The sequence below is a fragment of the Sinohyriopsis cumingii genome, chromosome 8 (genome assembly GCF_028554795.1).
Source record: "Sinohyriopsis cumingii isolate HCF-2022 chromosome 8, ASM2855479v2, whole genome shotgun sequence".
NCBI classification, from domain to species: Eukaryota; Metazoa; Mollusca; class Bivalvia; order Unionida; family Unionidae; genus Sinohyriopsis; species Sinohyriopsis cumingii.
Genome location: NC_142968.1, coordinates 22,747,959 through 22,874,368, shown reverse-complemented (window position 1 = coordinate 22,874,368; position 126,410 = coordinate 22,747,959). Strand labels below are relative to the sequence as shown.

The following is a 126,410-nucleotide window of genomic DNA, read 5'->3' as shown; positions in this document are numbered from 1 at the left end:
GAGTTTCTTACCAATTTACACCAATATGATTTTTGTTTTTAGCTAGGATCTAAGGCTTGCTCTCATGTCGACAAACTAATTTCTAATTTATATTGAAAAATATTTGTAAAGGCTTGCTCTTTTCCTAGCATGCTCAGCTTGTACAAACTTGATGCACTCTAGGTTTAGTGTATCGTGTCTGAATAAGAGATTTGAGATTGATTTCATTGAAACAAAAAGCAAGTGATGAGAACACTTGGCAAGGTCGATAACAAAATCTTTACTAGATGCGATTCATCAATATTTTGCAAGGTGAAACGAAAATAAATCATGCAAGTATGCAAAGGAACGAGGAAGGAAACGCGACAACAGTTCCAGTGTCTCAATCTCTCAGTGTTTCATCTTATAATAATAAAAAAGTATGTAGTTCGAACTCTGAAATAAAAACAGTTTTGAGCATCAGGAACCATTCCGTTTGGAATAATCTGAAATAGCACAAACTTGTTTAGGCATTTGCAAAGATCGCCGTAAAACGTTCCAGGTCGTAAGAGTCTCAGATTATGGCAGTAGCTAATTCGTCACAATGGGTTTATCACTGATGTTAGCCAGAACTCAGATTGACTTATCGGACACTATCTGATACATGTGGAGGCTTTATTACGGCTTCGTGCTGCTGCTTGAATCACGTATTGAAATGGATACACTTCGGGCGCCATAGTCGTGTGCGGAGGAAATAAAAGTAACCCATAGGAATGACATATAAATTTGTCAATTAATTAATAGGTAATGTTGCTACACACACACACACACACACACACACACACACACACACACACACATAACGTTTTAGCGGATACCAGCATATAAAGGACAATTTTGGTAATGTTACTATCATACAATTTTGCATCCATATATTTTGTTTGCGCTTTTTTCTTTTTTTCTTTCAAGTATATAACCGTATTTAAAATTCATTTATTATCACTCATATGATGGATCTAAGTGTAAGGAAAACCTACTCTAGAAAACAGTTAGGTTGCTTTTCGCTCTTTTTTGGATGGGGAGCTTCATTACCCGCACTTGCCCTCCCCACCCTCTGCCCCTTCTCCCCTGCATACACGTAACAGTGTCCGTCAAACTGAGCTACCTGTAAATGCAACAACAACAAAAAGACAAAATGATAAAGTGGCACATGAAAAGTACCCGTATGTTACTTCTACCCTTTGCCTGCGGTGATTTAAAAATGTGAAGACAACCATCAGATTTCGTAATTGCATATACAAAAGTGAGGACCATTTGACCTTGAAAATCACCTCACTGCGGCCAAACCCAAGGCAGTGCCGTAACAGGTGAATGTACGTTTTAGCGATATCTCGATAGGATTGTCAGTGGTCATTTAGAATGTTGCATATGCGATAAATTGCATCCCCATGCAACTACACAAAAAAGTTACTGGCGTATTTTCCCAAAACAATTATGACCGCTGTGTAAATCTAACAACAACATATTTCAACACTATTTTGCTCATGTATTGCCAAATTTTTCTTTTCTAACTTTCATAATGAAAACTTTTTGAATTTACTCTACCCTTATCCCGGTCTAGTCAAATCTCTAAACCGTCTTGTGTATCTGCGTAATGTCTGACTTAAGTATGATGTTCGCGAAGTCGTTTGAAGCAAATGATTGTTATTTTCCTTTTAGATCAAATATTTTCTTTTAAACTACTGTTCTGAATGATTCTTTCAATCATATACACACCCAAAACGTCATAAGTTCCGGTCTTTTCCCAAACCCATCACTTCCGTTTAGGCATTATGGGATCGCGGACTACACGCTAGTTTTAATGACCTGCGAAATTCAATACCTTGTCAATGTGACCAAAAAGCAAACAAAACAAAAAACAAGCACCTCATTTACTCAGTATTTGACATTGGAAGCTCCAAAAGATTAACGTTACTAATTCAGTTTCCATAGTAAACCTATATAAGTACATTGCTATTAAAAAATTAAATAACCTTTGATTTCTTTATAAAATTTCTGAATGTTCGTGATCAAACCTATATTTATCAGTATTGACATGTCCGATATGATGGCTTCTATTTATATAAAACCGTACGAGATGCGGCATTCTCTGAATCTACATGTGTTTGAAAAGTATGTTTTCAATTCCGCACCAAGGAGTCAAGTGCTAATTTCGGTAATTAGTTATCCAAAGTCTGTAAAAGGACTGAAATTCCATCAAAAACGGACAACAGGATAAGCTCTCAAAGGATTCTTTTAACTGAAATCTTCCTTTCATTATCAACCAATCCTGGCCTCCAAACACATTATACTCTTTTTATGTTTACCCATTTCTAGATTGGTTCCGATTCTTTCATAACATTAGTATCATGAGTCCTCAGAGAATGAGCATAAATTTCGTAAAAAGATTCATTCGAGAGCTTATCTTTCGAGAGAGGAAAGAGATTAACTAATAAATTATAACATTATTTCTCTAGCTTATCGCTCTCACAGTGTGGTAAATTTATTTTTTAAATTATTAAAGTATATGATACTTAAATAATAAAATATGCTGCCTTTTAATATTTGTTATGATTTTGTTTCTTAAATGTGGATAAAAGAGATTAGCTAACAAGCTATAATAATATTATATAGAATATTATATTTTAGTGTTTTGTATGTTTTCTTATTTTGCTATTTTAAACAATTTGTAGCTCCAGCTGCGCGCATGTCCCCTTTCCAATGTTGAATTTTTTTGCGTGAAATGCTTACCATATTTACCCATTTTGTATTATCGTTTTCACTTAAATTCTAAAACAACATCAAGAGACATAAACAAATATGTTCATTTGCTTTTTTTTCTAGCCTCTTTAGAAATCAGAGTAATGCTCACATGTCTTGTATTATTACAATTATCAATAATTTCCGGCAAAATATATCCAAATGTTTATTCGGGTTCTTGCTGAAAAGTATTTCCACATTATATTTGTTAATGTTCATAAAAAAATCTTTTAACAACGGAAGCTTTACTTTCAATATGCGTGGTATATTTCAATAATGTATTATAAAATTCACAACCATGGTCAACCAATAATTTGTCAGGCTTCCTTGAGTTTGTGATTGTTTTAAAAACATTTGTTATATCAATATCATTATTATTAACAATTGGTATGCTTCAAGCGTTTTGTAAATAGCTATATCGTTTTATTCCATTTACTGATGAGAAAATGTTATATGGTCTGCTTATTAAGTGTGTGTATATATATATATATATATATATATATATATATATATATATATATATATATATATATATATATATATATATACTTAATAAGCAGACCATATAACATTTTCTCATCAGTTACTACAAGGTATTGATATAATCTTCTTATGATTGGTCTATGCAATTCATCATCTAGTAATGGAGCCCATGTTTGCCTATTCAACGCACTTTTCCGTTTTTAAGAATTATTATTTGTGTAACCCAAGCTAATAATAAGCATTACAACGAATTGTTTCAGTGCTTTGTAGCTCAATGTTTGCTTCTATGTGCATTTAATTCATCCAACTCTTTAGCTCAGTGTTTTACTCATATGTGCATTTAGCTCATTGTTTTACTTCCATATGCATTTAACTCATCCAGCATTTTAGCTGAGGGTTCTACTCCTATGCGTATTTAGCTCCGTGTTTTACTCCTATGTGCATTTAGCCCATTCAACATTTTAGCTCAGTGTTTTACTCTTATGGCATCTAGCTCATCCAGCCTTTAAGCTCAGTGTTTTACTCCTATGGCGTTTAGCTCATCCAGCCTTTAAGCTCAATGTTTTACTCCTATGTGCATTTAACTCATCCAACCTTTTAAGCCAGATTAGTCTTTGTTGGTGGGAATTTCATCATAACAGTATCATGGTGCTTGCATATGCCATCAAGCTGATTGACTGGTGGTTCATTTTCTGACGGACTTCCAGGACAACACTATCAGCAAAAAGACAGTTGAGTTTGGCATGATTGCCTTTTATATGTCCAGTTTAACCTTTGGCAACAGTGGCATGATTGCTTTGTTTATGTCCAGTTTAACATCTGGTAACACTTGCCTAGTTGCCCTTTGTATCTAGTCTAACCTTTGGTGACAGGGGCTTGATTGCCTTTTGTATATCCAGTTTAAGCTTTGGCAACAATGCATGATTGCCTTTTATATGTCCAGTTTAACCTTTGCCAACATTGGTATGATTGCCTTTTATATGTCCAGCTTAACCTTTGGCAACAATGGCATGATTGCCTTTTGTATGTCCAGTTTAAGCTTTGGCAACAATGGCATGCTTGCCATTTGTTTGTCCAGTTTAACCTTTTGCAACAATGGCATGATTGCCTTTTATATGTCCAGTTTAACCTTTGGCAACATTGATATGATTACCTTTTGTATATCCAGTTTACCTCCCTGTTTTAAAGTAAAATGGTTTTTCCTTTTGTATTGCATATTACACAATTACCTTTCCTTGATATTCCTAACAGATTTTATTCGTGTTGAAACATCATTATTTTATCGGTTTCTTTTCTTCACCATATTGTACATAGTAACATCTTTACCGTTTGTGTCTGCCTGTTTCCTACATTTTAATTTCATTCTATAATCATATTATATAAGTGTTTGCATGTTGTTTTATACATTATTCATTACAAATTATAATAAAATGATTTATTGCTCATCAATATAACAATGAATTATGTAGTTCACACAATATGCACACATAATCGACTCAATATTTTGTATATGCGCACTAGAGGTACGCGGTATTCTCTAGTACTTGTTACGAATTTAATTATATTAAAGTCGTTTCTTCATGCTTCATCACAAAATGAAACCAAACATTATTTAAAAAATAGTTTTGTTTTACAAAATTGCTGTATTTTTCACAAATTAATTTCGAATATTGCAAATATAATTATATTTACCAACCTTGAAACATATTTGAAACGTAGTAAGTATGCCAACATGGCGGCCTAATGGGATGCTGTGAAAAATATTCGGACTAAACCAAATTTTTTAGAAAAAAAAATGGAAATAAAAGAAAAAAAAGAAATGTAATTTTGTGTTACTGACTGGCGAATGTTTATGTATAAAGTACACTTGTTCCTTTGTAAGGGCGAGAATTGTCATAAGGATTTATGGAGAGCAGTTGTTTTCTGTCTGAATTTTAAGTAACTTCTCTGGTCAACTAAATATTTTCTCGTTTGTTGAAAACGTGTGTTTTATGTTTACTAGCTCTCTTTGATAAATATTTTCTCCCGGGTGTTATCATCCCACTCAAAGTTTCCGTACCTATTATGTCATAGTGTAGCTAGTAAATTGTAGACTTCACTGACAACACGTCCTATTTTTAGCAACAAGCTTTGTCATGTCAGGACAGTGGGTCTTTTTTACATGGTGTCAACTTAATCAACTCACTTTAGGTACAGCTTTTAGATGAAAACTTATATAGCAATCAACATACGCATAGCAAATTCATCAACTATAAGGAACTGACCATTTCATATTCGGGGTTGCGGAGGGGCGTAAATCAGAGCAATTTATTTTTTTACAGTTATGAGAAATGTAGACACACAAAACTCCGGGACACCTGCCCCAAACATTAAATTGTTGGTGCCTACTATAATTATGTTATGCATTGCGGTATGTTCAAATTTTCCTTTATAATATAATTTTCTTTGCATTTTTGTTTTGTATACTCTTTTATGTAACTCAGTATTTATTTCATCATAAGATATATTTTTAATAGCTTTGGGCGTGTAAGCCTTCACAAAACAAATCTATACTTTTTTTTAATCTCTGCGAGTACGGAAACCACATGCATCAGCTGGAAAGACTTTTTATGCCAGTGGTGTTGTGTTTTTTTTGGGGGGGGCGGGGCTTTTAACTTTTTGGGGGGTGTGGCTTCTTTTTATAAAGGATTCTAAATGGCGGTAATAAATGTGGCGAACAAGTATTATCCTATGGTGTCTTGGAGGTGTTTGTTCTTGTGTTTTTCTTACGGTTGTTTGATTATTTTGTAATGGTTCACAAGTATTTTGATTGACTCAGCTAATGGTTAACCACTTCCCACTGAAAGTCTTTTCTTTTTTTCTTTTAAAATTTCATCTTTCTGTAAGGTATTTTTCAGCAATTCTTTACGTTACTGCAGTTGAGTACCATTCTCAATGTTTATTGTCTATAGTAATATATTATAAACTTTTGTAATTATAAGCTATTTGGTAATTATCAAAACGTAACGTGAAATAAAATATAATAATGTCACTCACCTGTATAAAAATGGTCGAAACCATTATATCATCTTTCCGGCAATGTGTATGGTTGTGTTCATCACTAGAAACACCGATCACCTGAAATTAGGCGCATGTCTTAATTATCCAATCAAAATATACAAAACATTTTGCGTTTCGTCGGACGTGTTTTGGTACAACATAATAAGACTGGGTTAAATATATATAGTTACAATTTGTATTACGACTCAAACTGAAGTACTTTTCCACCGTATTGGTATTATTATTGTGAGTTTTATATAATTACACATGATTTATCTGTGTCATTATTCAAGTCTTTTATTAGCAAAACCATCTTCATGTGTGAGTCTAATGTGGAATCTTTTATCTGTTTCTCTTTCTCAAGTATGAAATAGTTCTTCCAGCATGATGTATTTTACCTGGATATTACTGATTGTATATAAAACCAACTGCATCATCAATATGATATTATAAAGGTAATATGTTCTTTAATAAATATATGTCTCTTTGTACCTATGTTTGTAATGGAATGACAATCAGGTAATAAGAAGTATTATCTGGGAAATTTAGTTTGCTTACCATCAAATTTTTCTTTTATCAGGCGAGTTCAGTGCACGATTTATCGATACTGCGTATCGCCCTTCCCCAATATTACTAAAATTGGAAATATATATATATATATATATATATATATATATATATATATATATATATATATATATATATATATATATATATATATATATATATATAATCATTTCCGTAGAACTAGACTTTATACCAAAACGGAATTAAACATGTTCATCCAAATCTTTTTATCATTTTTAATATATATAACTTCATTTCTTGTCACAAATTTAGTAGTGTCTAATTTCTATTACTATTGTTATCTGTTCTTATTCCAAATAATTATATAGCTGATTTATATTATATTCTAGATCTTTCACTAAAATCATATAATGTTGCCACCTTCACGATTAGGATTTATCTAAAATAGAAATTGACCAAAATATCTACTTACATTTTATAATTTCATACAATAATGTTACTTTTAACGTTATGTATTTAAGTCGCTAAAACATCTACCCATTATCAACATATTTGAATATATTAGGAGAATAACAATGCATTTGATTCAATGGAACGGCATCGACGTACTTGGGATATTAACACCAATGTTTTACCGGAAGACAGTTGCGATAGTTTCCATATTTAATATCGAAACTCAGGAAAATTATATTCAAGTGGAAATCATAAAACTATGTACAGAATACCTTATAAATATAAACATTAACATATTACTAATTATAAATAATCATCCATTGAAATCATTCCTTGCATTTTTAATGATCATGACAGTGAATTTAAAATAAACAGTACAACTATAATTAAGCAGATAAAATTACCGTTTACTATAAAATATAGCTTTCATAATTACTTGATTTATAATTTTTCAGAACCATTTGCTTATAACATATACCATTTCGTTTAGTCTCTCATTTAATGAACAAGAACAGCAAAAAAGGAACAAAAACACCAAAAACAAACTAAATTATTTAGCTGTAGCATGCATAATAACGGTATTTAATAAGATGTACTTCGAATACGAACTAATACCTTAATGTTAATCAATTTACAGATTTAATACGGAATTGATTCTTTTCTTTTGTTTCTTATGATAAAATGCGTCAAATGTATTAGGTCATATATGTATTAAGCTATTTTTCGTATTGCCTCTCATGACGAAACCTTTTAAATTTACTAATATACATATCTTTCTGGTACTAAATATATTGTGTTCTCATCCAGTATAATTATATCTAAGTATTCTAATATTGATACTTAGGTTGATATTTCATTTAAACGTTATTGGTAAAATCTAGTCTACTTGAGTTTCTTTACCCCGCTTTATGGATATTTTTTTTCCTTTTACTAATACTATGAATATTTTGGCTGCCACATTTTTATGAAGATGGTGAATTTACCCCCACAGTGGCGCGTGAGGCCATGTATAATATATAATGCTTTAAAAAGTGGTGTATAATCCCAAGAAAAGAGCAACAAAATGAAGCAAACCTAAGGGTATTTTTCAATTGGTAGAGGGTTTGAGGGTAGGGGTGAGTTGTATACCTGTAACATGGTGACAACCCTATATACAAGCGTGATTTAAATATTCTTCAGTTCCAAATCAAATAATGCAAATCTTCCGTCACAAATATATTAAAGTAAAAAATGGAAATTTTCATCAAATGATCATCCTTTTACATTAATATCGCAACAGTGTAATGTATAATTGTGAAAGTGACACTTTAAGATAAACATGTATCGTCTTCTGCACTCAAATCCGAACTGTATCAAACAATGTGGCATCAACCACATTGGACATCCTGTGTTGAAAAATGATTTTGCTGTGCAAAATGTTCTGTTTATTCGCTAGGACACTTGTTCTTTGATTCATAATTTGTAAATATTATCATCTACTTTTAAAAGTTAATACTTGTTCAACCTCGCTTGGGACAATATTTCACGCACAACTAATGAAAGATGCATCGCCTCAGTCAGAATGAACAAAGCTTTCAAAAGCTGGACATTGTTCAACTCGTTTCATAAATCATTGCTTCTGAGATAATAGCATCGAATCTTACCATGTTCGATTTTAAAATTACTGTTTAAATACTGATAAAGGTAAAACTGGATTAATAAAAAACATGCTTATCAATATGATTATGCTGATAGTTTTGAAAAAATTAATGAATCTAAAACTACCCAGAAAGGACTCGTATTATTTAATGTTAAGTAAATCAGAAATATGAAATAAAAATCTTGCATATGTACAAACGATGTGGGATAGGTGTAAAAAAAATAACCGTGGTAAATATCATGGCCCATATCTTAAATCTGTTACTTGGTTAACTGTTCATCATTTTGCATTTTGTTTTATAACTATGGCATTCAAAAGTTGTCGTTTAGAGCCAGTCTATCCTAGATATTTCATGTGACGCTTTAATAAAAACAACAAAAGATGAAAAAGAGCATTTTAAAAGATAATGATACGCAGAATTGAGAGGCAGCATGACATGACATGACAAATATGTGCTGAAACTGTGGTTAGAGGTTATGATAAAGATAAACCAAAAAGCTTGGCTTTGGTTTATTTAACAATTTGTATGGTTAGGCAATGATTCAAGCTTTACCAATTTGTATATGTCAGTGGACTTACTGGCTCATATTCCAGATGTTTCTACCAATGGGTTGTGTATTAGACGTAGGTGTGTATTACCCTGAAAATCTAGATGATGAACATGATTATTTTTCCATTAACGCTTACAGCCTCAAATAGTAAACAAGAACGGTTAAGTAAATATCTGGTCAAATTATCTCAAGATTTGAATATTAAATTTACTGATTGTAATAAATCAATTTTAAAGTTAATGATTGTTTTTAAATATATTGTACATTACAGAATATTAAAATTAAACTTAAACTATTGAATTAAAATAAAACACGTTAACATATTACTTTATGTGATTTTGGTTGGTTCATATAAGACCATGAAAGTCTTGCTCAGTATTCTCTTTACTGATTGTAATAAATCGATTCACAGTTTCATCAAGAAAATGGATGTATCATATAGCCAATTAATTACAAATAGGAGAGAACAATCTGAAAATCAATTTGAGAAAAACAGTTTCAGTCTAACGAATATATCAGGATTTTGTAAAGCTATGAAGACTTTAGTAAACCTATTAATATTGCCCTTATCAGGTGCTCTGCAATATATCAAATAAAAAGTTTTGGCTGATCATGTCTCTATAACAAGAAAAAGACTGAAAATAGTTTTATAGCCGTTCATATTCTTGGATCCAAATTAATGCTGTATATACCGAGACATACCGTGCAAGCAGTATTTGTTTTGAGTAAATTGCTTTTATTAAGGCTTTTATTACAATCATTTAAATGGTAAAAGTTTTATGTGTTCATAATATTGAACTATTATACTCACATCATATATACATGAAAAAGAATAATAAAATATATAATATAGATGATTACCCTGGCGGTCACCCTCGATATAGTACAATAAATTTAAAAAATTAAGGATGAATGTAATGAAAGGTCAATTAAAGAATTGACGCCATCACCCTACCGTATTAGGGATGAAAAAACAAACAAATTTAATAAACATAATAAAATTAATAAAGCTAAGCGAGTATCCTTTTCGGTCATTAAAAGTGATTTAAATTAAGCGCATACATAAGATCTCAATTTTGAAAAGCAGAAATGCTGCTTAATATGCATTCTATTAAAAAAGTAATAATCTTCGATTATCGGCATATAAACTTAATAAAATAATCCAGTCATCCCTAGTCTTCAACCAAAATGCATTCAAGGAGGCGAGAGTAGGACTGATGCCTATGGAAATATTACAATAAATCTGAAGTGAGTATTTAGATTCAAATTTGCGAATAATATGAGTAAAATTATTCCATTTAATTTAATTTTAAACGCAACTTAAAACCAGCAGTAATATGTTGCTTTTCTGTCTAAAATAAAATAATATTCGATATTTCTATAACGTGTAAACCTGAAATAATGTAGATAAAATTACGTGTTTGGTTAAGCTTAAGCAGTCAAAGTATCTGTATCAATGTTCCCTTTGTTCCCAAAAAGTCAAAATATAAAATATTCAAAAAAACTTCATATTTTAAACACATTTTGAAGAAAAACTAAAACACGAAATTCGTTTTTGAATAAATAGAAATAACATTGGAAAATATATTAAATAAATAAGATATATCAAAATTCATATATAAACACGTTGTTTAAAAAATAGAAACCTTTTTCTGGAACAATATTAACAATTTTGCAATATAAATCATACAAATTGTTGAAAAAATATTAAAAAAGGAGCTTGAAACAATATAATAATATTTGCGAAAAAGAATCTGAAAATAAATTAACAAATTTAACAGTTTTTGACAAAATATAAAATATGTAAGAAATTTAACAAAATGTTAAATTTCAAAAATCTCGATAGAAACTCTTGAAAATATGTGATACTTTGCCCTCTAACCCTGTAAAATGTACCGTTAATTTTAAAATATCCTGAAAGACCCTTGTACTGTTACTTTCTTTGTTATAGTCCATCTTTCTCCTAGGAATCTGAGAAAGATGTACTCTTTTATTTTAAGCAAAGGAAAACAACTCCTCAAAAGCCGTACCTAATAAACTGAATCTAATAAAGGGGACGCAACTTATCTAGTTTAAAGCCATTATGTCGTGGTTTCCCGATTACTTTTAAAATGTCACTCTCGCTCTCTCATTAAATGCATATATATTAATACGTATCTAGTAGTATACTCATTGAAAGTTTTCGACGACAGTAAAATACATCACGATTGCTGAAATGAACACATTGTCATCTCTAGAAATCACCAATTCCTGACCTGTCAATACACATAAAACCTTACTTGAAATGCACGATCTTAAAAAAATCAGCAAGAATATACACTGAACCGAATAGCAAAATTCCATGACTACTGCACAATAATTAAGGACCACTATACAAAGTTATTAGACAATTCAAACTGAGCTAATTCGCAGAGCTGCTTGTATCGAACACTAAATATTGTCAGATCCCATGATTGTTTAAAGGAAATTTTAAAGGGCTATGTTATATTATATATTAGAGGTGCTCGGTATTAGCGGTATATAGATTTAACGTTGAATTGTTTTCCAGTGGTACGTACCATGATACTTTATCACTGTACCATTACCTAGGTTGCTTCCGTCAGTAAGCAATGTACGGTAAATCCTCAGTAATCTTAGTAAGAATTTAATTATATTAAAATCATGTTTTGATTTTTTTCATTACACCATAATTCAGAAACATTGTTTAAAAAAAAAAACAGTTGTATCTGTCACATATTAATTTATCACAAATCTCAGAAACGAACAACAGTATACAATTGTGCGTATGAAAATAAATAGTTTAAAATGCGAACAGAAGATCTATTAGTTGAAAGATGAACAATTATTGACAATGATTTGGTGTGCGTTATTCCAAAAAATAAAGAGAACAATATTAATAGATTCAATTTAACTTACATCGACTGTGTAAAAAATTATCCAAATGCCCAAACTATGAATTTCATTAGAACAATCTTAAATCCTATGAATGAGACTTTTGATAACTGACTCTAATTCATGGTGTATATTTAGTGAGAACCTATAAGGACAAGACAGATGTTGTTAACGTTTATAATGCTAGTAACTCTAAGAAAGGTTACCCACAAATAAAAAGAAATTTTCAAAGTTGCGTTAAACGGTGTGCCTATTCACGATTTATGTAGATAAAAGTCAAAGCTGTATTCGTTCGTAACGGATAAAGATTAAATAAATTTTGTAAAGGATCGAAAAGAACGTAAAATTTCAAAGTACAATGATTGGTTAATGAATCACAAAGAAATATCTTCCATTTGTTTTGTTTGATAGTTTCTACAAATTATACTGTCATTTCGTTTAAAATAACACAGTTCTCTCCAGGCTTAGTTTCCAATGCGTAAACATCTTTGTTGTAGAAGAAACCAACACAAATCTACTTATTCTCTCTGAAATCTCTTATAAGAGCTGTACGTTTACACAGTAACCCATACATATATCTCAAAATGTACACTATTAAAAGCTAAAACCATATTTTGTTACGTTAGTTGCTTTAACTTCATCAACGTTGCGACAATCATTAAATTAGAATCAAAATTTGTGTTACTTGACACACATCAAACAGAAAATCCAGCCGTTTATCTAAGAACTAAACAAACACCCAAGGAAACGAACCAATGACGCAAATGAAACGTTTGAAGAACTGGAAAGGGAAGCAAAGACTTCAAAATATGGCTACCAAGGGATAATTAAACGAGGTAAATTTGAACTATTGTTATTCACTACGCAAGAGGGAAGAACATCAAATGGTTATGTAAATGCTAAAGAAGTTATCGTTTAAAAAACAGTGTGTATTATATATGATGTTGAACATACTGAACGGTTAAAAGACAAGATGAGCAGAGGAACAGGCCAAATGAAATGATGCATTTATGGAACAGTTGGAAATGGTTAAAGTCGAAAAAGGGCAAGAAATTAGATATATAACACAGTTGGAGAAACGTTTCAATGAAAACACCGAAATAGTCACCTCGAAAGGTAGAGAACAATAAGAGTTATGCGAAAGGATAAAATAACTTTTGAATTTAAATCTTGTTACAATAGACTATATAGCAACTGCATTAAATATGACAATATGTTGAATTTAGAGCTTGTTACAATTATACTATATAGCAACTGCATTAAATATGACAATATGTTGAATTTAAATCTTGTTACAATAGACTATATAGCAACTGCATTAAATATGACAATATGTTGAATTTAAAGCTTGTTACAATAGACTAAATGCATTAAATATGACAATATGTTGCTCTGTCGATAATAAATGTAAAAAGTTTAGTAAGAGGCGGAGGAGGAACAGTTGGAAATAGTGTTTCATGGGAACATTGAAAAGGGCTTAATAAACATTGCCGATTATTTATTTAAGTCATTGATAGGAAGAATTACCAGCATTTCAAGATGACTTTTAATAAGTTGGACGTGTTTCATATCCAGCATATGAAAATGTTGTAGAGATATAAGATGGCCACAGTTTCACACGCCATGTAATCATTGTCAATTATAGTACCTTATAACTGATTTGATGTCACACGCCGTTTGACTCGAGCCATTCAGCCCAAGTACACTTATATTTGGCAATAAACGAAAAGGCAGAGGTGCCTAAGTTTGAGTTAAAATTGATCACCTTATGGCAAGAACTAAACCTCGGACCTTTCGTTCTCTAATTCAACGCTCTATGCCGAGGCCAAGAGCCCTCATTTATTACCACTGTACAATTACCAGCATACTAGCATACCACCAAACAATATTTGGTGTTCGCTGCATTTAGCTTACAGCCGCTTTACTAAATGTCTACGCTCGACTGATATAGTAACCTTTACAGTGGTGTATAAATACAGTGTAGCTACCTTTATACTTTTTGATCAAGTGCTTTGTTGCTGGCTTTTGTATATGGCTGTGCAGGGCGGTTGAGTCTTTACTACTTGGTCCAATGTTCGTGCACAATTCAAGCAGAACAGTGTGCATATTGACAATTCAGAAATTGGCTATTTATTCATGTGATCAGATATTCATTTCTTGCTAATGAGATTGCAGTCTTTAAAAAATTGGAATGTGCTTCAGATACATCAATTTACATACTAATAGATAATCCACAGTTTGAATTTGGTATGTATGTATGTATTACCCTAAAATGTATTATCTTTTTTCAATAATCACTCGTGTCATTATAGGGTCGATCATATTTTGACTTTGAGTTGTAACAATGGATACAAACTATACAGTAAGCGCTGGCAGGCGACTGGTATACGGCCCTAAGCAAGATAACAATACTTTTGTTAACTGAAACGAGAAATCAAACCCATTTAAAGCGGGACAGTTGTCTGCTTTGGCGGCCATTTTATCACAGCTAAATTCGGAATAAATCGGTCAACATCCTATAGTCTGAGTTTAACAAGATTTGGCAATTTGCCATGAGACACCGCGGAGGCAGAGTCCTTTGTAAGTCATTAATGAGAGAGCTTTTGTTTGTAACCGGGGAGTAGGTCCAGACGCGGTAATTATCAATGTGTCGGACAATCCCTAGTGTAGCCAATATTGATATTAAATATTTTTATCCATTCTGTATAGAATTAATTTCTCAATTATTTTATGCTTTCCAGAAACCAATGTGGAATAAATTCGCAGAAAATGGACGACAATTTTCAGTTATATTACATAGCTGCGTATTTCGGAAACCAATTAAGATCTCTAAAAGCTACCTGTCGCTTTAGTTTTGCTATGTTCTCATGCGAATGTTCTAGCTGATATTTCTGTTGCAAACAAATACATGTAACGTAGAAGATGAATCGAAATTACCTACTAAACAGTCTTTTTAAAATAATGTGTCTGTTATCAATTCGGTACTTCATTATCATGCAAACATTTAAAACAACAAAGTTTTGTGTTTCAATGGCCTACCATCCAAAGCTGTTATTTTATTTAAAGCGAATTATTGATAAAAGGAAGAGAAAAATATCAGATTAAAGATGTTAATTTGTAACCCAAACTTGAACATTGGATATTTTTTACTTTTTAATTTTCTGTGAATCTACTGAGAGCACTTTTTCTAGCTATCCACATGAACGGATGCGGACATACAAGCCCAACGTGCCTATAGCTTGACGAGATAAAACCAAGATTTATCAACTATACATTTCGCTGCATCTATTGCTTACTCGTATTTCTTTCTTTATTTGGTAATTTCAAAATAAAGCACGACAATAGATGAAAATTGGAAATAAATACCATACAAATATTAGCTATGTCGACTGTTTTTGCTTAGTCTACCAATCTCTTTATTCATTTCCTCTTAATGCTGACCATGTTTCACAAAAGTAATGACTATTTACAAATACAAGTTACCGTATTCTTTTTAAAAAAAGATTAAGAATATATTTAAAAAAAGAGATAATTCAAGTCATTCAATTGTTTTCTAATTGCAATAAACTTGTATTTAATTTAATCCGTGCAGTGGAAAAATAGAAAAAACAGTGTGATTCTTTTTAGTTAAGATAGTAGTGATGCTTTTATTCACAAAGTAATAGATACAATATTTTTTGCATACGGTTAGCAAACTAAAGATACCAGCATATGTAATGTCTGAAATTTTTAAAATTTAGTTATGAATATATATGCAAACGTTGATCTATACGCCAGCCAGCAAAAGAAAAAAAAAATAAATAAAGGAAAAAATAAAAGAATCAAAATGACGGTAAAGTTTTAAGTAAAAGTTTAGCGGTCGAGGTTATCCGCCTTAAAAATGTACTTGTCGACTGTGTAAGCTTAACATTTGTGATCCATAGATAAAAACCTTACAACTATTGGAACTAAACATGTTCCGACATTTTTAGAAGTGGACTATTTTGGCAATATGTATATATTTTATTAAAGCATAGCCAATAATGGTGCATTACAAATGAATACAGCGAAAAATATCACACATGCAGTGATGAGCTTCATGTGTGGGGATACTATGTATGTATGTATGTAGGTAGGTAGGTAGGTAGGTAGGTAGTAGGTATGTATGTATGTATGTATGTATATATGTATGTATGGTATGTATGTATGGTATGTAGGTAGGTAGGTAGGTAGGTAGGTATGTAGGTAGGTAGGTAGGTATGTAGTCAGCTGAGCAAGTGCACTAAGGTGCTTCTTACATCCAGACGATTGCTTACGTTGTCAACGGTTTACATTAAAAAAAATCTGCAAAACCTATTCTACACGTCAAATCCTTTAGAAATTTCCAATGAGTGATCAGGTTTTATGTTCATTTACATCATATCTAGAATATTCCATAACATGTGATAACCAATATGCAATACGTCGAGAAAGGTATTTTATATCTAACCATTATCCAACTATGAAAATTGTAACCACTTTTATTTTTGAGCAATTTTAACCAAAACAGAAATAGAAATGAAAAAGAAACAACACGGATGATCCGTTCAAACTTTCAAATAAGGGCAAACACACGTGCTTATATGAATGGCATTACTTTCGCCATAACGCATACAACAAAAGCAATTGCACTGTCTGACCACTCCTTTATTGGTCGGTACGTGGATGGCGTTGGGGCGTTGTAAATTCGGTTTCGAGTTTTCAATGCTCTTTTATATATAACTTTTATTTTTTTCCTTCTTCTTCTTCTTCTTCTTCTTCTAATGTATAAGTTGACAATCATACGATTTAGGTTTTAAGTACTATTATTTCCACTGTTCCAGTTTTGTAGGAAAGCAAAAAAAGTGCCCTTTACAGCTTGGGTGTCAGACATTGCATCAGTTTAAAAAGACCACAGCATTTGCAAACCGTGTGCATGACTGCCAGTATCAGGATATCACGCATACGTCAAACGTTGTGCGTTGGCTGTATATCGCAGGTCACTATAGTTTTAATCGGGTGATAAATTACCACATGAACAACGTCTACATACGTTAAACATTAAATAAAATTGGATTATAGAGTAAGTGCTGTGAAAATGTCGAATATGTTGACCAATTAGATCTATTATATTTGCTGACAAAATTAAATTAACCTTTTTTTAAAAGAGAGAAAATCCCGGCTCGAAAGACCCACCACCTCCACCACTGAACAAAACCAAAACTAGATGGTCGGTCTCGAAAGATCATTTTATTTTCAAACTCTGTTCACATATAAAACCATGCAAGATGTGTAAGGTTTTTATATTTCTCCATCATCATCATCATCATCATCATCATCATGTCGTTGATGGAAATTTAAGGTAACTACACTATCATGAGTTAGACAGTATATCTGTTTCATTTTTATGTGGTACATTTTTAGGACTGAATACTATATTTAGAAACCTTGCGCACGTAAAAGCCCGAATATTCGTATAAGCGAATATTGTCGCACAACTGACCTAAACTGCTAACCAAGAGAGAGAAAGAGAGATCAAATGAATATTTTGGGAATTACCATTCTCCGTTTTCCTTCCGTTTAAGAAGCTTGTCTGTCCAAAATTACATGAGATTTTTTTTCTCCATAAATCACCATCGCTCGATCGGAACATGGACAGCATGATAATTACTGTTACATCTGTTGGTCAGTATTAATATTGGAAAATGTGATAATCTGGCGCTTCGATCACCCGATGGCTAATTTATGTCCCGTCACAAAGCCCCAGAGAGCCGAACTCCAGACGGCTAACTCATTAACTGCCGCCACGCCGCCAGTACATTGATTGCTCTCCGGACCCAGATGCAGAATCTAGCGCAAGGAATAGCCACTGAGTCTGTTGATTAGTAACCTTATCTAAATCAAGTATTTTTCATTATACCATTCAGGCTCCGCATCTAATTCAATTCTTTCATGTTTGGATGGGCAAGACGGCTGCTGACATGCCAAACGGACAGAAAGAGCGCCAAAAGAGTCGCCGTAGGTGATGACCCTTGCCGATAAATGGTTGAACCCGTAGTCAAACGCAGAATCCTGTCTCTGGTGGGCCTTTCTCAGATAATTTTGGATGGGTAGACCAAGGTCCCAGATGAGCGGTCCGATGATCAAAATCGACCTTTAGCAAACATGACAAGAAATTATTGAGAACCTAACAAATGGTTTTATTTCAAAAGTAACCATCGGAAATAGCGTGGGCAGGCATTAAAACGTATGTCTGAAAGGCTTTTAACAAAAAGTGACCACAGAGACTTTGGTTTAAAAACTTATTTATACACTTAAGGAATAATGTTGCATTTTAAGGTAACAACTAATAGAAACTGCACACAATTCGAGGCATCAAGGTCATGGTGTTTTGGGATTTTTTTTCTACTTCATATTAATACCACCAGTTTGCAAATAGTTTCAAATAACAGACACTTTGAAACAAAAGAGCACTAAAAGCAGAATACAAAAGAAATGGCCTTTTTGACAATGTTAACTTAAATTATGAAAACAAAATTGTTAAAATCCAAGCTTAAACAAGAACAGTCTGCAGATTGGTGTCTTTTTTGCCGAGACATCTGTAAAGTACCACATAATATGTAGATGTAGTCAGCTGTTGGCAGTCAACTTGTGACTTTCCCGAAATTACTAATGCGAAGAGACCAATGAGTGACAATGACATAAGCAGAGATCGGCGACACGTCATGTAAATGTGTTATGCGTATCACGTGATACACAAAAGTGAAAATGTAGGACAAACAATGACAGCGGCTGATAATATAGAAAATACAAAACAATGGTATAGAACTGCATTTTTGATTTGTGATATGTTTGTTGATGGCGGGACCCTAAGTACCCCCCCCCCCCCGCACTAAGCGGGCCTGTATATAATTCTGAAGTTTATAAATGAGTGAGAAGGCAGGGCTCCATATATATATATATATATATATGGAAAAATCGCACTGAAAATAACAGATACAATCGTCATATCAGTACCTTTTGACGTGACATAATCAGCTCAGAATTGTGCGAATTGTTGGGTTTCTAATGTTCTGGGACATATCTGTATCATGTTGCGTATTTCTTTTGTTTGTTTTTTCTTTTTAAATTGTATTTACGTTCATTTGACCACTGTTTTGATACCCTCCTGGAGACTGTCTAATCTTAACAGCGATCGGAACATCGTCAGGTCGTGAAATAACACCGGAAGCAGTAATAAATACGCATCTAGTTGATGGGTCGGGTGATTCGCCTCTGGCGGAAAGCACTATATATATATATATATATATATATATATATATATATATATATATATATATATATATATATATACTATTCCGATTGTGACTTTGTTACCTTCTGTTCGACTTCAACGAAAGTATTTCAGAATATAGTTCTCAATGGCGATAAAATAGATACGAGTTGTTTTTTTTTCTCGACTTGACGGAAAAGGATGAGGTTGTTCCGTTTGATCATAACAGAGGGCGATAAGACATCTGTATGATATTATATTGGACATCTACTGAGACGCAGTTTATATGGCAATGTCTGACAAAATTTGGCAGGGAATGTACGTCGTACGTCACTGATAAATATAAGTAGATATTTATTGCAACGTCATCTTTATGGTACGCTATGCCTCCTTAAACGTAGCTATTCATCCGTCTTGGAAAACAGTTGTAGTATGGACTCATATTGTCGAATAAAAGCCTAATGTACAGTTACAATTCAGAGGTAAGTGAAGATGTAATGGTGCAAAAGTTTGTAGAATAATTTCTGTTGGATAATTTGACAGTGCATTCTGCCGTAGTCAGCGTGAAACGTAAACATTAAGATTGACGTATTGACAAAGCTCGCTCTACCTTGGCAACTTTTAATACTTAACCTCCGTATTTGTAGCATGAATTGGATTTTAATCAGGACTCGCTCCGTTAAATGCTAGCCAGATAAGAGTGCAATGCTAACTCAGGTTCAGTAGCGGTAAAATGACAAGTGTGGAGACAAACGAGGGAACTGTTTTTAGGAAGTCGTGGGCTATTTGAAACATGATGTGTCAAGGACCCATTTAATTTTTGGAACTACATTTCTTCGCAAGATTCTGAGAATAAACTCATCTAAACTTAAATAACACTATCAAAATGTTCTGCTTCTGAAATCATTATGGTGGCGCTCTACAGTTTCGTATTTTGCATAAGGATAGAAATTTTAAGAAAAAACATTTAGCCGGCTTTCCTCACAGGTTATATCGGCTATTTAAAAAAGACTTTGTATATCTTAGGTTTAGTTCAAAGAACCTTTAATTCCCTTTATTTTGGTGTATGATTGATGGGTGCAATATGGATTACAGAGTATACAGCTTGGCCTTACTCCAGATGTGCACATTTCAAAAAAATGCTAGCTCCACTTGGTCATTTTCACTTCTTGAACTTCAGAGGTAAATTGTATTTAAAAAAGAGCAGATAACTTTTTTATTTACATTTTATATAATTGGTAATTCATTCATTGCCTTTTCAGAAGCTGGTATTGTCTAGTCTGGCGAAATTCATTTTCCCTATTTTAATAGCTGCTGCGGATAGTGTACTTTAGAATAATTAAGGCTGATTTTTTTAGCATAACGGAGCAGTAATTTTTGTTAGCAGTTTGTACAATTTCCAAAAATACAATATCCAAAGAAATGTCAGTCACATTACATTAAGTAGCATATAGGTATGCCAATATTCTCTGTGCATGTTTTAAATGCAAACAACTTCACCTTACATACGTCACTTTCTCAAAGGTACATTGTAACTGGTGAGCTCCCCTTATACGCACAGACCCTGCAGGGACATTTTATTGAATAAATACAGAATTGCCTTGAGCCTTAAACTTCAACATAACTGTATCTTAAGTTTACGTACTTTTGTGACATAAATCTACAGTCAAAACAGCAATACGCGAACATAAAAATAAAAACAACTCGCTGACAACTGGGCAACATTTCCAGTGCTCGTGAGACTGCGGATAACCAGTCGGAACATCCTTGATCTTTGCAGTCAAGTCGAGGAGAAATACTTGGATGTAATTCGCCGCCATTAAAAACTATATTTGCAACTACTTTTGTTCACATTGCACAGTGTGATGGCAGAAGCAACACCATAACCTATCAAATTTATGTGTATTACTACAAGTAAATCCGAGGTTAATTTTTGACTTTACAGAAAAGCCCGAGCTCAGATGAGGTTAATTTTTGACTTTACGTAAAAGCCCGAGCTCAGATAATAACTAAGCGAGAAATAGCTTCATATGTGGTTGGAGTAATACACAAAAATTTGATGGGATAGGTAATTCGCATCTAGCGGAGTCCACAACATATAGTGCGACACAAAAGGCCAACCATATTCATAATTATGACTTTGTCTTCTTTCACCACCATGTTGTGCACGTGAACAAACGTTGTTCCGAATATATATCTTAAAGTCGGCGAATTACATCAGAGCTTATCTATTACATCTTGGAGAAAAAGCAAAAGATGTTCCAGTTGCGTAGATGAAAAGCATCCTTTGTGAAATTTTGGAATCTTTCTTTACCCATGAAACACTGCACCAATTAGTTTTGTTCCCTGATTCTTATAGTCCCTGCTCCTCGCTCTGATACACGACTAGTTAATAGAGAAAGGAATTTTTACTGGTTACAAGCTTTTCATATTGGCTTGCCAAATTCGGATTGGTACTAGCGAATATGAACAAGAACTTCCTGCGCATGTTTACACGTGCTTCACCAAGCGATCATTCAAACCGATAATTCCAAAGCGGCTTATTGCAGGATCTTCATAACATTACTTTCTGTACAATCTCGTAAATTCGCTTCTGACAATAATTCCGAGTGGTCTTGTACACAATATTCTATTTCGCTGTTTAGTGGGTATCTGTCGGGACATTAAATGGACATAATGTATGCACAATCGTCCTGTAGGTTGTTATTGAGACCCATATTGGGATACCAGTTTAAAGGGTGAGACCGCGCCGCAAAAGCTGGCAAACATCACCAAGAGACATATCAAATTTGACTGTCGTCGAGTAATGTTACTCCTTTCACCTGATTGGCTTGATGGACATAGGTAATATACGACGCTATGATAGATATTTATTAATTCTAACTGGCTGCGAGGAGGCTGGAGAAAGGGATTGCGAGATCAAACAATAATTGTTAGCTTGTACACCTAGTATGGCACGGGTAGACAAGAAATCTTCAGCAGTTTTCCCAATCACAGTTCTCATTTAACATATCATGCAAACCCATTCTAACCATCCCGGTCAGTTTTGGAAACCATCTTTTAAAATTGATTATAAACAGACAAGAATGGGAATATTATAACACGTTTTTAATCCTGATGAAATCGATCTGAAAAGTATTTCTTTCGAACTTCCTTTTATCTACACTCCTCACAGTTATTCATATATGTTTGAACTGAATTTAACATTCTGAGTTATCTCGGCTATTTCTGCAAGAGTAAAATATGTACGTTTGTCATTTACAGACAAATACAAAACTTTTCGCAGGAAATTTATCTGCAAAAAAAGAAAACCATTTACTATTAGGACTACCTTGGCTATTTCTGTCAATGGCTTGGCTGTAGGATTAATTAGATGTTACAAAAGCTGTCATTCGTAACTTCTCGTTCAATACTTGTTTGGTAAGTACCCACAATGGTCCGATTGGGAACTATCAGTATTTATAAGCTGAAAATGGACCATTATGTGTCCATGTAAGCAGCGTATGAGTGATTTTGAAAAGTCTGATATAAAAAATTAAGTTAAAGGTCTCACTTCATTTGTGTGTGTGTGTGTGTGTGTGTGTGTGAGAGAGAGAGAGAGAGAGAGAGAGAGAGAGAGAGAGAGAGAGAGAGAGAGATTTGGATTTTTAACGTAGCTTCATCAATTTTTCATTCATTTTGACGTTGCTCTAATAGGTATACATGTACATATGTTTTGTATTTCAAAATGTCAAAGGGTATTTTAATTAAATTTAATCTGATAACAAATAAGGCAATGCACTCGTGGTGTGTGACCTGTAAAATGTATAACGGAAGTCGTAAAATTCACATTCTGACAAAATATCATTATTTTATGTGTTTTTTTAAGTTGTGTAAGTAGCCGCTATTTTACCATCTAGCCTTTAAAGTTTAAATTTATCCGTGTTTTCTCATTTTAATGTGCACACAAAACTTAATTTTTTTTAAAGCAGCAACAAAGAAAAAGATGTTCGCAGAGAATACTTAATTTGTTGCAGATATTCTTTTTATTACGAAGTAACATTGTAAACAAATCCATTGCATAATTGTGTTTGTTATTACTTCAACGAGATTCGAGGGATAAACAAATTATCATCATCACCACCATCAACATTTTCAATTTATATATGATAACTGGGTGCTCCATTACGTGGTAAATTTCCTTTCTAATTATATAATAAGATCTTTTTTGTTCTAAAGTAAAGGGCTTCATTCACATGATTTTAATGTGAACCAAATCTAGACTGCGTAGTTTTCATAATATGCATATTTTTCCTTGTCACGGTCGAGCTTTCCCTTATCTCAACTGTCGAATATATTCATCCCTGCCAGACTTGGGCGCGGTTTGATATGGTTTTATTTATGGTAGTTTTGGTTGTTGTTGTTTTTTTTTTTTTGTTTTTTTTTTGTTCTGCGTTCTCTCCCCCTACCAAGAGTTGTTATACTTTATTGTTATTACGAAAAACCGCGTTATTACCCACAGGGTATCATTGCTTACAACTTACCTGTCGTAATGTTCTATAAAAGAACTACATTGGGCGGACACTGATCGGCATAGCCATCATCACGTCCGCTTAATATGCAAGTGAAATCCCGCTGAATGGAATACTGCCCTATCATTGGTTGAAAGAAAATGACGTCCTGCATTTGTTTATAGCTTATTTTCAGTTGGCCAATGAGAAGGAAGTATTCCATTCAGTGCGTTGTTCTTGCATATTAAGCGGGCGCGATCATGGCCATATCGAGCAGTAGCGTGGGAAAAAGGTCTGGAATTCCTTAAATGTAGTAAGCCAAACTAAGTCGAATGCCCGAGCTATACATCGGTACCAAATTTATTACGCTACGCGAAATGCAGCTTGAAATATCAGCGTTTATTAATTATTAAATAGGTCGCGCGAGAAAGGAGAGAAGTGTCCTCCCTTGTAGTTATTATATAGTACATGTATGACAGGTAAATTGTAAGCAACGATACGAGCCCCTGTGTTATTACCTAGAAGGTAGCCGTTAGCTTTATCAGCCTACCCCCAACCCCAACCCAACCAATAAGGCGAAACGAACGAAGACATAAATTACTTACACATAATAAAGTTGTCGCACTACAAATAAAAATAGTGATCTGTCTATTTTGTGATGTGGTATAAAAGACAAAATCTTTGTACAAAGAAATATAGTTTTTACTTGGTATAGCTTTTTAGGATGTACACGGTAGATGAGTTCCACTATGGCGCCAACGTAGATTCTGCAGTACTTCAAGTCACAACTAGTTCCGGCGATCGGCGTGACAAGGCGCAGAACGGAGTGCGTGCTGCGATAGTGTGTAGTCAGTTGCAGTAGCTATCTATTATAAGTGGATGGGATCTATATGATGCCAGACCACGTATTCCCGTGTACAGGATAATTAAGACTGAACGATGAAGGCGAGTTTATTCGAATCAACGACTCAAACGTTTAAAAAGTGCAAAACTAGTATGAAGTAATTTACTAAAATATGAGCATGAGGAAACTAAACTGTTTGTCTATGATTGCTTTTTTGTAAGATGGTACATTCAATAGTAACCTTATTTGAAAAAGCAATTTATATGGGATACAGTTGGTGAGTTAGGTAAGAAATCCCTTCTCCCCCAAACCACCACCACCACCACTACCGCTTTATGCTAGTCTTAGTTTGGTTTTGCCGATGATATTCATTGCCTCCATTACATAAAGTTCGGCACGTTGCAAAGAATGCAAGATAAATCTTAACTGTTTATTTTACGTTATGTTTTTATATTTATTTATTTATTTGGGGTGGGGTGGATGCTGAAGTGCCTCCAGTGGAGGTAGAAGTGGATTTTATAATGGGGGTCATCGATGTGTAAATTAAAGATATGCGATGAATTGGGACGGTAATGGATACATGACCCCAGTTCAATACAGTTCCAAAGACCAGGATGGAATCAAAGAGCCCATCACTTCATCGTTTATAGAAATTTATATAGTTTTGCTCTGGCTGTTTCTTGACTAAAGGGGGGGGGGGGGTCTTTTTCAAGACTTGCAAGAGGTTTGGTTCCCAAGACTGGCCAGTTGTGACGAGACTTAGTTGAGGTTTCTTTTTTCTTCTTCATAAGAGACAATTGTTCGTCTCCTCACACAGCCCACTCCACCCCCACACATTATGCAAACATCAATTCGATGCGATTCTTTGTGGCACAAGACTTATTACGCAAACATCAATTCACTGCAATTACCACAGAGAATCGCAGTGAATTGATGTTTGCGTAATGGGTCTTGTACCACAGAGAATCGCACTGCGTTGATGTTTGCGTAATGGGTCTTGTGCCACGGAGAATCGCACTTGTATTGATGTTTGCGTAATGGGTCTTGTGCCACGGAGAATCGCACTGCATTGATGTCTGCGTAATGGGTCTTGTGCCACGGAGAATTGCACTGCATTGATGTCTGCATAATGGGTCTTGTGCCACTGAGAATCGCACTGCATTGATGTCTGCGTAATGGGTCTTGTGCACGGAGAATCGCACTGAATTGATGTCTGCGTAATGAGTCTTGTGCCATGAAGAATCGCACTGCATTGATGTCTGCATAATGGGTCTTGTGCCACTGAGAATCGCACTGCATTGATGTCTGCGTAATGGGTCTTGTGCACGGAGAATCGCACTGAATTGATGTCTGCGTACTGCGTCTTGTGCCACAGACAATCGCACTGAATTGATGTTTGCGTACTGGGTCTTGTGCCATGGAGAATCGCACTGAAATGATGTCTGCGTACTGCGTCTTGTGCCACGGAGAATCGCACTGAATTGATGTCTGCGTACAGGGTCTTGTGCGCAGAGAATTGCACTGAATTGATGTCTGCGTAATGGGTATTGTGCCACAGAGAATCGCACCGAATCGATGTTTGCGTAATGGGTCTTGTGCCACAAAGAATCGCACCGAATGGATGTTTGCTTAATATGCCCTGTGCCACAAAGAATCGCACTGAATTGATGTTTGCTCAAATGTGTTTTGTGCAACAAAGAATCGCACTGAATTGATGTTTGCGCAATGTGTTTTGTGCAATAAAGAATCACACTAAATTGATGTTTGCGTCATGTGTTTTGTACTCCAAGTATCGCACTGAATTGATGTTTGCGTCATGCATTTTGTACAGCAAAGAATTGCAGTGAATTGATGTTTGCGTAATGTGTTTTGTACAACAAATAATTGATGTTTGCGTAATATAGTCGTAAAGGTGGAGAAAAAAGGAGAACCCAGAGAAAACCTCCGACCTTGGATGTGCAAGCACCTACCCTTGCACATGACTTAACCTAAGATCAAACCGTAGACTGCACCGATGCAACACCAGCACACTACCAATGCGCTATGTCCCAAATTGCGAAATATTGGTATTAATTTTCTTGTAGTAACCGCAGCGATGGTGTAATTTATGTTAAGACTGCTGTGATAGGTGTTTACAATCGTACAAACGATCGACGATACTGCATATTTCAAGAAAATAATAAAGTCACATTCTGCACACCAAATCACGTTAAAAAAAGAACTAACCAGGGTAGACCACTAACGAATAGAGCATGCAGTATCGTGTAGCGAAATATTTCAAAGACATAGTGTACATAATACAACTAACCAAGGTGGGTTATTTAAACCTCTGTCGTTCGATGTACATTTTGTATTCTCCTTCGTCGTTTTAACGCTTCCTGACGTAAGGACTATCTTACATGGTTGGTTTACCTTCAGTCGAACTCTTTTTCTACGCGCATTGATATACAGGGTATTTGCATCTAAAGTTGTTTGATGATGTGAGGACCGAGAAGCCATTCGCTAACTGTACTCCCAATATAGTCCGTTTTAACCAATCATTACAAACAGTTGCCGGTCTTTAAGAGGGTTCTGACGGTGAATGGTTACATTGCCAAGGATAACGTTGTGCTTTCATTTTCATTATTTACAATCCGCAGACACACGGGTTTAAAGTACAATTTTTACTTATTAGGAGTTACGTCACAGTTGCAGTTTAAAATTGATATTTTTGTTTGTAAGCAGAAGGAACAACTTCGACTGCCAGTGTTGTAATATCGCAGTAAATCGCTCTTCTCGCTCAGTTGTTAGATCACCGGACGATGGGTTTGATTCCCGCCCAGGTCAGCTCGGGTTGGCTGCCTCGGTGTGTCCTGTGAAATTTTCTGGGCATGCTATTGCCAGTAATGTGTTAAAAGTAATGTTAGAAACCATCAAGCCAACATCAAAGTACACAATATACGACAGCTCTATTTGCCGGGAAGACAGTGTTCCACCAAACTCTTATTTATCAGATATTTTCTTTGTGTGACTGGGATTATTTTTTCCTTACTGTCTGTAATACTCTTAATTGATTTTATTTATATGCACGACAGTCTACAGCTGTACGAGAACCATGGGGTTTTCTTTATTTACTTGTCGTGGATTCTGGAACTTTATTTTTTCTTCTCAGTATCGTAAAACGACTGCCAGATGGAAGTATGTTCCTTCACGACCGACTAACCATTGAACCCACTAACCTACTGTTTACGTGCACCTTACATGGCGAAAAATTATTTAACGATCACGTGGCTGCAGGTGCTTCATAGTCTGCATTAGTATATCTTATATTGCCAGCGCTTCAACATATATTTACTGCAAGACAGGCCAAGGAAGACCTGACGACAGACCTTATTTGACAAGTATTCAGACAGTTATCGTGTACTGGAGGTGCAAATGGATCGCATCTTGCTCGCCATGTCTGACCAGTCATATTATCGTATCTGTATTGTTAACATGGGTAGGACAAGACAACATTACACCATATAGCATATATAATTTCTAATTTCTGAAATTAACTTCAAAGAAATCCGAAAGAATTTATTCAGTATTACGTCTGGTGAAATTATGACGATTTTCTAAATACGATATCTTATTCTTTCCTCACCTCCTCAGCACGTCGTCGCCATCTTTTGCTACTAGCAAAGAAAAGGTCATCCGAAACTAGGTCTTGCGCAAAGTATGTAACATCCATTATTTTAGACAGAGAAAAGACACGATCGAATCGTTCAAAATGACGGAAGAAGTTCTGTGACGGAGACGAATGGTTATAAATTAAACATACAACCGTGACTTAATTTTTGGACGAAGATACTATGTCGTGAATTTTGACACCCAGGCGGTCTAGTATTGATTAAAGACTTTATTTCGTATACAGTGGCTCGCACGCACGGTGTCAAATTATGCAAATTAACTGCGTTGGCGACGTAACTACGGCTCTCTCGTCTGACCGACGAGAGAGTGCAGCGAGATTGATGAACTTTTTACCCAGTATAATACGCATTTAGCACTGTAACAAAACTATCGTTTGTCTGATAGGAATATTATCATAACGCGGCGTCTCAATGTCAGGTTTCTTTCAACACTGACAGCGGGATGCCCCTAGTTGTAGTCAGATCAATTATAGTTTTGGGCATGAAAGGTGGTAATTATTTTTTTATTAAACCGTACCATACCATTCATAATTTTGCATCATGATTTTCCCTCTGTATTTTCATGCATATACTTAATGTTTCTCGTCATCTATGGTTATTTCTCTATTCCTTCTCCAGTCATCCATCTCTCTCTCTCTCTCTCTCTCTCTCTCTCTCTATATATATATATATATATATATATATACACACACACACACACACAGACAGAACATACATCGAGAGAGAAAGAGAGAGAGAGAGAGAGAGAGAGAGAGGAGAGAGGGGAACAAAGTTAATGACAACTGTAAATAATATTTTGAGTGCAAATTTCATATTTAACTATTTACATCACCATCTTAATCATAAAAAATCAAAATATCATCATCGTCTTCATAATCGTCGCCGTCATTCTTTAGTAGCAAAACTACTACTGACGTCGCATTGGCCACTTGGTCTACATACCCTTTCATGCTACTCGTCGTCCTCTTCCAACTGCTACTACCAATATTAATACAGCAATGTACAATTTCCACTAAAGCAGCAGCTGCGACTACAACTACTTTAAACGAATACACGATTAATGATCATAACGACGATGGCGACAAAGAACGACAAATACAACGATGACGATGCGTATCCTAATTTCTCTTCTCACACGTGTAATGCGTGTACATGGTATGACATTGTTCAAAATTGACCAATATGGCCCAGTCATATTGTTATAAGAAGTTCGACGATAGAGTGAATAACTCTTTGATAGTACTCAAGCAATATTATCGATAAATTTAAAACAAAACCTGTGAAGACTTCGCTCTTGGGGACGTGTAAATATCACGTGAAAAGCTACTTTATGTGGTATTAGTATATGATTTAGGTAGCAATACTTATTTTTCCGTCCGCAGAAAAGGTATGTAATTTAAGTGGATGCAAACCTCCTTCACCACGTAGCCCCCTTCCCTGTCATTTTTATCTCAGGAACAGAGTGGGTGTACATGCCTCAAGGTATTTCAACATTTTACCAAGTTTTAGATTTGAAGAACCCAATCTTCTGGTACTTACGATTGCATTCTTTCGTTGATAAGTGGTTGTTTCGCATGATGAATTTTGATTTTGTCAGACTCGAGAGCGTTTGTTGAACGGGCTGATGGATTTAACGGTGCCTTTCCTCGATGTATTGGCCCCAAGCCGATTCCCTTCATTTATGGAACATATTTACGCTACTTTAGTATCCCTGATTCCAATTTTTCAATATAAAATACAAAGTTTTGTTGAATGTTATAACTTATTTGTTGTTTCGTAAAGGATCACTAGATTGTAAAAATATGTTCGGTACCCCGAACGGTGCTGTTCTACACGCTTTTTATCATGGTAACGTCAACTGGTTTTCAACGTTTAGTCAGGTGATCATTAATAATGGAAACTGACGATCAAACCATTATAATTCTTAAGCGGGAATCAATAAAGTTTATTTTTTCCAAAGTTTACTGTATTTTTCCTAATTTCGAGTACAGTGAGACACACATACACTGTGTAGGCGTGTGTGTGTGTGTTCCTTCTTGAGCGATGAAACACCGACTTAGTTGATTAAATTCTTTAATGAACATTTCCTTTTTTTTTGGTGGGAGTTTTCCGAGTGTTATAACGCATAAACTCACGTACTAGTACGGATATCTTTGCACACATAGAAGGACATGTACGCCTTTGTAGTTTTATCTCTCTCTCTCTCTCTCTCTCTCTCTCTCTCTCTCTCTCAGTAAAGCAGAACACGTCTTTACACATATGTTCGTCAGACAACTAGTGAAAGTTTACAGACAATTTATCGACAGACGAACCTATCACAACTTACAACAATATGTAGTTCTCTCTCTCTCTCTCTCTCTCTCTCTCTCTCTCTCTGTAAAGCAGAATACGTCTTTACAGGCATGCTCGTCAGACAACTAGTGAAAGTTTGCAGACAATTTATCGACAGACGAACCTATCAAACAACTTACAACAATAACAATCACCGGAATCAGTAAAATCTCTTGGCGAAATGTCATTTCGATACGAAGAAGTAATTATTGGGTAAATAAGGTAATTAGATAAATGACGTCATGTAACAGACATCTTGTCGCGTGCTATTTAGCGCTTTAGTTGGCCGATAGGTTTCAAAGTGCCGGTCCCGATTTTATCAACACGAATGTTATTGATATTAATAATGACATAGACGTGCGTTATGTTAGTGTTGTTTTCGGTTGAAAATAATTTAGGACAGAATATAATGTATTCAGATAAGATTGCACATAATGCTATTTTGTGAATGAACATATTGGAATACAAATATGAAATATTGGCGACGAACAGGCGCAAAAATGCACACAGTTGAAACAGATGTTATTGATAACATGTCAGATGATAAATTATTCCCCCAAAAGAAGTACAGCTGCTGAATAAGAAACAATCCTGCGAATAAATAATTGTGCTCTCCCAGTAATTCGATTGTAAAATTGACAGAGTAATTTACAAAACTTTTTTTTTTCCAAAGCTGGTCTGTCTGCAATGTCGTTGGAACCGGAATCGACAAGGGTGGCCAGCCTGCCCGCCCCCTGATTCTTTTATTGTTTATTTTTACAGATACCTGTCTGATAGATTCTAGACCGCCAGACTCATTTTTTCATCTTAGGAACTCCGTCCCAAATACAAAATGGTTCTATCAACTCTTGTATATTTGATTCTCTCTCTCTCTACACACACACACACACACACACACACACACACACACCTGAACACACACAGACACGCAGACAGACAGTGAAAGTAGTTACAAATAATAAATTTGCTTCATGGGCATGTGGATGGAGTCTCAGAACTGAGAAGCTGAGCAAGACTGCTGCTAAGCTGTTGAAAAGTGGACTGAGTGGACACACGTCAAGCACTGGCTTTTCAGTTCAAGTGGGCTGAATGGACACATATCATACACTGGCTTTTCAGTTCAAGTGGACTGAATGGACACACGTCAAGCACTGGCTTTTCAGTTCAAGTGGGCTGAATGGACACATATCATACACTGGCTTTTCAGTTCAAGTGGACTGAATGGACACACGTCAAGCACTGGCTTTTCAGTTCAAGTGGGCTGAATGGACACATATCATACACTGGCTTTTCAGTTCAAGTGGACTGAATGGACACACGTCAAGCACTGGCTTTTCAGTTCAAGTGGGCTGAATGGACACACATCATACACTGACTTTTCAGTTCAAGTGGGCTGAATGGACACACGTCAAGCACTGACTTTTCAGTTCAAGTGGGCTGAATGGACACATATCATACACTGACTTTTCAGTTCAAGTGGGCTGAATGGACACACGTCAAGCACTGACTTTTCAGTTCAAGTGGACTGAGTGGACACACGTCAAGCACTGACTTTTCAGTTCAAGTGGACTGAATGGACACACGTCAAGCACTGACTTTTCAGTTCAAGTGGACTGAATGGACACACGTCAAGCACTGGCTTTTCAGTTCAAGTGGACTGAATGGACACATGTCAAGCACTGGTTTTTCAGTTCAAGTGGGCTGAATGGACACACATCATACACTGACTTTTCAGTTCAAGTGGGCTGAATGGACACACGTCAAGCACTGACTTTTCAGTTCAAGTGGGCTGAATGGACACATATCATACACTGACTTTTCAGTTCAAGTGGGCTGAATGGACACACGTCAAGCACTGACTTTTCAGTTCAAGTGGGCTGAATGGACACACGTCAAGCACTGACTTTTCAGTTCAAGTGGACTGAGTGGACACACGTCAAGCACTGGCTTTTCAGTTCAAGTGGGCTGAATGGACACACATCATACACTGACTTTTCAGTTCAAGTGGGCTGAATGGACACACGTCAAGCACTGACTTTTCAGTTCAAGTGGGCTGAATGGACACATATCATACACTGACTTTTCAGTTCAAGTGGGCTGAATGGACACACGTCAAGCACTGACTTTTCAGTTCAAGTGGACTGAGTGGACACACGTCAAGCACTGGCTTTTCAGTTCAAGTGGGCTGAATGGAAACACATCATACACTGACTTTTCAGTTCAAGTGGGCTGAATGGACACACGTCAAGCACTGACTTTTCAGTTCAAGTGGGCTGAATGGACACATATCATACACTGACTTTTCAGTTCAAGTGGGCTGAATGGACACACGTCAAGCACTGGCTTTTCAGTTCAAGTGGGCTGAATGGACACACGTCAAGCACTGACTTTTCAGTTCAAGTGGGCTGAATGGACACACATCATACACTGACTTTTCAGTTCAAGTGGGCTGAATGGACACACGTCAAGCACTGGCTTTTCAGTTCAAGTGGGCTGAATGGACACACATCATACACTGACTTTTCAGTTCAAGTGGGCTGAATGGACACACGTCAAGCACTGACTTTTCAGTTCAAGTGGGCTGAATGGACACATATCATACACTGACTTTTCAGTTCAAGTGGGCTGAATGGACACACGTCAAGCACTGACTTTTCAGTTCAAGTGGGCTGAATGGACACACGTCGAGCACTGACTTTTCAGTTCAAGTGGACTGAGTGGACACACGTCAAGCACTGGCTTTTCAGTTCAAGTGGGCTGAATGGACACACATCATACACTGACTTTTCAGTTCAAGTGGGCTGAATGGACACACGTCAAGCACTGACTTTTCAGTTCAAGTGGGCTGAATGGACACATATCATACACTGACTTTTCAGTTCAAGTGGGCTGAATGGACACACGTCAAGCACTGGCTTTTCAGTTCAAGTGGGCTGAATGGACACACATCATACACTGACTTTTCAGTTCAAGTGGGCTGAATGGACACACGTCAAGCACTGACTTTTCAGTTCAAGTGGGCTGAATGGACACATATCATACACTGACTTTTCAGTTCAAGTGGGCTGAATGGACACACGTCAAGCACTGGCTTTTCAGTTCAAGTGGGCTGAATGGACACACGTCAAGCACTGACTTTTCAGTTCAAGTGGGCTGAATGGACACACATCATACACTGACTTTTCAGTTCAAGTGGGCTGAATGGACACACGTCAAGCACTGGCTTTTCAGTTCAAGTGGGCTGAATGGACACACATCATACACTGACTTTTCAGTTCAAGTGGGCTGAATGGACACACGTCAAGCACTGACTTTTCAGTTCAAGTGGGCTGAATGGACACATATCATACACTGACTTTTCAGTTCAAGTGGGCTGAATGGACACACGTCAAGCACTGGCTTTTCAGTTCAAGTGGGCTGAATGGACACACGTCAAGCACTGACTTTTCAGTTCAAGTGGGCTGAATGGACACATATCAAGCACTGACTTTTCAGTTCAAGTTGCTGAATGGACATATATCATACACTGGCTTTTCAGTTCAAGTGGGCTGAATGGACACATATCAAGCACTGGCTTTTCAGTTCAAGTGGGCTGAATGGACACACATCAAGCACTGACTTTTCAGTTCAAGTGGGCTGAATGGACACATATCAAGCACTGACTTTTCAGTTCAAGTTGCTGAATGGACATATATCATACACTGGCTTTTCAGTTCAAGTGGGCTGAATGGACACATATCAAGCACTGACTTTTCAGTTCAAGTGGACTGAATGGACACATACCAAGCACTGCCTTTTCAGTTCAAGTGGGCTGAATGGACACACATCAAGCACTGACGACCCAGCTGAAGCATCTTTGCTAGCCAAGGTTCCGATGTGGAAAGGGTTAACATTAGTCCTACAATGTATGACATAGCACATGTTGTTTTTGTTGAAGTGCTATCACCCCCCAGAACAAAAATATCGGGTGATGTGTTGTCTTACGTTGTAGGACTAGAGTTAACATGTGCAGTTGAAGCTGACTGCATCAAACATTGGCTATTCAGTTCAAGTGGAATGAATGGACACGTATCAAACAATTTATACTCATTTCAATTGGAATGAATGGACACGTATCAAACAATTTATACTCATTTCAAGTGGATTGAATGGACACGTATCAAACAATTTATACTCAGTTCAAGGGGAATGAATAGACACGTATCAAACAATTTATACTCATTTCAAGTGGAATGAATGGAAACGTATCTAACAATTTATATTCAGTTCAAGTGGAATGAATGGATACGTATCAAACAATCTATACTCAGTTCAAGTGTAATGAATGGACACGTATCAAACAATTTATACTCATTTCAAGTGGATTGAATGGACACGTATCAAACAATTTATACTCTGTTCAAGTGGAATGCATGGACACGTATCAAACAATTTATACTCATTTCAAGTGGATTGAATGGACACGTATCAAACAATTTATACTCAGTTCAAGTGGAATGAATGGACACGTATAAAACAATTTATACTCAGTTCAAGTGGAATGAATGGAAACGTATCTAACAATTTATACTCAGTTCAAGTGGAATGAATGGAAACGTATATAACAATCTATACTCAGTTCAAGTGGATTGAATGGACACTTATCAAACAATTTATACTCAATTCAAGTGGAATGAATGGACACGTATCAAACAATTTATACTCAGTTCAAGTGGAATGAATGGAAACGTATCTAACAATTTATACTCATTTCAAGTGGAATGAATGGACACGTATCAAACAATTTATACTCAGTTCAAGTGGAATGAATGGACACGTATAAAACAATTTATACTCAGTTCAAGTGGAATGAATGGACACGTATAAAACAATTTATACTCAGTTCAAGTGGAATGAATGGAAACGTATATAACAATCTATACTCAGTTCAAGTGGATTGAATGGACACTTATCAAACAATTTATACTCAATTCAAGTGGAATGAATGGACACGTATCAAACAATTTATACTCAGTTCAAGTGGAATGAATGGAAACGTATATAACAATCTATACTCAGTTCAAGTGGATTGAATGGACAATTATCAAACAATTTATACTCAATTCAAGTGGAATGAATGGACACGTATCAAACAATTTATACTCAGTTCAAGTGGAATGAATGGACACGTATAAAACAATTTATACTCAGTTCAAGTGGAATGAATGGAAACGTATCTAACAATTTATACTCAGTTCAAGTGGAATGAATGGAAACGTATATAACAATCTATACTCAGTTCAAGTGGATTGAATGGATACGTATCAAACAATTTATACTCAATTCAAGTGGAATGAATGGACACGTATCTAACAATTTATACTCAGTTCAAGTGGAATGAATGGAAACGTATCTAACAATTTATACTCAGTTCAAGTGGAATGAATGGAAACGTATCAAACAATTTATACTCAGTTCAAGTGGAATGAATGGACACGTATCAGACAATTTATACTCAGCTCAAGTGGAATGAATGGACACGTATCAAACAATTTATACTCATTTCAGATAGATTGAATGGACACGTATCAAACAATTTATGCTCAGCTCAAGTGGAATGAATGGACACGTATCAAACAATTTATACTCATTTCAGGTAGATTGAATGGACACGTATTTAACAATTTATACTCAGTTCAACTGGAATGAATGGACACGTATCAAACAATTTATACTCATTTTAGGTAGATTGAATGGACACGTATCAAACAATTTATACTCAGTTCAAGTGTACTGAAGAGACACATATCAAACAATTTCTATTCAGTTCAAGTGGATCGTATGGACACTTATCAAACGTTGGTAATTTAGTTAAAGTGGACTTAATGTACACATATCGCATACTGGCTATTCAGTTAAAGTGAACTGAACACAGGCACACATACAGACACATTCGAACATGTACACTCGTGGACGCTAGTCGAGCAAGATAACCACAGAGCACATTGGTTGCAAGTCTTAACTATATATATACATGTGGACATAAACATTCAGCTCAGGAGTTATATAGAACTAGTAAAGTAAAAAATACCAATATGTATTTTAGATGCAATTTTTTTTTACAAAATGAAAAAGTGATATAATCAAAAAACTGGACATGTTATTTCTTATGACGTAATATCTGGCAGATGCAACAGCCTTCGATATAACTGTTGAGGATATGCAATCGATTTTGACATAAGTTTCCAATAGGAACGTCTTCGGCTATTTCTCTGAGTATGTCGGCGCAGTCATTTACAGAAATTTCTCGGAATAGAAAAGAAAAACAACACCCCAGCTCTATTAGGACCACTTCGGCCAATTCTACGACAGGACTGACCAAAACGTTATTAATGAGAAAATTGTGGTGACTTACTTGGACAAGTTTGCATCAGAAACAGGGATAAGAGTGTCTTCAAAGTTTTTCATCGTTGTGCATCCGAGACATGCTACAGTGTTTTGGTTTGGTTCGACTGAGATGTAAATTGTTTTGGTGGGGTTTTCTTTTTGGTTTAATAATGTCGTATTTTTTGTTACTATTGTCGTTTTTTTGTGTGCTTCAAATGTACATCAGTGCTCCAACATCACAAGCTGGATGTTCGACAAGTCCACAGGCTATAAAAAATTTCCAATAATAACTAAACTGGACTTCGTTATATGTGGGAGTATTCAGATATTCGTTAATCAAATCATTTATTTAAAAGATTAAAGCTGGCCGAACATCAGCCACGTAATAAACAACATATAATATTTTCTTTCTTTTTTTACACTATATGATTTTTATGAACACAAGGGGTTTATTTATAAATTACATGTGTACTATATACAACAACAACAATACTACTACTACTACTAATTATTATTATTATTATTATTATTATTATTATTATTATTATATAAAGCTGGGTCTACTGGTTAGAGCGTCCACCTCAGATGCAGGAGGTCGCGGGTTTGAACCCCGGCCGAGTGATACCAAAGACTTATAAAAATGGTACTAACAGCGGCTTCGCTAGGCGTTCAGCCTCAAGAGATGACTCGGTGGTTCATCACACTACATGTTTGTGGCATGATGACCCATTGCTAGACATCACTGTAAATTGCCACATTGCAGACATCGTAGCGATATGGCTTGAAAAATTGCTAAAGCTATGCTAAAAATCTAAATCACACACACACACACACACACACACACACACACATTTGAATGTTGTACGATACATTTAAGAATCATCCTCTCGGGGGAAATAATGTGTCAATAAATTCTAGTAAAGGCAGGAGGAGTTATTCCCCGTGCCTCGGATACTTAGAAGTGTAGCTCATTAGGCACGAATGACTCTGTTCTGGTCCTTCTTGACTTGCTTGAGATATATCAAATTAAAATCCCCAGTACTTAGAAATCAAGTAATAAGTGAATGCATCGTACTTAGATCACAGCCTTTTCTACAATGTTTGAAAGTTTCGTAAAAGACCTTGACTCGACTGCTGTCTGATGGAAATTTTTTTTTCCGTTAGCATTCTTAACAAATTGAGGACATACATGCATGGCAAGCCGATACGCTCGGTATATACTAGTATCATTGTAGGTATGTACGTACAAAGAAAATTATGCACAAATTGATACATTTGAAATAAGTGATATGCAAGGTTTCTTGACTCATATGAATACCTTTTAAGAAACATTCTCCATTTATCTTTAACTAGCGTCGGTGGTGTAAAGGTTAGCATGGTTGCCTTCCAAGCAGCCGATCCGGGTTCGATTCCCGGCTAACGCATACTTTTTTTTAGTTTGCTATTTTAATTGGTCAGATATATGCTGATTTGTATTTAGAATACAACAAGTGCTCGTAGCGGCCCCCATCTACTTAATTCTTCTTACCGCACGCCCGAACAACCGTCTGTCAGTCCAAAGAAACATCGTAGAAAAATTGTATACAAACCATACAAATGTAGCATAGTAAGATTATTTGTATCCATAATGTAGATGAGTTAATTAGATCTGCCAACAATTACATAATTTTTAAAAATCTTTTGACTTTCTTTCAGAAATAAACCATTATATCACATACATTATGTACTTTTGGTATATCAAACTGTGATCCGCCCATGGCGCAATAATACGAATAGATAAACATTCTTTCAACTGCAGCCCTATAGGACTCACGGTACTAATTCAGTTCCCATAGTACACCTATGCAAACACCATGATATTAAAAATTCATTAGCTTAAAATTTTTGAGTGATCATGATCAAACTTATATTTATCAGTATAGATGAAACCTGATGTCAGCTTCTGTGTAGAGGAAAGGATCTGCATGTGTTTGTAACATGTGCTTTCAAATCCGCACCAAGAGTCAGGTGCTGATTGTAGTAACGAGTGTTCCAAACTCAAGACTGTTAATAGACTGAAATTCCATCAATAAAACAATGTCTCTATTTTTTTCACTTACAACTAGGATAAGCTCTCTTTTTTCCTACAACGTAACTTAAATTATTAACCAATCCTGGTCAGCCTAACCCATATATACTCTATTTTAGGTTCACCCATTTCCAGGCTGCTTCCCATTTTTCCATACCTATCAGTGATGAATTTTCACTCATTAATCATTAATGGCATATGAAAATAAGGATAAAAAGCATTCATAGTCCAGTTTTCTAAATGAATTTAAAATGGTACACAATTTCATCGCCATCCTTCCTTTCTTCCGTTCCCCTCTCCTCTATCATGCATAAGGGGCAACATACACAGAAATACGAAATAAGAGAGAAAAACAATTTGAGTTGGATGAAAAAGTTAAAACTGAATTTGCACCAATTATCCTACGAGACTATGGTTAGTCGAAACTGTATGTTTACACTTTCCTTGGGGTCTATCTACGGTGTTCGTAATATCAATGATACATAGTTATATATAGCAGCAGAGGATGTGAACAGACCTTTTGCTAGAACGTCATTTTTGAAAAAATAAAACTTCATACGAAAATTAAAAATATAAGCGTAATAACACCAAACCGAATCCTCTAATTGACCGAGAGTTTCTCTGAATGGGTTAGTTTTTTTTAGTTACTTTATCGTTGTCGTTTGTGTTTTTCTAAATTTGTATGTGCGTTCCTTACTCGTCAGACGTTTCATCGAGGTCGAACCTCCTCTGCTGCTATAAATGTGTGAGTAATTAAATCAATCTCTCAAACAAAGATTTTATCAAGACTTATACGATATCGCGAATGAGGATCGTGTAAATTTATTGTTATAAATCGGCGTGGAGAAGATTGTGCATTTGAAAGGAAGTTTTTGAATCTAATCATGTCCATATCACCACTACACCAAGTCGTATAAATATTTCTCAGAGTATGTGTATCAACTACATTGAACGCAACTAAAATTTTGCAGTTATCTATGATCAGTTCAGGTATTTGTGTGTATCGCTGAGTAACATAAATCACGTCTGTGTTTTTATATGTGCCTCGAGAAAATATTCTTGCTGGATTTGATTGTTTCTCTAGCATTACGTCGTCATATACTACTAAATTATTAATAAATCCATCGAGGTCATCTACAGATGGGGCTTCATCAATATTGGTGATAAAATTAATAATATCATCACCCTCTTCGTCCAACAATTTTGCCTTTTCATTAAAATTTTTAAGTACATCGTAACATCTCTGATCATTAACTGACGGAGCTACTTGATACAACTTATCCCATTTGAGCCATCGCATTATCAAATTAAGCAATAATTGTGTTTTACCCGATCCGGATGGACCTATTATTATCATTCTTATGGAATTCGGTAATGCTAAAATATGTATGACTGGCTCTTGTTTTCGTGTCGCTGAGAAATCAATGACATCCATGTTGTACAAATATAATAAATAATATGAATTTATAATGTGTTCGATATATAGCATCCACCCCCACAAGTGGATTAACAGCAATAATAAAAATAATAAAAAAGCGTGCACTTACAGGTAAATGTGTAAAATGTGGTACAAGTAATCATAAATTTATTTCTAATAATAAAATTTGTGGTGATATCGCTACTTCATTAGGAAAATTACCAGGAACTCCATGGGCTAAATACCCAGGAGAAAAACATCTTCCAGGATATAATTAGTGTGGTCCTGGACCCCGATTTGATATCCGACTTGACGAGCGAGATCAACCAAGACCTGGAGAGTATGCAATAAATGCTATTGATCAATCATGTCACGCTCAGGATGTAGCTTATAAAAATGAAGATCTGCAACAACGACATTTTACAGATGTGAAGTTAATTCACTCGTTAAATTCCATAAAAAAAATAAAAATAAATATATTAGAGTGTGGCGTTCTACGCACGTTCTGTTATGAGTTGGGTGGGGTGCTTCCAATATTTATTTGAATTACTATGGAATTCCCACCCTGGCTCGTTTTTGTAGGAAGTGAAATTAGTGATAGAGAGAGATACAACTCCGAGCTCCCAGTCAGCAATACCGACAATTAAATTATTAAGAACACAAAGGTGAAATTCAAAAGAATAACAATTTAATACAATTTAAACGATATTAATTTCTCAACCAATCTTCTTCCTCTCGACCATGTAACAACCTATTTCATCACATGATTATAGTGTGAGATGGCTTTCCCCTGTACGTGGTTTCTACTCATCTGTGCTCTACTCTGCCAATTCCTTTCCTCCTTCCGGCGTTCTCCGTACTCCGATTCTTCCTATCCTCTTCCCCTTTTGTCTCCTTTTCTCTTCCCCCTTCTCTCTCTCTTTCTCTAACAACTAGGCTTGTTCTCTGCCTACTGCCTTGTTCTATCCTGTCTCTCTGAGACTCGGGACTTGACTACCCGGTAGTTCTGTCCCCAAAAGCTTCCTGTGAAAACACAAGGACGTTAGCATGTTTCGTTAGCCATCTCGCTCACACTAAATCAACAATCAATCATCAGATAGAGGCTATCTACATCTTCGGTCACGCATTCGTGCACATCGAAAACCACACACGTTCTTATAGAAAACAACGTTGCAATAAAGAGCGGTATCCTACTTATCATACAGACATCACTAAATTGCGTCACATCAATATATTCTTAATCTCATTATTCTGAACAATATCACAACAATCAGACCCACTTCTGTACATTACAATCCCACAAGTGTACACAAATATTCAAATATCCATATTATTTAAATTTACACACTGCAACCATTCCAAAGTTACAATTTAATTCAACAATTGCAAAATCTAGAATATCACATGAATAAATATACTAGTTTACCACGAAGTAACCAGATAGCGAATTACAATATTAATTCTGACTACGAGCTAGCAATCTACATAATCATAGCTCATTTCTCAAGTACGCATGTAAATTAAACAATACAAAGGTAATTCTACGTACTAACAATTCTAGTAAGTAAATATACATACTGCACATAATTATAATTACAATGCCGTAACATTCTGCAACAATCGAGCAAATAACTCACTGACCTTTACGAAGCTTTCTGTCCTTGAATGTACCAAGGTTTCTTTTCCCGCCAATTCACGAGTGGCTTCCTCGGAGTTATTGCTACAACTTCTCAGCACGATGCTTCACAATGACTAATTCGTTCCCAGCCCAAATGACTGTTAAATTCTGGTTCGAATTGATGGCCCCACCCTTCCTCAGTTCTGATTGGATATAACAGACGAGCCTCAGGCCATCTGTCAAAGCGGGGAGATTTACTAAACTCGGTGGTGCAGCAAATATTACATGTTCTGTTGCTGCAAAGTGGTTAGCACGACAGGCAATATGTCAAATTTACCTACCACCACCTAAAAAAAATTCAGCATGCACATTTTGATGTCAGCATGATACTATTTAAATTGGAAGACATCAATCACGTATTTTATCAACGATGACCCTTGCGATGGCCACAACTATTACAAGTTGATCCTGGCAAGGAATTTCTTAGTATGGTATCATCTCATGAAAATAACATAACCTCAAAATTAGATTAGGACATACCAAAATTGATCGTTATCAGGCAATTGTTGAAAGATTTATTCGAACATTAAGCGGTTATTTTGGATATCAATATGCAAAGGAAATAATTCAGAAATATATGTGATCTCGCGAATGGGTTGCAAGATTACCAAGTGTGACAAAGGCGTTAAGTAATTAAATTACTCGTGCAACTGCAATGAAACCTATTAATGCGATTACACAAAAACCCCACAAATAAACAACACATACCAATACAACGACATGAATTTTCAAAACAACCTGTATTAGGTAATGTGACTGTAAGATATTTGTATGAACCCGTTGAACTTACAAGTGGTAAAAAAGAGCGACAGATCCTATTTGGAGTATTAGGACACATACAATTTCTAGCGTGGTAAGATCCACGGATAGACCTGCAATATACAGATTAGATTCAACTGCTCCTCAACGTGGATTTCTACGTGAACAGTTACAAGTAATTCATGAAGATACACAATTACCACCGCATTTGCTTTGGTAAACTAGCACCTCGACGTCGATTAAGTTCAAGACAGGTCAGCATTACATTTTTGCGTGTGTCATATTAATTCTGTCTGCGGTAAACTGTCTTGGATTATTTTTTTAATATTGCCACAACATTACCATGCTACAGCTCGCACAATGATTACTCTGTCGTTGTTTCAATGTCATCATAAATTCTCCATCGGTATCAAAGTTGCGTTTATTTTTTTTTTTGTGGTCACATTGTTTATAACTATTTTTTTTTCTTACTAAATCATCGCCATTGCCAGCAATGGTTTCCTGAATTCGATTATTATTTTCTGTGAAGTCTATGACAATTCTCCGCAGCTGAGATATTCTTCTAACAGAAGACACTGCGAGATAAACTAAGTTTGACCATTCGATACGATCATCCACGATCCAAACATTTGTACCAGAGATGGTTAATCCTTGTGATGTATGAATCGTCATTGCATATCCTAGACTCCATGGAGTTTTGTCCATAGTTAGTGCGCTCTCAACAACACTAACATGAACTAAAACAATATCATTTAATACAAGATTTTGTTTTTCTGAATATCCTGGTATATCAACGTTGATATTCTGTTGTCGCGTATCTGCTGGTCGATAGCACAATGGTACCAGTATATTTGAATTTTTTTCTTTATGTCACATAAATAATTGTTGTTGAAGTCTGTCACAAACTATCTTTCTCTTTGCCACTATCAAATCATTTGGTCTCCAGAAATTACAAAAATTATTAATAGGAGTTTCTGAAATTATTTCACGCATTATTTCACATTGAATTTTATTCGGTTGTAGTCTGATTAATTTCTTAAACTCTCTTACTTCTGGATCAAGTGCTCTATGATCATCAGTTATTTCTTCATGATAATCAACAAAATTATTTAACCATTCGTGTGGAGACAATCCAACAAAATGTCATGGCTGACCGTGATCGCCGCACATTATTACAGCAGTATTTTTGTCAATAACCAATCAAGAAATATTCTTAACATTTCATCCCAAACAATTATCCTTGGAATATATTTCTCTCTCATTCGCTCAGGAGTCCATCTATCTCCCTTCCATATAAAGAATTTATGATAAGTGCATGATTTAATATTTCTTTCTTTTCTTTCTCTTTCGAGTCTGTGTTTGTTAATACAATTATATCTGAACAACTGTTCAAGAATAATTGGATCACACGAGTTGTATTACCAGAACTCCAGGCCCATTGAGAAAATGTCTACCTACAGGATCAAATACAGATGGTGCAGATGACAATTTTGATATTTGACTTTTTTGGGGTAATAAATATCCTTATTTCAACGTCGGCGGATCCAGAATAATTGAGTTTATTTTCTTGTTTTCTTCTTCATTCACATTACGATGTATGCGTGCCGATATGTAGTTGTTCTAGCAATCCTGTATTCTTGTTGATATAAAATGAATCCCTAGCGACTCTGACAGCAAACTAAGAAACTCTATTTATCATCGATAATATATTTACCGAAACGTACGCAAGCATTGAAGATCTTAAATGAGTAAACTGCGGTGACTCACCATCAATGTATCTCACAATTGTACCTAATTTAGTTCTGTCTGATAAATTAACATTACTTCGACTTATAAATGTATTTCTATTCGTTGTATCAGCAATTATAAAATCGAGTTCAGCATCATCTATAATCAGTCTTGTACAATGTCGTTTATGATCATATGATCTTCACTGGGTGAATTTACCGATTATTTTTATGCCAAGATCTTTTGCGATTTTATTCTCAAAATCATTTGTTATCAGGATTTTATTTATCAGAATATTTCTTTAGTTGTGCTAACCAAACTTGTTTCTGCGGACGATATGACATAATTGCTTCACTTACTATAAACAATAGTAGTATTTTTACATCACGCATATACCGTAATAATACTGTTGATGCCAACATGATTCGATACAAAGCGAATGCAGTCAAATCAAAATGTGATAATGGTCAATTTATCGATACTCTGGTCATCTCGCGTGTGGGATGTCCAAATCGCTCAAAATACTTAGAACACTCTCCTATACCAAGAAAACTTCCCGGATAACATGCAATCATATCAACCGAAATAACATCTCTATAATCGTATTTAGTATTCCATAATCCACCGTGTCCGTATTCGACACAACTGCGTTGTATTTCTTCAAGAAAATTCAATCGTGTTGGTTTCCACTAACGTTTCTCTCTAGCAAAATGAGCAGCAACCGACGGAACGGTAAAAGAATTACTCAGTAACTGTTCAGCATCGTCATGGATATAACAATTTCAACACAAGATTTTTCATTTCTTCATGGAGAGATTCTTTACGATATTTATCTCCATTAGGCCGTACAAACTGATCATAGATTCGATTATCTCAACTTTGAAACAGCCATACTGATACAGGATCGTTGTTACTTATTTCCTTAATAAAATAAAATTTATCTCCTTGGTAAAATGTAACAGTTCGATTTTGTAAAAATATTGTTACTGCATTAGTCCACGCATGCACATTATGATCAATAAGTTCAATCGAAGATCCATTCGATTCATATATTGATTCGTATAAAATCTTTCCGGTTTTAATTTCTTTCCTAACTCGGTGACGTCTCTGATAGAAGCTCCGGCATCTTTAACTATTTCTCCCCACTAGTTTATTATTTTACGTCTTTTATCCGTAAAACAATTTCCACGTATCGCGTTTGTGAAATGTTCCGTTACTCGTTCGACGACACAATTCATTATTGAAAATTTCATCAGTTTAGATTATTAACGCTGGGTTTATCATTTATCGGATAAATTCCATAAATGACCGCGGTTGCAGGATATGATGTTGCATCATATGGTTTGTCAATACCAATCATCATTATTGGTTTAAAATTTTCACTTAATACGGCAATTTCTTCATTATGAAGGATATTATTTTTGTTTGTTTCTGCTAATATAATAAACTTTACTCTGAAAAAATATCTTCGATTTCGAGATAATTAATAATCGTCGCTGCTCGTTTGTCGCTCATTGTAGCGTCGACAACTTTGTCGACACCATAGGTGTTGCGTATGATTTTGAGATGCACCATCTTTATTACATTCTTTCTTGGCGTCATGAATAGTATTAATCAAACTTTTATTCGTCACTCCAACCGGGGGTAGCATTGGTAAGTCAGGGGATATTCTGTCAAGATTAAATTGATCTTTAGAAGGTTTAATCTTAATAGCTGATAATAATTCTTTGATATATATATATATATATATATATATATATATATATATATATATATATATATATATATATATATATATATATATATATATATATATATATATATATATATATATATATATATATATATATATATATATTAAGATAGAACTGTTATTTATTGATTCTGAGACTTCTATTGTTGAAGGCAGATAACTCTGTGAAGCGAAAGCTCTCTCCGGTACGGTAATTCAGTAGTTACCTTGCTTGTTACTACGTATTGAGCTCAAGATAACTCTGTAGCGTATATTTCTCCGGTGGAGTTCAATTTTTTATCATCTTAATTAATTATTAACCATCTATGTGCTGTCCTTAGAATTAAGATTATATGTATTGTGCTGTGCTTAGAATTAAGATTATATACATTAACAATATGTAGTAATCCCGACTAAACCATTGTCATGACTGAACCATTATCATAACTGAACCATTATCATGGCACTATGTGGATTTCCTTACTGAACCATTGTCATGGCACTATGTGGTATTCCTGACTGAATTAGAATTAAGGTTATATATGAATTGTGAAATGAATTATGAAAATATTAATGATAGCATTTCAGCAATATTTTTTATATTAATAAAAGACGGCATAAAAATTCAGCTTGATCCAGAAATAATTATTTGTTATTTTGGATCATTGCAAACACGTAAACTTGAAGATAGATATAACTACCAGCAAAAATACAGATTTATTAAGCTCACCCAGCAAGCTATGTTCCAATCTTTGGCTAGTGTGAAATAGACGGAAGTTAAAAATTTCGTATCTTTCTCAAGCGTGATCGAAAAAATTAGATCATAATTAGCTCACGAATATGAAACGAAAAAAATTATTAACTAGCGCGCGAGACAGTTAAAAAGGGTTAGGTCAGATCGTGAAAATGAAAACAGTGACAAAGTTATTAGTGAAAATGAAAGTGAAAGTAGTGACGAAAGTGAAAATAGTAAAGGGGATTTTGAAAGTGAAAGTATTGACAACGTCACTGATGAAAATGACAGTTACGGCGCTGTTGTGGTCAATTATCCTCTGACTTTAATTCTTTTGATACAACTGGAGCTGCAGCGGCTATTAACGATGGTATAGCTGCAAGAAGTGGAAATATACCACCTGTTTTAATTGTGTCTTTTACTGCACCAGCAGAAAGAGTGAGTTTAACGCCTGGTTTTGACTGTTTGGCGCAATTGAAATGTCTGAGTAAACGTTCTGACAATGATAAATTTTTGGACCACCTGTGATCTGACCTTTCTTAGTGATGGTTTTATTCCAGTGTTTCGCTGAACTTGATTGAATCTTTTTAATCTGACCAGGAGTCAGACTGACACTAACATGATGATATGACATTATAAATATCGTGAGCAATTGAATTGCATATTTTCTAATGAAGCATCAATAACTCTCATTCGTTCGCCAATGCATTTTAGTAACATTGCTATCGCTGAGTATAACTGCAATTGCTCTATAATTAGCACCAAAGAGGTTTACACGAGCTCGAAAGTGAATATCAACAACAGATTGTTTGAATAAATCTATATGCTCCAATGAAAAATAATAGACCGGATATAGTGTTGTAAAATCCCGCTATGATATTTGTAAACCAGTATCTGTATTTTGATCACGTCCCATAAGTGTCATTAAACGATGATAAGCACGTGATATATGATTTGAGTCAAAATTTAACAATATATCTTCAGATGGTTCTTGATGTCCATTTATCCCTAAAGAAACTTCACTAACTGCGATTGTGTCAAATATCATATGACTACGTTCTTGTGAATCTAGTCGATCAGCATTTTGTAAATCGATTAATATATGCCTCGGTGCAGAAACTCCTTGTTGTGATGCTATACGCCATGTAAATAACCCAGCAACATTACTCTGAATGATATCTGTCGTCATTGTTAACCATGATAGCAATGATTTTCCGCCTGAATTCATAAAACTAATTAAATTTTCTTCTTCAGCAGACATGTACGTACCGCTGTCAAACAACGAAATAATACCATTGTTAACAAAACCAACTATATTACCAATTGCAACTCCTGTACCATCATCTTGCAAACTTCTACTCTCTACTTCAATAAACGCTTTAGCAGGTAAAAACCATCTGCTTGTATCTTGATCTTGTAATTCAATTCGACCACGATGATCTGGTTGTCGTGCGTCATAAGAACAATATAGATAATCGCGTATAGATTCATCTTTGAGAATTGGTGGGTCTATATCAAACGCTGGATCCGATACACGTTTGCACATTTTATTATAATTGTTATCGTCTAACACGAAGACCACTTCCTGCTATTAAACTTGCCGTTATATCTTGTTTCTTTCTCTGACTGGGGTATATAAGCCAAGTCTGCTAGTGTTTGATTGCAGCTTGATTTATTATTTTACTGATATTTGCAGGCATAATTTTAGTGTTGGGTAATTTTGCTGGTTGTGGTTTTCTTCGTACTTATCGAGCTAACCTTTATTTGATCGATGAAAATGCTTTACCGGTAATATCACCAATAGCACCAATACCTTTATCGCGAATAGTTTCAATAGCTTTCATAATTAATGGTTTTGCAATTGGTATTGCTTTTGGAGCCATCCTTCTAAATAAACCCATAACGACATCACCGAGTCCCTCTCTGTAAATCGCGTTGTACGTCGGCAATCTTGAGTTTAGTACCCTAACTACCACAGGCCCCCGTTGAGCAGTGTGTATAATCATTTTTAAATTACATGCTGATTAATTAATTGTTTTCAGTCGCTGTAATAATAATAATAATAATTGTATATATATATATATATATATATATATATATATATATATATATATATATATATATATATATATATATATATATATATATATATATATATATATATATATATATATGATTTATTTACGCATATATTAATATCAGCAGAGGAGGAGACCTCAGTGAAACGTCCGGCGGGTAAACGAACGCACATACAAATTTAGAAAAACATAAACGGCAACGATAAAGTAACAAAAATTCTAACCAAATTAGAGAAATTCTCGGTAATTTAGAGGCTTCGGTTTGGTGTTATTACGCTTATATTTTTAATTTTCGTAGGAAGCTTTATTTTTTCAAAAATGACGTTCTAGCAAAAGGTCTGTTCACCTCCTCTGTTGCTTATGTAGTATCGTGTGCAGCGCGTCCTCGGCCATTTAACAGCGTCATCATCAGCAAGGTGGAGAGCCTGTAGTCCTCTGGGGAACTTTGTCAGTGGACAGTTGTTCACAATGTGTGACATGGTCTGCAGAGCTCCACAGCTACTGGAAGAGTCAGTGGCCTGTCACCATCGGACAAGGTTGACTGCAGAACGAACTGTCCTGTCCGAAAGTGGTTCAGTGTGGTTCATAGATGACGTGGAAGGTTGAAACCAGGAAGGCAGACAGATGGCTCAGCTACGAGGGCGAGGTCTTCAACAGACGTCGATACTCCGTGCCGCAATAGCTGTCATATCTTCCGGCAACGAACCTAACCAGATTGGGCGTCTCGAAGTCAAGCAGACTGCTGTCTGTGAGGTGATGTCCATGTATAGTGGAAGTTTTGTTTTACTGGCATAGACCTTAGCGAACACTATTGTGCAGTGCCGGATTACCAAGTAGGCAGAGTAGGCACCGGTCTATGGGCTCCACGCCTTTTGGGTACCCCCCGACAACGATAATAACATAAAATGTTAATTTCTTTAAAAACATTAATAATTGTTAATATTTGTTTTGTGTAATAAAATTTGTTTATTAAAATGGTTGGTTGGTAAAATTAAAAACGTATTAGGAGATAATCTGCGAGGTGGGCCCCAAGATTTTGACTGCCTCAAGGCCTCCACTGGGTTTAACTCGGCACTGCTGTTGTGGTTGCTTCCTGGCGACGCAGATGTGGTGGAGGAATGTTGCTGAATACCGGCAATCATAGTAAAGGATTAGGACGTAGTGTGCCAGAAATTATGCGCATTATGTTCAGCTGGACATCAATTAACTTGGTGTGGGATGATCGGGTCCAGACAGGAGCGCAATACTCGGATGTTGAATAACAGAGACCAGTGCTGACGTCTTGGGTGTCTGTACACTAGCGCCTGAGGTTGAGCCAGCCAGTTTGCGGAGTAGGTTGTTTCGATTGCTAAGTTTTTCTGAAGTCTTCTTCAGGTGGTTGTAGAATATCAGTGCTCTGTCGAGAGTCACACTAAGGTACATTGGTGCCGGGTCATGTGTTTTATTTTCTGCCCACTGAGGAGTATGAAAAGCTCACGGTTCGCATTTGCATTTTTAAGGTGGAATACGCTGGAGATTGTCTCTGTTGCGCTTGGCTGTAGACGCCATTTCTTAAAGAAGTCCATCATATCCTCCAGGTCCGTGTTCACTACCTCCTCAAGCTCAGTAAATGAGCGATTGTGGGTCCCGAGAGCAATGTAATCTGCATAAGTCATTGAAATAGACATATAACAATCTTCGCGAAAGAACAACCTTGTGTGAGTCCGTTAGTTTGACGCCTCCACGATCTGCTTCTCTCTCTGATGTGCATTCTAAAGTGCCTGTCGCAAAGGAACATTTTGATAGTCTCAATTATCCAGCGCGGCAATACTCTGGAAATTTTCAACAATAGCCCTGCATGCCAGATCCTGTCATATACCGCTGTTAGATCAAGGAAAACAACTCCAGTATTACGGTTCCTATGAAAGCCGTTTTCATGTTTTATTATTGTTGTTGTTGGTGTTTCTTAAACCTATTATAATGTGCTAAAATTCGATTAATATTAATTAAATATGAAAATGTCCAAACGGCGGCTACCCCCGCTCCACCACGCCGTCTCTACATATATGTATAGTATGTATGCCGTATCAATGATATACCACGAGATGTATAAATTTTTCCTTAAAAGGAAACGAGGCTTGCCGAGTTTCCTTTTATGAAATATTTATATTTACAACGGGTGGTATATCATTGAGACAGCGTACATACTATGCATATATTTCATTTGTATCACATACAAATACACATATATGTCCCTTGAGCGGAGTTAAGATATGCTCCGGGCAACTGTGTATTGACCGAGTTAATAATTTCCTTACATCCTTGCGAGTGTGTCCGCAACAAAATGTAGTTCTATGCCTTTTCTTGCTGTCCTCAATCACATTTACAAATTGGCAAGTTGATTGTTTTAAAGTTTCTGTGTTTATGGACGTTGATTAAATCAATATAAGACACACTTATGATTTAAAAATGAAAGATTGTTTTTATGGAGAAAGTAGAACACCATTACGAACACATTAGCTTCTGGTACACACTGAACACTTAGGCAATCGCGTACTGGCATATGTTACTTAGTGTGGAATATAAGCTTTGGAAAATGACGAATCGACAAGAGATAATTAAAACATTTTTTTTTATATATATTTACAGTTGATATATGTTATTATTCTGCTTTAATTAACTTTACTACTGACCATACATTTTTCTCCCTATATGTCTCTGTCTCTGTCTCTATCTCTCTCTCACTCACACACACACACACTCTCTCTCTCTCTCTCTCCTTTTCCTTTGGACGGTTTGAAATAACTTTACCATCATTCATAGGTCCAGGGACAAGCGAAAATCCCCAAAGCTCATGGATTTTCGCCCGTATCTTGCTACGATGGTCCAGAGAGAGAGAGAGAGAGAGAGAGAGAGAGAGAGAGAGAGAGAAATTTTGACATTTTCATATTTAAAGAATAATAATCGATTTTTGGAACATTGTAATAGGTTTAAGAAACAATAACAACAATAATAAAGTATTAAATACGTTACAGAATGTGTGCCTCGTAACCGACGAATTTAACTTATAGTGTCGACCGGCTATTTCAACTATGTATCTTTGATATGATGAACACTGTAGATAGATCCCAAGAAAAGTGTAAACATACCCTTACGACGAACCATATTCTTGTAGGTTACTTGTTACAAGATCAGTTTTAAGGTTTTCATCCAACCAAAATTATTTTTGTCTCTCACTCCAAATTTCTGCGTGTTGCCCCTTATGCATGATACCGGAGAGGGGGAAGCGGAGAAAAGAAAGGATTGCGATGAAATTGTGTACCATTTTAAATTCATTTAGAAAACGGGGACGATTAATAATTTATATGGTTATTTTCATACATGATTAATGATTAATGAATGGATTTATATCATTATTTCATACCTCATTAATGATTAATGAATGGATTTATATCATTATTTCATACCTCATTAATGATTAATGAATGGATTTATATCATTATTTCATACATGATTAATGATTAATGAATGGATTTATATAATTATTTCATACATGATTAATGATTAATGAATGGATTTATATCATTATTTCATACCTCATTAATGATTAATGAATGGATTTATATCATTATTTCAAACCTCATTAATGATTAATGAGTGGAAAGTCATCATTGATCAAAAGGCCTGCACTTGAAAGAATGTTGATATATTCGTACTATTGCGCCATGGGCGGATCACAATTTGAAATACCAACCTTGCTGGTTTTACTTCTTTCTGTTATATAGTTTAAGACCATATCGTATTAACACTATGATCTATGTCGTCAACCTCTTAAACATAAGCCACCCTCCCCACGTACATTTTATTGTCAGACAGGTTTGAAAGGGACTCTTTCACATATAATATTAATTTTTGCTTTATACAATAATAATGGGTTAGATAAAACAAAGAAGGAAAATAATTGTGTTCCGATGCCTGCATTGACAAAGAATGTACAGTTTTTCTGGTGATAACAACTATCTATGCAACTCCATTACTGATAATCTCAATCTGTCCTATAAAGTATGCGGTTTCTTTGTAAATCGATGTATGCCACCATTGTTTAATTGACAGTTCTGCCGATTAAGTGTGCATCGGTATCTCTGTTACCCTTGGTAACAATGTTCGGATTTTGCTGTTTATTTAACGCCAGTGTTCTAAAATGTACATTATTCCCGGTGATTTATTTTGGATAGATAGGTACTTGAGTTAAGTTTATCTAAAAATTCCATGCGATAGAGTGCCATATTACGACAGTAATCATTGTTTCGAATAGTATTAAGGAAATCCGTAATTTCAGCATACGGTTAGACATTTTTCTGTGGGGAAAACATTTGATTTACTCGGCTTGTATCCTTCATTTTGTCTTCAAGTTCTCAGATTCTCTTATCATCGATTGTTTCTAAGTTATTATTGGAAAATCGAAGGAAAAATTTTGAAATGTGGTTAGCAATAAATATTTTGTTACAAAACACAAAAGACAAACTCGAAGGATATTGCTCATTTCCAAAGTCAATGTTCTAAACGGGTAAAAACCAAACATTTCTGCATCTTAAATGCTTGTAAATCACTAGATAAATTAAAAACATACGAAGCTACTATTTTACCAAGAAAGTTTTAATTGTTGTTATGTATACTTGATTTGTATTTGTGCGTTTTTTCACCATGATTATATGTTATGTATAATTATATTCTGGACTTGATACTTGATCTTGTCCATAATCAAGTTCACTGTGTACCTAACCAGGGACACTGATGTCAGTTTTATTATGTGAACAAATAAGACATAGTTAATATTTTTCAGTAAGAGTGGATTAAATATTAAAATCAGTATCGATATAAGTAAACTTATTTGTTTGGGTCTGTGCCTAGACATTGATATTCCTAATGGAACAACATGTTTACCTGATGTTTGCCACATTCTTTATTATACTTTTAGCAACAGATGTTATCTGTTTACATCTTAGAATTTTCTAGAAGTGAACATTGGACCAAAATCCTGGTGTCTTATTTATATATAAAATATTGTTTAATGGAAAATGATTAATTCTTCCATTTAATATCTTTAGCAGAATCATTTATATTGTTGTGTTCAGTAATTGATTTATTTGAATTATTTATTCAAATTGTTATTCACTGGAAATACAAAGCGCTACTCAATAATATTCTTGCACAGAAACATTAACTTGGAATTATAGTGAATTCAGCGAAAGACATCTTGGATTATATTTTTGTGATTAACTGGATGACTTTTAGCACATCATTAGGCTTCAGGCCACTGGTACATTAGTACATTCAAGACTACATGCACATCAACGCCATCAGCGCTATTTTAATTTTATACATTTCGAACAGAGCGCTGAAATTTAATTAAAACTTTATTCATTAGGATTGGTGATATAAATTATTCTACACTTTTGGGATTTTATTCGCAATACTGTAAATTCTTTTTTAAATTTTCACTTTGAGTTCTAGGGAAATAAATTATTTGTTGAATATTGCAAAACAGAATCGTAATGTTGTGTAGGGATTTGTTTGACTTTTCAGTGTATTTCATATATGTAACCCTTTTCGTAATAATTTGCTGCAAAACGTCTATAATGTATTTTATTTCAAGCTGCATCCTACCGATGCAAACATTCAGTCCTTTAATAGTTTTGAATAATGTTCTGATGCTAACTGAGACATTTAACACTTTTGTCTAATTTTGTATAGATGCTATAAGGCCTTGTGCAGCCTATCATGTAAAGGTCATTATAGTCTATTAACAAAACCATTTGTTTATTTTGCTTTAAATATGATCTTTTTCAAGTAATGTTCAAAATCATTAAAGATTTCATAAAAACCCTGATTGTTTCCAGGGTAAACTATATCCTGATTTGAAAGAATTCATACAAACCTTGATTGTCATCAAGATAAAATATGTACTCTGTTATAAGAATCCATACAAATGCCGTTACCAAGAACACATATCTACTCATTTAAAAGAACTCGAAAAACCATGACAGTTACCAAGACAACATATGTACTAATTTAAAAGATTTGCGAAATGAATCATAGTATGTTTGCTATAACTCTTAAAATCCTGTCTGTGCATGTGTCTTTAAAATTCTTTTTTTCTAGATTAATGACGTATAAATGGAAAATGAAGGTTTTAGTGTATGTACAAATGTCTGACATGAGGCCCCGCGTGACCGAGTTGTTCTAAGGCAATCGCCTTTCGCCTTTACGGATCAATGGCATCCAACCTCCGTCCCCGTGGGTACAAGTCCCAGATTAGGCAAACACTGTCATGTGAGAATGATTGTATGTAGCTTCCAATGGGTCGATTGTACTTCCCGGAAGGATCCCGAGGAGTTCTTCCACCACCAGATACACTGGTCACGATGTGTACTATCAAGTGCTGCAAATGGCGTTAAACCCATAACAACAGCAAGGTTGTGAGATATACTTTTCCTAGTGCGTCGGTATAAAAGGAGTGGTCCGCTCCCGAAAGTTCTTAAATGTTTTATTGTTTTTATTGTAACAATGGATGACAGTGAGCAACGACATTTGGATATAGAGTGTTATCGGACAAGTGAAAGTCTGAGAAAACTTGCAGAACTATTCGATGTTCAATAGCCTACCATGTCAATGCTCATGAGTGAAGTTTTAGCAAGGAAATGCGGAAAACAGGTAGCTCAGTGGTGCTATGGGAGATAATCAACTTTGGGAGTGGTGAATGACTGAAGTTACTAATTCAGTTCCCATAGTAAACCTATGCAAACACCCTGATATTAAAAATTCAATAACTTAAAATTTCTGAGTGCGCATAATCAAACCTATATGTGTCAGTATAGATGAAACCTGGATGTCAGCTTCTGTGTAGAGGAAAGAATATGAGCTGCGGCATTTTCTGAACCTGCACGTGTTTGAAACATGTGCTTTCAATTCCGCACCAAAGAGTCAGGTGCTAATTTTAGTAATGTGTTCCAAACTCAAGACTGTTAAAGGACTAAAATTCGACCAATAAAACAACGTCTCTATTTTGTCAGTTACAAGTAGGATAATCTCTCAAAAGAATCATTTTCCTAAAATATAACTTATTATTATTCCAGGCCGGCAGGCCGGTTCAAATTTTTCCATATAATTAGTACCGTGTGTCCTCAAGAGATAAAGACGATATCGTATGAGATAGATATGGAATAATTAGAACCATTATGCACATGAAAGAACATTCACGAGGACAGTACATGCCTTTAGTTTAAAGAAATAACTATTTCGGAAGATAATGACTGATCTCTGATAATAACAGAAAAAATGGCTTGTTGTGGTATAACAACATTAGACGGTTGAAATATATTACCTTCTGATGAAAGCCAGGTTATCATCACCGTCTGCACGCAATACTGGGAAAAAACGCTCATATCATATGAACGTTTTATCGACGGGGAAAGTTTGGAAACGACGACAGTGAAATGCTGTTCTCCTCGTTTTGAGACAAATGACTTTGTATATACCAACTATATATGCTCGATCCGGATCATAAATAATTAAAATGTTGCTCAGGCCCTGCTGTTTTTCTGAAAATCTCTTGAATATTTTCATAAATAAACACATACTGTTGATTAAAATGGGGTTAGGCAATATAAGCCAGTGCACTTAGATCAAAATATAGATCATATTTGTTTGAAGCAGAGCGATTTTCATAACGACCAACAAACGTTACAATTTGACGTTTATTCTGTTTACTGTAAAAGACATTACCAGTATTTATATTCGAATCATATTCCCATCGGTGAGCGTTAAAAATAAGGGGTGGGGTGCGTGGGGTGTCTTTTCTTTCTTTCTGTAACTGACTAATGTAATCGTCACTATCCATTTTGACAAGCTAGCTGTTGTCAGAAACACAGGAACTATCTTGTTCTAAGAGCTGCCCACCTACTTGTCCATTTATGCTTACGCATACCAACCTACCTACCTATATGTAATTCCTTAACATCTTTATTTTCCAATAAGAAATGTACCAATACATACATGAACTAAATTATATATGTTTCAAACACATATGCATTACACACACACACACACACACACACACACACAATTAAACATATTTATATTTTATCTTTTGACAGACTTGCATCATCAAATGATTACCTTTTAATATGAAATTAATTATTAACAACGTTTATAATTGACTCCAAAGTAGTACAGGTGGCGTTCTACAGTTTCGTATTTTGCATAGGGTTAGAATTTTAAAGAAAAAGAGTTTCCCCGGCTTTCCTCACAGCTTCTACTGGCTATTTAAAAAATCGTTATATCTTAGGTATAATTCAAAGAACCTTTAATTCCCTTTATTTTGGTATATGATTGATGGTTGTAATATGGGTTATAGAGTATACAGCTTGGTCTTACTCCAGATGTGCATCTTTCAAAAAGTGCTAGCTCCACTTGGCCATTTTCACTTCCAGAACTTCAGAGGTTAATCGTAAATAAAAAATGATAACTTTTTAAAATACTTTTTATATTTTTGGTAATTCATTCATTGCACTTTCAGAGACTGGTATATTTTAGTCTGGCAAAATTCATTTTTCCTATTTTAATAGCTGCTACGGATAGTGTACATTAGACTAATTCGTGCTGAGTTTTGAGCACAAGGGAGCAGTCATTTTTTTAGAAATGTGCATATATCATGTACATTTTCCAAAAGTACAATATCCAAAGAAATGTCAGCCACATTAGATCGAAGTAGTATAGAGGTGTGCCAACATTCTCATCACTGTGCATGTTTAAAACATCAACAACTTCACCTTACACATGTCAATATCTCAAAAGTATATAATAAATGGCGAACGCTCCCATAGTTAACATTATACATGTTGAGAGCTAGTATTCGCGTGTCCTCACGTTTGTTTGTACCTCCATACCGATTTTAAAAACGAAAATCACAAAGGATATAAAAGGCACAAAACTCAGTCTTTTCATTCATTAGTATATTATTTTTAACCTGTCTGTCACCTGCTGGCCCCTAATATTCTTATCTTGTTTGCGTTTCAAACCACAAGGAAGCTGTCGATGTAAACATCTATATAGACTGCTCTTTATTCTTTTCCGTTTTTTTTTTTACTGTCCATATTCAGCAAGCAGTGTGCCGTTTGCATTCGATATCTACAATGTTTAGTTTTAATATTTCTAAAACAGAATTGATGTACGGAATTATTTAAAGATTGACGATGACGGTGAACTCTGTCACAACTGTTGTCTGAATCAAGATAGACTGGCACATGCGATTATGGCGACATTGCAGTAAAGAAATGCACGTTTGGTTTTAAACGCCGAGAAGTTGAAGGGTTAGGGACACCCTGACGAAAATCAGGTTAGAAATTATAAATCAATGACTGACATGGCTACGTTTAGTGTATTTGTTATATCCTTGATGCTTTATGTTTTTATTACTGGTAGGAGGTACACACACACACAATGAATGGTAAACGAATAAAATATATAATTTCAACGGAAAAAATCCTTGAGAAATGATCGATTTAACATTATGATTGTGTAACGATGCAGAAGTTTGTAGATGTTATCGTAGCACATTTGGTCATGGTCAGCGTGACACATGACCATTAAGACTGATGTATGGGATAGGCTAGGAATAAATTGTTGTGCAGCAGAGAGGGTGAACAGAACACTTGCAGGATGGATCAGTTTTTGAAAAATAAAGCTTCCTGCGAAAAAATGAAAATAAAAGATCAATAACATCAAACCGAATCCTCTAACTAAAACCGAGAGTTTCTTTAATTGGGTTAGTTTATTTTGTTACTTTATCTTTGTCGTTTTTTGTGTTTTTCAAAATTTTGACACTTATTTGTGGTCGCACACTCTCTGCTACTGTAAATGTGTGAGATTAAATCATTATTATATCAATAATGGAGTCTTACACTAGTAGATTAGCTACAGAAAGATTAGAAGCAATCAGAAGATATCTTCCTGTTCGTGATGCTCTCAAACAAAAATTACCAGAACGACAAGAAGCAAAAGCTGAATATGCAGAAGATAAAGAACGATTTTTTAAACCTTTTACAAAGGTAACTCAAGAATTGAGGAAGCTACTGAAGGTATTCTTCCAGCAATAAGATAAACTGCTGAAACTGAAAAGATAGCAAGAAGAACGAAACAGACAAAAACGATTTTCAGTCTGCTCAGCGGTTTGTTTTAATACTGGAAGAATACCCTTCTTCTCTTCTTCCTCGTCCTTGGTATCTCCCCATATAGCTCTTTCAGTAGTCGCTGAAACTTTTTCAGTAGCTGTTGTTATGGGTTTAAATAACTATTCTGTACCCGTAGCAAATTCAACTTGTGCTTGCTGACGTTCTCGAAGTTTTTGTCTTACAGAATCACGAACGGGAAGAAAGTTTTTGATTGCTTCTAGTCGCTCTCGAGCTAGTCTAGCGGAATGTGCTTCTCCGATATTTGCCATTATTGATAACGCGATGATTTAATTCATAGCAGCAGAGAGGGCGCGCCTCCAGATTGGCACCGACACAATCGCGTATTTTACTTCGGTGTATCGCAAAGAAAAAAAAACCATCAGCGATAACCGGGTAAGCCACTTTGTCATCGACGGAGTTGTCTTACGCTGGATATCGCGGGTTTGTTTGGGGTTTTCTTGCGATCTCCCAGGGAGTCGTATTTTGCGAAAATACGGGTGAACCATTTAGAGGTTGTTCGCCCTCTCTGCTGCTTAAAGAACGATTTGTTAAACCTTTTACAAAGGTAACTCAAAGAATTGCGGAAGCTACTGAAGGTCTTCTTCCAGCAATAAGATAAACTGCTGAAACTGAAAAGATAGCAAGAAGAACGAAACAGACAAAAACGATTTAAAGAGATCTTCGAGCTGGAATAGTTGCCGCTCAACCTCCTGGCAAGGAAGAAGAGATTCTTGAAGGTATTGGTGAATAAAAAAAGATCTACCAAAGCCTTAAGTAAGAAAAGAAAATATTGTATTGATTAAGAAATTTAGAGAAGGTGCTATTGAAGAATTTAAACAAGTCAAGGAGTAAAATTTACTCATACCGCAATGATAGGCTTTCTTCAGAAGAAAAGACTTTTAAAACCTGAGCTTGCTGGTGTAAACGATGATAATCTTTTTAAATGGCTATATTGCATATATTACAACAAAGGACAGGTTAGAGATGATGACGTAATATATCAGCAACACATTATAGAGATAAATAGATTGTATGCAGTCACAAAAACAACAGCCTCCTCAACCTCCTAAATCTGAGTCTAAATTAAAAAATCAAATACAACCTTAACCTGAAGTTGCTCTTCAAGATAAATTGACCATTAAAGGTTTTAATGCTATCGCAAATGCAAGAACAGAACAAGTTTATTATATAACTGCAAAATATGAAATATGTAAGAACCAAACACGTTAAATCTTGGGCAAAAGATAACTGGGTTAGAGATGTATATCTCGTCTGTACTGTACAAAGTTCTCTCAAAGCTTATGATCCTGATTTTCAAACATTCAAAGATGAAATAAAAAAAAAGAAAAAGAGAACAGCCTCAACAGCCACAAAGTGTAACTGAAGCTCAACCACAATCTGCTCCTCCTCAGCCACAATCTATTCCTCTTCAACCTATACAGAAACAACAACCTCAGGATGTTTATGATTTTTTAAAATTGTAAATAGAGCTACACCTGATGGTTTGAAAAATATCAGGAGTGAAGATTATTTTGGGTTATTAGAAGTTGCTGCGAAATATGTTGAAATAATAAAATATTCAAAATCTGAATATGTTGTATCTACACCAGAATTTTTTTTAATTAGAGATGTATTTTTGGTTAGATATGGTCATAAAATATATGATGAGGGAAATAAGTTTCAAACATTTATGGATGGTGCAAAAGGATTACGAAAAAAACCATGAAACATATAAGTCACAACCAGAACAACCTACAGAAGATGTTCTTAGCTGGATGGAACCTCCTCCAAAAACAGGAAGTGATTTATGAACTTGTCCAGACAATTTTCTTGCTGATGTTAATCGATCAGAAATTCTGATCGGAGTTTCGCGCAAGAAATAATTCTCCCGAAATGATTAATGAGATATTTGATATTTGCCGAAGGTAATTCACAGGCGGTGTTATGGACCGTAAGGTTTATCACTTAATGAAATTTTCGACGATTATTATAGGGACTGAAAACAATTAGTTAATCAACTTGTAATTTAAAAAATGATTGTACACAATGCTCAACGGTTACCTTGTAATAATTAGGGTAGTAAACTCACGATTGCCAACGTACAAAGCGATTTACGGAGATGGACTTGGTTGTTCAAGGTTTATTTAAGAGAATAGCTCCAAAAGCAATACCGATTGCAAAACAACCAGGAATGAAACCTATTGACGCTATTCGCGATAAAGGTATCAGTGCTGTTGGTAATATTGCTGGTAAAGCATTTTCAGCAATCAAAGAATGATTAGCTCGATTAGTACAAAGAAAACTACAACCATATTTTCTTCATCGACGGGTAGAGGTTGAGCTGCAGCTATATCAGTTGGAAGATCTCGTAAAATCTTTTTTGCTTTTTTAGTTCTCGCTGCTATTTTTTCAGTCTGCTCGATTAGCACGAAGAAAACCGCAACCAGTAAAATTACCCAGCACTAAAGTTATGCCTGCAAATATCAGTAAACTAAATGAAGCTGCAAATCAAAACCTAGCAGAGTTGGATGTTAATGAAGTCGTTCCTGCAAAATGGACTAATGAAATGCCAGCAAATACAAGTTTTATTTCAGGAAGTGATCTTCGTGTTGGACGATAATCATTATAACAACAATGTTTAAGCGTATATCCGGTCCAATGTTTGTTATGGACGCACCAGTTGTTATTATTCTTATGACGCATGACAACTAGATCAGTGTGGTCGAATCGAACTACAAGTTCAAGATACAAGCAGATATGTTTTACCAGCTGAAGTGTTTATTGAAGTAGGAGACATTTTAAAAACAGAATATACATCATATGGAGGCAATGACATAGCTTTGTAAACAATGGTAATATGGCGTTGTTTGACAGTGTTACGTACATGATTGACGGAAGAAACATTGAAACAATTCAAAATGACATTGATGTTGCTACAACGATAATAAATTTAGCGAAATATTCAGATGATTAAACAAGATCAGCTGGTCCGTCAATGATGTTTGTTAAAGATAAATTTGACAGTCCTGACCATAGACCGTATCATATAAGACGACCAATAAAGCATGATGACACCGCTAATGCTCTTGTGTGGCCGGTGGTTCATGGAGCCAAAACAGAATATAGCATAGGCTTTGATGTACGTAAATCAATGTAAAAAGACGCAAATAGATTTTCATGCGCAATTCCACTGTGGCATATCTTTGGATTTTGTAGAACTGTCAGAAAAGTTATCTTTGGAGCTAAACATACAGTTGTACTTGTGAGAAAAGGTAATGATAATGATGCAATCTGGCATGCCGCTGATGCTGGTAAAGTAATATTATCAAAACTTTCACTGTGGATGCCAGTATTGACCCCAACAATTACTGAAGAAGAAAAGTTAATTAGTGTTATGAATTCAGGCGGAAAATCATTGTTATCATGGTTGGCAGTAATCACAGATAGCATTCAGAGTAACGTTGTTGGGTTATTTACATGGCATATTGCATCACAACAAGGAGTTCCTGCACCAAGACATATTTTTATTGCTTTATAAAATACTGTTCGATTAAATTCAAAAACACAGTCATATGATATTTGACGAAATCGAAGTTAGTGAAGTTTCATTACGGATAAATCGAAATCAAGAACCATATGAAGATATATTGTTAAATTTTGAAAATAATCGTGTAGCACGTGCATATCATCGTTTAGTGACATTTATGGGACGTGATCAAAATATAGGTACTGGTTTACAAATATCACAGAGGGATTTTACAACACTGTATCCGATCTATTATTTTTCATTGGAGCATATAGATGTATTCAAACAATTTGTTGTTGATATTCACATCTGAACTCGCGTAAACCAAGCTGGTGTTAATTATAGAGCAATCGCAGTTATACTCAGCGATAAAGCAGTGATACTTAAAGGCACTGGTGGACGAATGCGAATTGTTGACGCACCGAAAGAAAACATGTAACATATCAGTTGAAAATAACGCATTATAAAAATGTCATATCCTGATGTTAATGTTAGTCTGACTCCTGGCCAGATTAAAAAGCTTCAAGCAAATTCAGCAAGGAACTGTGGAATAAAAATATCACTAAAAAAGATCAGACCACAGGTGGTCATTGTCAGAACGTTAACTCACGCATTTCAAACAATCATAAACATGCGTTAAACTCAATCTTTCTGCTTGTGTAATTAACACAGGCGGTATATTTCCACTTCCTGCAGCTATACCAGCTTTATTAGCCGCTGCAGCCCCTGTTGTTGCAAACGCAGCTGCAGTTAGTGCTGTTGGAGCTGCTGGTGAATTATCAGCAATATATTAATAACACGAAAAGGACTAAAAAACAAAGGAAGGAGTCTAAGATTACCAGAAACTCCTTATCGATATGGAAGAGGTCTGAAACTTCCTGGAACACTTCGTTAACCTTTCCAATGTCAGATTTTGATTTACTTGATGCTGCTAAAAGATTAAACCCAAAAAAATTAGAGTTCTTTCATGCGTGGTCAAATACCAAAAACAACCAAATAATATTGAAACTGGTATCATTAATCTCGATGAAAGTTCCGGTCCTGGTACTCATTGGGTTGCATACGCAATTGATCCACGTGGAATTATTTATTTTGATTTGAGTGGGTTGGCTCCACCAAAAGAATTTATAGATTTCGTAAACACAATAAAACTCCAGTCTATTCAACATTACCAACACAAACAATTACAGATACGCCAATATGCGGCCGTGAAGTAATTTCTGTACTCGACGTTGTGTCATCATCAACATTACCACCACATAAAATCGTGCACGATTATACAAGTAGACGCGTCGTTTTAAACAGATCTCAAAGTATAATGGTTGATATTTACGAAAGAGCTTCTTATAAATAAAAACAAACAACAGACGGAATAACTCAAGAAAATATAAGTAAACATATTAGTGATGAAATATCTGAATTTTTAAACCTTGCAAATGTAGATCCAAACGCAGTTGTTGTATTTCAAGATAAGCAAGAAAAATTAAAAACATGCAATCTTTCATTGAAAGATATTATTGTTACAATTAATGGAGTAACTGAAAATAGTGTAGCTGTGTTTGATAGTAATGGAAACATTAAACCCGGTGTTATTATGTCAACGATATTAGATAATATTTGTGGTCGAGTACAAAAATCCGGTGATACAGTGACTGGTTCTCTCAATATGTCTAATAATAAAATTACCGATCTTGGAGAACCAGAATCAAACAATGACTCTGTAACGAAAAATACATCCTTCCAATGAGAACCCGTTAGTTTCAGTTAATAATGAAATATCCTCATTTGGAACTGATAATTCTAGTCATGTGCAATTGTGTATGAGTTTTCGTAGAAACAAAAATAGATCAATTAATGAATTTTTTTGAAGTCCACATCCATCGATATTAAATTCTCTGACAAAAAAAAATTACCGACAGTGTAGTATACACAGTAGCGTTTGGACAAGCATTATGTCACCACTCAATAAATATATCAAACATCGCGCTGAGGTTACCGGTTGATTCAAGCTCTCAGTAATTCGCGTTACAACATCTCCTGGATTTATGCTATTGATGTTGGAGCAAAACGACGAGAAAATATTTACTGTGGAACCCGAAGAAAATAAAACTCAACAACTCAACTTGATTTACTATTGGTGTCTTGAATTAGTCGCCAAATTTCCACTTAATTAAAACATAATGATAATTCCGATCAACGTTCAACGTGCTGCACAACATTACAGATATAATCAAGCACGTAAATTGCAAACAAAACTAAAAAGTTTCGTTAACGATTAAACAGTAAAAGTATTAAAAAAATATCGCAGACGTGTAGTTGTTGTTGACAAAATTGTGTATTCAGCATATGCTGTTATTGCTGGAACCGGCGTATTATTATCAACAATAACTCCATCGCTAGCGATATTACCAGCAGTTGTAACAATTTGTGTCTCAGCTACAACAACAATTGCTTGCCTTCTTAATATTACTGCCAGAAAAATATATACTTGCATAAATTCAAAATTACATGATATTATATAAAAATTACACACAGCGACGTTAGCATTCTCCAAATCATCATTGTTAATATCATCAAGTTTTATTGATGGAAAAATATCAGATGTTGAGTTCACGGAGACGATTAAAATTTACAAGGAAGCAATGAATGTTATAGAATCCACGCCTGATTTTAATAATAATAATAATAATAATAATAATAATAATAATAATGTCGACTCCGAACGAATTGCTTCATCAAATTGATGATAATACAGCTCCATCAAAAACAGCGATGATATCGACAAGCTCTAATAACCATGAATGTAGTATTAACTTTCCAACTGAAATTCCAGCGAAAGAAATAGAGCTAGCACAATTGCGAGTATATTACAGCTGGTCAAATATCAGATCAAAATCATTCGGTGGATTACCAGTAAATAATTCGCTTGTATTTTCATATAAAAATAAAGATGATGGAACTCCAAATTGTCAGAATTCCTACAGGTAATTATCAGATTTAACAAATCAATAATGAATTCCAGCGCAGAATTAAATCGAAGAGAATCAAATATAGCCATCACGTTTCACGAACCAACTTTATCAGCTGCAATAGAAATATATTCCCAAGTTTATGCTGTAGATATTTATCAATCGTCAATCCGGTCTGTTTTAGGTTTAATTTATAAAAGATCATAGTGATTTTCTGTCAGGGATTATAACGATTTTTTTTACTGTATCTCGGTAAATAGATCATAAAATAAGGAGAATCAGCCAGATTTTGTAATTTGATGGGATAATAGGTACTAAAAGCAATGTAAATCCCATCAAAAACAGAAAAATAAAAAATTACATAATAAGAGAATAACAAAATAACTTGACAAAGGCAAGGAGAAATATTAACTTTCACTAGCCACGTCAGAGACCCCAGTTGCCACCACTTTCATTGTCACTACTTTCACTTTCACAATCACTCTTAGTGACGTTGTTACTACAGTCGCTGACAGTACTCTCACTTTCACAATCACTTTCACTTTCACGGTCTGACATACACTTTTCCAACTGCCTCACGCGTGTGTTAATAATTATTTTCTTCTCATATTCGTCAGGTAATTCCGATCTAAATTTTCTCAATTTTGTTTTCAATTTTTCGCATCAATATTTTAACTTCTGTATCTTTAACCCTAGCCAAAGATTGGAAGATAGACTGTTGGTTGAGGTTAATAAATCTTTCGTGTTTGCCATAATTCAAAAGCACAAATTTTTTTTCTGGATCAATTTTTATCCCATCATATTTTCAGAGTTCATTATATATATATATATATATATATATATATATATATATATATATATATATATATATATATATATATATATATATATATATATATATATATATATATATATTAAACGACATTTTAGAGATTCAGAGGGTTGTCAAGGCCATTCAATTTCATGTACACCCCCCAATATCAAACCCGGGGGAGAGTGAAAAACGCACTTACTGCGTTGCTTGACGTGGTTATAAGGTGGACATGATTTGGGGGGGGTGAAGCCCCACTTTAATGAAAAATCACGATTATCGCCACCGTCGACAGTTTGCCAGTCACGTGATTAGAACGCCAACCCTCGAGTATGAGAGTCAGCCACTCTGCCACTGCGCTATATTCCAACCTTACGATACATGTTTCAGAAATTATCATAATGTTACATATGCTGGATTTCCTACTAATGATTATTATAATAACTACAGCGTGGATTTATTTTTCATTTTCCAGAGCACTTCGTATTAAAATAGATATATATTGTATATATATCTGCCTTTGACTAAATCAGGTTTAAAATATATGTATTTCTGAATAACGGAAAGATCTAGAACCAACTACTGTATCACAATGCGGGCGATTGATTTTGTGAAGTGAGACGAAATTAAGATGCAAATATCCTTTCACTAATTTGAACTATTACAAAAATATATTGGTTCACTGATATTAATTATCACACAGATGGTTAAATTACTGAATATGTGTATATAATTAGTTACGATGACAAATAAATTAGGTCAGTTACGCAGTAACAAGCGAGATAGTTACTTAATTACTCTACCGGAGAGAGCTTCATTTTCTCAATTATAAAATATCGAGTTGTGTCGAATTGTGGAATACCAGATACTATTATAAGGATGTTATCTCGGTTAATATGGTTGCATGTTATTCCGGAAGTTTTCTTGGTATGGGAGAGTGTTTTAATTATTTTGAGCGATTTCGACATCCAACACACGAGATGACCAGAGTGTCGATAAATGGACCATTATCTGATTTTGACCTGACTGGATGTGCTTATATCGAGTCATTTAAGTTTGCCGAAGATCTTCATCCGATTTGTTATGTCTGTTTTGGCAAACATTTTCCAGAGAAAATAAATGTGGGCACCAACAGTATTATTACGATATATGATCGATGTAAAATAAACTGACAGCGTTGATTGTAAGTCAAACAATTATATCATATAGGTCGCAAAATCAATTTTGGTTACCACAACAAAGTAAATATTCTGATGATGAAAATCCTGATATGACTAATTTTGAGAATACTATCGCAAATGATCTTGGCTTCAAAATAATCGGTAAATTCATCCAAGGAGAATCATATGATCATAAACGACATTGTACAAGATTAATTATGGACGATGCTAAGCTCGATTTTATAATTGCAGATACAAAGAATAGAAACACATTTATAAGTCAAAGTAATGTTTTTTTATCAGACGGAACTAAATTAGGCACAATTGTGAGTTATATTGATGGTGAGTCACCGCAGTTTACTCATTTAAGATGTTAAATGTTCGCGTTCGTTTCCATAAATATATTGTCGATGATAAATAGAGTTTCTTAGTTTGCTGTCAGAGTCGCTACGGATTCATTTTACATCAGTAAGAAAAATGCAGGATTGCTAGAACAACTACATATCTGAATTATGCATCATGGGGTAAATGGAGAAGAAAACAAGAAAATATACTCAATTATTTTGAATCCGCCGACGTTGAAATTAAGGATATTTATTACCAAAAAATCAATATCAAAAGTATCATCTGCGCTATCAGTATATAATCATGTGACCAGAAATATCTCAACGGGCATGGTAAAACAACTCGTGTGATTTAATTATTTCGGAATTTTTATATAGTTGCATTAACGCCTACACACAGATTCGCAAGAGGAATGAAAGAAAGAAATATTAAATCATGCACTTATCATAAATCCTTTCGATGGAAGGGAGATAAATAGACTCATGAACGAATGGGCCAGAAATATATTCCAAGGATTATTGCTTGGGATGCAATAGGCACCGTTTCATTAGAAATGTTAAAAATATTTTTTTATTGGTTATTGACAAAAAATACTTTTGCAATAATGTGTGGCGATCATGGTCAGCCACCTCCATTTATTGGATTGTCTCCACATAAATGGCTGAAAAAACTTGTGGATTATTATGAAGAAATAAATGATGGTCACAGAGCACTTGATCCAGAAGGAAGAGAGTTTAAGAAATTAATCAGACTACAACTGAATAAAATTAAATGTGAAATAATGTGTGAAATAATTTCAGAAACTCCTATAAACAATTCTTGGAATTTATGGAGACCAAATGATTTGATAGTAGCAAGTAGAAAGATATTTCTTGATACACTTCAACAATAATTATTTATGTTACATAAAGTAAAAATTTAAAATCTACCCGTACCATTGTGCTAACGACCAGCAGATAAGTGAGACAGAAAATTGACGTTGATATACCAGAATCGTCAGAAAAACAAAATCTTGTGTTAAATGATATTGTTTTAGTTCCTGTCAGTGTTGTTGAGAGGGCGTTAACTTTGGACAAAATTCCATGGACGCTAGGATATGCAGTGTCAATTCATTCATTACAAGGATTAACCATCGCTGGTATACACGTTTGTATCGTCAATGATCGTATCAAATGGTCAAACTTACTTTATCGAATCAGAGGAATATCTCAGATGCGGAGAATTGTCATAGACTTCACAGGAAAAATAATCAAATTCATAAAACATACGATGATATAGTAAGAAAAAAAAGTTATAAACACCGTGACAGAAAAGTTAACGCGACTTTGATCTTGATGTAGAATTTATTATGACACTGAAACAGCGTAAAAAAGCCATTGTGCAAGCTGTAACACAGTAATGTTGTGTCAGTATTCAAATAATAATCCAAGACAATTTACCGTAGATAGAATCAGTAGTGGTCTTGGTCATACACGCGAAAATGTGATGCTGACCTGTATTTAATGTAATCGACGTTCGAGGTGATAGTTTTCAAAAGTGAATGCGGTGGTAATTGTGTGCCTTCAGGAATTACTTGTAACTGTTCACGTAGAAATCCACGTTGAGGAGCAGTTGAATCTAATCTGTATATTGCAGGTCTATCCGTGGATCTTACCACGCTAGAAATTGTATGTGTCCTAATACTCCAAATAGGATCTGTCGCTCTTTTTTACCACTTGTAAGTTCAACGGGTTCATACAAATATCTTACAGTCACATTACCTAATACAGGTTGTTTTGAAAAGTCATATCGTTTTATTGGTATATGTGTTTTTGTAATCGCATTAATGGGTTTCATAGAAATTGCACCAGTAATTTCATTTTTTGATGCAGCTATCACACTTGGTAATCTTGCAACCCATTGACGAGATTTCATATCTTTCTGAAGTATTTCCTTTGCATATTGATATACAAATAACCACTTAGCAAGTGTTCGACTAAATCGTTCAACAATTGCCAGATCGCGATGAATTGCAGTATGTCCTCGTCTAATTATGAAGTTATGTTTTTTTCATCAGAGATGATACTGCACCAATAAATTCCTTGCCAGGTTCAACACGTGGTAACTGTGGCCATCGCAAGGGTCCTCTTTGATAAATTCGTTCAAAAGCAGATACAACTTCAGCTGCTGTCTTAGCTGATAATGGTTCTGCTTCCTTATATCTAAATGCAACGTTAACGACAGTCGACGCGTATTTCTATGTACGTGACTGACGTCTTCCAGTTTTAATAGCATCGTGTGGTAAAAATAAAATATCTGCTTGACCTCGATGGTTTTATTAATAATCTCGTGGTATATAACGACGTAATGCTGGACAAACAATCAAATCCAGCTAGAATATTTTCTCGAGGCAGACATAAAATACTTATGTGATTTATATCACTCAGCGATACACACAAAAGCCTAAAGTGATCAGAGATAGCTGTAATATTTTAGTTGTGTTTAATGGAGTCGATACACATACTCTTGCGAAATATTCATAAGACTTGGTGTAGTAGGAATATAGACATGATTAAGTTTAAAAACTTCTTTTCAAAAGCACAATCAGCTCCACTCGGATTTATAACAATAAATTTTCATGATCCTCAATCGCGACATCGTGTAGGTCTTGATAAAATATTTGGTTGAGAGATTGATTTAATAATAATTTAATTCCTCACACATTTATAGCAGCAGAGAGGGCGCGACCACAAATGAGTGTCCCGACGGGTAAACAAAATTTTGAAAAGTACTAACGACAAAGATAAGGTAACAAAATAAACTTGCCCAATTAGAGAAACTATCGGTTTTATTAAAGGCTTCGGTTTGACGTTATTGATCTTATATTGTAATTTTTCTTAGAAAGCTTTTTTTCTCAAAAAAATGTACCTTCCTGCACGTGGTCTGTCCACCCTCTCTGCTGCTTGCTGACTGCGAAGAATGGGATATGATCTGTTGGGGCATGAGTGGATTTTAATTAGGACTTGCTAGGATAACGTTCAGACAGATATGTCAATGTAAGGTGAAGTGGAGGAAAAAGCAGGGTCGAGGCAAGTGAGAGAGAGAGACAAATCTTGGAAAATGTTTGACCATTTGAAATATGTATCACAGATTGATATTTTCTAGAATAGCTATTAATACAGGCGGACTAGAGAAAATTAATCTGAAGGGAGTGTTTAAATTTGGGCGGTTAAAGAACGTCAATCCTGACTGGCTAAGCTAAACGATGAGGTGTTCACAGACGAAATACAAAGTTTAAGTAACCTCCCTGGCGTCAGTCCAAGTTTTCTACGGAAAGTGAAGTCTAAGGAACTAAGAGGAAAATTGATAAGCAATTTCTGTCGTTAAATAAATCATCCGATGGACGTGGTTTTGGAAGAAGCTGAGAAACCCAGAACCTCAGACACATTCGGCTTGAAAGAAAAGGGAGCGAGTATCGGGAAAACACAAGATATTTTCTCAGTCGCTGTCAATATGTTCATTAATGTACGTCTGTAATTATTTTTTAATTTACTCGTGTTAAATTAATACATCAATTTTCCATGAGTTCGGAAGCTAATGGTTTGTATGCATTTTTCTCGAATATCATATGCCTCATTTATTACATGAATTTGTTGAATTGATATGACTATGTTAGAGTTACCTTGTTTATATGTGATAGAAATTATACACTGCAGGAAATTTATGCATTTCTATGATAAAACATTGTGAGAATTAATTTAAATGGTACATATTATGTACACTAAGAATTGACTTTACTATGACTATGTCCATGAATTGCTAATTAGCAAATAATGTAGTCAAGACAAGACGTGAAGTGCATTAATTCATTTGTGTAATTAAGTTGTTAATTCTCTTAACCGAGAAAATCGGTGTGTATCGACTGATATTGTTCAGTTGGTAATTTATAGCCCAAATTGGTGAAAATAGTTATCAAAGAGGCCTACTTATGTTATGATGCCAGTTACTGACACAAACTGACTGCATCTGCAACACATACGCTGTATTTTCACAAAAAAGGCAGAGGATGTTCCTGTTGTAAGGAATGCATCCATAGTACAGCTCTGAAGTTTTTTATTAATTTTTTTGAAAATGGTCCATGCTCCGATTTCGCATTTTAATCACATCTCATTTCAAAGCACGGCACATTTCTTACCAAATTAGATCCGAACATCACATCGGCATTTCTTTCTGGACTGATGGAAGTTACCATCTGGCAATTACCGGTATCGTGTGTCATTTGATCCACTCAGATTTATTCCATTACATTTATTTATTTATTATGCACAAATATCTTGAATTAAAAAAGTTATATATTTTATCCAGTTTAAACGTTTTATATTCTCTTACATTAATTAACGGAACTTTCTGAAAAATTCAAGGATTTTTGCAACAAATTCAAGAAGTATTCAGTTTAACACCATGATCTTTTTATTCAAATTCAAGGAATTTACAAGCTAACTCCTCAAATCAAAGGATGTTCAAGGTTGTAAAACCCACGGAAGTACTTACATGGCAGAAGGGCCGTAAAAGTCGATAACGAGATGCGCATAGTTTAAAAATTAATCACAACAGGTTCATTCCTTGCGTATGCAAGCGATGTTCCAATCGGTATGCACGACTCCGAGCGACTTGTACTGCTAAGTTTGAAGTTTAGTATCCATGCAACGCTTACACGGTATCTCTTGTATTACTTTGAACATGTCCTCCCAAACGTCGTGCGAATCTTTCTGGATTTTTTTTGCCTAATCTTTATCTATAGAGAAAATTAATTCTCACTTTGTATAAACTTATCTACCTGATATTATTTTTAATGCACAAATTGTTTTCTCTGTTTATCCATTTTTATGAATGGAAGGCAATATAGCCGATGTTTCACTTCAGAACATTCGAGGAAACAACATAATTTGTAAATGTATGAATACTGAGGAAGTAACCAGCATCTGTTGATAATCGACATTATCTGAATTATTAGGCAAAGAAAAAAAAGTAAAATCATAGAAAATAATTGATGAAAATTTTATCTTCAGTTTCACTGGGAATTTTAGCCAGATAAAACAAACGACAGTCACGTGAATAAATAAACCATATGAAGGGATGACTGTTTGGTCTAAATCTATATAAAAAAAAACAACCAGAATTAGTTTCATAAAGCAAACAGCTGTGGACAAAAATTGATCAATTTTAATACATTACATTAAAACATTTGAATATTTACAAAAATGATTTTCTTTTTTTATCGGGGTGTCTTTTAATATTAATAATAATATGCATGTAACGTACTCATTATATATATATATAATACATACAAACAATTCGTACGTACATAATGCATTACCTACAAATTCAACACACACACACACACTTGTGCACTTCTCACTCTGTATGTCTTTCTTGTATAAACATCCAATGCAAGGTAATCAATGTGTGATAGAGGAATAAACATAGAATTAGGTTAGTGCTGCGGCATTGCATAGGTAAACATTTTGTACTTCCGCAAATATACATATATATATATATATATATATATATATATATATATATATATATATATATATATATATATATATATATATATATATATATTGCTTTTTTGTTTCTGCTCGTTTTGTTATTTGTAAGGGGTAGACAAAAGTAGGAAGAAACTACTATTTTCTGACGGTTTATTGCGCTGAATCGTTTACAAAATTTGAGTCTCACTATAATACAATTCCATTTTTTACGCATTTTCCTCCAAACTGTCTCGAAACTAGAAAATGTTGGTAAGAAAAGAACTCTTCATTGTCTAAAACCCAACGTTGTTTATCCAACAGTATCAAGCCAAGAAATCGCATTCATCCTTTTTCTTGGAAAAACGTGAACATTTTACGTCCAGTATACTATATGTAACTCATTGGAAATGTCTGGCAGAGAAATGCAGCTGGTCAAAGGTTATACATGTCTCTACAACAGCTAATAGCTTTATTTACAACGGAAAATGGTTTTGATATTTAAAAAATAGTCCTTGAAATCAATGGCACATTGACTTACACTGAATGAAATTCATGCGTCCACGACCTTGAAGACAATTATGTATGCACTTGCCCAGTCCTCTCTTCTCGAGGGACAGTGCTTGCTGCAATAACATGTCCTGATCAGGACGAAAATAATCGTCGTATAGGTCATTTGACAGACACAGAACTGCCTGCTCCAGGGCGGCGTCGCAGTCACGCAATTTCTCTAGCATCAAACTTCTACTTTTCAAGCAGACGACAAGTTCCTTCAATATGTCATGGCAATCCTCGAGTTTTCCCTCTGCAAAATCTTCATCGCGGTCTGAAAAAAAATGCAAATACTCTAGTCTCATCAAAGGGTAATGAAAGTGCAGATAAAGCAGCCAAAGCTGTCCTTCGGCCGCCCATTTACGAATATAAGATTCCATATATTGACTTCAAATATTATATAAAGCAGAATGTTGTCATACTTGGCAAAATGTGTTGAACGAAAATTTAAAAATCTTAAGAACATTAAATGTAATAAAAAAATAAAAATCAAATATTGGTGGGTGGCATCCCTCCTACAAAATGCATGGGAGAAACGAGACAGTGAGCCTCGACCGAAATGCATACTATACCAGTGTCCACGGACACTGGAACACATTCTTATCACATACGATGTCTTGTTCCCAGTGTAGCAGAAGCGTCTTGATACAAGCCGCATGAAGAAACTGTATGACGATGTACCTTCCACCTAAGAAAACACCAGATTTATTTGGGGAATGCAGTTTATTTAACAAATATTTGATCCCATATATTTTATAGAAGTCCTACTCTATAATGTTGCTTTTACTTTGCATTCGTTTGCTCTGTTTGATTCAAAATCTCGATATTTCAAAAATTAGGATGTTCAGTGTAATAATGCCGAATAACGCATTTAAAGATGCTTACAAATTTCGTCGTTTGCAGGGTTTCCTCGTCAAACAATACATGACTGGAAACGAGTAATACGGTCACGAAACAAATGGAAATGGCAATATCGGGTGAAAACGGTATACGAGTGGATGTTGATGCTTGTATGTTTACTTTTGTGATAATAAAAGACTATATACTGCAGTCGCTATGACATAGTTCTAACACGTTGTTACGCCTTCTCTTACAAGTTAAGACTGTTATACGCATTTTTAGAGCAGTGGACAAAACAAGTCATTTGTGGTGCAATGGGATCGTGGATCCATACCAGAGTGTTACTGACTGAAAAAAAGTCTTAACATCCATCACCCCCTATCTCTCTCTGTTAAACACACACTCATCCGAAGTTCACACATAATGCAACTTTAATGTTAATAAGTGAGACTGTATACGAGTTGTAGGATGGACAAGTCAGATGGACATACCGATGTACATGTAATCCCATATACCGCCCGATTATTGACCCGAAAGTATAAAAAGGAAATATTTAAACATGGCGCAACTCTTGACTCCTTTTAAAAACTGCAGTAAATTGTATAAGGGTTAATAAATAAACAAACACAGACTTAAGGCTCTTTTACACTGGAAAAGGAAAACATATAATAGGAAGTTAAGAATTGTTACCATGGTTGCATCAAACTTTGAGACTGCCCATTATATTTAGGGGGTCTGGGATTTCTACACCCCCCACCCCCCAAAGAAACCTTTTCTGCCACGGCCATCAGTCTGAAATATATTCTTGCTCTGATTTGTGGACAATATTAGCTTAGCATATCCATTATACTAGTTAAAGAGAATGAGTTTTATCTTAAGATAATATTGAAAAATGCTGGTTGGAAAGACAATCTAAGGTGCCCTTACACCAAAATAAATGGTTTGTTCCTTAGCAGACAGTTTTTAATTATCCGTAGGTAGAGCAATTGTAGAAAATTTTAAGAAAGAATTTTCTTTTATTGGCAATGATGGACTCAAAATTACCTTAACAGATTTTGTTTTTAAAAAAACGAATGAAGTTTTCATCTGGTTATGAAGAGGATGTATGGTTGCTATGGAGGTGATAAAAAACACTTTTGCGTAGAACATATCATACGGCAAATTTCTTAACAGTTTGTTAACATGAAATGAAATTGTTTATGGAGAAGTGTCGAAATTATGTTTCTCACCTGCCTGTCATTGTGACCAAGATACTCAAGGTTCTTTGTAGATCATGTTATGATAAACATTTCATACAATTATTTTTTGCTGAAGTTTTCTGCCAGGTTGCTATGGAGTTTGAACAGTTGCTAAGGAAGCTGTCTAAAACAGAATATGTCTGAAAATTACTCCCGGAGAGTTTGAGAAAATATGGTTGTCTTTTTAGTTGTCAAAATATATTATTTTATCTGAGTGTTCAGATTATGCCACTTCCCAAATATATTGCACGTGTCATGCCTTTGAACCTCGGAGTAGTTGGAACACTCGTCATATTCTTAATCTTAGTGTGAAGAGTTCTTTGGTGCAAAAATCCGTGCCATATTGAACTTATGGACAGTTATTGTCAAAAACAAACCTAGAGTGTCTGCATGCTCTTTCCATGTATGCATTATTAATATATATACTGCACACTTCCATAGCGCCATGAACAGAAAATCTTTGAAAAAGGTGTTTAAGATGCATACACTCAAAGCACCTAACATTTCACACCAGTGTCACATGGGTTGATGGAAAAAGCATATAGAATAACCCTCTAAAAGTCCACAATTTTGATCTTGAAGATGGCACCTAAACAAGGAGATGTGGCATATCATTAGGCTTTAGGTAACACAAAAGTACCATTCAAGATACGCCCAGCTTGTCCCCTTTTCCACGCCCAGCTTGTCCCCTTTTCCTGACCAACGAACTGGACGTTAAAGGTGCAAACCTACCATCCTCATGATAAGGTGTGGAGCTGAGTAAAATTTCATAAATATGTTTGAAGTGGTTAAAAAGTGTCAACCTGGATAAGGTAACAGGTCAGTGACTTCCTTTGTTTTTGACCATAACCTTTTGTGCAGAAAGTATGACTATGAATACACGAGCACTATCAAGTCCAGACATACAGCAGACTAAAGTTGCAAGAAAATACCCTTTATTGGTTCAAATGTGATACCTGCACATTAATAAAGATCACTTATTTATGTTTTCCTGGCTGTGACCCTAATCTTCAGAATGTAGTCATGGATATATTATCTCTAGTTCGGATACTGATTCAAATTTCATTAAAATATCTTCAGTAGTTCAAACCTTGTTTTCCAGAAAATGAAGAAAATTACATAATTATTTTCCCCATGTCTTACTATGAACACGGCATTGAGGCAGGGGCCGTGTATGTCATAGGCTGGACAGGCAAATGGCAATATAAAGATGGACGAAATTGCGTTGACATAACATACCCAATGTAAGGTGTAAAAATGCATCAATGGTCATATCATAATTTAATACGACAGAAAAATTATATATCAACATAAGTGTTCATACAATGACCTTGCCCTCGAGAAACGAAACAGAACATGGTATAGAACACACTCTGTATAACACTATATATATATACAGTCTACTTAATATCTTGAAAACCTTCAGAGCTGCAGCCGGGATATAAAAAATTTGGAAGACGTTAGTAATGAAGATAGAAACATGAAAGTGGTATATTAAAAATTAAACACTGTCATATTCAGTTTCATCTCTCTAAATATATTTATTTGATATTTCAAACACGATAATAGTCATTTATAATTATGATGAGATTTCAAACACTATGAACTGTCCATGATAATTATGATGAGTTTTCAACCATTTTGACTGTCCATGATAATTATGAAGAGATTTCAAACATTATGACTGTCCATGATAATTATGATGAAATTTCAAACATTTTGACTGTCCATGATAATTATGAAGAGATTGCAAATACTGTACCTGTCAATTATAATTATGATGATATTTCAAACATTTTGACTGTCAATGATAATTATGATGAGATTTCAAACATTTTGACTGTCCATAATAATTATGAAGAGATTTCAAACACTATTACTGTCAATGATAATTATGAAGAGATTTCAAACACTATGACTGTCCATGATAATTATAAAGAGATTTCAAACACTATGACTGTCCATGATAATTATGAAGAGATTTCAAACACTATGACTGTCCATGATAATTATGAAGAGATTTCAAACACTATGACTGTCAATGATAATTATGATGAGATTTCAAACATTTTGACTGTCAATGATAATTATGATGAGATTTCAAACATTTTGACTGTCCATGATAATTATGAAGATAAGATTTCAAACAAAATGACTCTCGATGATAATAATGAATGTCACGTTTGCTAATCCCCATCTATAAAGTCATGTATAAACTATAATCTACCTGTTTTGAAAACATTACAGCGGCCATGTGTTTGATGGCTAAATATTGCTGCGGGATTGAGTTAATCTCTTACTCAAGGTTACCCGGAATCTTGAATCGGCACAGACGTTAGATGGCACGACTTCTCACTTATGTTTTACAGCTTAGTCCTAAGATCAGCTGGAAGCCCGCGGGGGGGGGGGGGCAAGTCGTGTTCTCATCCGTCACCACGTTGACAGACAGAGAGAGGGACATTTTGTCTGCAAAGTTCGACTGGATCGGTTCACAGCTATATCCAGTCGGATTTGAGACAGAGAATGTGATAACAATTTAGATCCGAATTATAACTTTCAGAACTCTGAGAAAAAAATTAGTTACGCCTAGGCAGATTGCTGAGCAATATAGGGTTTTCTCCGAGGAAGTCACTCGTAATTTGGCGGTAAAACTTACAGAGGAGATTCTAAGGAAAGACAAAGCTTCGAAAAGGTCAGTAAGTTATTGGCTCGATATTTGCAGAATATTACAGCATCGTAATTGTAATTATTTTGAGTTTTTATACTTAATTACGAGGATCGTTTAGTATTTATAGGTTACTGCATTTGCTTGGGAAAATATGAACGAGTTTTGAGATTGAATACTGCACGAACTTGTGAGTGCAGTATATCCTTCCGACAAAACGAGTTCATATTTTCCCATACAGATGCAGTAACCTTTTAATTATATGCTCATTTTTTATTCTACCTAAGGTTTAAGTATATAAACAAAATACACTACAAGAAACAACGTAAATGAATGAATGCCGTATTCCAAACTAAATACACAAGCGCAGATTTGTCATTACACAATGACATCATTATTAATGCGCACATAACTCCGCCCAGATAAATTTGAACTTAGTCGCGCGCTCGACATAAGTTTCGAAAGAAAATGGCGTGTCTAGTTAAAATTGAAATTTGCAGTCTTATTGTGAATGAATGCGCACTCAACAACTTTTCCATTTGATCTGAAATGAATATATTTTGGTATTTTGTTTCCATTCGACGAAAGTTTGTGATTCTGGCCTGGATTCATCTGTGCAAATTATACATGAAATACATCTGATTGAAGTGGCGCGGGAGAAGCGTGTTTACGTCTGCAAATGTGTTTCTGTTTCTGTCATTGAATGCTTGAAATCATAATGTGGGAAAAATATGAAGTCTTTCAATTGCAATTATCAAAAGGATACTATGGAATTTAATGCTTATTTCAATTTGAGTGCAGTAAGGAGGATGCAATTGCACTTATCATCGAAATTACAGCACAATTTCGAAAAGTGTAATCCAGATTGAAAACCTATGACATGGCTCATGTAATTCGGATTTGCAGAATTAAGAAAAAACATTTTGAGGAAATTCAGGATGTAAAACTGTAAGTATATTTTATTTAGCCATTCTTATCACCAGATAAAGATGAGAGTATATGCCTTGTCACTTGTATGTTATTTGTAAGGACATAATCCTCCGTCTTTTATATAATGTAGCTAGCCTAAATCCGTAACATTGTATCAACGCGGAATGTGCCAAAACAGCTGGGTTTTTTTTGCAGTCCACGAAACATGTTTTAGTTCATTCAGAAACAAATTTAAACAGCCACAACGTAAAGAGCCTCTTACGCGGGTGTATATAATTTGTTTACAAATCAAAAGTGCTGGCGTCTGCGTCATTGTTTGTTTACAATAGAAAGTAGTTCCTTTATTCACGTGAATGCTATATGTGTATTGTCGCGCGCGTTCAGTATCGGGGAATATTGAACGATTCTGACAATTATAATGTGATTAGGAATATGTACTGATGTGACGTAATTTATTGATGTATGTATGAGAAGTAATTGATACCGTGCTTTTATGACGACGTTATTTTACCATACAAGAACGCATGAGTATTTCGATGTGAATGAATGCGTGACTAAAGAAATTTTATAGCCGTTATCTGATCATAGGCTGGCTGTAGTGCAAGATGAGAGAGCTAAGGAAAAATATTGTACCGTCCTTGTGTTTTCACAGGAAGCTTTTTAAGGGGACAGAACATCCGGTTCTGTTGAGTCCCGACACTCCAAGAGGTGGAAACGGAAGAAAGACTAGCAGAGCAGTCGGAGTCGACCAAAGTCTAGTCGGTGGAGAGAAGGTGTATAGAAGGTTGAGGTGGGGAAATTGGAAAAGGAGGAGAAGGAGTATAGATAAGTCGAGGAGGAGAAAGACTTTGGAGAAAGTCGGGAGGAAGAGGAGAAGGAATTGGGAGGAATAGGAGAGAAGATACACAGATGAGTAGAATACAAGTACAGGTGGAAATTTATCTCACACTACTTATCAAGTGATGCAATAGGTTATTACAGGGACGAGCGGATGAAGAATACTTGGGATATTTGAATCATTTGACCATTGAATTGTTATCAAATCGTTAGTTCATTGAATTTCACTTTTTTGTATATTCTATCATTTAATCGTTGACATTGCTGACTGGGGGATCGGAACTTTACATCTATCTTTCACAAATTTAACTTCCAACTAAAATCGAGCCTGAGTGAGACTTCTATAATAATTTAAATAAAATATTGGGAGCAGCCTACCCGAACCATAACAACCCTCACAGTGGCAGCATCGTCCGGGATCTGAATTAGATAGTCATAATGTTTGAAATCTCTTCATATTATCTTTACGACCTAAAGTATTAGCTTTTACAAAGTATTAGTGAACAGTTGTGAGATATTTTTCATCCTGTGTATTTTGAATTTTTATGCTTTTTCAACTAGTGTATGTTATATTTTTATATTTGCATGCTTGGTAGATTTCAGCTTGCAATGATTGTAAAGCAATATCGGGCAAAATATCTTACCTGAGTGAAGTTAGTTATTGTCAACAGGTAAGTATTGGGTTAGGAACTTGTAACTTCTGTCAATTGTTTAGTAAGTCGAGACAAGGTATCACTTACTGTTAGTACCATCATAAAATGACTACAAAAGGACAAATGATTAAAGAGTATTGCGCCATGGGAACAAAAAATCAAGGGTAGCAGGAAGATCGCCTAGCAGCGTTCAAAGAAGAGAGAATCAATGAATGAAGGGCCGAAAACGCAGCCGAAAGAGTGGCAGATAAGGAGCTGTCCAGAATGGCTGAAAATCCACCCGAAAGAGAAAAGGAGCTTGCCAAGATATCAGCGGACAAAGAGAAACAGAAAGAGCTGAAGTTGGCCAGGATATCAGCGGACAGAGGGACACAGAACGAGCTGGTCAGAATAACAGCGACCGCAACAGAAAGAGAGCTCGTTAAACGCTCTAGAAGTGGAGAAAGTAAGGGTAGAAACTAGGACCACCGATAGGGACTACTCCAGTACTAGTTCTGGAAGGAGCGTACGGCCGATTATTGACCACCGAATGGTACAGATAAGTATGCCGAGATTCAACGACAAAAAAGAGTCCATTCCTCATGCAATTTGAGAAACTCGCGGGCGCTCCTAAAATTTCCTCGCAGCATTGGGCGATTAACGTCTCGGCCTTTTAGTAAGGTGAAGCTCGCGAAGTTTACCATAACTTAGCCACAGAAGAAGCTGACGACCACAACGCGCTCAAGAATGTCCTTCTTTGACATTATCGACTGACCGCCGAAACGTACCGTAAACGTTTTCAGAGAAAAAGGCAACGGAAACCCACTCTCAATTCCAAATCCGGGTTAGACGGTTATTTGAGAAGTGGATAAAGATGGCAGAAGTCGAACGATCGTACGACGATCGTATGACGGGCTACGCGAGGTCATACTCAAGGAGCATGTCCAGAGTACTTACCGTCGCGAGTTGACAGTATTCCTAGCGGACAGAGAGCACCGGACCGTCGAAGTGATCGCCAGCAAAACGGAGAGATAAGACCTGGTACAGTCGAAAAGTGGAGTATCTGGGGGTACAGATCGACCCCGACCAACTGAGTCTCGCTATGTGGTTGAGGGAGAGCCAGCTGTCATTAACGATCAGGGCGATGGGTCGGTCGGAAGAGGATCTACAGGTAAGGATGCGACCCATAGACCAGGACAGGCCTCACCCATGAAAACGGGCCTTGTCGGACGGCGAGACCCGCTGATGAGCTACAATTGCAAACTCACGGGGCATTTTACAAGGGACTGTCCCAAGGGCATGAAGTCCCAGGTGAATGTGGTCGCTAGGAAGGAGTGAGAGATGTAGGCAAGCTGTAGACCAGCAAACATTGCGTCTGCAGCGGTGAACGCAGAAGGTTCCACCCTTTTGTTCGACACTGGGTGTAGCGTTCCCCCCATGTCGACAACAAATACGTAAAGCCTACACAGGGGAGGTAATTGAGGTCCAGTACGAGAACAGCGCGCGTGACTCGTTGCCAGTGGCTGTCATTGACCTCGATTCACCGTACGTGATGGGGAAAATTGATGCTGCGTGCTTGGATGGACTTTCACGTGACGCCATACTTGGATGTTGTTAAGTGTTGCCACAACCGAGCCCCGAGACCTGCACACCGACGCCGATGAATGCTGTGGAAACTAGGTCCAAGAGAAAACAGGTGAAACCGATGCCGATGGAATTTACGTCAACACTGTTCAGTAACGTTTTTCCCGCCGAATTGAGGAAGCTTCAGCAGGACGACGCAACTGTGACGCAGTTGCATAAACACCCTGCAGAAGGAACGAAGAAAGAAACTCCGAATGGCACGGTGTATCGCCATGCCAGGAAATGACACGTACACTTCAAGTAAGTTGTCGTGCAAAAGGAGAAGTGAGGTGAAGTGTTGAAACTCCCGCGTGAAATTCTCATGGGAGGGCATATGGGAATTGAAAAACCATGTTATCGTTTTGTCAAAGAATTATACTGGGCAGAGGTCCAAGGAGATTTTAAATGGTTCTGCCTCTCATATGACAAGTGTGGCATCGAAAACCGATGATCGACCCGTCCAATTGGGGTGTACAGCCCTTATCGATGAAACATTTCGACGCGTCGCGATGGATTTGATCGAACCGATAAAAGCCGCGTCGACGCAAGGAAATCTGTATATTTTAACGGTAGTAGATTACGCTGCGCTATCCGGAGGCTGTCGCGTTAAGTACGGCAGATGTAGATTGTTTGCTTGTGGTCAGAAATAATTTTGTAATTCGCTATTAGGTTACTTTGTAGTTAACTAGTGCATTTATTCATGTGTTATGATAGAATTTACACATGCATCATTTGTGAATTTGGAAAATGGTTGAAGTTTATAAGGTTAATTGCAATGGATGTATGGATATATCAGAGTATGGATATTTGAATATTTGTGTGCTTTGTATGAGTTGTAATGCAAAGAAATGCTTCTGATTGTTGTGATATTGTTTAGTATAATGGGATTAAAAATATGTACTGATGTGATGCAATTTATTGATGTATGTATGAGAAGTAATTGATATCGTGCTTTTATGACGACCTATTTTGATATACATGAACGTATGAATATTTTGATGTGAATGATAGCGTGACCAAACATTTTTTATGGCCGTTATCTGATAATAGGCTGGGTGTAGTGTGAGATGAGTGGGCTAAAAAAATATCGTACCGTCCTTGTGTTTTCACAGGAAGCATTTTAGAGGACAGAACTTCCGGTTCCGTTCAGTCCCGAGTCTCCAAGAGGTAGAGGCGGAAGTGAGACTAGCAGAGCAGTCGGAGTCGACCAAAATCTAGTCAATGGAGAAAAGTTGTATAGAAAGTTTATGTGGAGAAAGTGGAGGAGGAGTAAGAGTATAGAGAAGTCGAGGAGGATGAGGACTTTGGAGAAAGTCGGGAGGAAGAGGAGAATTAATTGGGCGGAATAGGAGAGAAGATACACAGATGAGTAGAATACAAGTACAGTTGGAAATCTATCTCACACTACTAATCAAGTGATGCAATAGGCTATTACAGGGTCGAGCGGATGGAGAGTACTTGAGAAATTTGAATCATTTGGGTATTGCATTGTTATTAAATCGTTAAGTCATTGAATTTCACTTTTTTATATACAATCATTTAACTTCAACCAAAATCGAGCGTGGGTGGGACTTCTGTAAAACTTTTTTAAAAAAAATATTGGGAGCACCCACACTCAAACCATAATAACAACCCTCACAATGAAGAGATTTCAAACAATATAACTACTAGAAGAAAAAGTTTGAATGATCTGACAAATTATACCTTTCAAAAAACAGCTTCTCATGACATGAAATACACAAAACAAATACTTATTAAGTACGCAAATTAACCTTATTTTTTAATTTAAATTTCAAAATATTATATTTTTATCACAACTATAAACAACAGAAACTCTACTGAAAACATTATTTTCTATCAACGATATTAATATGAATTTCCAATTGTTTTCAAATTTTTCATAAATATAAATAAGTGTACCGTTCAACAATAATGATTGCAGAAAGAATTATAGTGAGGTACATACACGTAGAGAATGGAATAAAAGAAACATGCAAATAACAACCAAGTAAATTGCATGGATTTTTACTATCATTATCATTATTATTATCATTATTACCTCAAGTATTAACACTAGAAAGAAAGCTTGTAAAGTTGGAGTTTTTGTGTGAAGCTGCCGTTCGGTGATTTCCATGGTATTATTAATAGAGTAATTCCATAGTATTAGTAACAGAGTAATTCCACAGTATTTGTAATAGAGTAATTCAATGGTATTAGTTATGGAGTAATTCCATATTATTAGTATAGAGTAATTCCATGGTATTAGTAATATAGAAATTCCATGTTATTAGTAATAGAGTAATTCCATGGTATTAGTAATAGAGTAATTCCACAGTATTAGTAATAGAGTAATTCAATGGTATTAGTCATAGAGTAATTCCATAGTATTAGTAATAGAGTAATTCCACAGTATTAGTAATAGAGTAATTCAATGGCATTAGTTATAGAGTAATTCCATAGTATTAGTAATAGAGTAATTCCATGGTATTAGTAATAGAGAAATTCCATGTTATTATTAATAGAGTAATTCCATGGTATTAGTAATAGAGTAATTCCATGGTATTAGTTACAGAGTAATTCCATGGTATTAGTTATAGAGTAATTCCACGGTATTAGTAATAGAGTAATTCCATGGTATTAGTAATAGAGTAATTCCATGATATTAGTAATATAGTAGTTCCATGGTACTAGTAATAAAGTGATTCCATGGTTTTAGTAATAGGGTAATTCTATGGTGTTAGTGATAGAGTGATTTCATGGTATTAGTAATAGAGTAATTCCATGGTATTAGTAATAGAGTGATTCCATTGTATTAGCAATAGAGTAATTCCATGACATTAGTAATATAGTAATTCCATAGCACTAGTAATATAGGGATTCCCTGGTATTAGTAATAGAGTGATTTCATGGTATTAGTAATAGAGTAATTCCATGGTATTAGTAACAGAGTAATTTCATGGTATTAGTAATAGACTAACTCCATGGTATTAGTAAAATAGTAATTACATGGTTTTAGTAATAGAGTAATTCCATGGTATTAGTGAAAGAGTGATTCCATGGTATAAGTAATAGAGTAATTTCATGGTTTTAGTAATAGAGTAATTCCGTGGTTTTAGTAATAGAGTAATTCCATGGTATTAGCAATATAGTGATTCAATGGTATTAGTAACAGAGTAATTCCGTGGTATTAGCAATATAGTAATTCCGTGGTATTAGTAATAGAGTAATTCCATGGTATTAGTAATATAGTGATTCCGTTTATTATTAATAGAGTAATTCCATGGCATTAGTAATAGAGTAATTATATGATATTAGTAATAGAGTAATTCCATGGTATTAGTAATATAGTGATTCCGTGGTTTTAGTAATAGAGTAATTCCATTATATTAGTAAAATAGTAGTTCCTTGGTATTAGTAATATAGTGATTCCATGCAATTAGTAATAGACTGATTCCATGGTATTAGTAATATAGTAATTGCATGGTATTAGTAATATAGTGATTCCATGGTACTGGTAATATAATTATTCCATTATCTTAGTAATAGAGTGATTTCACTGTATTAGTAATAGAATAATTCAATGGTATTAGTAAAATAGTAATTCAATGGTATTAGTAAAATAGTAATTCCATGGTATTAGTGATAGAGTGTTTCCATGGTATTAGTAATAGAGTAATTCCATGATATTAGTAATACAGTAATTCCATGGTATTAGTAATATAGTGATTCCATGGTATTGGTAATATAATTATTACATTATATTAGTAATAAAGTGATTCTGTGGTATTAGTAATAGAATAATTCAATGGTATTAGTAAAATAGTAATTCCATGGTATTAGTGATAGAGTGATTCCATGGTATTAGTAATAGAGTAATTCCATGATATTAGTAATACAGTAATTCCATGGTATTAGTAATATAGTGATTCCATGCTATTAGTAATAGAGTGATTCAATGGCATTAGTAATATAGTGATTCCATGGCATTAGTAATAGAGTGATTCAATGGTATTAGTAATAGAGTAATTCCATGGTATTAATAATAGAGTAATTCCATGGTATTAGTAATGGAGTGCTTCCGTGGTATTAGTAATAGAGTAATTCCATGGTATTAGTAACAGAGTAATTCTATCGTATTAGTGATAGGATAATTCTATGGTATTAGTAACTGAGTAATTCCATGGTATTAGTAATAGAGTGATTCAATTGTATTGGGAACAGAGTAATTTCGTGGTATTATTAATAGAGTAATTATATGGTATTAGTAATAGAGTAATTCCATGTTATTAGTAATAGAGTAATTCCATGGTATTAGTAACAGAGTAATTCTATGGTATTAGTGATAGAATAATTCTATGGTATTAGTAATAGAGTAATTCCATGGTATTAGTAATAGAGTGATTCAATTGTATTAGGAACAGAGTAATTTCGTGGTATTATTAATAGAGCATTTCTATGGTATTAGCAATAGAGTAATTCCATGTTATTAGTAATAGAGTAATTCCATGGTATTAGTAATATAGTGATTCCGTGGTATTAGTACTATAGTAATTCCGTTATATTAGTAAAACAGTAGTTCCTTGGTATTAGTAATATAGTGATTCCATGGTATTAGTAACATAGTGATTCCATGGTATTAGTAACAGAGTAATTACATGGTATTAGTAATAGAGTAATTCCATGGTATTAGTAATGGAGTAATTCCACAGTATTAGCAATATAGCAATTTCATTATATTAGTAATAGAGTAATTCCATGTTATTAGTAACAGAGTAATTCCATGCTATTAGTACTTGAGTGATTCAGTGGTATTAGTAATAGACGAATTCCATGTTATTAGTACTAGAGTAATTCCGTGGTATTAGTAATAGAGTAACTACATGGTTTTAGTAACAAAGTAATTCCATGGTATTTGTAATATAGTGATTCCGTGGTATTAGTAATAGTGTAATTCCATAGTATTGTTAATATAGTAATTCCATGTTATTAGTAATAGAATAATTCCATGGTATTAGTAATAGAGTAATTCAATGGTATTAGTAATAGAGTAATTCCATGGGGTTAGTAATAGAGTAATTCCATGGTATTAGTAATAGAGTGATTCCATGGTATTAGTAACAGAGTAATTCCTTGATATTAGTAAAATAGTAATTCCACAGTATTAGTAATATAGTGATTCCATAGCATTCCATAGCATTAGTAATAGAGTGATTCCATGGCATTAGTAATAGAGTAATTCCTTGGTATTAGTAATATAGTAATTGCACGGTATTAGCAATAGAGTAATTCCATATGGTATTAGTAATAAAGTGCTTCAATGGTTTTAGTAATAGAGTAATTCCATGGTATTAGTAATAGAGTAATTCAATGGTATTAGTAATGGAGTGATTCCGTGGTATTAGTAACAGAGTAATTCCATGGTATTAGTAACAGAGTAATTCCATGGTATTAGTAATATGGTAATTCCATGGCATTAGTAATAGTGTAATTCCTCAGCGTACATAGCTATTCAAAGTATACTAAAGTTGAAAAGAATTTTTTTCCTTCCATTTAGATGACACTTTTTGTAGATTTAATACTAAAATTATTGTCTATATTATGATAGTGGACATGCAGATTTTCATACGAAACATAATTAGAATATACTATGTATGTTTAAGTTATATTCAAACCAATGATAGAAAAATCTTGTTACAGTGATGCAAAATATCCATCATATGCATTGATCTGGGACAGGGGAAATACCAATCTTGGGAATCAGAATTGTGAATCGGCAAAGCTTTGCTTAAGCACATAAATTTTTACGCCTAGCTCCAATTTTCATAACAGGCAAAGATATACGATGGATTCTGTTATTCGCACCTAGCATCTCTGCATCACACCTGTAAAAGGCGTTTTTTCAAGTGTCAAACTGTTGCGAAGCAGAAGGTTGACGATAACCATTGAATCACTGATTTAAGGAGTCGGACACACTGATATCACGAGAAGCGTATATTTTTCAAGCTATTGCTGTTTTTAAGTGTCATCGAGCAATAATTAGGTCAGTTTTGTGTTATAGCTTTGCACATTTAAGTTCGGCACGCTGGATAAGTCTCTTTCACATTTGATATATGTGTACTCAATAACTTAGTTTCATAAGCGTAGATGTATATTGATAACAGTATTGTTATTATTATTATTAATATTGTTGTTGTTATCATTGTTGCTGTTGTTGATGTTTATTAGTAGTAATGTCATTATTATTATTAATATTACTATTACTATTAGCATTATTATTATCATTAGTAGTAGTAGTAGTATTGCTGTTGTTGTTGTCGTATAATAGTAGCAATGGCATCATCATCGTATTATTATCATTGGTTGTAATAGTAGTAGTATTGTTGTTGTTGTTGTCGTATAATAGTAGCAATGGCATCATCATCGTATTATTATCATTGGTTGTAATAGTAGTAGTATTGTTGTTGTTGGAGGAGGCGGTGTTGGTGGTATTGGTGTTGTAGGATAAGTACTGGTAGCAGTATTCCCAGGCGTACATTTTTCGAAAATGACATGGTTTCCTCATATTTGTTGATGACTGCATACATGTGCGAGCTCGTTTATGAGTTTATGATATACAAACTCGATGTGGATTAACGCCTCCCGTGTATTTAAATGAAATATGTTAAGCCATGTGATATGATTGGTTGTGATTTCTGGATGAGCACAATGATCGTAAAATTCAGATTTACTCCTTCCATAAGTCGGAACGGGTGGGTAGGGATAGAATGAAACAAGCTGAGAGAAATATGTGTATATGCTATAGACTTCCATTATCACACAGCAATTTATAAGCAATTATTGACGATCATAATTCATATAAAACGAGAAGGATTGTTTTGTACGTCTAATGTTTGTGTATCGTCACCATTATGTCACCGAGAACAATGAATGTAGTTTTGCTACACCACGTGCTACTAGCGTAGGCACCATAATTTGCTTTATGACATCATACAAAAATGAAACCTATTGCTCAGTTTGATCGCGAAAATTTCAAATAAATGTTATTTTAAATCGGCTGTTTTATCATGCTTTTTAAATGAAAGCATGTAAAAAGAACATATATAAATACTACTTTACAAGGTTGAAATGCTTTTATATATAAATATTTTTTAATTCTGAAATCAGTTTCCAATTTTTTAAAAATGTTTTATTAAACTACTTTAAGGTACTTTCTATATTTAGTCGAACTTTAATTTGTAATATGTACCCCACCCGAAAAATACCGATCCCTCAGGACCCTATAGAAAAATATTTATTATCCCGTAACAGGTTGACCACGGAGTCGGGGTACACGACCCCAAAGCCACCTTACACTGAAACATGTCTGGTTATCAATAGATATGATGCACATAATGAGATAAGAATAAAAAAAATCAGCGTACACACACATGCGCATGCAAATGGCACACAATAATTAGATATACAAATTAGATACATAAGCAAAAATATACATTGTCCAGGCGACTTTGTGATATTACAGCATTTTCTTCCTGTTTTCTATGAAATCGGACCCAAATAAAAATTACCAACTGCACTAAGAGAAATGATTTTTACACAGGTTACATATTTGTTGGGTTCCTCTTTCCGATAAGCATTACGTCTCTCCAAACACTGTTTATAAGGAGCTTACCAAGTTCTTATAATTTCCTTCTCCCTAAATTCAAAATATACCTTTAGTTAAAAAAAAAAAAGGTTGGATTGACTAAATTATGTCACGCTCCATCTTCACTTTTTCAGCACTCATATAACCCATTATGTCTTGTTGTTGGCATCCGTTAGTCTCGAGAGACGATGGAACTGCGCCCATGAGAGATGTCCCCGGTTGGTGGTTGTGCAACGTCTGCTGTGGCCATGTGGTCCAATGCGGGAGTGGCAGTCCCTGCTGCACTTGCTGCAATTGAAGGTTGCGTCTGGTGTTGGTTGGAGCTGATTCTTCTTCCTCTGCGATCGTCTTTCATCAGCTAGCAAGCGTAGCTTGTCCTCTCCGGCTTTCAGACCAGTGATCAGAGCATGTCGCCAGCTTGATCTGTCTAGAGCGAGATCTTCCCAGGTGTTGACATCGATATCAAGGGCTTTCATGTCGTGCTTGCAGACATCCTTGAAGCGGAGATGTGGCCGTCCGATCAACCTTTTGCCAGAGGCGAGTTCCGAATAAAGAATGTCTTTGGGGATCCGTCCGTCATCCATCCGACGTACATGGCCCAGCCATCTGATGCGACGTTGGCGGAGGAGTGTAATCATGCTGAGAATCTTGACGCGGTTGAGAACCTCGTTGTTTATTACTCGATCGCTCCAGGTGATCCCGAGTATGCGTCGGACGCATCGCATGTGAAAGGCGCTCAGTCTTTTCTCTTGTGAGGCGTAAAGAGTCCAGGTTTCACTGGCGTACGTGAGAGTGCTTAGCATGCAGGCACGGTACACGGTGATCTTAGTATTCAGGGTCAGCATGCTGTTGTTCCACACTCTCTGCGACAACCTGGAGAGAGTTGTTGATGCCTTTCCGATCCGCTTGTTGGGCTTAGCATCGAGTGAGAGGTTGTTGGTGATGGTAGAGCCGAGGTACATGAACTGACTCACCACCTCAAGTTCGTAGTTGTTGATGATGATGCTTGGGGGGTCCGCGTCCTGAACCATCACGTTTGTTTTCTTTAGGCTTATGGTTAACCCAAACTCATCGCATCCTTTAGCAAAGCGGGCCTTCAGGGGTTGGAGCTCAGCTTCTGTGTGGGTGGCTAGAGCAGCATCGTCTGCGAAGAGCATGTCCCTGATGGTTACTTCACGCACTTTGCTCTTTGCCTTCAGTCGTGCTAGGTTGAACAGTCTACCGTCTGATCGCGTGTGCAGGTAAATCCCTTATGTGGACGTCCCAAAGGCGTGCTTGAGCAGGACTGCGAAGAATATGCCGAAGAGCGTGGGGGCAAGGATACAGCCCTGTTTAACTCCACTGTGGATGTCAAAGGGGTCGGATGTTGAACCATCGTACTGCACTGTGCCTTTCATGTCATCGTGGAAGGACTGGATCATGCTTATCAGCTTTGGAGGGCAACCAGTTTTCGCCAGTCCATCTCTGCTGACCAGATCGAATGCCTTGGTGAGGTCTATAAAGGCCAGGAAGAGGGGTCTGTGTTGTTCTCTGCATTTTTCCTGCAGTTGCCTGACAAAGAAGATTGTGGACCTCTGCGCGGAACCCGCACTGCGACTCTGGGTAAAATCTGTCAGCAAGCGTCTGCAGTCTATTCCGGATGACGCGTGTGAAAACTTTACCCACGATGCTTAGAAGTGAAATGCCCCTGTAGTTGTTGCAGTCGCTTCTGTCGCCCTTGTTCTTGTACAGGGTTATGATGTTAGCGTCTCTCATGTCCTGAGGCACGGCACCCTCGTCCCAGCACTGGCAGAGGAGGTCGTGCAGGTGTGTGTGCAGCACGCTACATCCACACTTGATGAGTTCTGCTGTGATGCCATCCTTCCCTGGGCTTTACCTAGGGACAATTTCTCTAAGGCCTTCTTTAGTTCGTCTACAGTAGGTTTCTCGTCCAGTTCGGCCATAAGAGGGAGGTTTTCAATGGTGTTGAGGGCATCATTGGTCACGTGGTTCTCTTTGGAGTACAGTTTGGAGTAGTATTCCACCCAACGCTCCATCTGCTTGCACTTGTTGTGGACGGTATCGCCTGTGGCAGACTTCAATGGTGCTGTCAGTTTCTTCGTGGGACCCATTGCTTTTTTTATGCCATCGTACATGCCTCTGATGTTTCCAATATCTGCTGCTGACTGGATGCTCTGAAAGAGCTGAAGCCAGTATTCATTGGCATACTGCCGTGCAAGTCTCCGCACTTTGCTTCTGGTGGACCTGTATGCCTGTAGTGTCTTCTGGCAGGGGGATCGCTTGTATTGCAGGTGAGAACTGCGACGCTGTTCTAGGGCTGGCATGAGTGTGGCAGAGTCAGCCTCAAACCAGTCATTGTTCTTTGATTGCTTCTTAGCAAACCGTTTGGCTTTGCTGTATACAGTCTCTCTGATGTGATCCCATCTTTCTTTGGCACTGCCGTTGGGGGGTTCTGAATCAAACGTCTTGGAAAGAGCATAGGTGAAGTCCTCAGCCTTGTCTGGATATGATGTTTTGCTCACATCAATGCGTGGTTGACCCTCTTGCCTAGAGCGGTGGATCTTCTCCGGCTAAAGCTTCATTTTGCAGCACACCAGCGAAAGGTCGGTGTCTCAGTCAGCACTGTGGAAGGTAGGTGTAAGAAGCACACCCTTCATGGCTGACCGTCTTGTAATGATCAAGTTCAGCTGGTGCCAGTGTTTAGATCGGGGATGCCTCCAAGACACTTTGTGCTGTGGCTTTGGCTGAAGAATGAATTGGTGATGCTGAGGTCGTGGTACGAGCACATCTCTAGAAGGCGCTGCCCATTCTCATTCATCTTCCCAACGCCAAACTTGCCAAAACAGGAGGGCCAAGAGTCATGGTCGGCACCCACCCTAGCATTGAAGTCTCCCAGCAAAATCAAGTTCTCTTCCTTGGGAATTTTGTCGATGAGCGAGTTTAACTCATCGTAAAACTCATCCTTGGTATCTGTGGAGGATCTTAGTGTGGGAGCGAAAACGCTGATCAGGTTGACAAGCCCGTTTGTGGTGTTGAGGCGGAGGGATAGCAGTCTTCCATTTCCTTGTTGGCAGGGTTCTATCATCCCAAGCAGAGTGTTCCTGACAGCGAATCCAACACCAAACTCTCTGGATTCGTCGGCGCTCTTTCCTTGCCAGAAGAATGTGTAGTTCTTTTCTCTGAGGGACCCGGAATCTGGTAGTCGTGTCTCCTGTAGTGAGGCAATGTCGACCTGGAGCCTTGCAAGTTCGTCGTTGATGACTGAAGTCTTTCGAACATCACTGATTGTCTGGAGATCATCTGAAAGCCCAGTCAGCATGGTCCGGACATTCCAGGTACCTAGCTTGAGGACTAAAGTCTTCTTTTTTATTTTTATTTTGTTATTTCTTGGTGCAGTAGTTGCAGTCCGCTTGTCAGGTACTCGCGTACCTTAACCCTTACGCACCCAGCAAGGCAGGCTAACTGTGGCGGGACGGCACCTTATTGGCTGGGGGCTGCCCAGTTTGAGGCGGGCGGTAGCTGTCCAGTGAAACATGTTGGTCACTCCCACCGTCAGAAGCAACCCCATTATGTCTTAAAGTACCTAATAAGTGAATAAACATGGTTCATATTAGGGGCTTCCTCGTTTTCAGGAGACCCTAGGATATCGCGTTTACTTCTCTGTACCTTAAGGACTCACGGTACTAATTCAATTCCCATAGTAAACCTATGCAAACACCATGACATTAAAAATCAATAACTTAAACTTTTTATGTGCTCATGATCAAACATATATTTATCAGTATAGATGAGACCTGGATGTCAGCTTCTGTGTTGAGGAAAGGATATGAGCCGTGGCATTTTCTGGACCTGCATGTGTTTGAAACATGTGCTTTCAATTCCGCACCAGCAGCAGAGAGGGCGAAGAGACATTTTGCTGAAACGTAACTTTGAAAACTAAAAACCTCATGAAAAATAAAAACAATAAGGTCACTGACGCTAAACCAAAGCCTCTAACTTACCGAGAGTGTCTCTCCCAGAGTCTCTCATGGGGGTTAGTCTTTTTTGTTACTTTATTTTTTGTCGTTTTTTTTTTCTTCTAAATTTTGTATGCGCATTTTCGTTTACCATATGACGTCTCACTGAGGTCGCGCTCTCTCTGTTGCTATAATTAAATCATTATTATATATCAATAATATGGCACCAGCTATGGAATCTTATACAGCTAGATTAGCTAGAGAGATATTAGAAGCAATACAAAAATTTCTTCCTGTTCGTGATTGTGTTAGAAAAAAATCTTCAAGAACGTCAAAAATCTCAAGTTGAATATGTCGAAGGTGCAGAAAAAATACTTAAACCAATTGTCAAACCAATCAAAAAAATTGTTACAGCAACTGAGGCAACACAATCAGCTCTTGAAACATTGCCTGCTGATATTGATGGCCGTCTTCAAGCAGCTCAACCACCATCCCCTCAATCACCACCTCTGCCAGGAGGTAGAATTAATATTGCAGATAAATTCACGCCCGAGGGTATTGCCGCTATCAGATACCCAACCCAAGTAATTGATATTGCTGCGTTTGAATATTATGATAGAGATACGTATGCACTGAAGTTATGTCTGTAAATGTCGGTAAAGCAATAAATCAATATGAAAATCAAAAACTAGCAGTACTGGCTGTTAATAAAATGCCTGGAAATGTCAGTAAAATAGTAAATCAAGCGCAAGTAAAAAATTTTAGCAGAATTGTATGTTAATAAAGTGCCTGCAGTGTCAGTAAAATAATAAATCAAGTTGCAAATCAAAAACTATCAGAGTTAGCTGGTGAAGCAGAAAGAAATATAACTGCTAGTCTGAAAGCAGGAAGTGGTCTTCGTGTTAGACGATAACAATTATAATAAAATATTTAAACGTGTATCCGATCCGGCGTTCGATATAGACGTATCAGTTCTCAAAGACGAATGGATACGTGATTATCAATTTTCTTCTTACGACGCAAGACAACCAGATCAGCGTGGTCGAATTGAATTACAAGTTCAAGATACAAGAAGATATTTCTTACCCACTGAAGCATTTATTGAAGTAGAAGGTAGAATTTTGCAAGATGATGGTACAGCAGTTGCACTCGGTGATTTTCCTGGTTTTGTTAACAATGGTATTATGGCGTTGTTTGACAGCGCCACATATATGATTGATGGAAGAAATAGTGAATCAATTCAGAAGGACGTCGACGTTGCTATAACAATAGTAGGTTTAGCAAGATGTTCAGATGATTATACAAGATCAGCCGGCCCATTAATGATGTTTGCTAAAGATACATATAATCAACCTGAACATGCCAACGTAAGAATGAATGCAGCTGACACTGAAGTTGCATCGATGAACGAAAATTTCAACTTAGGCTTTGCTACACATCGATCAATGTTAAATTATGAAGAAACATTTTTATGTGCAATTGAACTATCATATCTTTGGAGTTGACATAAATGTTAGAAACATTATTTTTGGAGCTAAACATACAGTTGTACTTGTAAGAAAAGCCAATGACAATGATGCAGTCTGCCGTACTGCTGCTGCTCACAACTGTATTGTAAGATTAACAAAACTTTCATTATGGATGCCAGTAATGACTCCATCGCTTGCTGAAGAACAAAAATTACTTTCTTTTATGGATTCAGGTGGTAAATCATTGTTATCATGGTTGACAATGACAACAGATAGCGTTCAAAGTAATATTGCTGAATTATTTACATGGCAAATAGCATCACAACAATGAGTTTCTGCGACGAGGCATACATTTTATTGCTTTACAATATACTAATCGATCAAATTCACAAGAACGTAGTCATACGATATTTGACACACTTGCAGTTAGTGAAGTTTCCTTACGAATAAATGGACATCAAGAACCGTCTCAGGATACATTATTAAGTTTTGAACACAATCATGTAGCACGTGCGCATCATCGTTTGATGACATTTATGGAACGTGATCAAAATATGGATACCGGTTTACAAATATCGCAGTTAGATTTTAGAAATATGTATCCGGTCTATTACTTTCACTGGAACATCTTGATTAATCTAGACAATCTGTTGTTGATATTCACATTCGAGCTCGTGTAAACCCAGTTGGTGGTGTAATTACAGAGCAATTGCAGTTATTCTTTCAGAAAAAGCAATGTTACTTGAACGTGCTGGTAGAAGAATGCGAGTTGTTGACGCACCAGTAGAAAACATGTAATTAAATCATTCATGATATTATAAAAATGTCGTATAGTCACGTCAATGTCACTCGGACTCCCGGCCAGGTGAAAAAATTACAATCAAAACTCGCGAATAAATGAGGAATAAAAATATCCCTAAAAAAAAAAAACAATTTCTAGTGGCGGTCCAAACAAGTTATCGCTGACCAAGACTCAGTTTAAACATTTTAATAGGGCCTTGGAATCAAAAACCGGAGTTCAATTTCATCTTTCTCCAAGCGCTATTAAAGACTCAATTAAGGCAGGTGGTATATTTCTACTTCTTGCAGCTATACCAGGAGTAATAGCCGCTGCAGCCCCAGTCATCGCAAAAACAGCTGCTCTTGGTGTTTTAAGCAATTACAGTGAAAGAAATCGCACTAGCGCAATTACGAGTATATTACAGTTGGTCAAATATCAGATCAAAATCATTTGTGGATTACAGGCGAATAATTCACTAGTATTTGCAAATAGAAACAAAGATGATGGAACACCATACTAGAATGTTGTTTCTATTCCTACAGGAAGTTATCAAATCGAACAAATCAATGATGAATTTCAACGCAGTCTAAAATCAATTATTGGAAAAGAAGCGAAAATAGCTATTTCAGTTCACGCACGAACTTTATCATCTGCGATAGAGATAAATTCTCCAGATTACGTTGTAGATACTTATCAATCATCAATCAGATCTGTTTTAGGATGAACAGAAATTCCACCAAAATATAAAAGACCACCAGAACCAACACTCGCTGATTTTAACACAGACTTTATAACAACTACGAAATATGGAAATATTTTCCCATGGAATGGAACTGATGGTGTATATAATATTTATGCTTTTAGTGGCGAATTAGGATACTTGAACGTTTATAAAATGTATTCCGACCCCATTAATTCTGAAGTCAAACATTCAATCGACAAAATACAAAATCTGTTTTGTCGTTAACACAACATTATATTGATGATATAAAACAACAAATCGTTGAAATTATACAACATCTAAATCAATTGGAATCAGATTATAATTATGTTAATGACATTTTCATTAAGGAAGTATTTAACCACGCTATTTCCTTCCCCCACCCTAGAAAACCATTTATTAATCATTATAAAATAACAGAAAAAGAATATGAAGGATCAGGTGACTTTTACATTTGTAGTACTAAAATTTAATAAGGAGGACCTAAGAAAATTATTATGAAAACTTTCCTAAAATCCTTGAATCATGGAGAAAAATAGCACCACCTCCAACTATTTTTAAGCACAATAATAATCCGTGCGGTGAAGGTCGTCATATTTCACCAGGAATCGTTAATATAACATCAATGATTGCAGTTAATCTTGTATGTGACGTAATTGACGGCAGCTTTCAAATAGATCTTGAAAAATCAAATCAGGCTCAGCAAGGAAATATTCTTTATACATTCACTCCGCAAGTACATCCTGGATATTTGAGTGTACAAGAACCTATTAATCCTGTTTATCTACGATGTCATAACCCGTTATTATCAAGAATAAATTTTAAATTTACTGACCAATCCGGACACTTAATTAACCTACGCAGAGAATTTCTTAATATGAATCTGTATGTGAAATCTTAATGATTTTCAACCTCAGCATGAAAAATTTATTTTATTCTGCATAAAATTGTCGAGGAAAATCTATCAGATTTGGTATATTATGAGGATGAAAACCCCAGCGATTCTCTGATTTATCGACAAAATCGCTAAATTTTTTATAAAACAACTAAAACATGATATTTTTCATGTTTTTTTGTATATATCGTTTTGGACTAATTATAGTTGTTTTTTAAGCAGAAAAAGAAGAAATTTAGTGATTTAGCGATAAATCATTAAGATAATCACTTGGGTTTTCACCCTCAAAAATTACGAAATCTGATAGATTTTCCTTGACAAAAATGAATAAAATAGGTGGAAAAAAACGATGAATTTTGACTAATTTTCATGAAAAAATAACAATACAATCATTATAATAAAATATTGTCCGTAGATTTTTTGATCATGCAGAGTGTTTTACAAAATTAATTAAAATCAGGAGGTATATTATATAATGTATCAGCACGTGAGGTTTTTATACACGACAAGGAGAAGGTGCTTGAAAAAAACGCCATCAGAACAATAATGACACAGTCTCCAGTCAACACAGAACAATTTAGTGTTGATAAAATTATTGATGAGTGCGGTAACGAAGATTTTTTACTGACGCAGGAACAATTAAATCAACTGCGGCGAGAACATATTTTTATGATTATGTGTGACAGAGATCAGATTCTGAATTATGCACATTCCTGTATTAAACTCTATCGACTTAAAAAAATATTGTCCAGTTCTGAATAGAAAATCTAATTTTTTTACATATCATAACAGAATATATTTTTTACCGATTCTTACTAGTTTTCATCTTTGCTTTCACTTTTACTCTCGCTTTCATAAGTGACAGCGGTTTTATTTTCACGATCTGTAATACTCATTTTTAATTGTTATACGCGTGTATTGATGATTTTTTTGTTTAATATTCGTTAGATAATTTTGATCTAATGTTCTCAATTGCGATCGTAAGTGGGACGAAATTTTCTACTTCTGTATCTTTTACTGTTGATAAAGATTGTAACATAATCTGCTGGATGGTCTTGACCAGTCGATATTCTGCTGATAGTGTATATCCACCTTCATATTTACGATTTTGTAATGATTCAAAATCAGACAATTTTTTCAGGATCAAGTTGAATTTTTATACCGTCTTTTTTTAATAGTTTTATTGCAGAAATAATAGCACTAGTTTTTTAAAATTCATTTTATTATATATATTATAAACTATATATTTAAAATAAAATATATTAGGTCATCATTGACCGTTTTTGAGTATGACACAACATATAATGTTTGTATTGAGGACGGCACAAATACATATAGAAGCATATTTACAGCATTGTATATAAGTATATATTTACAGCATTGTGTATAAGTATATTTACAGCGTATATACGTACGTCAAAGTGACGTTTGTCTTGTGCGAATAGCCAAATTGATATTTGTCTAGTTTGCCAAATTGATATTTTTCTAGTGAGAATAGCCAAATTGATATTTTTCTAGTGAGAATATTAAACTAAAGATTTGGCTAGTGAAGAATAGCCAACTTGAGGTTTGTCTAATGAGAATAGTCAAAGTGACGTTTGTCTAGTGAGAATAGCCAAACTGAGATTTGTCTAGTAAACTTTTTAGATATATACAATCTTAATTATATAACTTAATTCTAAGGACGGCACAAATACATATTCTTTTCTTTTTGTTTTAAGGACACCACAACATATACGGGAGCCTTCTCTACGTTCAACATATTTTTGCGCACACACACCCATAATCAACCCCGGAAGAGTGCAAAAATTACCCACCACGTGGTGATATGGTGGGATGTGTCTTTTTTCTGTTGAAGTTCGAAATGATAAATGGACAGTTGTATCATAATTAATTAATTACTGAATGATGATTTTCAAAAAAGTAAATATAAGCGTGATAACTACTTAACATCTCTACAGGAGAAAGAGAGAGAGAGAGTTATCTCTTTTAACAATAATGGAAAATGATTTTTTGTTTATATTTCTTACAGAGAGCAGATTTTGGTTATTTTTTCTGCGACAAAATATACCGAAGACATGCAAATACCAAAATACTTGCCAGCTGCATTCATTTATTGAAATATCATTTCTTCACAAGTCTCTATATTTGAAGATTTAACTGATCTTGCAATTTGTGAATATTTGCCAGTATGACCGGATTTACAATTTTAGCTTTGTGTGATAGCTCGTAAATTTGAAAAGAGTTATTTTTGGGATTTTAATCAATATGATCGATCACAACACCGTCTTCGAGCACTCCGTTGAAACACTCGTAAATAAATTTATGACAAAGATATGTTTTTATTTTATTTTCCCTGATACTGAATATCAGATAACCGTGATTATAAACATAACCGACTGGTATTTTTCATCGACAGTGCCGAATTACACTATCAAAAGATGCTTCGTAATCCATGATTATTGGATGTCTCATAAACGTATTTTCCATATTATATAATAATATCATTTGTTTAAATAATAATTTGTCTAAATCATTACTTTGAGAATCTTATCAGATAGTCTTCTACATTTTTGTAACCTTGTCACTGTCATAATTCTTTTATCACAGTATCTTTTCAGTTCTCTGTATTTGTTACCACCACACTACAAACACAACTGCGTTTTTCTTCTAACTCCAACACCGCATTTCAAACACGGTTTTGGTCATAGACTTCCATTTCAAAATCACTGATGAACGACAAACGAGCGGTAACTATCATTAATTATCTCGACAATCGAAAATATCTTTTTAAAGTAAAATTTGTTGTATTAGAAGAAACAGACAATTGGATTATCCGTGGCAAATATGGTCCTGTCCTTCATAATGAAAAAGTTGCCATGCTGAGCAAAAATTCCAATACAGGAATGTTGACTGGTATTGAAAAATCGTATCATGAAAGAGCGTATCCTGTAACAGCAGTTATTTATGGAATTTATCCGCTAAATGATAAACCCAGCGTTAATAATCGAAAACCGATGAAGTTCTCAAAAATAAATTGTGTAGCCGAACGAGTAACGGAACATTTTACCGTTTCGACTCGTGGAAACGGTCCAATGGATAAAAGACGTAAAATAATAAATGAGTAGGGATAAATAGTCAAAGAGATACCGGAGCGTCTGTAAAAGAAATCGCTGAGCTAGGAAAGAAATTAAAATTCCCAATGGTAGCAAAAACGATAACCGGCGAGATTTTGTATGATTCAAAATATAAATCAAAAGGAGCTTCGATTGAAATTATTGATCATAATGTGCATGCGTGGACTAATGCAGTAACAATATTTCCACGAATTCGAACTGTTAAATTTTACTAAGGAGATAAATTTGATTATATTAACGAAATAAGTAAAAACGATGCTGTATCTGTATGGTTATTTCAATGTTCTGATGATGGAAACTATGATCAGTTTGTACGACCTAATGACGTTATTTATCCAACAGAATCTCTCCATGAAGAAATGAAAAGTCTTGCGTTAAAACATACCGATGATGCTGAATAATTACTCAGTAATTGTCTTAGTGTTTCGTCAGTTGCGGCTCATTTTGCTAGAGAGAAAAATTCGTGGAAACCAACTCGGTTTGATTTTCTTAGTGATATAATATCAAGTTGTGTCGAATACGGACACAGTGGATTGTGGAATAGTAAATACGATCATAAAGATTTTATCTTGGTTGATATGTTTGCATGTTATCCCGGAAGTTTTCTTGGTATGGGAGAGTGTTCTGAGTATTTGGAGCGATTTGGTCAACCCGCACACGAAATGACCAGAGTATCGATAAACGGGCCATTACCGGATTTTGACCTGACTGGATTCGCTTGTATCGAGTCATTTGAGTTTGCTAAAATTCTTCATCAGATTTGTTATGCTTGGTTTGGCAAATAATTTTCAGAAAAAAAATGTGGGTACCAACAGTACTATTATGATATATCCTCGATGTAAAAATACTGATATTTCTGACAGTAAGTGAAGCAATTATATCATATCGTCCGCAGAAAGAAGTTTGGTCACCACAACAAAAGAAATATTCTGATGATGAAAATTTTGATATAACCGATTACGAAAATAAAATCGCAAATCTCGGCAGAAAAATATTCGGTAAATTCACCCAAGGAGGATCATATGATCATAAAGCACATTTTACAATATTGATTATAGACGATGCTGAGTTAGATTTTATAATTGCTGATGCAACGAGAAAAATACATTTATAAATCCAAGCAATGTTAACTTATCGGATCGAACCATACTAGGTACAATTGTGGGCTATATTGATGGAGAGTCACCGCAGTTTACTCATTTAAGATCTTCAATGCTCGCGTATGTTTCGATAAATCTATTATTGATGATAAATGGAGTTTCTAAATTTGCTGTCAGAGTCGCTACAGATTCGTTTTATATCAATAAACATATTCAGGATTGTTGGAAAAATTAAATATCGGCACTTAAAGCATCATGGGGCGAATGGAGAATAAAACAAGAAAATATACTTGATTATTCTGAATCCGCTGATGTTTAAATTAAAGATATTTAATTGCAGAAAATATCAGACATTAAAGCAACCATCTACACCATTCGTGTATAGATCCCGTAGCTGGATAAAAAACAGTTTATCTCAATGGACCTGAGGTTCTGGTAAGACAACTCGTGTTATTGAACTATTTCGGAATATTGATATGATCATTTTAACCCCTACGCACAGACTCGCAAGAGAAATGAGAGAAAGAAATATTAAATCATGCACTTATCATAGATTTTTTCGATGGAAGGGAGATAAATGGACTCCTGATCGAATGTGCGAAAATTTTTTTAAAGATTATCATTTGCCATGAAATATGTATAGTGACGTTAGAAACAAAAAAACATTTCTTGATTGGTTATTGACAAAAATATTGCTATAATAATGTGTGGCGATCATGGTCAACCACCACCTTTCGTTGGATTGTCTGCACATAAATGTTTAAAGAATTTTGTTGATTATTATGAAGAAATAGCTGATGATCATAGATCTCTTGATCCAGAATTAAGAGAATTTAATAAATTAATCAGACTACAACCGAATAACGTTCAGTGTGAAATAATGCGTGATATAATTTCAGAAACTCCTATGAGCAACTTTTGGAATTTGTGGAGACCAGATGATTTGATAGTGACAAGTAGAAAGATAGCTCGTGATACACTTTAACAACAATCATTTATGTTACATAAGGAAAAGTTTTCAAATCTACCCGTACCATTATGTTATCGGCCGGTTAATACGCGACGGCAGAATATCGACGTTGATAAACCAGGATCGTTAGAGAAACAAAATCTTGTGTTAAATGATATTGTTTTGGTTCCTATCAATGTTGTTGAGAGCGCGCTATCTATTGACAAAACTCCATGGACGCTAGGATACGCAATGACAATTCATTCATCTCAGGGTTAACCATCTCTAATACTCGAATTTGGATCGTCGATGATCGTATCAAATGGTCCAATTCAGTTTATCTCGCAGTGTCTAGGGTTAGAAAAATATCTCAGTTGCGGAGGGTTATCATAGACGTTACAGAAACCACTGGCGATGTTATTGGCAATGATATAATAAGAACAAAAATTAGTTATAAACAGTGTGACAAAAAACACACGCAACTTTGACCTTGTTGTTGAATTTATAATGATGCTGAAACATCAGCAAAATAATCATTGTGCGAGCTGTAACACAGTAATGTTGTGGCGATACTCGAGTAATGATCCAAGACAGTTTACCGTAGACAGAATTAATAGTAAGTTTGGTCATACCCGCGAAAATTTAAAACTGACCTGCCTTGAATGTAACCGACCTCAAGGTGCTAGTTTACAAAAGTGAACGCTGTGGTAATTAAGTGTCTTCATGAATTACTTGTAATTGTTCACGTACAAATCCACGTTGAGAAGCAGTTGAATCTAATCTGTAGATTGCAGTCTACCCGTAGATCTTACCACGCCAGATATTTTATGTGTCGTTACACTCCAGATAGGATCAGTCGCTCTTTTACCACCTTCAAGTTCACCAGGTTCATATAAATATCTGACAGTAACATTACCTAACACTGGTTGTTTTGAAAAATCATGTCCTTGTATTGGTATATATTGTTTTCTAATTGAATTAATAGGTTTCATAGAAATTCTTCGAGTAATTTCATTATTTAATGCAGCTATCACTTTTGGTAATCTTGCAACCCATTCACGAGATCTCGTATCTTGAATTATTTCATTCGCATACTGATATCCAGATAACCGCTCAGCAAGCGTTCGATTAAATCGTTCAACAATTGCCTGATCACGATGTATTGCATTCCTCGTCTGATTTCGACATTATGTGTTTTCATCAGAGATGATACTGCACCAAGAAATTCCTTGCCAGGGTCAACCTGTAATAGTTGTGGCCATCGCAAGGGTCCTCGTTGATAAATTCGTTCAAAAGCAGATACAACTTCAGCAGCTGTTTTAGTTGGTAGTGGCTCTGCTTCTGTATATCTACTTGCAACATCAACGACAGTCAACGCGTATTCGCATGTTATTTGACGTCTGCCAATTTTAATGGTATCATGTGTAAAATAGAATATTTTCTTGATGAACTTAATTAGGAATGCTGACATCAAAACGTGCATGCTGAATTTTTTTAGGCGGTGGTAGTTAAATTTGCCATATTGCATGTCGTGCTAACCAATTTGCGACGGCAGAACGTGTAGTATTTGCTGGATCAGCGAGTTTACTAATTGCTGCTATACCCCTCCAATATCCCCTTGGAATATAATAAATCGATTCCATTATTTCAATCATTGGTTGATTAATTACCGGCTCCGAATACTAGTTTACTTTGCATTGCAGATTTTATTATCAATCTAGCTAATATCTCTTTGAAAGATAAATCTTTTATGGAATTTAATGCATGAATTAATTTCACATCTGCAATATGTCTTTTTTGTAAGTCATTGCTTTTATACGCAACATCATGAATATGACACGCTTTATCAATTTTATTTATCGGATATTCTCCAGGTTTTGCTTGATCCTGGTTATATAGTCGAATATCATGTCGGGTACCAGGATCACAATAATTATATCCTGGAAGGTGTTTTTCTCCTGGGTATTTAGCCCAAGGAGTTCCTGGAAATTTTGACATTAATGTAGCAATATCACCACCATCCTTACGTTGAATTTTAGGAAAAACGAAAAAAAGAATTCTATTACATATTGCGCATTTTCCATCATATGCTATTTTTCTATTTGTTTGTTGTAACCGTGACTAAATCAGTGGTTGGAGTTTTAACTCTACAACGTAAACAATATAGATTCATGTATATGTATAATATGGATGTAATTGATTTCTCAGCGACACGAAAGCAGGAACCAGTTAAACATATTTCAGCATTACAGAATTCTATCAGAATGAGTATAATAGGTCCATCTGGAAGTGGAAGGACACAATTATTACCTAATTTGATAATGAGATGACTAAAGTGGGATAAATTGTATTTAGTTGCACCATTATTTGATGATTAGAGATGCTACGATGTACTTAAAGATTTTAATGAGAAGGCAAGATTGTTAAATGAAGATGGTGACGACATTATTAATTTTATAACCGATATTGACGAAGCACCGACTGTAGATGAACTAGACGGGTTTATTTATAATCTCGTAGTGCATGATGACGTAATGTTGGCCAAATAATCAAATCCAGCTAGAATATTTTCTCGAGATATGCATAAAAATACAGATATAATTTATGTCACTCAACGATATACACATATACCTAAAGTGATCAGAGATAACTGTAACATTAGTTGTATTTAACGGAGTTGATACACATACCTTAAGAAATATTTATCAAACTTGGTGCAGCGGAGATATGAACATAATTAGATCTAGAAACTTCTTTTCAAAAGCAAAATCTACTCCACTCGGATTTATAACAATAAATTTACACGATCCCAGAACAAGATATAGTGTAGGTCTTGATAAAATATTTGGTTGATCTAATTATAGCAGCAGAAGAGGCGCGACCTGATTGAGACGTCATATGGGTAAACTACAACATATATACTTTTTTAAAAACACAAACGACAAAAATAAAGTAACAAAAAAAAAATAACCCCCAAAAGAAACTCTTGGAAGGAGACTCTGGGAGAGAAACTCTCGGTAAGTTAGAGGCTTTGGTTTAGTGTCAGTGATCTTATTTTTTTTTCTTTTAATGTTTTTAGTTTTCAAAGTTATGTTTCAGCAAAAGGTCTGTTCGTCTTCTCTGCTGCTGCACCAGAGTCATGTGCTAATTTTGGTAATGTATGTTCCGACTCAAGACTGTTAAAGGACTGATATTTCGCCAATAAAACAATGTCTCTATTTGTTTCACTTACAACTAGGATAAGCTCTCAAAAGATTCTTTTTTCTAAAACATAACTTACATTATTAACCAATCCTGGTCAGCCAAACCCATATATACTCTATTTTATGTTCACCCATTTCTAGCTGATTCCCATTTTTCCATATCATCAGTACTGTGTGTCCTTAACACCCCATGAAAATTTACATTGATTATGAGCTAGTGATATTTCAAATTTTGCTGATGGATCTGGAAGTATTGCAAAATATGTATGGATGTGGGCAGAACAAAAAGGTCTTTCTATACAATAATTACCTAATCAACTACTGGAAGATGTCTTTCAATTAGCTTGCATGCATTCTTTTTGCATTAGTTATTTTCTTTCTATACCTTATTTCCTCCATTTGTTGTAAATCTAGTGAAAAATCAATGAAAAGGAGTGTAAAGATCGAAGAAGACCAATTTTGGGTCCACATCAGGACAAATTTTTTAATTAGAAATGTTTTGTTTCCCATTTAAATACTCTTGTTTGTTAAGTAACCTTTACGTTCAGGTAATATACAAAAATTACAAAATAGTCATAGTTGAGATCCATAATTAAAAACATTTGTGAGCTATCCATGGTGGATCGTGTGTTTTTATGCCTGTCTGTATTATAACTGGGTTTTATCAATGCACCGCTAACATGGACCCCGAGCGTTAATTATTTTTTAATATATTGAGAGAAAGTAATTTTGAAGCGATGGAAGAAATTTTTTAATTCAATAACATACAAAACTTGTTTTAAAGTTTATTTCCAAATGCCGTGCTCACATGGGGCCCCGCGTTTAAATCCAAGGGACCCGCCAAAATGATCCAAATAGGGCCCAGCGTTTGCTAAGGCCGTCCTTTATACAACGACTTATTTAGATTTGTTATATGCATTGCTACTTGTGTTACTTGTTGATCCTACCTAAAAACATAATTTTAATTATCAATTAAGTAATTATATTCTGAACGATTATCAATGATCTGTCACCAGTAGCTCGAGCTATGTCGCATTTACATTGTCACCTCGTTTGCTAGCGTTATAACAATTAGAAGAACAATGCCCACTGATTGTTGTTGTAGGCTTTAACACCATTTTCAGCACAAGATAGGCTATACATGGCTGCCAGTATAAATGGTGGACGAAGAACCCTGGAAAACCCCGGGAAGAACCATCGGCCCACGAGAAGCTACTGGCAAGCTTTCTCACGTATCCACATTAGCTGAGCATAAGATTCGAACCCACGCAGCCAGAGGTGAGATGGCAGCGATCCGTAACGGTAAGTGCTTTAGACCACTCGGCCACTCGGGGCCACCCTAATGCCCACTGGTAGTGTCGCCTTTGTTCTCTAAGATTACAATCTGTAAGTAATTCCAAAAGAAAGATTGAACAGAGTGAAAACAGTCTACGAATACAGTTCGCCAATCCACCTCACTCTACCCATTCTTCCTGCGTTCGTCTTCGCTATCTCCTTTCTTTATTTCACTCCCTCAACCAACCACCACCCTGGTCCCCTTTTCTTCCGCTCCATCATCCTGTATTCGGAATACTTTGTTTCCAGTGTAGATATGCCATCAAAGTAAAATTAGTAATAAGAGTGTAAGATTGATTTACGTCTTAAATCATAAATAAGAACAAATAATCAGGAATCGAACACCGTGCTGTTAGATCGTGCACAGACTGCTACCTTAGCCGCCTCTCTGTCTTTAGTACAATAGTAGAGTGAAGCTGAGAATTAGGCTAGATGTTACACCATATCAACAACTGGAGCAACCCGAACCTTTCCTGTCAATCACCAAAAATACGTCGGATACATAATGCTCATTGTTTTATTTTATTGGCGGGGTGGGGAAGGGGGGGGGTAATAGTAACCAAAATAAAAAAGACTTGCTCAGAAAAGTCCTACGCAGCCAACAATAAATGGAGTTTTCAAACTGCAAAGAAAATGCAAGACAAAGAGATAGACAATCGCTAAAGAAAGCTCAGTGTGACGATGACAGAATATCGTCATTGCGTATGTTGTTATAGAATTACAACTACAATGTTAGTAAGATATGTAATGGAAAGGTAAAGCCATTGTATATCAAGTTTGCAGATCGAATCTTTCTCCCCCCAAAATTCTATCTAAACTGAATAACCATCTTAGCATCTAAAATAGGCCACATAAAAACAGATACAATATATACTCTGAGATCGTAAAAATAGGTCGGATAGGGCATACAACAAGAGATGCCAATGTAGCTTCTGCATAAAGGTTGCAGGTAGCCTCAGCATGAGGGTGGTAATTAGCATCCGAACTAGGGTGGTAAATAGTGAACTTTCGATGCAACCACTACCACAGGTAGACTGATTAGACATTGAGGTAGACATGCAAAGAAAAAAGGTATTTAAATATATGTATGTTTTCACAGACCTAAACAATCAGCAGTAAGACAGGATTGTATATTTAACACTGCACAGAGTTATCAACTACTCAGAGGAATCTTGTGTATAATATTTAGCGTTATCTCAGTGGTTTGAGGACTAAAAAGGCAAGTAAAAACGTAAAACATACGGATGATGACTGTTTATTTTATGTGAAAGAGTCAATTTTAAATACCCTACAAATGAATCCTCGGAGACTATCAAAACATTATTTGGATATAAACAGTTATTTGTTCAGCACGTATCTGGTGAAAATTCCTAATATCCCCAAAATTTAAAATGAATTTCTTAGTTCTGTAAATGTGTATGAAATGTTTGTTACAAACAGGAGGAAATAGTTCGGCCGTCCAAATCGCACAATAACGAAGACTTGGCGCAGAGCTAAAACGCAGAGGAACTAAGAGAAACCTCATAGAGTAACTCAAACTGAGAATGTCATTTTTTTAAAAATTCATTATATGCTTTGGGTAATTGCACTTAGGACTTGACTTTGTCCAAGATCACGTTCATTTTTTACCTGTCGTGAATCATTGATTTTGGTTTTGAAAACAACGTGTTTATATCAATCTGAGTCCAGGACATTGGAAATTCCCCATGAAATGCTGGGTCTACCTGCTGTTTACCACATTTTGAATTATAATTTTAGTAACAAACCTTCTAATTATAACCAAGAGTTTATCTTGTAAACATTTGGAACATTCCAGAATAAAATTTTCCATTAGTTGGATTTTTTAAATTGTTTTTATATAGATAATGCTAATTGTGACCTGAGGTCAAGTAGAGGTCTATATAATCTTTTTTATCTATAGATTATTCATTCACGATATAAGACTTGAACATAGTCAGTTGTATTTTGTTGTGTCCAGTATTTTTTATTGGGGAGGGGTGCTGGAAGTTACTTACTCAAATTATTTGATTCAAGTTATTCATCTCTGGAAATACAAAGTACTCATTTAACATTATTTTCTTGGAAATAGAGACTTGTGTTTATAGTGAAATTAAAATAAGATTATATTATTGGATAGTATTATTGTGATTCAAGAAAGGACCGTTGGCACATCATTACTATTCAAGCTATCACAGGCATATTTTATATTCTCGTATTTGAGCTTGTAACCTGTACATTATAAAATCATTATTGAACTGTAGTCAAAATCAACTTTATATTCAGATGATGTGAGTGATTCAAGGTCTTCATTTTCCTCATTAGTGTTTTTCACATCTGTTACATTCTGCAATTTTTTTGTCATTCGAAAATTCAAAAGTGTCTATCCAGATTTGATACAACTTCAAACCATTTTCTGTTTTCATTTTGAATAAAATACTGATAATTCTAGTTTTCAGTGTTATCTTAAAAGTTTCCACTAAATATGAAATTTTTTGTCCAAGATTGATGCAAAGTGTTCGATATTGTTCGTTTCCAGCAAATCCTTAACTTTTTTTTGTAAAATTCGTTTCTTCATCTAAATTTCTCTGAAAGTGTCGTGTATATCATGTCCCTTTTTGGATTGAAATGTTCAAGTCTAAACGAAGTTTGAAAAAATATCTACCACTGTTAAAATGTACTTGTATCCATCGCTGTATTTTTAATATGCTTGTGTATCAAAATTGTCTGTCACTGTTCATCTGGCTGACTTAAATAAACTTTTCTATATGAAAATATGTTTTCGTTACCGCTGGTTTAATGTGTCAGGAGGCTGTTCAGTCAACAATTCTTTTAATTCGGCCTATTTTAATTATATTTTGCTCAGTTTAATTTGTTCCCACAACTGATTCATATCTACCTATGCAAATGAATTTTCACTATTTTAGCATATATGTCTTAAATAATATTCGTTGTATTGCTGTGCAAAGTCTACAGTATAATACATCAAGATGACAATCACTGCCTGTTAAGTTGGCATTACGTGTTATCCACATGAACGTTTATTAAATCGTTAAAATATATTAATTAGTTCAGATATTTATCATAGTATACCATTCCAAAACTTAATTTAATTTTACAACTGAGGTAGATTTTTGTTTCATATTTGTCAAATAGTGAACACGAATCATTGATTTTGTATATAACAGTGACGGCACTTTTATAGTTTCGTTTTTGTGAAATAATACACTTTCGTCTTTATTAGTTTTATAACTAAGCTAGCTCTTTCAATTTTAGTGAAGTCATTTCACAGAGTTATTCAATAGCTACGTACGTTTAATAGGTCTTCTTTTAAATTTTTTGAAATATTACTCTTAACAATTCTATAACTGAGCAAGATCTTTTGTACATTTTTTATCAAACAATACTCTAGAGTCATTCAATAATTATATACACTTGCTAGGTTTTCTTTTATATTTTAATAACAATACCTTCGAATTATTCAATAGTTTTAAAGGTGTGATTGCACCTGACAAAGTCAACGTAAACAAGCTAGTGCATTTGCACGTGTGCCAGGACTCATGATATGCGAACTATTATTTTTTATGTAAACTCGTCCTTGCAACCGAAATACTGACTTGTCGGATATTTCTTAAAAATAGTCGGATATCAATGGTTAATGATTAATAAAGGAAAATTGGAAAACGGCGCGATACGAAATAATTGTTCATACCAATTTATAAATAACCAATCTTGATTTTGTTTGGTTTCTTTTGGTTTCTCGGATTTTTTTGTTGAAAAACTATAACAGCAATGCTGACTAAATGAACAATGGAAGTAACTGAAACTTGAAATTAAAACAATGGTCTTTACAATCTTCGTTTTTATAATCTGAAATTCAAAGTACACTTAAAACATGCCAAGCAAAAATACCTTACTTTCGGCAAAGAAATACAAAGATAATCACTCATATTGCCGCGAAGATTATAGGCACACGCCAAGATATGAAGAGATACCACTTTCGTTTTTACTTACCATGTACTGATTCTACAAAGACGCAGCAGCAGACGGAGTAGAAAACACAAAAGGCCACCACCAACTTTTTTTCCATAGTCGATTAAATCGTCTGGTATCAGCTCCAACTATCGAATGCTTAGGTTTGATACTGTTCCAACTGCAGGGAGTAGAGAGTCTTCCCTATGGTCTATTTTTGTCCAGCAAAAATGTCGTCTAGTACAGTCATGTAGTTCTTTATCGGCTGTATTCAAATTGCTTCGAAAGAAATCTGAAATTAAAAGAATAAAATGCATGCGAAAATCTGCCGCTTACACCCCTTAACACACACACACACACACACACACACACACACACACATATATATATATATATATATATATATATATATATATATATATATATATATATATATATATATATATATATATATATATATATATATATATATATATATATATATATATATATATATATATATATATATATATATATAAACTGCCTGGAATGAAATTTCATTTAAAAGAAGACATTTTTTTATTTTGCTTTACTTCACACTCTATTTCAAAATGTAGCAAATAAGATAAAAGTTTTACTTTCGCATCCGAATTCCAAACTTGTTTCTGCGTGCCGGAAAAATCAAATTATAACTTAGCGTCAAAAATCTGACACTCCTTTTCACATCCTCCTAAATATTGCATGAACGAAATATGTCACTGATTTGACAAAAGTCACAGTCTGGTGTGACGATAACATTTTCATTAAAAAGAAATTAAATTGTTGGCCTATTGAATCCGAATTCTGTACCTCACTCTTTCCACTAATAAACTACCATAAGTAGGGCGTTGGAATTGAGATATTTCACATTTCTTATCAATGCATTCATCACGCTGCCCAGAATATTTAGAAACGTGGAATAACATGAGATGTTGATGGTACCAAACTGAAATCACGGATCGAAAAATTTTCACAAAAAAGAATAAATGTCATCGTTACATCTCTATAATGCATCATCAATTTTTAGAGATAATAATACAGACAGAGGAAAATGTGTGCAAACGTTGGTAAAAGTAAAAAATAATGCAGTAGTTATATATAATTTGCGTAGATGAACATGAGAGAAGTCTCTAAGAAGCGCAGCTTCTCTTTGAGGCTTCTCATTCTCATACGAGAACACTATATTGATTGTAAAGAAATTGTACTTCGGAAAAGCCTCAGTTAGTGTATATATCATTATTAAGTTTATACAATAAGTAATATAATATTTAATATGTTATCCCATAAAAGCGTACAAGGACATACGACTGTCATGTTTTCTACGATCACGTGTCTTCCAAACCTTGCTAGATGCAGAGAACATTGAAGCAGGCCTTGCAAAATTTCTTAGTATTTTGGGCTCGTCAAGGCATTTACCTTTGTGAAATTCTCTACACAGAAGATGTTGAATAAATTCGTCATCTGATTCGTTTTGAAGGAACACACCATGACGAATGTCAAAATTATTTATAATATGCTTCCAAAAGGTTTCTCTTTGTTGCACAGTGTTTTGACAGCAAATAAATGCATGGATTATTACATCTGTGCAAGAAGAGATGCATAGCTTACAAACTGGTGTGGTATCAGTTGGAACAGTGATCAGAATATTTGAAAGAATAGCAATTAACTTTATCTTGTTGTGTGTGTGTGTGTGTGTGTGTGTGCGCGCGCGCGCGCGCACGTGTGTGTGATTTGGATTTTTAAAGGCGCTTTAACACTTTTAGTCATATCGCTACGATGTCTCCAGAGTGGGAGTTTATAGTAATGTCTAGCACTGGGGCATCATGCCGCAGACATGTAGCATCATAACCCACCCTGTCACGCTATCCTTTCACCAGGCCGACCAGTCATAACACTAACCTCTCAATGCTGAGAGCCAAGCGAGGTAGCTGTTAGTATAATTTTTACAAGTCTTTGGTATGAGTCGGCCAGAGTTTGAACCCTCGACCTCCCTAGCCAAGGCGGACTTAGGCCACCGGAGCGGTCTTGGAAGTTTGCCATAAAACTGACGGGTTTTATAGAAATATGAATAGTTTTTAATCTTTTGTAGAATATGTCAGAGTGGCACAAGTTTGTAAAGAGCTCGTTTTCATAACTATGAATAGCGTGTTTTATAGTTTGTCTCCATTGTATTTTTCCTGGAGGACAATGTATGAGGCAGGAAAAACAACATAGGTAGCAGCAGAGATGAGGAACTGCAACATATCTCTACTGGGATGAATTCAATCTGGACAAAGAAGACTGATGACAGAAGAGATGCTTCTGTATAAAGGACATGAAGAAGATGACGCACCTCATACACAAGGGATGGAGCATATCCTGTCGAAGCAAGCATATAACGCACTGATAGGATGGAACCACAAGGGCCCAAAATCCTCAAGACAACGTTTAGGACCAAGAAGGAGAAAATAAAGATAAACGTCATACAGTGCTGCGCTCCAACAAATGTCGGTGAAGAAAAAGATAAGGACCAGTTTTACAACAGACTAAAGAACATAGTAGGGAACTTCCCGGACAAAGACATCAACATCAACATGAGTGACTTCAATACCAAAGCAGGGTCAAACAACAGAGGTAACGAGCAAGTAATGGGGATCCACTGCCTGGGCGAGATGAACGAAACGGAGAGAGATTTATAGACCTTTGTGCACTGAACAAACTGGTCATTGGGGGTACCATCTTTCTCCACAAGAAAATCCAGAATAACACATGGATATCACCAGACCTTCGAACAGAAAATCAGCCTTACCACATATGCATAGCTAAGAAGTTCAGACGATCCCTGCAAGATGTGAAAGTAAAGAGGGGGACAGATGTGATATCTGACCACCACTTAGTTGTCGCAGGGCTAAAACTTAAGCTGAAGAAGAACTGAATGGGGACAAAAGAGAAGAAAACAAAGTAAAACAGCATCCTGTTGAAAGATGCAAAATCTAAAGAAGAATACAGACTGACGCTTAACAACAAGTACCAAGTGCTACAAGAGTTTCTTGACGACGAAGACAATGCGAACAACTGATGGCAGAAAGTTATGGAGGCAGTAAAATCAGCACGACAAGAAGTACTAGGCCCCATGAAGCATCAGCAGAAGGAATGAACTTCAGTCAAAACATTGCGCAAAATCCAGGTGCGAAAACAGAAGAAAGCAGCAGTAAATAGCAGTAGGACAAGAACTGCAGAAGTAAAGGTACAAAAAGAGTACACTTGTCAACAGAGAAGTGAAAAGAAGCATCAAGATGGACAAGAGAAACTACGTTGAAGGACTGGCAGCAGAGACAGAAGAAGCGGCCGGAAGTGGAAAAATGAAGAAACTGTACCATATCACCAAGAAGCTGTCCGGCAAGTACAGCAAAACAGAGAGACCCATAAAGGACAAGCAGGGAAAAACCATAGAAAGTACAGAACACCAAATAAATAGATGGGCAGACCATTTTGAACAACTGCTGAACAGGCCAGCACCATTAAATCCCCCAGAAATCCAGCCAGCTTAACGCAGATCTCCTGATAAGCTGTGACAATCCCACCAGAGACAAGATCAGGAAAGCCATTACCAAGCTGAGGAACGGTAAGGCAGCTGGACCTGATGACATCCCAGCAGAAGCCCTTAGAGCAGACCTAGAGGCTTCAGTGGAAATACTATACCCCCTCTTTGAGAAGATCTGGGAAGAAGAAGAAATACCGACTGACTGGAAGAAGGGATATCTCATAAAGATCCCAAAGAAAGGCGACCTCAGCAATAGCTCCAACTACAGAGGAATCACATTCCTGTCAGTACCAGGGAAAGTCTTCAACCGAGTCCTCTTGGAGAGGATGAAGGAGGCATTCCACCCAGAGTTACGAGACGAGCAAGCGGGCTTCCGGCAGAACAGATCTTGTATGAACCAGAAAGCTACCCATCGCAGCATAGTTAAGCAATCGCTGGAGTCGAATTCTTCGTTCTATATCAACTTTGTCGATTATGAGACGACATTTGACAGCGTGGACCGAGAAACACTATGGAAACTTCTTCGCCACTACGGCATCCCAACCAAGCTGGTGAACCTGATCAAAAATGCTTATAACAGAATGTCCTTCAGAGTCATTCATACAGGATAGCACATAGACAGCTTTCTAGTGCGGACTGGCGTGAGGCAAGGCTGTTTGCTGTTGCCGTTTCTCTTCATTCTCTCCATCGACTGGATTATGAAGACGTCCACCAATGGGCGGAGAAATGGGATCCAGTGGACATTGTGGAGTCAACTTGAGGACCTGGACTTTGTCGATGACCTAGCGCTCTTGTCCCACAGTCAGCAACAAATGCAGGACAAAACCGACGTACTGGCAGCCACATCAGCACAGTTGGCCTCAATATCCACGAAAACAAGACCAAGATCCTCAAGATCAGTTATGTTAGTAACAACCCATTCACACTGCTTGGAAGTCCCCTGGAAGAGGTGGAGTCCTTCACATACCTGGGCAGCATTATCAACCAGTATGGTGGCACAGACGCAGACGTCAAGACAAAGATCCGAAAGGCGTGAGCAACTTTCATTCAGCTCAAGAACATCAGGATCTCCAAAGAAATTTCCTTGACTACCAAGATCAGACTGCTCAGTTCCAACATGAATTCAGTCCTACTGTATGGAGCAGAGACCTGGAAAGCCACCAAATCGACTGTAAAGGGAGTTCAGACCTTCATCAGCAGCTGCCTTAGAAGAATTCTCCAGAACCGCTTGCCAGACACCACCAACAACGACAACCGGTGGCAGAGAACCTCACAGCTTCCGACAGAGGACGAGATCGAGAAGAGAAGGTAGAAGGTGCGGTTCGATAGGACACACCCTACATAAACCGACAACCAACATTACCAGACAGGCATTGAGGTGGAACCCTCAAGTTAAGCGGAGAAGGGGCCGACCAAGAAACACCTGGCGACGTGAACTTGAGGCGAATATCACTAAACTGGGTCACACCTAGAGCCAGCTCGAGGGGATGGCACATGACAGATGTCTTCGGCGATATTTTCTGGCAGGGTGACGGCAAAACTGAACTGAACTGTATTTTTCCTGGAAATATTTTGTCTCTAAAAAAAAACTTTCAAGAATTTTACAAATATGATATTTGTGTAAATTATTACATGTATCGGGAATAAAACTTTTCTGTACTGAAACAACTTTTCAAGAAAGAGATCGGTATAATCTAAACAAAAATATTCTTTTAGATGTAACATTTTCTGGAAGAAGACTTCACAATTCACCAAAAAAGTTTAGTTCTTTTTATCAATTTCTGATACAATTCTTGTCATCCCCATTAAACTTTCGCTCATTCCTAATCGTGTGGTTTAAGAAAATCATTGCAGAATTTTGGTACAATTATGCTGAAATACTTCTTACCTCATTGGGTTTGATTTTCGACCAAATTCACAACCATAAAAGGCTGATGCTATCACAGTTGTTTTATACAAACTGACGTACGTAACATAATTTACTATAACGTCATTTGTGCCAATCCCTACAAGAGAATAAAATTAATTTGTTTTTAGTACAAGCCCTGTTTAATTTTGTCGAACATTTCATATTGAGCTAACATGTTCGATTTCATTTAAAGTACTCAGTATGTTTCCCCAATTTCCATTTAAGTTTCATTGATGTTGTTTGTCTGTTCTGCCTCAAAACTAATACACAAATTTTTATTAACGTTGAAGGTTAATTTCTATTTCAGATAGTATATGTTGAATATATCAAGCATCTGTTGCAAATGGACTGGGTGTTTGCAAGTAGAGTTATATCATCCGTTAGTGCTGGATTTCCAGATTTAGCTGACCAAACAAGTAGCCCTAATTTTGACTCCTGTAATTCTTGTTGAAGGATAATTATCTAAACAATTAGCTATAAAACACCTCCCTGTCGGATATCATGTTTTATGTAAAATCTTTTATGCAAAATCTTCCCGTGGATGCCCATTTTTCTGAGTTTAAGGAAAAGTGATTAATTATGTGGGGCTTTCTAAGTTTTAGTTGTTTTATAACAAAGACTATTTCATGACAACTAATTATTTTTCTAATGATACATTCACCAATAAGGAACTCGTTTTGTTCATGAGTCACAAACATTCCTATAGACTAAGTGTACACTTTGGAAAAATATTTAGCAAACGATCTAGTTATCTCACGAGGAGCAGATGCTAGTTCGTCGCCATATTTTAATTCCAAGCAACATTCGGATTATTTGTCCTTGTTACATTGCCTCTTGTTACATTGTCACTTGTACAGCTTGCCCAAAAGCACAACGTCTAATTCGGCTGATTCGTTTAAGTCGTTAGAAATTGCTTCTTCGTTAGCCTGTATCGCCAATTCTTGAGTATTTCTAAATTTTAAACATTTCTACCAACTTGAAGTATTCGCGTCTGTCACCGTGGATTCGAGTCTCGTTGTTCGAGTCTCGAGCTCGGCCAATGTGGGGACGTGAGAAAGCTTGCTAGTAACTTCTCGTGGGTCGGTGGTTCTTTCCGGGGTTTTCCCGGATTCTTCCTCCACCACTTTTACTGGCAGCCTTGTATAGTCTATGTTTTGCTGAAAATGGATAAACCCTTCAACAACAACAACTTAAAATTGTTCACAATTAATTGTTGGTAGGAGGTACATGTCGCGTCGTTCTGCTCGCATCTATAAAGACTATATCCGTGCTATAATTGCTGCGTTCAGGGATTATCAAAACGCCGAACTGATCCTCAGTAGTGTCAAGAATTTTGTTGCTAAGTCAGTATTATATGGATTTTCCCAAGGAGATCACCGAAGCGACGAAAATATTATGACCAAGACACAATGAGGTCAAGCGGAACAGTAAACTTTCCTCTGTTAGACTCCCAGCTAGGCTCAGTCAAAAAAAAAAAGGAGGGGGGAGGGGCATATAGACCGGGCCTCAACCCTTAAATGGCCTCGAAAAGCGTTTTCTAAATAAACAATTCTGTAAGTAATAAATATGCATATTATGTAATAAAGATGCTTGTTATGTACTTATAAATCGTTATATAGTAAATTATATGTGCATCCATTTGGCTTTTGATTGATTTCCAAATCTGATTTTAACCAGGGCCTTGGGGTCTCAAACTCTCGAAGTGGTCCGTGGCTATGTCAACCTCTGAAGGGGTTTGCTCCCTGCTAATCTAATTGGTGATGGAAGGCTGGTACATGACATGTTCCCAGAACGAAGTGATGAAGGATAGTCGCAGGAATTTTGCAGGTCTGAATCTCGGGAATAAGGCTAACGAGGCTGGAAAGACGGTGTTTTGCACTCACGCTCAGGGGCTGTTTACCAAGACCGTTCAGCTCAGGGCTGCGATCCAGATGACTATACTTGCCATTTCTGAACTATCAAAAAAGAGGACACCCTGGTGAGTGGGTTTATCTGTAGGGATGGGAAAGGAGGACATGTGCGGGAAAAGCGGACGTATGGTAACCCTGCAGTCAGTTGACTCCACTCAGAAATTTAGTGATCTGTATGTCCTCAGAGGCCGAATGAACAGTTTTGCTATGTTTACTGCGTTGGATCCTAATCCTGACACAACTATTGGACAAGACCAGGAGACTAACGACGAGAGGGCAGATACTAATCCTATCATTGATTCAGAATGGCTGCTTTATTGAGTTCTAAACGGGCTAAGCAAAGAACGAGCAGCGTTAATGCTTCTGCGACTCCAACAGCGATGGATCATGGATAAGAAAACGTGTAGTATATGTACTGAATAAGACAAGCGACGAGTTTCTAGCCAAAAGTAGAAACTCCAGCCAGATCAATCGGTTTTGGTGGAGAAAAAAAAATCAAACACGTTTCAAATACGCGTATTTCTTCACAGACGGTACCTGGGCCCCGTTTCACGATGCAATGTCCGAATGATTTTCCCGATTAACAATCACGAGAGACAAAGCACATGGAAGTATCAGAGACTTCCTCCATGACTACAAGTATCAGGACGTAGAATATCACAAAAGCAGTCATATTATAAAACTGGGGAGAAGACCTTATTACGGAAGAGTTCTGTTGAACGTACAAAAAATTCTCAACAAAATCCCCAAATAAATTAGAACTATAAATATTTTAACTTGTGTTTCAAAATAATGAATATATTCTTTTTACGGAGACAATATATGGGAAGCGGCAGCTTTCTCACCTACCCACACTGGCTGAGCCTGAGACTCGAACCCACGCGGACAGAGGTGAGATGACAGTGATCGGTATAGGAGAGCGCTTTATACCACTCTGTCTCCCCGAGCCTATAGACAAAATGATCTTTCAGAAGTGTGTATTGCAACTTTTCAGCTTTCACGCATTCCATCGAGATCAGAGAAAACAAAATTAGCTAAGAGGGATGGCTATGACTAGTATGCCTAGTTTCTTCTTTTATAAATTCGATATATATATATATATATATATATATATATATATATATATATATATATATATATATATATATATATATATATATATATATATATATATATATATATGCTCATGATTAATTATTGCTGTATTTGAAAGGACACATGATAGGTATTCATAGTTCAAAGAGAAGTAATTGCTGATAATTATTATGCTAGGGCTTTAATAATATGACTAACACAATGCTTGATTTTGCAGCAGACGATAATTACAGATACACTGTAACCAGACGACTACACCCGATCATTTCATGCACCGAGACTCGCTTTTCAAAAAAACGCATGGGGTCACGCACAATGATTCAAATGTCGGTGAATTTATTTTTGTAAACAAGACAGAGAAGTGTAGTCGTTTATGTATTATGTAATTAGTTAATTGAACCTTTGCTTGATTATTGTTTTTTTTAAGTCCACCGAATACTTATTCTGGTCATTGTGCAATAAATATTAGTATAAAAGTAAATAATTAAAAAAATATATATATTACCGATGATACATGCACCAGTACTTTTGATTCCAAATATTCATTGGACTTGGAAGTCTGATTAAATGATGAATTTATTAATAAATTAAGTTCCCCTGAGTCAGGGAGAACTTCGATGAAATACTGAGAAAAAAAAATAATATATTAATATAAATCATAAAACTATTAATGAATTGATTACTGAAAGTTCCGTAGCAAACGATTCACTCCAAAAGCCCTTAATGTCTACGCATTATCAAAAGTACCGATATTCTATTTCGAGTCCATATTGGTTTCCTAGTGAATATAAATAATAAAAATAATAATGAGGACTTTGTATTGCGCCTAATCTTTAGAAGCTCTAAGCGCTTTACAACATTAGACAACACCTATAAGATAAAAAACATATAGTGATATGATTACAAAAACAAACACCATGAACATTAAAGAAAACATGCTGAGAATATTTAAGGTAGGAAACATTATTAGGTCTTTAAGTTTGTTCTTGCAGTGGAAATAAGTGAGATTTGAGAAACCTCTTGAATGTGATCACTGTGTCTTTGTGTCTAAGTTCAGTGGGCAATTCATTCCACGTTGCTGGGCCCTGGTATGCAAAAGAACGCTGTCCTTATGACTTTGTTTTCATAGTGGGAATAACGAGTATACGATTATCAGAAGTGGAGCGTATGTATCTTGCTGGTGTATACACATGGGTGAGGTCGGAGAGGTATGTTGGACTAGAGTCGGACAGTGAAACGTAGCACAGAGAACAAATGTTGTGTTCGATTCTGGATCGAATAGATAGCCAGTGTAGAGTACAGAGCAGCGGGGAGGTGTGCTCTGATCGTGGTAAAGGCACACGAGAAGAAACTTATAAATGTCAAAGTATATGAAGAACAAGAAAAAGGGTAAAAATGAAAGTATGAAACGTTTGGCCGAGAATAGCTCGTCCCTATCAAACACAATATAGGGGAATATTTACAGTTGGCCAAACAAACAAACTACTCGAAGCTCGTAAGCGGAATTTAAAGGAAAATTGGCGCCTAAGTGGTTAGAGCGTTCTCCTTGTGTGCAGGAAGTCGTTTGTTCGAACCCCAGCTGAATCATATCAAAGACTTATAAAACTGGTACGTACAGCTGCCTCGCTAGGCGCTCAGCATTAAGAGGTTAGTATTAGAACCGGTCGGCCTGGTGTCAGGATAATGTGACTAGGTGGTAAATGATGCTGCATGTCTGCGGCATGATGCCCCAGTGCTAGACTTCACTATAAACTGCCACACTGCACACATTGCAGCGATATGACTAAATACTTGGTAGAGCTATGTTAAAAATCAAAATATCACACACACACACACACACACACACACAGACACAGACACACATACGGAATATTGGCAACTTTTCAGGGGAGTGCTACTAAACAAATAGGCCTACCTGCTATTTCAACAGATGAATTGACGCCTGTTCAAAGTGTGCCAGTATGACCGATGACCCACTTTCTTGTGCAGATGATGAAGAAATAATTTCTATAATGAAAGAGTTAAAGAATGGTAAAAAATGCGGACGTGATAATCTTTTTCTTGGATTTTTGAAATACGGCAAAGACGTTCATGAGCCATATATAGAGGATCTCAAATGGGTAACGATTTAATATTGAACTTATGAAACGAGGCTCGCAAAAGCTGAACATTATTCAACGAGTTTCATAAATTTAATATTAAATCATTACCCATTTGGGATTCTTTTTTTATTTCAGTGAAAATTATTTAGATAAAAAGAAGAACGAAAACTTTCGTTCATTCTGACAGACGGTGCACCTTTCATTTTTAGTGCACAAAATATAGTCCCAAAAGAGGTTAAACTAGTAAAAAGTAGATTGTAGTTTTTACGAACTATAAACCAAAGAAATGCTTCCATCCGAATAAACAGAACATTTTATAACGACAAAATCATTTTTCAAAACAGAATGATCAATGCGATATGATGTCACATTGTTTGATACGGTAAACACTAGGCCTATAGAGTACATGTTTACCCTAAAATGTCACTTTCAGGACTAAACATTACATTGTTGCGATTTGTTTGTGAAATAGGATTATCGGATGCAGAAATTCCCACGTTTACTGCAATGCATTCGTCGCCATATATTTGCAGTATTTGACTGGAACAATAGACTATACAGTAGACATAAATTTCTTTTTGAGTCGGATTTGCATCCCATATGTACTGTGTAAAGATGCTGTGGTTGGATAAAGTTCTGTCAGTTAGGAGACCCATTTATGTCCAGATTCTTCTATGAACAGAGGTTAGTTGATTTACTTCTGTAAGTTTACATTTAAACCACGCTTGTATATACGGTTGATTCTGTATGTTACAGATATACCGCTCCCTCCCCCACCCCGCTATCAAATAAGCAATACCCTTAGTTTTACTTCTTATTGTTGTTCTTGTCTTGTAGTTTTACGCCGTTTTTCTTATTATGATATTGTTATACATGACATAACAAACCGCTTTAGGGGTAACATATCCTTATTTAGTGGGGCCCCGAGTGGCCGAGTGGTCTAAAGCGCTCTCCGTTACGGATCACTGCCATCTCACCTTTGTGTGCGTGGGTTCGAGTCTCGGATTCGGCTAATGTGGGTATGTGAGAAAGCTTGCCAGTAGCTTCTCGTGGGTCGGTGGTTCTTTCTGGGGTTTTCTCGGGTTCTTCCTCCACCATTAATAATGGACGCCATGTATAGCCTATCGTGTGCTGAAAAATGGCGTTAAACCCTACAACAACAACAACAACAATCCTTATTTAGTCCTACATGTAAGACATAGCACATGTTGATTTTGTTTAGGTGCTATGTCTTACTATCCAAATAACGGCCTTGTATAGTGTGTTCCGATGTCGTTGACATCGGAATGAGTAGTCAAAGTTTCAGGAATATCTCCACATCTGGCAGCATATATCGACACTCTTCCACTAATTTATGTGTAATTAATATACTTACTGTGCTGTCTTTATCCTGGCGGAATGAAAATATGACACTAGCAAATGGACGCTTTTTCATGTTTCGTTGACATACATTTGAATTTGTTGCGACAGTAGTAGAGGTATGCCGAAGTATGTTTAAGTAGGTTCATGTGGCGGATATGTTTCTTGAACGAAACGAAACGTTGCTTTACAGTTGCAATAGGAATATTATATTTTTATTCGTTTCGTTAAAGAATAATATTTCCACTTAATCCGATTTCGGCATTCGCGGCTTTCATCGCTTTCCAGTCAACTGAAATGTAGGCCAACGAAACTTGAAAACAGGTCCATTTCTTTTGTGAGAATTTGAATTTATTAGAGAAAAGACATCAGAGTAAGTAAAGTCTGACTAAAACATTATTACCTTACTTTGTAGAAAAGCGCCGTTATTTTAGTTGCCAGTTGTGTGAGATACTCCTGAAAATTTGACTTTCGTTACGATGTTAGTAGATATCAAAACACACTACACAGCGCGGTTATTTAGGCAGTAAGATCCTGACACCCAAAACATAAATATCAGCGTCAGGTCTTACATGTAGGACTAATCCATATTCAGACAGCCGATATAATTTTTCCTCAATTTCTTTTCGCGAGTCGAGTTCAAAAATGGCCGCCAAAACTGTTAATTCAAAATCAAACATTCCAGAAGGCGGGTTTAAAAACGTTTTCCCACGATCCCAGCCAATCAGTAAAGAAGATACTGCACAATAATTTCATGGGCTTATTTGGACCAATCAGAATCACATAAAGTGATATTTTAACCTGTGGTAATATCAAAAATATGAAACTGCATATACTATAGGAAAACTATACCTACTATGTGATAAATAATCTATATTTTTAACGTCATTTTCAATACCGGTTGCTTCCCAGATGTTTTGTCTGACGGTAATGTTATACCGATACATAAGAAAGCTGAGGTGCACGGTATTTCCGGTCTACCTGTTTACCGCGATATTTTTTCCGATGGTACGTACTACGGTACTTTTTCAGTGTACCGGTGCTTCGACATTTCCGTCAATTAAGGACGTTGCGGAAATTCCCGAGTATCTTGTTACGAATTTGGTGATATTAACATCATGCTTGCATTTTACAGGACAGAATAATTAAAAGAAAACTTACCAAAAAGTTGTCTTTTTTTCACAAATTTATTTTTAATATTAAAAATATAATTATATTTATGATCTATTAATATCCCATTTTAGTTAGTTTTTAGACGGCACCAATTAACATAGACACAGCGCATTCACCGCCTATTAGGTATTGACCATTGACTTTACGGTGGCGGGAGTGGCTGCGATTTTATTTTTAGCTGAAATACTTTATTTCTTTATCTATATATTAATTATTTTTTGCAAATAATATAATGGATATGATATGGTGTTATTTTGCTATAAATAACAGCAAGATTTTGTTTCGAGCTACGAACCGACAGAAGATTAAATTTATGGGACCCGTTTCACGACGCAATGTAAGTTTACGTGTAGATCTTCGTAAGTTGTAAGCTTAAGAAAATATGATGCTATTTCGAAAGTATGTCTCACAAGGATATCAAAAGGAACATTTCGTACGTCTAAGAAAAACCTTTGCGTAAGCTACTCTTTTGAATTTTTTGGAGGCAGTTAAATCGATAAAATATAATATGGCACGTCGGGAGACTTACAAAGGATGGCGACAAAGATGACGACGACAAGAAGAACAGTAGCAATACATTGACCCAAACAAATATCCGGTAAAAATGTCTTTGGGTATTGGTCATATTGAATGAAATATGGATATTATTTATAACTTTAAAAACAGTGTGTGTGTGTGTGTGTGTGTGTGTGTACAGATCTACTATTTGGATCTTATGCTCGTCAAGATAAGTCTTAATGCCACTGTGGACACAGTTTTTGAAATCTTCAAGTAATAGAAGTTGTTTGAGACTTTCATAATCTCGTTCAAC

The 126,410-nt window shown here is 35.6% G+C and overlaps 1 protein-coding gene across 1 annotated transcript; it reads right to left on the bottom strand.

Moving 5' to 3' along the window:
- Window positions 1-74,196: 74,196 nt before the first annotated feature.
- Window positions 74,197-122,972, bottom strand: LOC149793134 (uncharacterized). The gene is made up of 3 exons (XM_089966301.1): window positions 122,881-122,972; window positions 112,553-112,802; window positions 74,197-74,862 (listed from the first exon to the last, which is right to left on the bottom strand). Exons 2-3 carry the CDS (start codon window positions 112,626-112,628, stop codon window positions 74,558-74,560), a joined length of 381 nt encoding a protein of 126 aa, XP_089822427.1. The 5' UTR covers window positions 112,629-112,802; window positions 122,881-122,972; the 3' UTR covers window positions 74,197-74,557.
- Window positions 122,973-126,410: the final 3,438 nt, after the last annotated feature.

Coding starts and splice junctions, on each gene's coding strand:
- LOC149793134 (XM_089966301.1), bottom strand. CDS start 112,628: ATGGAAAAAAAGTTGGTGGTGGCCTTTTGTGTTTTCTACTCCGTCTGC. Junction 74,863..112,552: donor CTTTGTAGAATCAGTACATG/GTAAGTAAAAAC, acceptor ATTTTTTTTCAG/ACCGCGATGAAGATTTTGCA.